Raw genomic sequence first — 141,359 nt, 5'->3', positions numbered from 1 at the left:
GACGTCTGCTTAGCAATCTAAGGATGGCGAATCCACCACCCCACCGCCTCCATCCAAGACTGCTCCCCATTTCAGGAAGGCCCCCTCATCATCAAGCCACCTTCTTCTTCTTCTTCCTCCTCCTCCTCGTCATTCGCAGCTCCTCTCCACAGCAGCGGATCCATTTCCTTCATCCATCATCTGGAAGGTGGCTTTTCAGAATAACAGGGAGCATGTCCACCACGTATGGTAATAAGAACCAGGTATCTGATGATGACATTTCCAACATTTTTCTGATTTATTCTTGAACATTCTGGCTATTCTTGTCGGGGGTAGGTGCCGCCTGTAAAACATCTTACACAAATTCTCTTTATACGCAGTAGATATTGTCATCTTGTAATTTTGCGTCCACAATTTTTGCCCTGCCTCTAAATCAATCCCATGCCCAAAGTTTCCCCCCCAAGCAATCATTGTCTCCTTAACTTGTTCTTCTTCTAGTTTAACCTCTAATAAGTATCCATATAATTTTCTAATTAGATTATCATCCATACCTGTTAAGATTTTATCTAGATTGGTCAAGTTATTGTAAAAACCTTCTGTTTTGGAGTCTTTATCATATCTGGAGTGTATTTGCAGATATGAAAACCAATTCATAGTTCTTTCTTGCCCCTGTCCTTATCCTCCCATTGATTTCAACAAAACGATTTGCATCCTGGAGCGGAGCTCTTGCTCAGACCTGTCTTGTTATTCTTGGTCCTCCCCGTAAGGCTCAATCTCGCAGCAGGTTTCAGGTTGGGTCGCTTTGGGTTTCAAGGTCCAGGCCAGGTGCGCGACAGCTACCTCCCTGACTCACCCCGCCTACTCAAACTGCCAAAACCGGTGAAGATCAACCTTTGGGAGAACTGAGTCATCTCCGCCATCCCTGACGCTGCGACCTTCCTTTGGCCTTGGGTTTTGCCAAGGGTTTGTGCAACCACACTCAACGCCGGGGGGGACGGGGACGTACGGAAGGTGTCCGCGGTATCTGATTTTGCCTCGCTCTCATCAACCGAGGTTGGATCCCGTACGAGGAACGAATCCGACTAGGCTTGAAGGCCACAGTCGATGGTTTCAGTGGCACCTTGCAAGGAGCACGGGATTTTTTCCCTGTTTAAAAAAGGAAATACTGCAGGTCATCCTTGACTTACCACAGTTCGTTTAGTGGCCGTTCGAAGTAACAAGGCCACGGAAAAAGTGGCCTATGACCCCTTTTCACACTTACGACCGTTGCAGCGTGCACAGTATTCAAAATTCAGACTCTGGGCAACTGACTCGTATTTATGACGGTTACAGTCTCCCAGGATCACGTGATCCCCTTTTGTAACCTTCTGACAAACAAAGTCTACGGGAAAGCCGGATTCACTTAACAGCTGGGTTACTAACATAACCATACTAATCTTAAATTTTAAAATAAAATAAAAAATAACAACCGCAATGATTCGCTTAACAACGGTGGCAAGAAAAGTCGTCAAAAATGGGATAAAACTCACTTAGCAACTCTCTTGCTTAGTAGCAGAATTTTTTTTTGGCTCACTTGTGGCCATAAGTCGAGGGCCACATATATATATATTAGCAGCCCTGTTGTACATTAACAGTCTTAATCCTTCCATTTAGACTGTTAGACTAAAACATCAACCTAAATTTTTGGTTAGTGCCTGGTTAGCAAAGACGCGTGCTTGTTGCCCTTGGCCGCCTTCAAGTGAGTGGACTTCAACTTCCAGAATTCCCCAGCCAGCAACGCTGAAAGTAGCCAAGTTTGACACACACTGGTACAAATAACACTCAACTATGGTGATCCGTGATTGTATCCCGGTGGTGGAAATATTCCAGGTAACCTTTTCTCTCGTTTATTAGTCAGCAAATACAATTTATTTTTATTTGCATATTCCCTCCGATTGAACATCTGGCAGGAATCCTGACATCGCTGACACTTAAGAGTTGGGCCCTCAAGAGCCACGTTGCGCTGGGTTCCAAACAGATCATGCTGGAAAGTTGCAGCATATTTTCTTACACACACACACACACACTGAGGTACCCCTGAGATCAAAAGGCAAGTTTCTACTAACTGCAGCCAGGGGAGTTTTCAAATTGCTCCCGTTGCTTTGAAACAGCGACTAGAAGGAGATCACCAGAAAACGCACAAAAACACAGCTTCATTTCCAACCACTGCCTGAAACTCTGTTGGAAGAAACATCCAACTGGGTTCAATTCCAAGTGGGAAGAAAGACACTGGAAACATGGAGGCTGCTTGGAAAGATGATTTAATGATGGGCAGCAGGACCACATGGGGTTTTTTTTTGGACCCTGGGCAAAATGAGCACATGGAGTGGAGAGAGGGATATATTTATACACTGTCTTGGGCCTTGCCTTAAAGTTTCCTGTTCCTGTACAAAAAAATGTACCCCCTTGGCTGTTAGACTCCCAGGGGGCAGGGCTTTTAGCTAACTTTTTAGGCTGTAGGGTAACTTGAGTCCCAGGCCTGGTTGAATCTTGCTGGGTGATGATGTAATGAAGAGGTTTTGGGCAATTCCTATTATGGATTATTGGCTTTGTCTCGGTTTGGATCTTGAATGAGGGCTAATCCTATCATGTCCCAAGGGCCATGTCTTTTGTGTTGTAGATAAGCTGGCCCAACCTTTTGTCTTGTAAAACAACCAAAGTATCTGCTGGGGGCAGGGAGCTGGGGCTGAGTTTCCGCCTGTCTTACGATTTCTATTTCTCTTCTAGGGAAAATATTCTGCCTTTTCAATATTTCCTAGAATATTTCATTTTTCTAAGAGAGGAGTGGGTGCTAACTTCCTATAACTCGAATTTGCTTCCCTGGGCCCGAGCTGATTTGATTTCCAAATGAATCCAGTTTGCTGCTGCCCCGATTTGCATAACGCATGCAAAACAAATCGCTATTTCTTTTTTGTTTTCCCATCCTGCAGAAAGTCAACTTGTTTGTACTTTAGCGGGAATCCACACAGACTTTTTCTTCTCTTCCTTCTCTCTCCGGTCTCGGTATTTGCAAAATTAGAAACAACCTCTCCCTCTCCCTCCCTCCCTCCCTCCCTCCCTCCCTCTCTCTCTTTCTCTTTCTCTCTCTCTCTCTCTCCCTCCCTCGCTCTCTCTCTCTCTCTCATGCTTTTTTTGCCTGCTTCCAAATGCTGCCTTCAAACAGGGCGGGGCAGTTAAGGGTCAAAAGCCGGTTTAAAAGTTTGTGAAAAATCAACACAGGAATGCAGATTTTTATAAGGTTAGGGCTTTGCACGAAAAGGCGCTCAAAATATGCATTTTAAATGCCTTCGGATTTTCACCTGGGGTGTTTTTAATGCCTTCCTAAAATTTATCCCACCACAAGCGGCTCACTCTTGTGACTCTGGTGGCGCCCACCGTTAAAGTCACCCCCAAATCAAATCAAACCATTTAAAAGAGCAACCATTAAATATGATTAAACAGATAAACCGCTCATAAAACTATAAACAATAAAACAAGAGGAAACCGACATGGATTTGGGAATTAATCCATCATTTTGAGCCCTAGGACAGAGTCTTTCCAGGATCCCTGATCCACAAACTGGGAGTGTGAAAAGAAAAGGAAACAAGAAACAAAAAAACCCCAAAGCATTTCTTTGAAAAAAAAGTATCGACTTATAAAACATGCCACAAATGTAACCGGTTTCGAATCCCTTGAGATTAAAGTCATGATTTAGAGTGGGAAAGGACACAGTTTTGGTCTGATAGAGTTACAAGTTGACCAGGTGAGGAGTGGTCTCTTGCCTTTTGAACATTTGTGACCCTCTAAAAAGCATCTCTCCCCAATTAGCCACATTTTTAAAAGAGGAATTTTAATAAGGCTGGGTCTCCTGCAGGCCACGTTAAAACCCCAGGGGGTCATTTTTCCACTGGTTAATGGATTATTAAAAAGCATTTTTTCCCCCTCTGCAAGAGCAAACAAGACACCACGTGGAAACTGCGCTCCCTGCACTTTCCTTGTTGGGAGGATTAGCCCTGAGAGGGAGGCTGGACTAGATGACCTCAACAACCCCACACCCCCATTCTCCAGCCTGTGGTTGATTCTATGCTGGGCTAGGAACTGCATTTTCCAGGCAGCTTCTTTTGACTGCCAGTTCCTGCAGCTTGATCCCTTAGCTACAGATAGTCCTGTACATACGACCAGAATTGAGCCCAAAATCTCTGTTGCTATGCGAGACAGTTGTTAAGTGAACTTTGCCCCATTTTACGACCTCTTGTCGCTGCAGTTTGACAACAGTCGTAAGCGTGAAAAACTCTCCTAGGTCATTTGTGCCGCTGTAACTTTGAATGGTCACTAAATGAACTATTGTAAATCAAGGACTACCTGTAATATACCTGATCTAGGAAGAATTGAACAGTCTGTCAGCCGCAATTCTTTTAATCGGGCAGCATCTCTGAGCCTCAAGTCTCCCTGTTCTGGCTGTTGTTTTTGAGGTTGATCAAAATGAAAGGGGGGGGGCAAAGCATTATATAGATAGTTCTCGACTTACAACAGTTCCTTTAATGACCATTTAGAGTTACAACAGCACTGAAAAAAGTGATTAACGACCATTTTTCATACAGCCATTGCAGCAACACCCCCCCCCATGGTCACGTGATCAGAATCCGCACTCCTGGCAACCGATTCACCTTTATGACCGGTCGCAGTATCCCTGGGTCACGCGATCCCCTCTTGCGACCTTCTGACAAGCAAAGTCAACGGGGAAGCCAGATTCACTTCAGAAACCAGGTCACTAACTGAAACCACGGCACTGATTCACTTAACAATTGTAGCAGGAAAAGTCATAAAATGGGGCAAAACAACTGTCTCGCTTAGCGACAGAAATTTTGGGCTGAATTGTGGTCCTAAATCAAGGACTTAGCTGTAAGCGTCCTGAGGCATTTTATTCTGCTCTGTTAATTTTTTTTTTAATTTTTGCTTTTTTGTTTTTTTTAAAGTATTATTTCTTTTCTTTCCCTCCTGCCCTCCCCTGTTTCTTTCCCCCTTAAATTTGCAAAGGGAATCCATCCACGGGCGAAAATCCATGAAGTCTCAGCTTGCAAATTCTCTCTTGTTTGCTGCCTAAGAAGCAGGTGTAGCGCTCTGCCTTTTGAAAATAGCCCTGCCAATTTTATTTTATTTTTATTTTTTTGGGGGGTGGGAGGCAGTATATTTTAAGAAACAGCTTTGCTTTGTTCTCCTTCCCTTTTATTTATTTATTTATTTTTTTAAAAAAAGCTCTCTTTTCTAAAAGAGTTCATTTAGGGAAAGAAACATATTTGTGGCGTAAATGCAGTCTGGCTGAATTTAGTCAAACAAGCCGCTCGGGTTGCATTGTTCTAGGTACACCTGCGCCAGGCAGTTGGAGCTGTTTGCCATCCTGTCCAGCCCTCTTTTCTTTGCCATTTGAGCCCCATAATCTCTCTCTCTCTCTCTCTCTCCACACACACACACACACACACACACACACCGCCCCAGTCCTGGCTGAGATCCTGTCTCAGGTGTCCCCACGGGTGAGATGATGACGCCCCATTTAAAGGCTTGGACATTTGTCTCTTCTCTTGATAAACTTCAGGGTGTTTATCGTGAGGTCTTTCGTCATCCACTTCTTCCAGATATTCATATATATATTTCCTATAGTTCAGGCTAGGTGTGTAGTTTGCAGCTAATTTTGTGGTCCCTGAGCAGGCCGGTGAGACAGAACATTTGTAAATCTGAGAACTTAATCCTTTGGTTACTCCCTGTCTTAACGATGGCTTCAAGCCCGCTTCTTTCACTTCTTCCTTTTTCACTTTGGTTGTTAGGTCACAATTTTCAGGCGGTCCGCTTCCAAAACGAAACACTGCTCTGATTCCAAACCGGTTTTATCCGCCACGATTCCCAGCTCCATTATTTTTGATTTCTGGTTCTATTTTTTTTGGCACTACTTTTAGATTTTGGCAGGGGTTTGCTCTCCACACTCGTTTCAATTTACTTTCTGAACGTTTCGTGACCGGACTAGGTAACGTCATCAGCAGTTGATGTCTTGTCCTGTCCCTCTTTAGCTTATATCTGTCTTGCGTGGTCAGTTGGTCATGCGATTGGTTGTTCGTTTGGAGCTGTATTTAAATTCTGAGCAGCTGATTGGTTCTTTTTAGAGGTGGTGCTCAGCTGGTTCGGTCCAAACTGGTAGTGGAGACTGCACCTGCCTGGACATAATGCTGTTCTATTTAGCCACATTTTCGAGGCCGGGCGCATGTGCCTAAGGCACAAACATGAGCAAAGAGCATGCACAGAAGGCTGGGCACATGCGCAGAAGGCACATGCAAGTGGCGTGTGCGCGTAAGCGAACCGGTGGTAAGAATATGTGAAACTCACCCTGGTTCTCTTGTGGATTGATCGTTCAAATGGTCTCATTTTTTATATATTTCCTATAGTTCAGGCTAGGTGTGTAGTTTGCAGCTAATTTTGTGGTCCCTGAGCAGGCCGGTGAGACAGAACATTTGTAAATCTGAGAACTTAATCCTTTGGTTACTCCCTGTCTTAACGATGGCTTCAAGCCCGCTTCTTTCACTTCTTCCTTTTTCACTTTGGTTGTTAGGTCACAATTTTCAGGCGGTCCGCCTCCAAAACGAAACACTGCTCTGATTCCAAACCGGTTTTATCCGCCACGATTCCCAGCTCCATTATTTTTGACTTCTGGTTCTATTTTTTTTTGGCACTACTTTTAGATTTTGGCAGGGGTTTGCTCTCCACGTTCGTTTCAATTTACTTTCTGAACGTTTCGTGACCGGACTAGGTAACGTCATCAGCAGTTGATGTCTTGTCCTGTCCCTCTTTGGCTTATATCTGTCTTGCGTGGTCAGTTGGTCATGCGATTGGTTGTTCGTTTGGAGCTGTATTTAAATTCTGAGCAGCTGATTGGTTCTTTTCAGAGGTGGTGTTCAGCTGGTTCGGTCCGAACTGGTAGTGGAGACTGCACCTGCCTGGACATAATGCCGTTCTATTTAACCACATTTTCGAGGCCGGGCGCATGTGCCTAAGGCACAAAGGTGAGCAAAGACCATGCACAGAAGGCTGGGCACATGCGCAGAAGGCACATGCACGAAGTGAGCGTGTGCGCATGGGGCGAACCGGTGGTAAGAATATGTGAAACTCACCCCTGGTTCTCTTGTGGATTGATCGTTCAAATGGTCTCGTTTTTTATATATTCCTACGCCGGCTCTAGAATCAATATGCTTTTTAATTGCTCCTTGGGCAGAATACCAAACTTCTATAACTTCACGTGGGTGGCAGGTGTTGGCATGGCCAATGATTTTTCGTTCCTTCCCAATCGAACTGGTGTCGCAGAGAACCAATCAGCTGCTCGGAATTTAAACATAACTCCAAACGAACAACCAATCGCACGACCAATTGACCACGCAAGACATATTCATACAAGAAAACCTTGTTGATGACGTTACCTAATCCGGTCATGAAACGTTTAGGAACTGAGCTTGGAGAGGAAACCTCCTGACAAAATCTGAAACCCGAGCTACAAGTATTTTCTATTACTTTCAGTTTCTGGTTCCCCCGAAGCCTCTTTCTAAAGAGTTCATTTAGGGAAAGAAACATATTTGTGGCGTAAATGCAGTCTGGCTGAATTTAGTCAAACAAGCCGCTCGGGTTGCATTGTTCTGGGTACACCTGCGCCAGGCAGTTGGAGCTGTTTGCCATCCTGTCCAGCCCTCTTTTCTTTGCCATTTGAGCCCCATAATCTCTCTCTCTCTCTCTCTCTCTCCACACACACACACACACACACACACACCACACCCCGCCCCAGTCCTGGCTGAGATCCTGTCTCAGGTGTCCCCACAGGTGAGATGATGATGCCCCATTTAAAGGCTTGGACATTTGTCCCTTCTCTTGATAAACTTCAGGGTGTTTATCGTGAGGTCTTTCGTCATCCACTTCTTCCAGATATTCATATATATATTTCCTATAGTTCAGGCTAGGTGTGTAGTTTGCAGCTAATTTTGTGGTCCCTGAGCAGGCCGGTGAGACAGAACATTTGTAAATCTGAGAACTTAATCCTTTGGTTACTCCCTGTCTTAACGATGGCTTCAAGCCCGCTTCTTTCACTTCTGCCTGGGCTATTTCGGAGATACTTAAGCCTCCGTGCATCAGCCCGCTCAAATAAAACTTTCCCTAAATAAACTTTGCCGTTAAAACTTCTTCCTTTTTCACTTTGGTTGTTAGGTCACAATTTTCAGGCGGTCCGCTTCCAAAACGAAACACTGCTCTGATTCCAAACCGGTTTTATCCGCCACGATTCCCAGCTCCATTATTTTTGATTTCTGGTTCTATTTTTTTTGGCACTACTTTTAGATTTTGGCAGGGGTTTGCTCTCCACACTCGTTTCAATTTACTTTCTGAACGTTTCGTGACCGGACTAGGTAACGTCATCAGCAGTTGATGTCTTGTCCTGTCCCTCTTTAGCTTATATCTGTCTTGCGTGGTCAGTTGGTCATGCGATTGGTTGTTCGTTTGGAGCTGTATTTAAATTCTGAGCAGCTGATTGGTTCTTTTTAGAGGTGGTGCTCAGCTGGTTCGGTCCAAACTGGTAGTGGAGACTGCACCTGCCTGGACATAATGCTGTTCTATTTAGCCACATTTTCGAGGCCGGGCGCATGTGCCTAAGGCACAAACATGAGCAAAGAGCATGCACAGAAGGCTGGGCACATGCGCAGAAGGCACATGCACGAAGTGAGCGTGTGCGCGTGGGGCGAACCGGTGGTAAGAATATGTGAAACTCACCCCTGGTTCTCTTGTGGATTGATCGTTCAAATGGTCTCATTTTTTATATATTCCTATGCCGGCTCTAGAATCAATATGCTTTTTAATTGCTCCTTGGGTAGAATACCAAACTTCTATAACTTCACGTGGGTGGCAGGTGTTGGCATGGCCAATGATTTTTTTGTTCCTTCCCAATCGAACTGGTGTCGCAGAGAACCAATCAGCTGCTCGGAATTTAAACATAACTCCAAACGAACAACCAATCGCACGACCAATTGACCACACAAGACATATTCAAACAAGAAAACCTTGTTGATGACGTTACCTAATCCGGTCATGAAACGTTTAGGAACTGAGCTTGGAGAGGAAACCTCCTGACAAAATCTGAAACCCGAGCTACAAGTATTTTCTATTACTTTCAGTTTCTGGTTCCCCCGAAGCCTCTTTCGGACTGTTGATCTCTGATGCAGGAAAAAGTTGGATTTTAGCTTATTTCCCCAGGGGGGCTAAACAAGGGAAATTACAACCAGCGACAGGAGCATTAGCTGGGCCTTTCACTTCTGCCTGGGCTATTTCGGAGATACTTAAGCCTCCGTGCATCAGCCCGCTCAAATAAAACTTTCTCCTAAATAAACTTTGCCGTTAAAACTTCTTCCTTTTGTAGACACAATGGGCTGTTGAATGGGAAATCAGCTCTCCCTTAAAATTTTTTTTTTTTGTGTGCAAATCTTCAGGAAGTATGATCCTTGAATAAAGGGCGTGGATCAAAAAAAAACATTTCTTTTATTTGTTTTCTGGGGTAAGGAGCGAAATGTCGCAAGTCCAAAGGGCTGCGTTTCTCAGGGACGAGCCGAAGGACTGAAAGCCGTGCGGGTTTCAACTTCAAATTAGGGAAGTCAGTTAGGATCGATGGCCACTTGCCTAAAGTTCATCTCAATTCCCACTTTGGAAGGGGGGTGGGAAACGGAATATTGTAAATGCTGCCGAAAGGTTTGGCTTTAGGAAAGCACTTCCTCTTAAGAGTTCCGAAAAAATGGGACTATTGTGGAAGAACTGGATGACAAAGACCTCGCAAACACCCTGAAGCTTATCAAGAGAAGAGAAAGAGCCAAAGCCTTTTAATCAAGCTTGATTGTACCCCATTCCAGGTTTTTAGCTTTCCACCCTAGCCTACACTAGAGGTGGTATTCAGCCGGTTCGCACCGGTTCGTGCGAACCGTTGGTGGAAATTTGGCCAAGGTTGCCAAACCGGTAGCGATGACTGGCTGGCCATGCTCTCAAACCGGTCCCCTGGTTGCCGCTCGCTCGCCCCACCCGCCATGTTTGTCGCCACCGTGTTCTTCGTGCATGCGCATCCCATTGCCTTGCTAGTCCAATGGGATGCGCATGCATGAAGAACATGAGGGTGACAGCAGCGACTTTTTCCGCAACCTCAAGTAGTTTTTGGTGGCCTGTAGCCAGCCGCTTGCCAGCAGCTGCGGCTGGCTGGGGGCCACCAAAAACTCCGGTCAGGTTGCCTTCCAGACTCTGGACCATCCGCCGTGGAAGGTAAGCAGCTGGAACAAAGAGGCAGTGGCGGGGGAGGAAGCGAGGCTAGGGCTGGGGCCGCTAAAGGAGGGAAAATGAAGGCGAATGGCAAAGGGAGGGCAAGGGTAGATAGGTGGCAATTCCCAAAATGTTCCTATCTTTTCCTGTGGACGTGGCTAGGTGGGGAGGGTCATGTGACTGAGTGTGCATGGGCGTGAGCGACACCAAGTTGGCCATGCCCACTCAGTTACATGCCCTCCCAACTAGCCACACCCACCGAACCGGTAGCAAGAAAATTTGAAACCCACCGCTGGGCCTATGCCTCTGACATTTCCTAGTGGTCTCTTTTCCAACTCCAACGTGTACCTCCAAACCTCCATATCTTTTTCTTAGCGCAGCCAAAAGCATCCAGATGGCTACCACTGGCCTCTCAGGAACATTGTACCACGTTCTCCTCTGAAAGAGACGTCAAGAAATAATCGATTCCCTTTGGCAAAAATCTCGCGGAGCTTCTTTGCGTGACCAAAGGGTAAAAGAATCCTCTGAATTCATCCGGGCCTCAATATTTGCCTCCTCCCATTTCGGGACTCCGCATTCAAGTCTTGTGGCGGGGAGTTCCGAAGATTTCCTTTACCAACCCATGTCTTTCCCCTGCCCTGAATTGCTCAGCCCGTCTCTTTCGTTGGACAAACAGCCTCCTCTACACAAAGTCCTTAACTTAATGAGCGCAGTTGAGCCCGAAATTTCTGTTGCTAAGCGAGACAGTTGTTAAGGCGAGTTTCCTGCCCCATTTTACGACTTTTCTTGCCGCGCGAAGTGAATCACTGCAGTTGTTAAATGCTTAACACCGTTGTGAAAGGAACCTGGCTTCCCCATTGACTTTGCTTGTCTGATGGTCGCAAAAGGGGATCGGGTGACCCCGGGACACTGCGACCGTCATAAATACGGGTCAATTGCCAAGGGTCTGAATCTTATTCACCAGACCATGGAAACCCTGCAACGATCCTAATCAGTGGTGGTATTCACTTCCTTTCACTACCAGTTCGCAAATGCGAGCGCTCGCTTGGCTCGCAGACGCCACCTCCGCGCATGCGCAAGACCTTCTGCGCACGCGCAGAGCGTCAAAAACGGGACGTGATGACATCCGCCGCTACCGGTTCGGGCGAACCAGTAAGAACCGCCAGAATACCACCACTGGTCCTAACTGGCCCTAAGTCCCTTTTTCCAGTGCTGTTCTAACTTCGAACGGTCACTAAACGAACTGTTGTAAACCAAGGACAGTCCATATTGGGGGGAAAAGCCCTGCTTGTGGCTTCTCGGAGCTTTTCCAGATTCCCTTTGTCGAGAAAGGGTACGTCGCTCTCCAGGACAAGCTGCTCCGGAAAGTCAAACGAGGGGCAGACGGGCTCCGCCGCGCAAGGCCTGAAGAAGGCCTCCCTTCTTAAGTCATTTTCCTCCCTTCCAGCATACCGAGCAAGCCTGGAGCTGGGACCTTGGAAGGCTTCCCGGGCAGCCGAACCGGTGGGACGACTCTCGGCTTCCTCCTTCCTCCCTGCTCAGCCGGCGTTGAAGATAACAGGAAAGGGATTTTTTTGCAGAGTCACGGTACCGCAACGGTACTCACTCCCCGTCCTTTTTCCTCCAAAACGTGCAACCGGCAGCCAAAGATGCCGATGGCGACTTTTGGAGACGTTTTTGAGGCTCTCCTTGCCCAACCAGTTCTTCAAAGATCCTGCAGACCAGCTGCTCCCAACTTGGGGTGGGGGGTCCCATCGAGGCTGCTAAAGTGCTTTTTTTGGGATGTTCAGAAGCTCTAGATCCCCAGAAGGTATTCAGCCCTCCCCTCTCCCATCCCGAGATCCAGGCCTGCTTTTTATATTTTGTAATTTTTATTTACTGATTCAATTTCTAATTCGATTGTCTCTGGTCTCGTTCGCTCTTCGATTCATCTCGGTTGGTGGCCACCTTCATATCCGATCGGCGGCGAAGCCCCTCGCTGGGCTATCCGCTGACATCAGCCTGGCCCAGGGCAATGAGCTCTGTAGTCCGACTGCCATTTCCCCACGTATGCGGAAGAGAGCAGGGCAAAGAAGCCGGGCGTTTTCTTTTTGTGGCTTCTTTTTTTGGGGAAAACGGCCTTTTGGACCCCGAAATCCCAACTTGATTCTTTGATAGAGCCAGCAAGGGTTGGACTTGATGGCCTCAAGGGGCCCTTCCACCTTCACCCCTTAATAATGTCAGTTAAAAAGTCAGTTGAGGCCTTTGTTGAAAAGATTTGAATTTCGGTTAGTTTTAGCAGGCTGTGCTGATTGGGCGGTGCCATCTCCACATGGGCAGGGACTCTTTTGTTGACACAGATTAGGGAGCGGGTTCGAAATAGGTGTCTGGCCAGGACTAAACTTCAGTGAACTTTCTCTCTCTCTCTCTCTTTCTCCCTCCCTCCATCTCTCCCTCTCTTTCCCTCTCTCTTTCTCTTTCTCTCTTTCTCTCTCTCTCTCCGGTCCCTCTCCCCTTCCCTCTCCCTCCCTCTCCCTCTCTCCTTCTCTATCCCTCTCTCTTTCTCCCTCTCCCTTTCTCTCTCTCCCTGTCTCTTTCTCTCTCTTCCTTTCCCCTTCTCTCTCTCTCTCCCTCCCTCTGCCTTTCTCTCTCCCTCTCTCTCTCCTTCCATGCCTCTGCCTTCCTTTGCTGCTAATCTCTCTCCATCTTTTGTGGGCCGGAAGCGGAGCTGAGCTGGCGAGAAGGAAGAGGGTGAAATAAAGAGGAGGAGGTGGGATGTTCTAAGCCAGGCAACACCTGCTCTGCAGGTACAGCCTCTGGGGGAGGAACAAAGGCCACTGGGCCTCCAGGAGCGAGTCTGCTCTTGGCACCGCCGCCTTGCAGGTTTTGGCGGGGCTGGGGGGGGCATGGAGGGCAGTAGGTGCCAAGGAGCTGAGTCAAAGCAGAAGCTACCGCAGCTTGTTCACCTTGACTGGGGGAAAGGGCAGCCAGACAGGAGTGGCCCAGGGAATAGGTGTGGAGAGGCTTGGATGGAGCCCAGGGAATTGATGGAGCACCTTCTAGAAAACACCTTCTCTTCCCTCCTTCTCTTTCCTTTCCTTTCCTTCCCTCTTTCTCTTTTCCTTTCCTTCCCTCTTCCTCCTTTCCTTCTCTTCCCTCTTCCTCCTTTCCTTCCCTTCCCTTCCCTTCCCTTTCTTCCCTTCCCTTCCCTCTTCCTCCTTTCTTTTCTTTTCTTTCCTTGCCTTCCCTTCCCTCTTCCTCCTTCCCTTCCCTTCTCTTGCCTCCCTTCCCCTCCCCTCCCCACTCCCTTCCATCCAACAGTGTGTGTGTTGATTTTTTCTCTCTGTTTGTACGTATGCATTTTTATTGTTGTTGCATGCCATTGGTTGCCCAGAAACCAGGCCTGAGAGAACTGGACAAATCAATTTCTTTCCCTTTCGGCAGAGCTGTCTCTTCCAGCCACGATGAGGACTAGCGTCCCTCATCGCTCAAAAGGAAAACAAAAAAATGGGGGAAGCAATCGAACAATTTAATTGCTCAGTTCTTGGGCAGTGTGAAATCTCAGGTGTTGAGATATATATATCTTTGGTCTTTGGTTATTCGGGTTTTCTCCCGCGTAAAATTGGAAGTGTCTTGGCGACGTTTCGACGAAGTCTCATTCGTCATCTTCAGGCTTCAACTTCGTGCTTCTAGGAGCAATGCAGATTTTGGTATGTTCAGGTCTTTTCCCGTGTAAGATTGAAAGTCAATCCAATGTGTCCAATCACACTTGGCCAATAAAAATTCTATTCTATTCTAAAAGACCCGAACATACCAAAACCTGCACATAAATATACCCGTGAAAACCTATATATTCCTTCAACATTTTTCAAATCTTGTCTCTTTCTCTCCTGCTCTCTCCTTCCACCCAAGTTGTTTAACGCGCTAAGACACGGGATAAACGTCGACAGCGGGTCTGAGTTCTTACCCGCCAAGGGCAGGTGCGGCTTCGAGCCGAACTTTGCCCCTATAAAAACACCACTAAAGCTTTACTGTATCTTAACCTCCCAGTGACACAAGCAATAATTCCTAGAAATCTAGAGTAATTCATTTTTGCCCTTTTAGAAAAAGGTGAGCCAGGAGTTCTGGCCCAATGCGCTGTGCCTCAGTGGCTCCTTGCAATGTGCAAACTTTCCCAAATCCTCCGCTAGTTTTTGTCTCTTATCCCATGCTAGCTCATGCCTGCCTCTCTCCACGCCTGATCCACCATTGATCCCAGTGATGAAATCCATTTTTTTTTTACTACCGGTTCTGTGGGTGTGGCTTGGTTTTTGGGGTTTTTTTTTTGCATTTATATCCCGCCCTTCTCCGAAGACTCAGGGCGGCTTACATTGTGTAATAGTCTTCATCCATTTGTATATTATATACAAAGTCAACTTATTGCCCCCCAACAATCTGGGTCCTCATTTTACCTACCTTATAAAGGATGGAAGGCTGAGTCAACCTTGGGCCTGATGGGACTTGAACCTGCAGTAATTGCAAGCAGTTGCTGTTAATAACAGACTGTCTTAGCATGGCTCACATCAGAGGCCCAGGTGGCTGTGGTGTGGCGTGGTGGGCGTGGCAGGGGAAGGGTACTGCAAAATCCTCATTCCCTCCCCACTCTGGGGCCAGCCAGAGGTGGTATTTGCCGGTTCTCCAAACTACTCAAAATTTCCACTGCCGGTTCTCCACAACCTGTCAGAACCTGCTGGATTTCGCCCCTGATTGATCCCCTCCAGAATCAGTTCCTGGATCTGTGGATGCCAACTCCTCCACGTAAATCAACCAGTTCTTCCCCATGGCGAGAGAGAGAGAGAGAGAGAGAGAGAGAGAGAGAGAGAGAGAGAGAGAGAGAGAGAGAGAGAGAGAGAGAGAGAGGTTTTTTGGTCGTGAGTCACAAAGCCCTGTCATCTCTTCCGGAGGTCAGCGTGACCCGACGTCATTTTTCCACCAACAAAGCCAGGCGTTTGCTGCCCTAGGCATCACAAGAGGCCCGAAGGAGAGCGCTCGGTTCAAAGCATTTCGGTGCCAAAAAAGAAACAGGCCAAAGCAGAAAGACCAACCTGGAGAAGCAGAGATGGTCGAGATAAAACCTTGGCATCTCTCTGCTGTGGGCGCTGAAAATACTCCTCGAATTCCTTTCGGATGGACTTGGGGTGTGTTCGTTCACAACATCACATGATGGGATACAGAATAACAGAGTAGGAAGGGACCTCGGAGGTCTTGTAGTCTAACACACACACACACACACACACACACACACACCCCTCTCAAGCAGGAGATCCTACATGAGGGTTGGGCGACTATGCAGCTCCAATTCCATCCCGAGTATGGATTTTATACACAAGACATGTTGATGCCAGTAACTGTGAGAGGGGATCTTGGAGTCCGAATGGACAGTCACTTAAATACGAGTCAACAGCATGTAGCAGCCGCCAAAAAAACAATGCAATCCTAGGCTGTATTATCAGAGGGGTAGAATCAAGATCATGTGAAGTTCTACTACCCCTTTTACAAAGCCTTAGTAAGACCACACTTGGAATACTGCATTCAGTTCTGTTCACCGTAATATATATATATATATAAAAAAGATGTTGAGATTCTGGAAAGAGCACAGAGAAGAGCAACGAAGATGATTAAGGGGCTGGAGGCTAAAATATAGATGAAGAACGGTTGCAGGAATTAGGTATGTCTAGCCCAGGGGTCAGCAACCTGTGGCTCTGGAGCCGCATGTGGCTCTTTCATCCCTCTGCTGCAGCTCCCTGTCGCCGGTCAGCTCCACAATTGATAGGGCTTTCAGTTAGGACAGGTAGAGGAAAAAGGATACCGTGCTAGGAAGAGACTCTATGGTGGGGGGAACCGGACTTCTAGTCGGCTCCAGAATTGAACGGGGACTTTCGGTTAGGACCTTTGTAGCTCTTTGACTGTTTAAGGTTGCCAACCCCTGGTCTAGTCTAATGAAAAGAAGGACTAGGGGAGTCATGATAGCAGCGTTCCAATATCTCAGGGGCTGCCCCAAAAAAGAGGGAATCAAGCTATTCTCCAAAGCACCTGAAGACAGGACAAGAAGCAATGGGTGGAAACTAACCAAGGAGAGAAGCAACTTAGAACTAAGGAGGAACTTCCTAGCGGTGAGGGCAATTAACCAGTGGAACAGCTTGCCACCAGAAGTTGTGGGTGCTCAAACACTGGAGGTTTTTAAGAAGAGGCTGGATAACCATTTGTCTGAAGTGGTGTAGAGTTTCCTGCCTAAGCAGGGGGTTGGACTAGAAGACCTCCAAGGCCCCTTCCAACGCCTATTATCCTATGTCCTGTGTGATGGGCTGCTTAATATCCCACTCACCTGTTGTTGAAAACCCCCATGGGCCTATATCTTCATGCCATCATAAGCAGATTGACAGTGAGTTTATATGACGATGCACAAAACGTCGTGGGCCGTCCCCTGATACCACTAGACGAGATCGCTAGGGCTCGCTGCCTTAGAAGAGTGAGGAGAATCCTCAGGGACGACTCACACCCTGGTCAGCACTTCTTTACCCTCCTACCGTCCGGAAGGAATAGAATAGAATAGAATAGAATAGAATAGAATAGAATAGAATAGAATAGAAAAGGATTTTATTGGCCAAGTGTGATTGGACACACAAGGAATTTGTCTTGGTGCATATGCTCTCAGTGTACATAAAAGAAAAGATACCTTCATCAAGGTACGTTCATCAACATATAGAAGCATAGCCAGCCACACAAACAGGCTGAAGAACCGTTTTTATCCGTGGGCTGTCAGACTCCTGAAGGAGAAAAAACATCACGACTATGTAGTATGATGGACTGCAGGGCTGGCGCAACGTGTCACATGTTCACACTGGTGCAATAGGACTGGGTGTTTTGTTAATAAAAACATGTTTATTGGGTTAGGGATTTTCTGTCTTCACTGTGAGTTGTATTGTGTTGGGGGGGGGGATGCACTGAGGGAGCTCAACCGATCTCATTGTACATATGTTGTGCACTGACAATGAAGGTTTGAATTGGAATTTGAAGGCCAGACTGACGCCCAGTGCAGCATCCGAGGACCATAGGATAGTAAGCAGCTGTAGTGAATTCTTGTGCTATAAGAGCTGAGGGATGGAGAATGGATTGATTTGCACACTAGGATCACATAGGAAAATTATCCAAATGAGTAGGGCCAGTGGTGAAATTCAATTTTTTTTTAAACTACCGGTTCTGTGGGCGTGGCTTGGTGGCCATGATGTGGCTTGGTGGCCATGGCAGGGGAAGGATACTGCAAAATCTCCATTCCCACCCCACTCTGGGGCCAGCCAGAGGTGCTATTTGCCGGTTCTCCAAACTACTCAAAATTTTTGCTACCGGTTCTCCAGAATCTGTCAGAACCTGCTGGATTTCACCTCTGGGTAGGGCCATATTACACAACAAGGCTAATATCCCCAGATCTGAATTTTCTGGCAATTTTTAATTTTATTTCACCAGCCACGACTCAGAGCTGTGAGGTCCAGCAAACTTGACTTTCTAACTTGCTCTCGACATTTCTGTCCCTCCCCTCTTCTGCAGGAGAGAAAACTAGCAAGGAAAGGGTTGTGGGTGGCGGTGGCAGCAACTGGGGTTTACCTCTTCCTGGGTTACATCCTTTGGGAATTTTTTTTTCCAGGTGCCTGGATCTAATTACTGTGATAATTGGTCATTTCATTAGGCGAAACCTTGCGCGCAAAGCTGGGGACCCTGTTTTTTTGGAAAAACAAGTCTTAAAAAACAACGGCTGTTGCACGGAAGCTGTAGTTCCATAGTGGGGTTGGATTTATTGAAAATATAATAAGTCCATTTTGCATCGCTGAATCTGCATTGTAGGCCTGCATTTGTATAGGAGTAAAAATAAAATATTTTGGTCCTCACCATCACTCTCCGTCTCTCTCTCATACATCTCTGTCTCTCTCTCTCTCTCTCTCTCTCTCTCTGTGTCTCTCCATCTCTCTCTTACATCTTTTATTTATTTTATTTATTTTATTTTGTCACAACAATATATGTAGGTATCATACAAAAGATTATATAGTATATAAACACATATATGAGTAAATATAAGGAGGTATAAGCATATATATAGGAAGAAGAAAAGAAAAAAAACAATAGGACAGGAACGGTAGGCACATTTGTGCACTTATGGTCCTCTTAGGAATGGGGTGAGGTCATCTCTGTCTCTGTCTCTGTCTCTCTGTCTCTATCTCTGTCTCTCTCTACTTCTCTCTCTTTCTCTCTCTCCATCTCTGTCTCTCTCTTTGTCTCTCTCTCTCTGTCTCTTTGTGTCTTTTTGTCTCTCTCTCTCTCCGTCCCTCTCTCCCCCTCCCTCCCTCTCCCTCACTCTGCCTTTACTAAAAAGACTATTGTAATTTAAAGGAATCCTTCTGTGATTTATTTTCACAATAACCTATCATTCGTTAGGGTGGGGGGACAGGCTTGAGGCTTCAGTCCTTCTTGCCCAATTTGTAGGCGTCTCATGAAAAACCCAAGGGAATTCTGGGAAAAGAGGGTGGCAATAGAGGGGGTCCTACAGCCACGTCGGTTTGCAACGTGCGGAGAATTGGTGAGCCCGTCGAAAAGGACCGCCAAAGCTTGACATTTGCTCCAGGGTTTGCTCCTGGGGACGCTACCAGCGCAGTCTCGGGCTCACGGTTTCTAATGGCTGGAGATGTTTTGTAGCCTCTTAAGTTGCCATCTTCCTTCTTTGCTCTGGGACTTTAATGTCTCTTCGCAGAGAGACGAATCCCAGTCGATCCCGAATCCTAATTTCTACAAATTAGGCCAGGCTCCGGAATGCGACCCACTGCAGATCCAACTACAACCCTTTTCTTCATCAGCACATTGCCTGCCTGTTCTGACGCCAAAAAAAAAACTTTCTTGCCCGTTTTTAAGTGAATCACTGCAGTTAGTAACATGGTTGTTAAGTGAATCCGGCTTTCCCATTGACTTGGCTTGTCAGAGGGTCTCCAAAGGGGATCACATGACCCTGGGACATTGCAACCGTCATAAATGCGAGTCAGTTGCCAAGCCTCTGAATTTTGACCACGTGACCACGCAAGGGTCGTGAGTGTGAAAAACGGCCGTAAGTCATTTACAGTATGCGGTTGTAACTTGGAACGGTCACTAAACAAACTCTCGTAAGTCGAGGACTTAGCTGTTAATATTGGAGGGGATAATGCAGAGATGTGACTGAATGACAGGCTCTCGTCGAAGGCGGCAAACGGGAGGCAAATCCAAGAACAGAAACTCGCGCGGAGAAGAACAGGTTGCCTCTCCAATCTCAGCTCAGCCTACACTCAACTCCAATTATTTTTGTTGTTTATCGTAAATGTGGTTCTTTTTTCTGAGTTGGGTTTGGGCAGCCCAAACGGATCTCCGGAAGCATCCGTTCCGCCATCTGCCTCCTGTGTTCGAAATACCGACATCCACAGTGCCTGGGTGTGTGTTATTAAAACAAAACCAAAACCCACACAAATGGCAGGATTTGGCAGCGCAGCTGAGACCCCAGCCCTTCGGTCTACCATCACCCTTTCGATGGTTGAGCTCCAGCAGCCATCTTAACCTTTTTTGTCCTCTTTTTTCCCCAGAAACCCCCCCACTGTTTACATTCTGGCCCTGCCCAGGACCCCCAAAATTATTTATTGGGCTCTGCCCAGGGTTGTCCCTCGAACATTGCAGCATTCTGGGCTGCATAAACAGAGGGATAGTAATCAAGATTAAAAAAAAAACAAAAAAAACAAAACAAAACCCGTTTAACCTACTTTAAAAAAAAAAAAGCGAATAAGAGGGAATTGCGCTTGTGACTCACATGGGATTTGTGGGCACAAAAGTCACTCATTTCGACCCAGGATAAATTTCTTTTTTTTTTTTTCCTCCCAAGGTTGGAACAGAGCCCCCTTTGTGGTGGGCAGGTTTCAAAGCCACCATAGGGTCCGCCGTTAGATCATATCAGACCCTTCCCCCATCCCAATCCTATCCCAAGATGGCAGGACACACCTGTTTATGGCTAGAGGCAAAGAGATTGGTCGGGCGCAGAAAATCCACCTGCCCAGGGAGGGGTCGAGGAGCTACATGTAAGTGGAGCTGTTAGACTTTCTCCGTCTTTCTTCTACTCCAGCTTAAACAAGCCAGACACGCCAGGCTCCGACAAGCACTCCACGATGCCGTGCCTCTCTTCGCTTATTTTTTTTTTTTAATTTTTTAATTTATTTATTTTTAAGGATTCGATTTTTCTCTCCCGGTCTGTCGTTTCAAGTCCACTGAGCTCCTTCCACCATCTTACGGGCTTGGCGAAGGCCCAGCTGTCCTGCCACGCCGCCGCCGCATCCTTTCCACGCTTTCGCCCACGAAAATCCTGCATCGGCAGTGTCGCGGAGTGGAAAGCTTCAAAGCCGAAGTCGTTCACCAGAGGCCTGCCTCGACTCGCTTGGCTCATGTATTTATTGGTTTCCCATGCTTGGGTGGGAAAAAAAAGTTTCCTGTTGCCTGACACCCAAATCATTTCAGTGGCGATGCTGCCTTTGTTAGCGTCTTTCCTGCAAGAAGTCTGCCGTCGTATGTCGGATCAGCGTAAAATGGGAGCTTAAGTGGTGTTGCGGTTGGCTGGTACATACGTGTCTCATCTAGGTGTGTTTACTTCTCCTTCTCCTTCTCCTTCTCCTTCTTCTCCTCCTTCTTCTCCTCCTTCTCCTTCTCCTTCTCCTCCTTCTTCTCCTCCTTCTTCTCCTCCTCCTCCTCCTCCCTCTTTTCTCCTCTCTTCTCTCTTCTTTCTTCTTCCTTCCTTCTTTTTTTGGTTCTTTTCTTTCCCCAGGTTAAACTGGAGGAAGTTCTGTAGAAGCGGGATCAGGTTTTTGTCTACTTAGAGATGGGAGGCAGGGTGGGTGAGGGGGTGGGCTGAAATTTCATGAATTCAAACATTCACCTTACAACTAGCCAAACCAGTCGGGGCAGGTAGAGGCATAGAAACAGGTAATCCAATCTGAGGCAGCCAATGGGAGAAAAGGTAAGCCTCTCTGATCTTGACAAAGAAGGCAGGTTTGCGGGGATCCGCGGGCGAGAGTGGGGGGCAAACAAGTGGACGGAAAAACCATCCATGGGGGACCAGGAGTTGACAAGGAAGCAAGAGGCCCGGGTTTGTAACGGTTGTTGGGTTCGAAATGCCTTTTCTTTTTCTCGGCTTGCAGCTTTTCCATTCTTGGCTGTTTTTTTGGTTCGGACTTTTCCATAGAAACTCTGTTGGCCTGATCCCCGATTATTGGGGGCGGGGGGAAAGGAGTAATTAATCAGGACAACCCTTCTTCCCATCGATACTGGGGTGATCTTCTCGGGGAACTCCCCGAGCTGTCAATCGGAATCTGTAGATGATGTGGAGAAAGTAGAGATTTTGGGTGGAACCGAAGCCAGGAGCCTGGAAGGGGCCATTTTGAGCTGATATTCTTCTCCTTTCCCCCCCCCCTTGAACTTTTTGCAACTCCTGCATGGAGGGAACGTAATGGAGGCTCTTCCTTCCTGTTCTCGCTTGGCCGAGAGCTCTTTCTCTGCCAGACTCAACCTGCCTCTGCTTGCGGGATCTGGTTGGCCTCTGAGAAGGAGACCTCGAAAGGAGCAGGGAACGGAGAGTGTCGGTTTTGAAGCCTTTCTCCCCCCCCCCACCCTTCCCTGACCTTCATCCCATCATCAGGTGGGATTTTGAGGTCTTCCCGCTCATCCGCTCGTCGGGAGGAACGTGGCCAACCAACATGGCCGTTTCCTGGCGACACCTGAATTTTGGTCTTGGGTCAAGGACTGTTGGGTTGGGCGAGGGAACTAAGCAGGAAGCGGTGGGTTGACTTTAGGAGAAGTTGTCCTTTGCTTAGCCTCCACCTGGCCGTAACGTTCCTCGCTGGCCCTTCCTTTTGGGAAAGAAAAAAAAAAGAGCCATTTTTGTTTGCTCGTTCTGCCGCGTGGGTGGGAGGCTGTGCTCTGCTTCTTTACAAATTGTTATTTTTTTTTATTATTTTTGAATGGAAAGATGCTGTTTTGCAACCCTGACGTCGGCCGACAAATAATTCGAAGAAAAAGGTGCTTTCCAAATCATTGGAAACCCTTGAATAAGGTTATCTGTCCCTCTTCTTGGCCCTGACTCCACCAACAGAAGCTGCAATTGCCGACAAAAGTTTTGAGTTAGTAAAATTTGGGGTGAAGAAAGGTGGACTTGCATTGTGCAGCTGTTCACAAATCCAGATGTGCCCTCAGCTGGAGAATTGCAGAGGCCAGTATGAGTGGCCTCAAATCACATTGAGAGCCAAATTTCTCCTAGTTTTTTTTTTTTTTTAAAGTTAATTTTACTGGCCCTCTTGAGCTTCAGACGTGTCCAACAGCAACCTGGAAAACGAATCTGCCTTTCAGATTCTTTTTTAAAAGAATAACCTGTCTTAAAATAAACAAAAAACAAGTAAATTCATAAAGAAACAGATCTTTCAGACTTCCCCAGTTTACTTAACAAACAGAAAGGCAACTCAGACACAGGCTGCCAAAGAATTTTTAGAATAGTGGCTGTTAAAAAGAGAAATTAAACAGCAAAATAAAAGTTAGCGATTAAGAGAGGAGGATTTAGGGGCAAAATAAGATTTACAAGATTTACTCTTGAAGTTGAATGCTCCTTAGCCAGTCATTTCAGCCAGGCCTCCAAAGTGAACAGTGTTTGATCGAAACGAGAGAGAGAACTATCTTATGTACCTCCTTACGGGTTTTATGTGCCCTTATGCGCCTTATTTCTCATTTTACTGGGTGATCCAGGCTTTGTGCAACTTACTCAATGGTGGATTGTAACATTTGTGAACCAGTAAAAATTCGAATGTGTGCCGGGCACGTTTCCATCTTTGATGTCTTTCCTTAATAATTTTTATCTAGTGGTTTGGATGGTGTCTGCACTATTAATTCTCCCTTCCAGATATTCTTGGCATTTGGAATAATATTAATATTGAACTTCTTGGCTTCTTCCGGTTCTTCGGGACCGTTGAGCGCAGCCTCTCCCCCGCCCCCAAGCCACCAAAAAGGAGGAAAATCTTCCATATATTCATTGGATTATAAGTATCCTTGGGTTTTTTTTTCTGTCCTGCCTCTGCTCATTTCCTGGTCTTTATTGTTGAAAAAGTTTGAGCAATCTACCCTGAAAATAAGAAGTAAAATTAAGCGTGTAAACCAATCCCTGCAGGATCGGTTGCTGGATGGATTTTGCCCCGTATTTTCTGCATTTAACGGGGAAAATCTGTTTTCACGCAGGTTAGGTTTGCCCTCTCGGTTCACTTCTCCCAACCAAACAGACAACCTGTAAAAAAGCAGCAACTTTCGGCAGGCTGATCCCCCGTCTTGTTTATGAAGTTTATGTTTAGGTCCTCTGGCACGAAACCCGGGTTTCGTGCCAAGCAGGTGCAGAGGAAAATGGCACGTTTTTTAAGACTCCATAGCCGAGACTTGCTCTGTTGTTGTTGTTTTTTAAAAAAATCCACCTTGAAAGGAAAACTTAATTCGCCAACAAGTAAGTCAACTGAGCGGTCACCATTCGAAGAAACTTTGAAATGGAATCATAATTTTAAAAACAGAGCGAGAGAGCGAAGCGATGACAAAAATCGTCCGTTTGGTCTCCCTGCTGACAAATTGCTTTGAGGGGCCGAATTAAGTCTGCGAAAGGCCTCTAGACGGGCTCTGTCGGTTGGTTTCAGGACTTTTTCCTCCTCAAAGTCCTCAATCTGTTTTGCGGAAGGGCCTTGTTCCATGAGTTTGAAAGAAAAGGAGGTGGGGGGGAATTCAACAAACAAAAATGGCAACCGCCAAGCCGAATTGGTAGGGTTCAATGTGGAGCCGCCTGCTAGACATGGCAGCAAAAAGCGGTTAATAAGAAGTTTGGGGAAAATATAGGAAAGCTGCAGGATTTTCATGATTTTTTTTAGTTGGGGGGGGGGATCATCTGTATTTTGTTGATACAAAATACACAAAAGAAGAGTTTTGAACCTCTTCGATGCTCAAGGAGAGTCTCCCAGAAAGGCTTCAAGGGGTCATTGAAATTTCCGCCCTTTCCCTTTCTCAATAAAGCCGATTTTTTTTTTTTTGGTAAATCTAAACGGGCAAAGATGCTATCACTGAAGCATGCATGAGCAAAGTGTGGGGGGGGGAGAGCTTTTATCTCCCCCCTCAAAACCCCGAGCAAACAAGGCCAACCTGTCCCTTTCTACTCCAGGAGCTATTTATTTGATGACGCTTCCAGATAAGAGGTTTATTTTCTCATTCTTTGTTCTTCTTGGCCTCTTTGGCTATTGATTAAGACTTAACCGGGCAGGTTAACTAACAAGTTAGAAGTGAGTGGTGTTTTTTGTTTTTTTTAATGTTTGTTTCCCTTTTCCTAGCCTCTTGGCTCACATTCCTTTTGAGGCCTGGAGCAACCTGGATCAGAAACCAGTAGCACAGCATTCCCAGTTGGGGAGATTGTGGATACACATCTTTGCAAAAGCCACTGGGGACGCGGTGTCTCTGCTACTCCAGAAAAGGGGGCTCGAAACAAGAGGGAGGGAGGAAGATAGAGAAGGAGGGAGGGCGGGAGGAAAATAGAGAAGGAAGAAGGGGAGAGAGGGAGGAAGGAAGGAGAAAAAGGGAGGAAAGAAAGAAGGAAGGAAGGGAGGGGAGGGAGGGAGGGAGGGAGGAAGGAAGGGGAGGGAGGAAAGAAGGAAGGAAGAAAGGCAGGAAAGAAAGAAAGGAAAGGAAGGAAGAAAAAAGAAAGAAAGGGAAGGAAGGAAGAAAGGAAGATAGAGAAGGAGGGAGGGAGGAAAATAGAGGAGGGAGGGGGGAGAGGGAGGAAGGAAGGAAGGAGGGAAGAAGGAAGGAAAGAAAAAAGAAAGAAAGGAAAGGAAGGAAGGAAGATAGAGAAGGAGGGAGGGAGGAAAATAGAGGAGGGAGGAGAGAGAGGGAGGAAGGAAGGAGAAAAAGGGAAGGAAGGAAGGAAAGAAAGAAAATAGAGACGGAGGAAGGGGAGGGAGTAAGGAGAAGAAGGGAGGGAGGGAAGAAGGAAGGAAGAAAGGCAGGAAAGAAAGGGAAGGAAGGAAGGAAAGAAAGAAAGAAAGAAAGAAAGAAAGAAAGAAAGAGAAGTCACCACCTCTTCTCAATCTTTTCATTGTCTGCTCCCACTTCCCTTTTGCCTCTTTGCCTCCGGCTCAAGCATTGGCCCAAAGGGGTGATGATTAACCAAACAAAGACTCGTCACCTGGACAACAGTGCAGGTAGATTTGCATTTTGCGGGTAACCTAACGTCTGGAAATTATGTGCTTCCAGAACGCTGGCAAAAAGGGGGGTTCTTTGTTTGCTTTAAAAAAAAAAAAAGCAAACGAAGACCCCCCTCCCCTTCATTTATTTACTTATTTAATTTTTGGTCAGCGTTTGTTACCTGCAACAAAGGCAGGGTGCTGTTTCCTTGCCTTGCCGTGGGGGGTGGGCGTGATTCCAACTCTTTCTTTCATGTTCTCTTTCTTTCTTTCTTTTCCTCTTTTTTTTTTCCTTCCCCTTTGCAGAAGGGCCAACGTTAAGAAAGTGGCCCCCTGTTTGTACTTTAGGAGAAAACTGAGGCCGGGGCATTTCTTAAAGGGGTTCCAGGGTTGCCACTTTGCTTTAAAAAGGTGTTGTAACCCCCGCCCCCCCGCCTTCCCACCGGCAGAACCCTTTGAGCAGTAACTATGTGGGTGTTGCTTTTTTTTAATGGCTCATGAACCTGTTGGCGGTTCAGGAAACGGCCTCCAGAGTACACGCTTTGGGACGTGGCGTTCCTCCGGCGGATAATCTCGGCACAGAGAGTTGTAACATGGGAAAGGCCGGTTTAATGTTCCCTTTGCCCTTGGGGTGAGAGACTCGGTGGGTCCTGTGGGCAGAAGTAAGAGAAACAGCAACGGTGGAGCTGAATTACGCGCGGTTTAATAGAAGAACAGAATTGGGAGCCACCTTGCAGGTCTTCTAGCCCAACCCTCTGTTCACGCAAGGAGACCTGATACCCTTCCAGACATGTGACAATCTCTTCTTATAAAAGCCTCCAGCGATGGAGCGTTCACAACTTCCGGAGGCAAGTTGCTCCACTTAGCGACGGAAATTCTGGTGCCCGTTATAGTCGTAAGGCGAGGACTATCTGTGAATGTAGAAGTTGCAGGTCGTTAACTTTTAAAGGCAAGTCCTTCCCCTGGTTAATAGTTCTCACTGGCAGGAACTTTCTTCTCATTTCTAGCTTGCTTCTCTCCTTGATTAGTCTCCATCCATGTCTTCTTGTCCTGCCTTCAGGTGCTTTGGAGAATAGCTCGACGCCCCTCTTATTTGTGGCAGCCCCTAAAATATTGGAAACGCTGCTATCTTGTTTTAACTCAGGCTTATGGGTCTGAATGTGTTGGTGAAGAGGAGGACCCATGTGGGAAGATGGTTGTGGGGTGCTGAAGCGGGATCCAAATAAGCCAATCAAAATATAGAATGACACCCATCCCCCCCCACCCCCCCCTGGAAAAAAAAAAAGATCGTTGAGAAAAGTGATAGAAGTGGTGGTGTCATCTGGGAGAAGCTGGATGATTTCTTGTCAAATTGTGCTTTTTGCCACCTACGGAATGATAAATAGCAGAGGCGTGTTTACTTTTGTGCACCCAAATGCTACCTTTTGTGAAATTCCTAATGGTGTTGGCATGTGGCAGAAGGGAGGGAGGGAGGGAGGGAGGGAGGAGGGAGGAAGGAAAAAGGGAGAGAGAGAGAGAGAGAGGGAAGAGAAAAGAAACAAAGGGAAGAAGTTATAGGGAAGAAGGAAGGAAGGAAGGAATGAAAAAGGGAGAGAGAGGAAGAGAAAGAAACAAAGGAAGAAGTTATAGGAAGAAGGAAGGAAGGAAGGAAAGGAGAGAGAGAGAAAAGAAACAAAGGGAAGAAGTTATAGGGAAGAAGGAAAGAGAAAAGGATGGAAGGAAAAAGGGAGAGAGAGAGGGAAGAGAAAAGAAACAAAGGGAAGAAGTTATAGGGAAGAAGGAAGGAAGGAAGGAAGGAAGGAAGGAAGGAAGATCACAGTGTACATGGAAATTATTCAAAACCTTTAATATTAATCTCGGCAAATAGAAGTTGGGAGAACTATTCCCCAATCATATTGGCATAGATTATTTAAAGCCAAACATTATGAAAATTAGTCATCATTCTGTGATCAAAATGGGTGGGAAGTTGCCATCCTAAGCTTTGGATAACCAACAAAGGCCTTCTCAAGAGCGAGCGATCTTATAAAACCTCCCATCGACCTTGGATTGAACGGCAAAAAAACCACCTTCCAGCTATCCAAATCTGAGATTTTGATTCTTGGAGAATTGTCCCCCCCCACCATAAAATTGCAAACATGCCCATCTGCCCAGAAAAGCAACATCTGGGGGTAGAGTCGGTGTCCAGAAACAGATTTTTTCCCCTTCCTTAATGGTATCCCAAATCATTTCTGATCTGCTTACTTTAGAAAGGTAGGGGTGTGGCTTAGGGAGAAGGGGTGGAGCTTCCAGGTAACCTTGTCCTCCAGACTCCGCCCCTTGGAAAGGCAAATCTAGTCCATTCTGCTTAATAGCCTGGAAACAAAGGCACCAATTTAACATTTGAGATTTAGTCTCTGGCAATGCAATTATTTGCCACCGTCTTCTGGGCTTTGTCTAAATCGTTTGTTTGTTTGTTTGCTGCTTTCCAGCTTCCTTCAGAAGAAACACTGGAAACAAAAACAAAACAAGCTGTTTATATATATATATATATATGTATATGTATGTATGTATGTGTATATGTATATGTGTGTGTGTGTGTGTGTGTGTGTATATATATCTCCAGAAAACAGCCATTGGTTTAAACCCCTCATTATTTCTGTTTTTCTTTCTTTTGCAATCCACAAATGCTGGTTTGGCGGGGAGCAGTTCAGGCATGGGAGATAAAAAGGCAGCAGTTTATTTTGTATGGATTAAATAAAAGCTTCCCGGTTTGTCAACCGGATTCAATTTCTTCTCTTTCTTTCTTTCTTTCTTTTTTTCTTTCTTTCTTTCTTTTTTTTGACAGCTACCTAATAATCAGGGGGAAAAGAAGTAGAGATGGCCCCAATTAGATGTCAGCAAAGAAACTATCCTTGTAGCCAAATAAATGCACAAAGAGAGGAGAATTCCCTTCTTCCTTCTGTATCTTAATGCAGGCATTATCTAGATCACTTTTCAGGATTTGGGAAATGTTTTCTGGATCCCTGCAAATCAAAGGGATGGAGAGGCAAAACGAGAAGTCACAAAGACTGCAAAGATAGCTTTTGCACCTGTCCAAATTTTGCAAAGCCAGGTTTGGGCTCCTTATAAAAAAACAAAACAAAACACTGCCCACCTTGCCAATTTTGAAATTAGCTTCCGAATGCTTGCTGAGAGAGAGAGAGAGAGAGAGAGCATTTTAAACCCGCTGCTTGGAAAGGAAAGGCATTCAAAATAGAAAAATTTACTTGGGTATTTTCATGCAAACGAAGCATTGTTATCATCGTAGGCTCCGGTTTGCCAGAATTGGCCTGCGATCTGAGTTTTGATCTGACATTTATTGAAGCGCGCACGCAAAAGGGAGTGAATGGGTCCCTTTGTAAGAAGGTGGGCTGAGAAGAAGAAATGGAACAATCGTGGTTTAGCAAGAATAAAAGGAAAATATCGCTCGGCCCCGCTGACATAGAAGGGCTGTTGAGCCAATCGCAAAGGAGGCAGTTTAGTTTCTTTTGTCCTTTTTTTCCAGGAAGTAATCTCTATTACTCAGTAGGATTTACACCTTGAAGGGCTCGACTGGTCAACCCATCAGAGACTTCTGAATAATAGCCACTGCCTAATAATAATTCTTCCCCTAGCAGTAAAAGTTCCCATGCCTGAAAGCAACAGATTTGGAAGAATGCTACTTACCCTGTTTACCCAAAAATAGAACCCGATGGGAAAATAAGTCCTAGCATGATTTTTTCAGGATGTTTATAGTATAAGCCCTATCCCCAGTGGTGGGATTCAAGTAATTTAACAACCGGTTCTTTGCCCTAATGATTACTTCCAACAACCAGTTTGCCAGACTGTTCAGAAAGCTAACAAAGTGGTGCGAACTGGTTGAATCCCACCACTGCCTACCCCCCAAAATAAGCCCCAGTTAAGATTGTCAACCAGATGGATGCATTTAGTACCGTATTTCTCCCAAAATAAGACCTAACCAGAAAATAAGCCCTAGAGCAAAAATTAATATAAGACCCTGTCTTATTTCTGGGGACACACGGTTTGAAATTGGCCCATTTCTCAGGGGGGTTTTGGTGGGTTTTTTTGGCCAAAGTGGTCAGTGAGCACACTAGTTGCCGACCAAGGATTTTTAGATACGTTCCAATTGGAGATCCTGCTCACTTTAATGCTAGCAAATGGGGCATCTTTCTTCTTTGGAGGAACAATATACAAAGAATAATGATGATAATAATAATTATTATTTATGACGATTGCGGCATCTCAGGGGGTCGCATATAATAAGAACAATAGCAGTAATGATAGTATAAGGAGCGGATCCTTGATGGGCAGCCCAGAGCCAATTCTCAAATGCAAAATTTTCAGAATTTAGATGCCCCTAGGAAGCATGCGTCCAAATTACTAACGTTTTCCATGTTCAGAGGCAGAGATTGATTGTTAAGCATCAACCTTGCTAAGTCTTGTAGTTGGAGAGAGAGAGAGAGAAAAAAAATCTGGTGGATTTTTGTGTCTTTTGAGTTTTGGTTTGTATTTTGGGGTTTCCTGCCCTCTGTCAGGATAAGTCCACGAACTTACAGCAGTTCATCTTTGTGACTGTTGGAAGTTAGAACGGCACTGGGAAAAAAATGACCCATTTGTCACACTTAACGACCGTTGCAGCATCCCCGTGGTCGCGTGGCTTACATTTGGATGCTTGACCACCGGCTCACATGTACGACGGTCGCAGCCTCCCTGAATGACATGATCCCCTCTGATCAGCAAAATCAATGGGGAAGCCAGATTCATTCAACAACCGTGTTACTAATTGAAGAACCGCAGTGAAAATGTGGAGAGAAAAGTCGTGAAACGGGGCAAAACTCACTGGCCTTAACCAATTTCTCACTTGGCAAACATAAATGGGGGGTGGGGGCCTCGATTGTGGTCATAAGCTGAGGACTGCCTGTCATTTGTCAAACCATTTTCCCTCGGCTGCAGACTTGTCTCTTTAATTCCTTTTAAGACAACGCGGGGATTTTTCTCTTGCGTTGCACCGGTGATCCGGGTTTCTTGAAAGCAAATAGACACTCCTTCAGGCAAACTTTGAAAAAAGTGGAATTTAATCGCTTAAAAAGAGAGACAGAGAGAGAGGGGGGGAAAAAAACTCCTTTATTCCTTCCAGTGACTAATCTAGCAGAAGTATTTGTGACCTTAATTAATGTAAAATACACACACACACACACACACACACACACCCCTGCAAAGGCAGAGAAAAAGGGAGAGAAATATTGGAACCAGACTTCAAAACCTTGCCTGCGTAATTTGTCCATCCGACACAGCAATTTGTTTTCCAAAATCTTGCCAAGGGGAGAGAAGAAACTTCGTAATGGCTTTGGTCTCTGCTCCTTTTTTTTTTTTTTTTAAAGATGGCATTTATTTGGACCTTTAGGCCAATTGCTCTGTTTGGTTTTTGGGTGTCCCCACCCCCACCCCCTATTTTTCCTTCTATTGGAAGCGAAGACCAGCGCTGGCTCCATTTGGTGAGGGATAGAGCCAGGAAGGAGAAAGGGGAGGGTGGGAGAGAAAGAAAGAAAAATTAAAAACGGAGAACTTTTTCATAAGTTAGCAGCGTAAATTCCTATTATTGCAAAGCGCCATTTTTACGGGATGAATCTCTTGCGTGGGTTTTCCCTGGATTTGAAAACAATGCCAGGTGTGTGGTGTGTGTGTGTGCTTGTAGGTTTTTTTCCTCCTCAAAAGTTATAGGTTTTGCATTATGAAGAGCGAGCTTCCGCTGTGCCAACTCCGGCTGAAGGAGCCCTCTCTTGTCTTGGCGTTTTTCCCTGGCCTCCAATGCATGGTAGCTAGCGATGGAAATAAAAACCAATAGACTCCCCCACCCCCCCAAAAAAAGAGAAAAGCTGGCAGTGCTTCATTTGAGCAGAATTGGGTTTATCAGTCCAGTTTCAAGCTTTTGGCGTAATCAACCTTTCGTTCAGATATCACAATAAACCAGAACAGTGTTTGTTTTTTTTATTTATTTTCTCAAAGGCCTGGCTTAGCTCTGGAGCCACTGTAGCTTGTAAATCCTGGCTTAGCAGTTTTAACATCTTGGGCTAGCTATCCTTTTGGATTTTAAACTAGGATCACGCAAACTCCCGTCTGGAAAAGCGCAGAAACCAGGTGTAGTTTAAAAAACCCTTTTAAAAACTCGGGCTCCGAGTACCCAATGAAACTTGCATGGATTGTGATTGAAAAGTAGGAATCCACCCCAAATACTTTCAGGTTTTCTGCCGTTTCTTTCTACTTCCCTACGGCTTTGCTTGTATCGAACCAGAGGGGGAAATTCCCACTCTCTGGCAAGGGCTGATATTTGGGAAATATTTCCTTCTTGCCTGCCTGCCTTCCTGCCAGTCAGAATATCCATTTTGAGAAGCCATCGGCATCTTACTGGGCAGCGTTGGATGTTTTATCTGTTTCTAATACTGCCTGGTAAAGATGTTGATGGCTTCTCGCCTTCAACGTGGACCCCACTTTGGGAGAGAGAGAGAGAGGGGAAAAAAGGATCAGTTGGTGGCCAAAACTGGAGAAGGAGGAGAGGGAACAGTCAAGGAAATGGTGCGGATTCAGGAAGAAGAAGAAGAAAAAATATTCTTTTCCTTTTCTTTCTAAAGACTTGGTGATAGGATCGGGAACGTAAGCTCTTTAGGATGTAGTCCCTCTGAAGAATCCCCTTGGTGGGGTTTACTTCTGTGCAAAGCTGCCCCACATAATTGGCTTTCCTTTCTCAACCAACTGATGCTCTGCGCTAGCATGTTAGCAAGCAGAGCAACCCCAAATTTTGGGAACGTATCTGCATCAGCTGCATAATAACCACGTTCCCTGTCCGTATCTTTGCAGCTATTTCAATATTATAGGAGTCCTTGCACACACCTGGTAGATGCTAAAGCAAGAAGGGCTCTTGCTGAATATTGGCCCGTCTTTTTTTATACATATTTGCGCACACAGAACGCACACTCACACAGATGCAACACCCCTCGCTTAAGCTGCTTACTGTTCACACACTTAGTTTGGCCAAAAATGTCTCCTGAAATTTCCTCCCGAAACCAGCCCGCCTCCCGAACAATCTTGATGGGGAAGATTCGTTTCATGTTGAAACCCCCCACCCCCGAATCTGCATTGCCGATTTCGTCTGAATTTTGTTTTATTTGAAATCCTTCCCCTTTGTTCCTCGAACCCCGCCTCTCTTGGATGTTCCACCTGTTCTTTCTTTACTGTCTCGGACGGGTAAATATGAATTTTTACAGCCCTAAAGGAAGGCGTCATTTGAACGCTGGCGTTTTACGAGCGACGGACTTTTTTTCCTCTCCGACTCGGGCCGACAACTACCGGATCGTGGTCCTCTGTGGACATCTTACTAGACAGTGCTGGATTTTGTCAGTCTACTCTAACACTGTCTGGTAACGATGTTTAAAGAGCGAACCAAACTACTTCGTTCCCCGGAAGTCTTCAAAAGGGCCAGAATCCGCATCGAGGCTAGCGAAAAAAGGAAGAGGTGTGTAAATGGGTACAGAGGCTGGCGAGAGGCGCGGAGCCTAATTTCTCTGAGGTCGAACGGTCGCTCTAGGCCAGTGACGGCGAACCTTTTCGGCACCGAGTGCCCAAACTGGAACGTGTGTGCATGTGCGCGTGCCAGAAACTCGAAGACCAACTGTCCGGCGTGCACGTGTCTGCTTTTGGGGCCTTTTCCAGGCCGTTTTTCGGCACTCCCCGACGCCAGAAATGTTGTGTTTGCCCACAAAGAGGGTTCTGCGTGCTACTTCTGGCACGCATGCCATAGGTTCCGCATCACGGCTCTAGGCAGTGCTTTTCAACCTCGGCAGCTTTAAGATGTGTGGACTTCAACTCCCAGAATTCCCCAGCCAGCCGGGGAATTCTGGGAGTTGAAGTCCAGACATCTTTCAGTTGCTGATGTTGATTCTGGGGTTGTTCTGGGGTAAATAAATGACATCGCCCATCGGGAGGAGCTGCAGGATAGGAATGGAAAAGGGGCTCAGGGTTTCGTGTTTTTTTCTTTCTGGTTTGATACGCAGCTTGGCTCGCTTACGTGAGACGCCTGGCCGGGGGAGTCTTGATGCTCTTCCCACTTGCATGCTTGGCCCATCTTTGACTCACTAAGATCGAGGGGAGGGAATCCGATGCACGGATTCTCCTTCTGGCCCCTCAGAATAGTGGGGTGGTGGTGGAAGAGATAAAGAAGACGGAATAAAAGACTACGAATGAAAAAACAACAACCATATAAAGATCAAAAGTAAAAGAAAGGCCCTTGCGAAGAACTCGGCAAAAGGAACGGCAAGTTTTCGGCAGCAAAAACACCAGCAGGGTCTTCAACTGTGGATGATGGGGGAGAGAATCAGAATTGATGGTTGGAAGCCACATAGATCGCTGAATTTATATCGAGCATACAACTATATTGATTACCGGGGGAATCTGGTGTCATTCTTGGCTCAGGCAACCTCGCAAGGGATTATTTTGAAGATTTAAAACGAAAGGAGACTTTCTCTATAGGCCCTTGGGTGGTGGTGGCTGTTGTTGTTTTGTTGTTTTCCGAGGAACGGAGTAACTACAATCGCACACTTCTCATAACAGTCCTTGGCGTTCACCCGGCTTGCCCTGCTGCTGTTCCTCCCACCCACCCACCCATCAAAGGGAGGGGAGGTTTTTGCCCTACCCTTGTTTAACTTTTGAGGCGAAGGGGTGACTTGCACGCAGGCAGCCAGCGCACAGCTTGAGCTCAGTGGCCCAGTGAGTCATCTCAGGTCACACCCCAGTCGATTTCTCCAGAACTTGGCTCTTTTTCAACCTTTCCACCCTGGGGTTTTGAGAAAGGCACCCTCCCTGGGTTTAGCCCGAATCCGGCATGGTGTTTCTGGAACAGAAGCAGCCCTTTGGCATGAGGCACATGGACTACGTGCTTCCCGTCCCTGCCCTCAGAGCAACATGGCCCATCTCTCTCTCTCTCTCTTCCTCTCTCTCTCCCTCTCTCTCTCATTCTTCCTCTCCCTTCCTTCCTCTCTCTCATCCTTCCTCTCTCTCTCTTCCTCTCTCTGTCCCTCTCTCTCATTCTTCCTCTCCCTTCCTTCCTCTCTCTCATTCTTCCTCTCTCTCTTCTTCTTCTCTCTCCCCCCGTCCCTCTCTCTATCCTTCTTCCTCTCCCTCCCTTTCTCTCTCTCTCATTCTTCCTCTTTCTCTCCCTCTCTCTCTCTCTCATTCTTCCTCCCTCCCTTTCTCTCTCTCTCATTCTTCCTCTCTCTCTCTCTCTCTCTCTCTCTCTCTCATTCTTCCTCTCCCTCTCTCTCCTTCCCTCCCTCTCTCTGTCCCCCGCATCAAAATACAGGATAGGTGGGTAGTTTTCCACCCTGTCAGATTCAAGCTAAGCCTGGGAGGGTCTCAACCAAGCTTGTTCTGGCCAGACCTAGCAAAGGGGGTCCCTCTCTCAACCTAGAATGCAGAACCTAGAACCTCTTCCATGGTGGGTCTTCTTCTCCCACTTTGGTTTTTCCCCAAACCGTGGCGGTTTCATAGAGCCCTCCAACCTTGTGAAGGGAATCTGAATTTCTCATACATCATCGGGGTGATGATGCCTCTCATCCCACCAGAAGCCCATCCAGATTGGCTTCACTTAGCCTGGCTAGGTGGCTCAGTGGCTAAGACGCCGAGCTTGTCGATCAGAAAGGCCGGCAATTCGGCAGTTCGAATCCCTAGTACAGGTCTCCTACATGAACAGGGGGTTGGACTAGATGACCGCCAAGGTCCAACTCTGTTACTGTTGTTATTATTATTATTATTACTTTTCATGCCACAGCCAACTCGGTGGCCCGGTCCAAGAACCAGAGAATGGGGTAAGCCAGGCCAAGCCATCCATCCTCCACGTGGACCTTCCCAACTGAACCAGAGTTGCAAAGAGCAAGCGGAGAAGATCTAGAACCTCCCCACCTCCTCCAGCGTTCCGTCCTCTAGATTTACAATCTGGATCCCGGTCAATACGACTCGCGTGGCCCCAATCGCTGGTGCGCATCGCCCTTTGGGGAAACCGCAATGTTGATACGCTGTTAATTATCAGCGAGGATGGTGTTCACGATGACGGCTTTTTCTTCAGAATTATTCATTGATTGCTTTTACGCTCTTCCTCCCATTCAGGGGGAACGGCATCGAAAAACGACAATCATAATCTATCTCTTTGCTTACGAAGAGTTTGAGGAACTCTTCCCGTTATTGGGGGAGAGGGGAATTCTTCAATTCCCCCCCACCCTTGATGTCCTCCCACCAGGCTTTCTAAGCCAGTGGTTCTCAACCTGTGGGCACGACCCTGTTGGGGGTCGAATGACGATTTGCCAGGGGTCGCCTAAGACCATCGGAAATATGGGAAGTATACTTGTGAGTTGAAGAATCGTGAATTTGGCTTCAGGCACGATAAATTAAAAAAAACAGTTTGCCACTTTTTTCCCCCTTCTGCGGCTGCTGAGGCGTGCTGAGATCGCTGCCTAAAAAAAAATAATTTTACAGTTCAGGTCGCCACATTATGGGGAATTGTATTAAAGAGGTCGCAGCACTATAAAGGTTGAGAACCACTGTTCTAAGCGGACGTGAGTCAGAATATTGAAGCAAACGCATGAATGCTCCATGGTTTTGCCGGCCGACCAAAACTGGCTTCCCTCTTCCTCCTTCCTTAGATTTATTATCTCGAGCAGCATCATTCCAAGGAGTGGGAGACGGGGGGGGGGGGATGTGGGGTTACTGATTAACCAGGCAGAAACCCAGTTGAGGAAATGCGGAATAACTCTCCCTGCCAAAAATGACTTTTGGCGTGGGGGGCTGCAAGGGGAAGCTCCTCAGGCAGAGCATGTTTGCTTTGGAAAATGGGTGGGAATTAAATTCAAACCCACCCACCCCCGACATTGCTGTCTTGTACATGTTCGACAAACTAATAAATAAATAAATGTAGATTTTGGAGGGGGAGATCTTCTCTTGACAAGCTCTCCTTTTCTGGTCCCCCTGTTACAAGTTCTCCTGCACTTGGCGTTCCTTACTCCATCACTGGGAATTTGGACGTTCCCGAGCCCAAGACCCCAGTTCCAATTTTCCCCCTGGAAAAGTTCATCATCTTAAGGGTTTCCCGACGTTGAGAGTGTTTTGTATTCCCCAGAGAGTTTGAACCGTGGCGGCGCGGTGGTTAGAATGAGGTATTGCAGGCTGATTCTGCTGACTGCTGGCAGTTCGATCCTTGACCCCGGTTGGTAAAATGAGGACCCAGATTGTTGGGGGCAATAGGGCTGACTCTGTAAACCGCTTAGAGAGGGCTGTAAAAGCACTGTGAAGCGGTATATAAGTGCTATTGCTATCTTCCTTCCTTCCTTCCTTCATCCCTCCCTCCCTCCCTGTGGTTAGAATGTGGTATTGCAGGCTAACTCTGCCCACTGTCAGCAGTTCGATCCTGACCCGACTGGCTCAAGGTGGACTCAGCCTTCCATCCTTCCGAGGTGGGAAAACAAGGACCCAGATTGTTGGGGGCAGGAAGCTGACTCGGTAAAACTGCTTAGAGAGGGCTGTAAAAGTACCGCAAAGTGGTATATATGTCTGAGCGCCATGGCTATTGTCTTCCATGCTGGTGACCAGGCTAGGTGGAAGGTGTATGAATTGAGTGGGGTGGGTGCAGAAGGAGACGGGGAGGAGGAGAAAGGGACTTTCCGTTTAAGATTGGCCTTGGAGCTTCAAAGAGCAGAAGAACCTTCAAGATTTCCAGTCAGTTGACAGCCCTATAAAAAGCAACTTAGAACTAAGGAGAAATTTCCTGAGAGTTAGAACAATTAATCGGTGGAACAACTTGCCTGCAGAAGTTGTGAATGCTCCCAACACTGGAAGTTTTTAAGAAGAGGTTGGATAACCATTTTGTCTGAAGTGGTGTAGAGTTTCCTGCTTGAGCAGGGGGCTGGACTAGAAGACCTCCAAGGTCCCTTCCAACTCTGTTATTCTATTCTATTCTATTCTATTCTATTCTATTCTATTCTATTCTATTCTATTCTATTCTATTCTATTCTATTCTCGCTCCCTCTCTCCCTCTCTCTCTCTCTCTCTCTCAAGGATTCTCTTGCAGTTGCTGCTAAAACTCACAACCTGCTGAACATTCTGTGTGTGTGTGTGTGTGTGTGTGTGTGTGTGTGTGTATTGTGCTTCGTTAATCAACCATGTTGCCGTAGGAATGAACATTTTCATAAAGTTGAGCAAAGTTTTGGCCAGGGAAAGGTTTTGGTTTTTTTTAATGCAGGTTCCAAACACATCCTTCCTGCAAATGCTGGGAATTGAATTTGGGGAGAGGGGGTGTCCTTCTAAATTTTCTGCCATAAAATGATGGCCTCTTTTAACCAGATCCTTCTCACTAAGCCAGATAAAGTGAGATGAAACTCAAAAGACTCAGCCAGGGATACAGCAGGCAGCCTTCTATCCATCCATCCATCCCCAAAGCAAATTATTTCAACCCCACTCAAAGCCCTCGGATTCGAGCACCTGCTGTTTTTTCTATTTTCTAAGAAGGGGCATTTCGCTAAAATAAAATATTTTCCTTTTTCTAACTCGTTTTTTTTTTTTAATGAAAATGAAATCTAAATTGCGTTTAGAGCAAACGAGACCCGTTGAGCACCGAAAACCCCTGAACTGAAGTTTGGAGGGGCTCAGAAATGAGAGGAAGAAGAGAGAAAGGGAATGACCGGGACTTAAGCCGCTAGTCCTTTCCATCTTTCCCCCCCACCCCTCCTGCCGACGGTTGAGCCAGATGGTGATCCTGCGGGGCCCAGCGCCTGCCTGCCTGCCTGCCTACCTGCCTACCTGCCGGCCGATCGCTGTCTTACCAGACAAATTTAGATCTTAATCTATCGCTGTCTAATACTGTCTGGTAATGCCGTCGATTTGCATTGGCATTGTCTTCGCCCCCACGGAGGGGGGAAAAAAAACCCAAAATGGCCTCTTTGCGTAGAAGCCTTAAGGTTCACTGACGAGGCGGTTTCGCAGGCTGCCTCGGGTGTGGTCCCTAGCGCCTGTTTGGCTCCGTCCGGGTTCAAAGTCTTGCTTTTATCACCGTGACTTTGGCCTTAATATAGAGAAGGAATCAACCTGGATAAGCCGCACGGTTTTAACCACCTGTCCAGGTTGCTGCTGCTGCGACCACGTAGCCCTGCCAAATTTAGCTGTGTCAACAACAGCCACGCTGACTTTAGTTCCCGATTTCCTCCTTAGGGACATTTAAGAGGGTTGGCCAGGGGTGAAATCCAGCAGGTTCTGACAGGTTCTGGAGAACCGGTAGCGGACATTTTGAGTAGTTTGGAAAACCGGCGAATACCACCTCTGGCTGGCCCCAGGAGTGGGGTAGGGAATGGAGGTTTTGCAATATCTTTCCCCTGGAGTGGAGAGGGAATGGGGATTTTGCAGTATCCTTCCCCCAGGAGTGGGGTAGGGAATGGGGATTTTGTAATATCCTTCCCCTGCCACTGTTTTGTGATCTTTGCATACGGGTTTTACCCCCACATCCCACCCGTACGCACGGCACATCAGACAAAAGAGTCTTCTGCCATTATCCTGGGAACAAAGGCAGCTTGTGGGCCATTTCCCGGCATTTCTCCCTGGGGTGGGGTTGCTTTGGCCCGAGAGAAATGCATGATTCAAACTTGTCCTTCTTTCTTCCCCCACGGAGGAAAAAAACCAAAATGGCCTCTTTGCGTAGAAGCCTTAAGGTTCACTGACGAGGCGGTTTCGCAGGCTGCCTCGGGTGTGGTCCCTAGCGCCTGTTTGGCTCCGTCCGGGTTCAAAGTCTTGCTTTTATCACCGTGACTTTGGCCTTAATATAGAGAAGGAATCAACCTGGATAAGCCGCACGGTTTTAACCACCTGTCCAGGTTGCTGCTGCTGCGACCACGTAGCCCTGCCAAATTTAGCTGTGTCAACAACAGCCACGCTGACTTTAGTTCCCGATTTCCTCCTTAGGGACATTTAAGAGGGTTGGCCAGGGGTGAAATCCAGCAGGTTCTGACAGGTTCTGGAGAACCGGTAGCGGACATTTTGAGTAGTTTGGAAAACCGGCGAATACCACCTCTGGCTGGCCCCAGGAGTGGGGTAGGGAATGGAGGTTTTGCAATATCTTTCCCCTGGAGTGGGGAGGGAATGGGGATTTTGCAGTATCCTTCCCCCAGGAGTGGGGTAGGGAATGGGGATTTTGTAATATCCTTCCCCTGCCACTGTTTTGTGATCTTTGCATATGGGTTTTACCCCCCACATCCCACCCGTACGCACGGCACATCAGACAAAAGAGTCTTCTGCCATTATCCTGGGAACAAAGGCAGCTTGTGGGCCATTTCCCGGCATTTCTCCCTGGGGTGGGGTTGCTTTGGCCCGAGAGAAATGCATGATTCAAACTTGTCCTTCTTTCTTCCCCCCACCCACCCCCTTCCACACGCACACTCCCCACTCCCAGGCTAAAACATTTTTGAGCATGTATGGGCACCCCAGACAGCTGAACAAAAGCATGCCATCCCCTGAATGGGTGAGCCAAAAAAGGGTTATTGAAGATCTTTGAAATTAATTCAGGATCGTGTACTTAATCAGGAGGAAGAGGAGGAGGGGGAGGAAGAGGAGGGATGAAGAAAGACAAGAAAGAGAAGGAAGAAGAGGAAGAGAAGGAGCAGGTGGAGACGAGGAGTGATGGTGGTGGAGGTGGTGGAGGAGGAGACGAGGAGGAGTGACGGAGGGCAGGAAAGAAGAGGGAAAAAGAGAAGGAAGAGGAGAAGGAGGTATGAAGAAAGAGAAGGAAGGGAAGGGAAAGAAGGAAGAGGAGGAGCAGGAAGAGACAAGAGGAATGATAGTGGTGGTGGAGGAGGAGAAGACAAGGAGGAGTGACAGAGGACAGGAAAGAAGAAGGAAAAAAGAGAAGGAAGAGGAGAAGGAGGTATGAAGAAAGAGAAGGAAGGGAAGGGAAAGAAGGAAGAGGAGGAGCAGGAAGAGACAAGAGGAGTGATGGTGGAGGAGGAGAAGACAAGGAGGAGTTAACGGAGGGCAGGAAAAAAGAAGGAAAAAGAGGAGAAAGAGGAGAAGGAGGGATGAAGAAAGAGAAGGAAAAGGAGGAAGTCCGTTGCAGGTTGCAAGATAGCTCCGCTACGCAAATCAGACAGGTGGGCAACAGGGACACTCAGGTGACCCTATCACCTATGTCCAGGATGGCAAACCTGTGATACGCGTGCCCAAAGTGGCATACAGAGCCACGTTGCCTGGCACACACAGCGTTGCCCGGTCCTCTTCCTGGTTTCCGGCGGTCATGTGCGCGTGACGATCAGCTGGCCTTTTTGCGTGCAGCAGTGCCGGAAACTGGAAGAGCTGATCTTCCATTTTCCTGCATGAGCGCCAGCCAGCTGATCGTTGCACTCATATGCACACCAAAAACCTGGAAGAGTAGCTGGCTGTCGCGCATGCTCGCACCGGAAACTGGAAGTTCATTTTTTGGGTGTGCGCATGCGCCCTGGGCAGCTCCTCTTCCGGGTTATGGTCCAGACGAGCGCGCACACGCTCCCTTTTCGGCACCCGGTGTCGAAAAGGTTCGCCATCCCTGACCTATGTCTTTTGCAGAGGTGGGTTTCAGCAGGTTCTGACCAGTTCTGGAGAACCGGTAACGGAGATTTTGAGTAGTTTGGAGAACCGGTGGTAAAAATTCTGACTGGCTCCGCCCCCATCTATTCTCTCCTTCCTAAGTCCCAGCTGATTGGGAGGAAAAGGGGATTTTGCAGTATCCTTCCCCTGCCACGCCTACCAAACCACACCCACAGAACCGGTAGTAAAAAATGTTGAAACCCACTACTGGTCCTTTGTCACTCACACCACTTTGGAAAAGGTCCACATCATTCATTCTCTCCCTCTCTCTCTCCCTCTCTTTCTCTCTCTCTTTCTCTCTCTCTCATCCTTCCTCTCTCACTCCCTGTCTCTCATTCTTCTTCTCTCCCTCTCTCTCTCCCTCTCTTTCTCTCTCTCTTTCTCTCTCTCTCTCTCTCATTCTTCCTCTCTCTCTCTGTCTCTGTCTCTCTCTCTCTCTCACACACACACACACCTATTTAATCCCTTTGAACCTCTGAGAAGAAGATGCGCTGTGGATCCAGGCAAATAGGATTTCCTGCCTAAGCAGGGGGTTGGACTAGAAGACCTCCAAGGTCCCTTCCAACTCTTGTTATTCTATTCTATTCTAAATCTGCTGCCTATCCTAACCTTATTTCTTCTCCTCGTGTTACCTTAAAGAACCTTCACCGTCCCGGATCATACGACGATGTTCTCCTGGCAGGTGACTCATGAAAACCTCTCTCTGGCCCAACCAGTTTGGGAAAGTGGGCGGTCAGGTTGAGGAAGCGTTTTTTTGGGATCATTAAAAAACAAACAAAAACGCCTGTTTCCTTTTTGTGTCTTCGCTCGCAATTAATTGCCACCCTTCCTATGGATGGCTGCAACGTGGTGCCACCCAGAGATCCCCAAACAATATTTTATCATCCCTGCTCTGCCAGACTGAGCAAATCAAACATGTCAGCCTCGACTTACATTCCTGGCAGAAACATGATAAAAATTCTCCCTCAATCCCCCTCCTCCTCCTCCTTCTTTCTTTATTTAGATCGGTCGGGGAAAATGCTCCCCTTTCTTGTGTATACGATGCTAATAAAAAAGACGTGGATTTCTAATTTGGTTCTGAATTATTTATTTGTACACACACAGACAAACAGAAAAAAATAATAATAATCCTCCACCTAAAAGGCTGTTTTTCCTCTTGTTAGGAGCCAAGAGATGATGATTGGCAGAAGAAGTACCGTAATACAATGCAGTCTGGCGTTTCCATCCCCATAATTTTTCATTTGTACTTCAGTTCACACATGTTAATGCTGTTTTTTTTTTTAAAGCATTAATGTTCTACCTTTTCTCTCAGAGCTCCAGATATCCCACTCTTTTCCCCTTCAAAATAACAACCCTGCGGAGTAGGTCAGCCCAATGGCCGGAGTTGACCACTGAGGATCCTGCTCAAATGGCAATTTGAACCTGGGACTTACTGATCTTCTTCTAACTACTGCATCACTGGCCCTATTTTTATTTGTAGTCCTCAACAGTTTGTTTAGTGACCGCTCAAAGTTACAACAGCACTGAAAAAAAGTGCCATATGACCATTTTTCCCACTTTAGGACCATTACAGCACCCTCCCCCCACCCCCCCAGTCATGTGAATCAAAATTCAGATGCTTGGCAACTGACTCATGTTTATGACGGTCGCCATGTCCCGGGGTCACGCGATCTCCTTTTGTGACCTTCAGACCAGCAAAGTCAATGGGAAAGCCAGATTCACATAACAACCTTGTTACTTACTGAACTGCAGTTGTTCACTTAGCAACCGTGGCAAGGAAGCTCATAAAATGGGGCAAAATTCACTTAACAACTGTCTCACTTAGTGACAGAAATGTTGGGCTCAGTTGTGATCATTTTTTTTTTAAATTTACATTTATATTCTGCCCTTCTCCAAAGACTCAGGGCGGCTTACAATGTATAAGGCAATAGTCTCATTCTATTTGTATATTTACAAAGTCAACTTATTGCCCCCCCCAACAATCTGGGTCCTCATTTTACCTACCTTATAAAGGATGGAAGGCTGAGTCAACCTCGGGCCGGGCTTGAACCTGCAGTAATTGCAGGCTGCTGTGTTCTAATAACAGGCTTCTAACAGCCTGAGCTATTACGGCCCTTTAAGTCATAAGTCAAGGACTCCCGGCGTGTAGTTTCCGTGGGAGAAAGCTGAGGTGGTGGCGGGGAGTATATTCACGGTTACATAAGGGCTGGATATGAATGCTGTTGGGGGTTAGAAAAACCACACCTGCCATTTTTTAATCACTGCTAAAATTACAGCCACCTCACATTCACAACTAGGAGTACAAATGCAGAAGGATACAACTCAATCAGGAGACCGTTTGGCTCAGAATATCCCAAAATTATTCTTATGTTGGTGGAAATGCGGTGGCTCAGCGGCTAAGACGCTGAGCTTCTCGATCGAAAAGTCGGCAGTTCAGCGGTTCGAATCCCGAGTGCTGCGAAATGGGCTGAGCTCCCGTGACTTGTCCCAGCTTCTGCCAACCTAGCAGTTCGAAAGCAGGTAAATTATGCAAGTAGAAAAAATAGGGACCACCTTTGGTGGGAAGGGAACAGCTGTTCCGTGCACCTTTGGCGTTGAGTCATGCCGGCCACATGACCACGGAGACGTCTTTGGACAGCGCTGGCTCTTCGGCTTTGAAACCGAGATGAGCACCGCCCCCTAGAGTCGAGAACGACTAGCACACATGTGCAAGGGGAACCTTTGCCTTTACACGTCAGAAACTTCCTTCTCATTGAACACGCTTTCTATTCTTGTGTACATGGCCACAAACAAAACCCCAAATGTTTACCGCCCAACTGGCCGACACACCTGAAATATCTAGTTTTGCTCACGTCTCATTAAAAAAAGATGTTGTGACTTTGGAAAGAGCACCACAAAGTTGACTAGGAGCCTGGAGGCTAAAGCATACAGGAATTGGGTATGTCTAGTTTAATGAAGAGAAGGATTAGGGGTGACATGATTGCATGTTCCAATATTTGAGGGGCTGCCACAAAGAAGAGGGAGTCAAGCTATTCTCCAAAGCATCTGAGGGTAGAACAAGACGCAACAGATGGAAACTAACCAAGGAGAGAAGTAAGTCCTGGAAGTAAGGAGAAATTTCCTGAGGATGGGAAAGATTAATCCATGGAACGACTTGCCTTTAGAAGATGTGGGTGCTCCCATTACTGGAGGCTTTTAAGAGGAGACTGGACATCCACTTATCTGAAAAGATATAGGGTTTCTTGCTTGAACAAGGGGTTGGACTAGAAGACCTCCAAGGCCCCTCCCAACTCTGTTCTTCTGTTATTTGTGGCCCATCCCATTTTTGCACTGCTGATGTTCCCCCTCCCTTTTTCCGTTCTTCTAAACCTGTCCTTTTTGGCAAGTCTTTTCCACCAGCAAACTACGATTGAGACACCCTTGGATTCAAAACCAAGGAAACCAAAGGAATTTGCAACCCCTCAAATGGACCGGCCTTCCTGGATCATCCGTGGGCCCCAAAAAAGTTGGATTGCAACCCCAGCACCTCCCTTGAACTCATCACCATTGTGGCTTCATCCCATGGCCCTTTTTGTTGCTGTTGTTCTTAGTTGTGAAGTCCGACCCATCGCGACCCCATGGACCACATTCCTCCAGACCTTCCTGTCCTCTATCATCCTCCGGAGTCCATTTAAGCTCACACCAACTGCTTCGATGACTCCATCCAACCACCTCCTTCTCTGCTGTCCCCTCCTTCTTCTTTTGCCCTCCATCTTTCCCAGCATTGGGCTCTTCCTCAGGGAGTCCTTCCTTTTCATCAGGTGGCCAAAGGATTTGAGTTTCCTCTTCAGGATCTGGCCTTCTAAAGAGCAGTCAGGGTTGATCTCCTCTAGAACTGACTTGTTTGTTTGCCTTGCAGTCCAAGGGACTCGCAGGAGTCTTCTCCAGCACCAGAGTTCAAAGGCCTCCATTCTTTGGCGCTCAGCCTTCCTTATGGTCCAACTTTCACAGCCAGACATTGCAACTGGGAAAATCATAGCCTTGACTATACGCACTTTTGTTGGCAAGGTGATGTCTCTGCTTTTTAGTACGCTGTCTAGATTTGCTATGGCCCTTGTTTCGTGCTTTGTCACACTCCGTTCTCCAGGTGCCTTGCCTTGACCTCTGGCGCCCTGTTTGCAAACGGTGGAACCTCTTTGTGTGGGAACCTGACCCCTTGGGGCTTCTGCAAACAAAAAATGTGATAATAGGTGGCGATGATGATGCCAGCAAATAATTCAAAACCAGGTGTTTCCCACTCCAGGCTGAGATCGAATGCGGGGGTTTGCTTGCCCAGAAAAGCGCCTCTCATCCATTCCAGCCCGAAATCAAAAACTGAGTTATTTCTCAAACAGCAGGTAACCCTCCCTCCCTCCTTCCTTGGGGAACCCTGTAGGGTGGCTGTTTTTTGTAAACCGAGATGGGAAGAAAAGTTAAGGGACTTCCCCCTAAAGGCTCGGGCTCCGCCCCTCGGTGGGAAGAAGGAGAACCAGCCTGGGAAACCGAGATCTGAGGGGGTGGGGGGAGAAACATTAAACCACTGTTACATGAGAGGTCAGGGAAAGAGGTCTTCGCCAATGCTCCAAGAGCTGTTAATTTCATTTACAAGCCAGCCGTCTGCTTTAAGTCAACACCGGCTGGCAATTAGTTATTAACCACTGAAGACTGTGGGAAACCGCCCGTCAATAACTCTGCCTGCTTCAGGATCCAGCCCCAAGGAAGCCCAGAGCTTCAAAGCCCAGCATCCCATCGTCCCCGATCAACAGCGGGCAAGGTGTTTGTTTGTTTTTTTGTCCCTGCCGGGCAGTGGGGAAAACCAATTTTTAAAAGCCTCTCTCTGCCGCAAGGCCCTTGTCCACGCAGATGGCTCCAGATGGCTGGGCTTGCTTTCCTCCCAAAAAGGAGCCCGAGATAAGTTGTGTGAAGTTCGCAACCGGCGGTCTTTGGCTGTGGGCTTTTCATCAAGAGATTAATAAACCCGGGAGGGGGAGAAAAAAGAAAAACTGGACCATCTCTACCTTTCATTCTTTTCCAACGTATCAGTGATGGCCTGCTGGTAATCCGAACTCAGCCGTGCCAATACTTTACTTTAAGGAATGCCAGCCGGGCCTTTTTTGGAGGGTGGGGGGCGGAGAATGACGCCATTCTTCATCTGCCTTCCTGTTTTAACCTTTGCTATTTAATTCGGCTTTCCCGGCCGACGACATCTGTGCTAGTTGCATGGTGCAGATCCATCTCTCCTTGCTTCCACTCGTATTGTTTTTTCTCCTTCCCCCTGTAAATATTTATTTTCTGCTGTTTGCCAACTTCAGAGTTAACGTTGTCAAGATTGCCCCGCTGTTGGCAGATAAGAAGTAACCGCTCACAAAATTATCTTGGCTGTTTTAAACTGAGAGCTACCAGAGCCAGGCAAGGCTCTAGATCTCATGATTTGGAACGAAGAAATGGCTAGGATAAGCTGCTGCTTTACATTAGCCTTGTCTACACCAACTGCTTCCTTCCTTCCTTCCTTCCTTCCTTCCTTCCTTCCTTCCTTCCTTCCTTCCTTCCTTCCTTCCTATGGACCATTTCCTTCTCTCTTTCTCCTTCCCACCCTCTTTTCACTTCTGGTTTGTTAACCCCCAAATCTGTTTCACCTCCAGCAAGTTAAAAATCATGGCATGTGAAAGGGAGGCGTTTCCACTCCCCCACCCCTGCTACCTTCCGGGCCCATCCATCTTCTCTTTCGGTGCTGTGTCTTTTCGAGACTGATTGCTGATCTGGGGCAATTGTTTTGGAAAACCACTTTTCAAGCAACAGCCCCCTTCCCCTTAAACCTTTCATCCCACACCTCTTTGACTTAACTGAGAAACATGTGGTACCTTGCTCAATAGTAGCAACTGCGAGAGGGATCTAGGAGTCCTACTGGACAATCACTTAAATAGGAGCCAAAATAGGAGCAGCTGCCAAAAAAGCCAACACAGTTCTAGGCTGCATAAACAGAATCAAGATCACATGAAGTGTTAATACCACTTTATAATGCCTTGGTAAGGCCACACTTGGAATATTGCATCCAGTTTTGGTCACCATGATGTAAAAAAGATGTGGAGACTCTAGAAAGAGTGCAGAGAAGAGCAGCAAAGAGGATTAGGGGACTGGAGGCTAAAACATATGAAGAACGGTTGCAGGAACTCGGTATGCCTAGTTTAATGAAAAGAAGGACTAGGGGAGACATGATAGCAGTCTTCCAATATCTCAGGGGCTGCCACAAAGAAGAGGGAGTCGGGCTGTTCTCCAAAGCACCTGAGGGTAGAACAAGAAGCAATGGGTGGAAACTAATCAAGGAGAGAAGCAACTTAGAACTAAGGAGAAATTTCCTGGCAGTCAGAACAATTAACCGGTGGAACAGCTTGCCTCCAGAAGTTGTGAATGCTCTGACACTGGAAGTTTTTAAGAAGATGTTGGATAACCATTTGTCTGAAGTGGGTGTAGGATTTCCCTGCCTAAGCAGGAAGTTGGACTAGAAGACCTCCAAGGTCCCATTCCAACTCTGTTATTCTATTCTATATCCTTCAGAAGGGCCAATCCATATTTCCAATGACGTCTCCTGAGAGACGAACACACCCACCCCAGCCCTACTGTAAAGTCAATCAACGACCCACCACTCTATAAACCGCTCTACCCGTTTCTCCCAAAAAAAAACAAAAAAACTCCAGTTTCCGCCTTTTGCAAGCAGCTTGGCTCTGGGCAGGAACGGTGGCAAGCTCGTGCCCGTTTCCTGGGCTTCTTGAGGGCATCTGGGATGAGGTCAGGCAGGGGAAGGTGTGCCCCACCCCAAGATTGTGGCTGGCTAGAAAGAGAGAGCAGCAGCAGCAGCAACAACGGGAATTCTTTTCCTCATTCTTCTGGCTGTTGATAATCGCAGAGCCACATTTTTGTGTTTGTTCTAAAGTCCCGCTGAAAAATGCCAGGCACCAGACACAGATCATTAATTCCTGCCTGGAAACTCAGTCCTCAATAAGACTTTGTTCAGATTTCTCACTTCTAAACTCTTCGCAATCAATACTTAATCCATAAAGACTAAGTTAAGGGTAGATCCTCAGGGAGAAAATCCATCTTATCTGGCTGCTAAGAGTCAACCGACCTGTAAGGTAAAGGTAAAGGTTCCCCTCGCATATACGTGCTAGTCGTTCCCGACTCTAGGGGGCAGTGCTCATCTCTGTTTCAAAGCCGAAGAGCCAGCGCTGTCTGAAGGCGTCTCCGTGGTCATGTGGCCGGCATGACTCAACACCAAAGGCGCACGGAACGCTGTTACCTTCCTACCAAAGGTGGTCCCTATTTTTTCTACTTGCATTTTTTACGGGCTTTTGGACTGCTAGGTTGGCAGAAGCTGGGACAAGTGACTGGAGCTCACCCCGTTATGCAGCGCTAGAGATTTGAACCGCTGAACTGCTGACCTTTCGATCGATAAGCTCAGCGTCTTAGCCACCGCATCCCAACTAACATTGTCCTGATGGGCACCCAATTATCTATCCAAAATGTCTAACAGATTTATATGGGACATTTTTCCTCTTCCCTCCTCATCCTCCTTCCTTTGCTGTTACGACAAGACGCCGCTGGCAAGGCTGGCATAGATGTTCAAAAACATGTCCACCAAAAGTTGAAAATGCAATCAGATACTGGGCTCATACTATCATATGTGGTGGACATGCCCAAAGGCAAAAAAAAAAAAAAAAATATTGGACGAAAATACATACATGGTTAGAGAAAATGATACAGATCTTAAAGCCAGAGATACTTCTATTAGGTAAATGACCAGAAAAATATGACAAAGTGGTTGTATATTTAATATTACATTTCTTGACAGCAGCAAGAATTGTGTTTGCAGAATATTGGGAAAAGGAGGGAATTCCTACAGATGAAAACATAATTAAAAAACTATTAGACTCTGCGGAAGTGGATAGGTTAACATTAAAGATAAAGGATAAAGAAGATACAGAATATTTTTTAACATGGGACTTGTTTTACAAATGGTTAGACAATAAAGGTAGAAACCACTATATATAAGTAAATAGTGTTACTATTATTGATATTATGCAGGGATGGGCTTCAAAAATTTTAGCAAGGGGTTCTCTGCCTGGTTGCTGGGTGGGCGTGGCCATGGTGGGTGTGGCCTAGTTGGCCTCCTGCACCATGGCGAGCCTCCCCGGGCTCTGGAGACTTTCCTCGAGCCTCCGGGAGGGCAAAAACAGCCTCCCCAGGCTCTGGAGGCCCGTTTCTGGCCTTCCTGAACTTCTGGTAGGCCTTCACCCTCCCTGAGCCTCTGCGCGTGGCTTGCACTTACCTGCATCCAAAACGGGCCACATGGGGACTCCTGGGAGGAGAGGAGTGGGCGGGGCCAGCCAGGAGTGGGATTTGGGGGTTCTCCGAACTGCACAGAATCTTAGCTAGAGGTTCTCCCGAACCCCTGCGAACCTCCAGCAGCCCTCCCTTGATATTATGTATAAGTAAATCGACCCAGACAACACACTGTTTATTAAGCAGTCATTTATCTTAAAAGAAAAACGTACAAATAAAAGTTATATATTTTTTAAAAAATAAGCAAGTTTCTTTTTTCCATTTGCCCCTTTGGCTGTAGGAGGAATTCAGGCGACGGGCCAAGAGGAAAGAGGCGCTGGCTCAAAGGCTGCAGCAACCCAATGATAGGTGGCAACTTCGCATGAAGTTCCTCCAGCAGGCACTGAGCTACATCGGCACGCCGTACGCCAAGAAATACCATCAGCCTGGAAGTAAGAACCATATTCCAGAGTCGACAGGCCAAAGATGATGCCCGTAGCGTGGGCCCAGTTGGGTGGGCATCTCGATCTCCACCGTTGGAGAAGCGACCATCTTCATTGCCAAGAATACAGGTAGCCCCGGATTTAACAGCCGTTCATTTAGTGAGCATTCAGTTAACAACAGCGCCGGAAAAAAGGAACTTACGACCATTTTTCGTACCTACGGCCATTGCGGCGTCCCCACGGCCGGGGGATCAAAATTCAGGCGCTTGGCAAGCGGTTCCTATTCAAGGATCAAGTCATCCGCTTTTGCAACCTTCTGACGGCCCATGGGAAAACCCAAATTTGCTCAACAGCCGGGTTACCAACTTAATAAATGCGACTCGCTTAACCGCCGTGGCGAGAAAAGTCATAAAACGGGGCAAAACTTGCTTAACCAATGTTTCATTTAGCAACATAAATTTCAGGCTCTATTGTGGTCGTCAGTATATTTGGCTCTTTTTCTCCATAGCCAAAGGATGAATAGAAGCAATTCCTCCTTTGATTTTTGTTTTTCTTTAATCAGTCACCCCAAAACCAAGGGCTGGGCTGCTGGGGGTTCGCAGGGGTTCGGGAGAACCTCTAGCTAAGATTCTGTGTAGTTCGGAGAACCCCCAAATCCCACTCCTGGCTGGCCCCGCCCACCTGCCCTGTCCCTCCCAGGAGCCCCCACGCGGCCCGTTTTGAATGCAAGTAAGTGCAAGGCGTGCACGGAGGCTCGGGGCCAGTGAAAAACGGGCCTACCGGAAGTTTGGGAAGGGCCTCCAGAGCCTGGGGAGACCATTTTCGCCCTCTCAGAGGCTCAAGAAAAGCCTCCGGAGCCCAGGGAGGGCAAAAACATCCCTCCACCCGCTGTGATGCAGGAGGCTGACTAGGCCACACCCACCATGGCCACGCCCACCCAGCAACCGGGCAGAGAACCCCTTGCTAAAAATTTTGAAGTCCACTCCTGCCCAAAGCTGGTGCCCTCCAAATGAGTGGGACTGCCATTGCCAAACCTTCTAAGACACGAGCTTCGGGACAGTTGGTTGAAAAACCTAGCCAAATTTCTCATCTTCCCCATCTAGCTAAGGAGAGGAACCTCCGTGAACAACCGAGACAGGTAATCCCCGACTTCAGGCCACAGTGCAACCCACATTTTCCATTTCCTAAGCAAGGCAGTTTCAAAGTGAATCGATTTTACGACCATTTATTTTTTCCGGGGTTTGTTAAACGAATCGCCATCTTTTCCCACGACTGACTTTGTCCATCAGAAGCCAGCTAGGGAGTTTGCAAAGGACGGCCGCGTTGGATGCTGCGTCCATCCATACAGGTGGGTTGCCAAGCGCCCGCATTTTGGTCACGTGACCTGAGGATGCTCCCAAAGCGCGCGAAACGTCGGATCAGTGCCATTTTAACTTCAAACGGTCGTTAAACGAATTTTTGGAAGCCGAGGACTAGCTGTGTTTTTAATCCTCATCCTTGCAGCCACCCAAACCTGAGGATATTCTGACCTTTGGGATGGTACCGATACCCACATTTCTGACGACCTCCCTCCCCCTTTTAATTTTCGCATGTTCCAGGTCCTGAATATGAATCTCCCCTTTTCCTGGATTGTTGTGGGTTTATCCGGAGAGCAGTGCGAGACTTGGCGGACGATTTTGGCTTCTACATGGGCTCCGGCAACCAAGCCTATCAGTATGACACCCTTCCTCTGACGCTACCCAGCGAGGACCATTTGAAACCCGGCGATCTCATCTTCATCTCGGGAGTTTATTTTGATCCACAACGTAAGTGTCTTCCGTGGGACCAGGGGTGAAATCCAGCAGGTGCTCACAGGTTCTGGAGAAATTCTGAGTAGTTCGGAGAACCGGCAAATACCACCTCTGGCTAATCCCAGAGTGAGGTGGGAATGGAGATTTTGCAATATCCTTCCCCCAGGAGTGGGGAGGAAATGGGGATTTTGAAGTATCCTTACCCTGGAATGGGGAGGGAATGGAGATTTTGCAGTATCCTTCCCCTGCCATGCCCACCAAGCCACACCACGCCCACCAAGCCACGCCCACAGAACCGGTAGTAAAAAAATTAGAATTTCACCATTGCATGGGACCTACTTCCTTCCCTGCCCTCCCATTCTCCCACCTGCCTCTCCTTTACGGAAAACAGAGCACAAATTCTGCCTCGGTCTCCTGGTTTGATTGGAGACAAGGTTATGTATTTAAAGAAAACCAAGGCTTCGTTGGAGTATCCAATGACGTAGCTGGATCTGCGATCCAGTTGGGCAAGATCCGGTGCTAAAAAGATCTTGGAGACACTTCCAGATTACCAAACTAGGGAACGTCATCATCGCTGCTTGCCCAAGTTTTACTTTGCCCCCTTTTTTTTCCGCAGTTAAGAGGCAACCCCACGACATCGTCCATGTGGAAATCTGGCTGGGGGAAGGAGAACGCAGTCTGGGGGCCAGGAGGAAGCACGGCCGAGCCCAGGTCTTTGATTCCTACAGGTTCGTCTCCAGCTCCTATGGAGACATGAAATACCACTTCAAGTCCATTGAGACGTGGCTGCAGGGCGTCTGTGTCAGGTAACCATCTCTCCGGGAGGCGTCTTGCCATCTGATCTCTCTGTAACATTGTTTTTTTTTAATGGTGAGGCTCCACATACAGCCAGGTGGCCCCCACCTGAGGATTATTGAGCGCCGATTTCCAGATTTGATTTATTTATTATTTAAATTTATATGCTGCCTGTCTCGCCTAGAGATATCTGTCAACAGGGAGGATGGAGAACAGCTTACCCTCCATCCTTTAAAAAGGAGCCAGCTGTGTGCAGCAGCTGCCAAAAAAGCCAACACAGTTCCAGGCTGCCTAAACAGAGGGATAGAATCAAGATCACATGAAGTGTTAATACCGCTTTATAAGGTCTTGGTAAAGGCACACATGGAATACTGCATCCAGTTTTGGTCGCCATGATGTAAAAAAAGATGCTGAGACTCTAGAAAGTGTGCAGAGAAGAGCAACAAAGATGATTAGGGTCCTGGAGGCTAAAACATATGAAGAACGGTTGCAGTAACTGGGTATGTCTAGTTTCATGAAAAGAAGGACTAGGGGAGACATGATAGCAGCGTTCCAATATCTCAGGGGCTGCCCCAAAGAAGAAGGAGTCAAGCTATTCTCCAAAGCACCTGAGGGCAGGACAAGAAGCAACAGGTGGAAACTAATCAAGGAGAGAAGAAACTTAGAACTAAGGAGAAATTTCCTGACAGTGAGAACAATGAATCAGTGGAACAACTTGCCTCCAGAAGTTGTGAAGGCTCCAACACTGGAAGTTTTTAAGAAGATGTTGGATAACCATTTGTCTGAAGTGGTGTAGGGTTTCTTACCTAAGCAGGGGGTTGGACTAGAAGACCTCCAAGGTCCCTTCCAACTCTGTTATTCTATTCTATTCTATTCTATTCTATTCTATTCTATTCTATTCTATTCTATTCTATTCTATGGCCTAATCCAGTTTTTTTCATCCCGGAGGTTCTCAAAACAGGTGGCTTACCAAGCCCAGAATTTCCAGCAAAGATCAGGCTGCCTGGGTAATTCTGGGAATGGACACCCATGAATCTGAACTTTTGTGACCAAGTAGGAAAGTCTTACAGCAACGAGTAGATGGATGAAGCAATGAAAAACTGGCTTTACATATAATTATTTTTTAAAGGCAGGGTCTTTTTAAAAATCTTTCATCCTTGGCCAAACCGATCCTTAACTCATTTCAGACCGTTATGCTAAAAATTCATGGAATTCACATACCTGTGAATAGAATTGAAAGAGTGTGCTTTTGTATGTGTGTCTCTGTAGTATGTGTGTACAGATGCATCCCTTTGAAAGTCACCATTGTCATTCTTTTGGCATCCCCGCGCCATGTAATTCTCCTCTGCTGGCGCCTCTGGGAATGTTTGACGCCCACCATTGTTCCTGGTAATTTGAGATGTGCCAGTCCTCGCCCTGCCTCCCTTCTCCTCCGCTAGGCCTTCATCTGCAGCTTCAAATCCAAAGGTGTCATTACAATTTCAAAGGCCTCGTCTGAACAGCCGTTTAGCACTTGCCACTCAAAGGCAGCAGTGAATAATGATCGGTTGGTCGGAGGCAGGCGGGTGAGATTCAGGCACGGAACACCTTACAAACAGTTTATCTGCAAGCCAGATTATCTATCTATCTATCTATCTATCTATCTATCTATCTATCTATCTATCTATCTATCTATCTATCTATCTATCTACCTACCTACCTACCTACCTACCTACCTATCTATCTATCTATCTCTATCATCTCTCTCTGTCATTAACATCACTTCTATCATCTATTTAATCTACTTCTCTGTATCATCTGTCTTGTCTTTCTGTCTATCTATCTACCTATCTATCTATCTATCTATCTATCTCTATCATCTATCTATCATCTATCTGTCTGTCTAGCCACTTGAACAACAGTCCTGCGAGAACAACCTATCCAATCCCCATTTCTTTTTCCAAAAGATTTGATCTGCAATTCACTTCCCTGGAATTCTGGGTTAAGTGGACACCTGTCAGCTCAATCCCGCCCCAAGTCGCTAGAAATCAGATAGCACATAAATCGAGTTCTGTAAATAAAAATAAAGCAAAATAACCAGATGGAAAAGTTGCATATGATGCCAGGGTACAAAAGGAGTTGTTTTACATACCCTACTTCCTTAGATTGTGTAGTCAAGGCTCTGGTTTTCCCAGTTGCAATGTCTGGCTGTGAAAGTTGGACCATAAGGAAGGCTGAGCACCAAAGAATGGAGGCCTTTGAACTCTGGTGCTGGAGGAGACTCCTGCGAGTCCCTTGGACCGCAAGGCCATCCAACCGGTCAGTCCTAGAGGAGATCAACCCTGACTGCTCTTTAGAAAGTCAGATCCTGAAGAGGAAACTCAAATCCTTTGGCCACCTAATGAGAAGGAAGGACTCCCTGGAGAAGAGGCGAATGCTGGGAACGATGGAGGGCAAAAGAAGAAGGGGACGGCAGAGAATGAAGTGGCTGGATGGAGTCACTGAAGCAGTCGGCCTGAGCTTAAATGGACTCCAGAGGATGGTAGACAGGAAGGCCTGGAGGAACATTGTCCATGGGGTCGCGATGGGTCGGACACGACTTTGCAACTAACAACAACAACCTCCTTAGAGATAGATACCTCCCACTACAAGAATTTATGGCTCATTCAGAAGCTGAGCATCACAAGAGCCCTGCTCTGCTTTTGATTTCCCACAATGCCCCTGATAGCCACAGAGCGGGGCATTGTGGGAAAGCCCAACCGACAGGCAGAGACACACCCCACACAGGATCAGGACTTTGCTCTCTCTCTCTCTCTCTCTCTCTCTCTCCCTCCCCCGCTGCTTCAAGGGGAAGGTTGACACACCTCCACCTGGCCAGGCTCTGACTTCCCTGGCGGGAATTTCTCCCGGCAACAGCAACGGTTCCTAAGCAGCTGTTGCTAGGAAACGGGCTCTTGTTGACAGCACCCAAGGCTGCCTGCACCCTCACCGGAGCGGGGTGATGGGGGTGGAAACACAGCTGTCTGAATTTGGATGCTTGGAGACCCGGCCCGGGAGACGAGAGAGAGCGTTGCTTTGGAAGCCCTGTCGAGTTTCATCATGGCTGATCTGGAAAACAGGCTCTCTAGAGCAGCCTCCGAGCATGTAGGGCAAGCCAAACCAAGGTTAGACTTCAGTTATTTCTCTTTTTCTCCTTGCTTAGGGGGTCAGAACAACCTCCCCAAAGAGCATCTGGTGGCGGGTGGTGCTTTCAAGAAATCCAAAGGGCTTTTAACGGAATAACAGAGTAGGAAGGGACCTTAGAGGTCTTCTAGTCCAAGCCCGAGGACGCGATGGCTCAGTGGCTAAAACACTGAGCTTGTCGATCAAAAGGTTGGCAGTTCAGCGATTCGAACCCCTAGTGCTGCCGTGTAACGGGGTGAGCTCCCGTGACTTGTCTCAGCTTCTGCCAACCTAGCAGTTCAAAAGCACTTTAAAAAAATGCAAGTAGAAAAATAGGGACCATCTTTGGTGGGAAGGTTAACAGTATTCTGTGCATCTTTGGCGTTGAGTCATGCCGGCCACATGACCACGGAGACGTCTTCAGACAGTGCTGGCTCTTCGGCTTTGAAACGGAGACGAGAACCGCCCCCTAGAGTCAGCAACGACTAGCACGTATGTGCGAGGGGAACCTTTATCTTTACTTCTAGTCCAACCCCCAGCTCAAGCAGGAGACCCAAAGAAAAAATGCTTTTAAAAGTAAAAAAAAAAGCCTCTGATAATCACGTGGCTCAGTTGGGCATGGGGGGTGGGGGCAGGGATTTTTGCTACCGGCTCTCCGAACCACCCACCGCCATTGCTACTGGATCTGGCGATCCGGTCTGAACCGGGAGCATTTCACCCCTGGTTTTAATCTTAGTTAGAAGCCTCCTTGAAACCAACTTCATTCCTAATGGGCTAAATCTCTTGCAAGTCTGGCGATGGCCCCAACGCAGACACTCCAATCCCGAAAGGCCGGGTTTCCCATGAAGAACTCACAAAGTTGGCTAGAGAAATTGGGAGAAATCTTGAATTAAATAAATCCCAGTTCCTGTTGCTTTTCTTCCCCCCCCCCCCCGCCCCGGCAGCCATTGTCCAGAACACAAATGGGCTTCAGCAAGAGATGATGTGGAGAAAAAATCTATCTTCTACCCGCTGAGCGAGCAAGATGAAGCGTCTACAGAAGGCGACACCAGCCCTTCCCAAAGCCGGCCTCCCTCACAACCCACCAATGAAGGATCGCTGGTCAGGATGGCATCTGTCCCCGGATCTCTCAGTACCTGTGGACCAAGCGGGAGCGAGCAGGTGGGAGCCCTGGATCTTCAAGTGCGCTCCAAGTTGGGCTCGGAGCTCCCTAAGATAACCTTGGAGAAAACAGATGAAGGTCGAGGTCGGGAGGAAGCCCCAAGCTCCAACGAAGCAGGCGGCGAGGCTGCAGCAGGAGGAGAACAAGCCCAGCAAGAAGGGGGCGAGGCAGATCCTGCGAAGACCCTCCCAGAAGGTCAAAGCCAGGTTGCTCCTGACTCAGACAGCGACTTGGCCCAGACTTCCAGTTGCAAGGTAAAGTCCGGCGGGCTCTTAACGGGCCACGTCGGAAAATGGAAAAAGGACCCGAAGTCCAGAACTCGAGACATTCTGTGCCCCGATGGACCTCCACCACTAGCCTCAGGTGAATCAGAGAAGCCTTCCTGCCAGCTAGGAGAAGGCTTGGCTTGACTTGTGGGCCTGCTGCCCACCAAATCCCAGCTCCTCTCCATATCTGAGAAATAAACACCGCTTTCCCTTCCCTCCAAGCTGTTGCCTTCCTATTTCCCGCAATGCCCTAGAGCAGGGGTTTCAAGCCACAAGGCCCATGGGCCGGATCTGGCCCGCAATATGGTTGGATCTGGCCCGCGGGGGACACCCTGGAAAATGTAAGGGGCTGGCCTGCGTTGCTTTGGCCCGGTCTACTCCAATGTGAAGAGGAAACATGTCAGCGGTTTGGAGAGTCGTGTCAAGCTGGTCACACCCACCCAGTTGGCCACACCCACCCAGCCCCCCTCAAGGTCAATCACAGCCCTGATACGAATGAAATTGAGTTTGACACTCCTGCCCTAGAATAACGCAATGTGGCATTCTGGGAAAATTAAGAGGGGCAGTTTCTAGGAAGGAAGCCTCGACAAGGGCAGGATCCTCTGAGAACGGTTGACAACTGTGGACAACTAAGGTGGACCTATCTGAAGCCTCCAGAAGTTGCCAAACTACAGCTCCCAGCATCCCTAACTACTGTACGCTCCATTTTTGTGGGGCTGCTGGGAGCTGTAGTTCACCTCTTGCTCACCTCAATACTGTATGGGATCTAACATTCAATGAATTCTTCTCTTGCTCTCACGTCCAACCGCAGAAAATCCCACCTGATAGGAAAGTCGATGGAGATTCTCGGTCATCCCAGGTCGTGGTTGCCTCGAAGGTGCTTTTTCCCAAGAGGCAACTGGACTTCCTTGTTTGTTCTTTTGAAGACGTTTTCTTCCAAGAGCTGAAAAAGCTTCTTGGATGAGAAGCGAAATGTCTTCAAAGAAAACAAAAAAACAAAAAGTCCAGTTGCCTCTAGGAAAAAGCACCTTTGGGATGACCTCATGGAAAAATTAACCAAGTCTGGTTTCTTCCTTGGCTACTACGTTTTAGCCTGATGACCAGAGGTGGTATTCAGCTGGTTTGCGCCGGTTCGCACTGGTTCAGGTGAACCGGTAGCAGCAATCGCAGGTGGGCCTGCCCACCTGCCCCGGCTCCAAGTCGTGGCTATTTAGGCATATTTTCGAGGCCGGGCGCATGCGCGGACGGTGCACGAGTGAGCAAAGCACTTGTGCGGAAGGCTGGGTGCATGCGTGTACATCGCGCATGTGTGTAGCAAACCAGTGGTATAAAGGTAAGTGAATCCCACCCTTGCTGATGGCACCTGCCTTTTTCCCCTTCCTGCACACCTGGTGGACAGATTGTCTCCTGACTCTCCCCATGCCTTTGCAATCTGGTTGTGCCAGCCACTCAATAATCCTGCCGGGTGCTTAGTCCCTTTTGAAAAGAGTCTGAGGTAAAGAAAAAAACCCTTCCCTTCCAACTTCATACAAAACTCATAGTTTTCTCCCTGCCATTCTTAGTTTGGCTGCCTCTGCACCGTAGCGGCCAAAATTGTGGAAACTTTTTGGGAAAAGTGTATTTTCTAAAACTAGCGAATAGCACCACTTCTTTTTTTTTTGAGTAGTACCGAAAAATGATATATCCATGGAAAGATAATTTAATCAAGAATGTAATGCAATCACTTTAATGAAGGATTTGCTATTAGAATAGCGGTTACAGTATAAAGAAGAAAAGTGAAACACGTAGAAAAAACGAGATATACAAAAATGATCCCCACGTCAGTTAATACTTAGTTGGGTAACCTTTAGCATGAATTACAGCCTTACAACCTTACAACGTCTTCCCATGGAGTGAACCAAGTTTTTGAAACCAAGATTGCTTCTATTAACTGGGTTTTATTGCTGGATTAACAAGTTTCTTTAGTCGGCTCCATAGATTTTCAACTGGGTTAAGATCTGGGCTATTCCCAGGTCATTCCAGCAGTGGAATAGGATTATCTTGAAACTTAAAAAAATAAAAAATAAAAGTGGTATCATAAGCCATCAAACTTCCAAAATACACTTTTCCCAAAAGGTTTCCACAATTTTGGCCACCACTGTGAATCCACGTGGTACTTTGTCCCGCTGGGGAATTTTGAGAAAAAATAAACATGGCAGCTGAAAGCAATATGGAAAGTACAAGGCAAAAATCTGTTTATTTCTATCAACTCTTCTTAGGTGCCCCGGATTTTTAGAATTAGCTCGTCCACTGGATCATTTCTTTAAAAGAAAAAAATTAAATTTAAGATCAGCCCCAATCGTTTCACCTGAAGAGGGTCTACGGGTAAGTCTGCGACTTACAGCAGTTCGCTTAGCGAACGCTCCAAGTTACAACGTCTCTTGACAAAAGCGACTTCACGATTGTTTTTCACGCTTTCGACCGCTGCAGCATCCCCATGGTCGTACGTATGATCAAAATTCAGAGGCTTGGCAACCGGTTCCTATTTACGACCGTGGCCATGTCCCGGGGTCACGGGATTGCCCTTTTGCGACCTTTCAACAAGCAAAGTCAATGGGGAAGCCGGGTTCCCTTAACAGCCTTGCTATTAACTTAACCACTTGCCCCGACTGTGGCAAGAAAGGTCATAAAATGGGGCGAAACTCACTGAACCAATGCCTCCCCTTAACAACAGAAACGTTGGATTCCTTTGTCGTCATAAGGCAAGGACTGCCTGTATTTCAAAGGTATTCGATTCGGCAGCACAGCCAAACAAGAGGGTGCCCCCCCGCCCCTCTATCTTGCAAGCATGTGATTAAAAGGGAAATCGTCCTGGAAATCTCATAAAAAGAAGAAATTAGGGAAAGGAAAGACCTATAAAACCTTGGCTCCCCTTAGCAGACAATTTGCCTGGAGGCAAAACTCAGTTGCATAAATAAGAGCAATTTAAGTGGAAGGTTAAAAACACACACACACAGCCACACAAATATTTGCATGCTATAAAAAAACATGAGCTAGAGGTAGGGGAATAAATATCCTGTAATTTTTGTTTGGCTGGCATGGCCAATGGTTAATTGTCCCACTGCGGCTCTAAACAATCAATTTGAGATGGCAAAAACAGGCGTAGATATGGAGCGGAGCTGACTGTTTGAATAAAAGGATGGGATTTCAAAATATCTGGCAACTAATGGATATCTGGAGTAGCATTACATCAACCCCCAATTTTCTCCTTAATTTCTGATCAGGTCCGACTTCATGCTCCAACACTGGCAGTTTTTAAGATGTTGGATAACCATTTGTCTGAAGTGGTGTAAGGTTTCCTGCCTAAGCAGGGGGTTGGACTAGAAGACCTCCAAGGTCCCTTCCAACTGTATTGTTCTGTTCTATTCCTATTCTATTCTAATCTATTCTGTTCTTTCTGGATTCTATTCTCTCCTGTCCTACTCTACTCTACTCTACTCTAGTCTATTCATGGGATTGAGGGGATACTCTATCCCATCAAAAGATTCAATACTCATCTTTACGTCTTGCAACAGTTCGGTTTCTGTTTCAGCAGGGGGTTGGACTAGATGACCTACAAGGTCCCTTCCAACTCTGTTAATCTGTATCTTCCATCATAAAGTCCACTTTTCCACCAGCCTCACACAAACTTCATTTCTCTCATTTTTTTCCTGGAAGTTGGAGATTTCTTCGATTTAGCAGGGCAGTATTAGCAAGCATTTTTTTAGCCTTCTCAAACGGTGTCTATGTGTGTGTGTAAAAATCCAGCTTTCCCAAATCTCAAAACGATCTAAAAACACACACTGAAATAGCCAAAGAAGCAATATTAAATTAAATAAGATTAAGGTGCATGTTTATCCATTTAAATACCCAACAGAGCTGGTAGCCGATTCCTTAAAATCTCTTTGGGGATGCTTGGCTGCAAACGGACTTCATCAGTTCCACAACAATCTCTTCCTGGTATTTTATCCTTCTTGACATTCAAGTCCGTGGAACTCCAGAAAATTATAATTTTTATTCATTCCACAAAAACACCCTGGAAAAGGGCCTCGACGCTTCTGCTCCGCTGTCAGAATTCGATCTCGAAACTGCAGCTATTTTTTTAAAAAAAAAAACCAAAAAATTCAATCTCTTTCCAAGCACGCTGGCCAGGCTGGTTTTTTGAAAAGCCTCTCTCGGTCAAAGCAACTTTTCGGTCGAAGCCCCAGCCGAGCCGTGTGCGAGTCACGACTTCGAATCCGAACGCCGACTCTATTCCATTTGAAGAGAGAGCGAGAGAGAGAGAGAAAGTTCTTAGAAAGTGAGCCAAACTCGCATCGAAAGTGGCTGTTTCTTTTGACACCTGGGGTCACATTTCCAGCTTAAAGGAAAAAAAAAAAAGTCAAATCTTAGAGTTTGGCAGAATTGAAAGAAACGGTCGGGAGATTACATCGATAGACAACGCGTAAAATTCAGCTCTTCTGCTTTACAAATTCAGGATCCGTAGAGCTTTTTTTTCCTGGTGCCATCCAAACGTATTGGATCTTTCGCTATTGAATCTGAAGGCCTCTGCTTCACCTGTTGAGCTACATAATAAGCCCCCGCTCTGTAGCTGTTGGCCAACTGACCTGGAGTGTCGAAACGTGACATCACAGCCTCTCCATTGTGACCCGGGCGTAAGTCAGCTTCCAGCAGTATGGCTTCAGAGCAGGAAGTAGTTTCTCCACCGACTCGCTGGGAACCAAGGATCTGCAAGAAGAAACTCCTTAGCTTCCCGCCCCGTTTGACTCTCCGAAGACCTCTGTGCTTCTCAGGTGCCCCTCTCTTAACTTATGCGGGAAAGAGGTTGCGGGCAAGCGGGGCTAGCGTGCAAAAATCGGACGAGGGAGTTAGGAGAAAACCTAGAGACGGAGGATTTGCGGGGAACTTAGGAGGAACTGTTAACGCTTGGAGGGATGCCAATCCCAAGATCGCCTGGGGAACAGGGGTGAAATCCAGCAGGTTCTGACGGGTTCTGGAGAACCGGTAGAGGAATTTTTGGGTAGTTCGGAGAAATACCGCCTCTGGCTGGTCCCAGAGTGGGGTGGGAATGGAGATTTTGCAGTATCCTTCCCCTGGAGTCGGGTGGGAATGGAGATTTTGCAGTGTCGTTCCCCTGCCACGCCCACCAAGCCACACCACACCCACCAAGCCACGCCCACAGAACCGGTAGTAAAAAAAATTGGATTTCACCACCGCTGGGTCATGGACAGTCAACAGGTGCCCTGTGCCAGGGAACAACCGGGGTAGGGATTGTGGGGGGCTAAAGAGCCCCTATCTCAGGACGGTTGTAAAGCCCTTCGGGAGGGCAGACTGGGAGATACCGAACCCCACTTCCCAAAGACTACTTAAAGTTGGCATGACGAATTCCGAAGGGGCCTTAACGTTTTCACTAATTTGGCTCCGACTGATGGAAGTTGCTTAGACGAGCAACACAACGTCTCCGATTCACCAAGTTTGGGCCCAGTTTTGCCAGGATCCAACCTTTAGACACCTTTGGTCTTCATTGACATCTTGCATTTTCTCATTTGGGGCTGCCAGTCACCCCGCCAGCATACCTGAGATCTAACTGTCCCCCCGACACCCGCCACCCCTTGTTTCAGTGCCTGTCCTTCGTGCCTTTTCCAAAGGACCACTCCTCCATACGGAGAAGACAGACCACGCGCGGTTGATTATAGAATCCAGTTCCAGATTCCCTCCGTTGTAGGTGCTGCTCTCAAGCGGGTTCCTCTCGGCTGCAACTGGGAGGGAAAACCCAGGTTAAAATCTGGTCCCTCGTTAACTGATCGAGGCTGGTCTGGCTTTTAGGATGGATGAGCGAAAGACCGCTGGATGGCAATGAAAGAGCAGCTGCCCTACGCTTAGGCTTCCATTGGTTCCCATACTACAACAAAGCAGAGGAGGCCCACCGGGTGACGAAGCTGCCCAAAAGACGCCCGGGACAGATTCATCCAAAGGTTCAAAGCAGCACAACCCATCAACAAGGAGGTGAGACTGATTATTATTATTAGTATTATTTTTCAGCAAAGCAGACGAAGGCATGGAGCCTAAAAGAGTGGCATTGATTGTAAACTAACCTAGTTAATGTGAGCTGATAACACGAGCGTGTTTTTGGGGTAGATTCAGAAAAGGGAACCGGGTAAACTGAAGTGAAATCCACGGATCGAAAGAGAGGACAAATAGTCACACACTGAGCTTGTTGATCAGAAAGGTCGGCGGTTCGAATCCCTAGTACGGGTCTCCTGCCTGAGCGGGGGGTTGGACTAGATGACCTCCAAGGTCCCTTCCAACTCTGTTTCTATTACTGTTAAACCAGGGGTCCCCAATACCGGGCCGTGGCCCATTCGGATTGTAGAAAGTTAGCACCCGCCCCTCTCCTAGAAGAATGAAATGTTTTGAGAAAGATTTTTTTTTAAAAAAAGCAGAATATTATATTTCCCCGGATGATAAAAGAAGAAACAAGTTTTAAAGATAGAGAGCAACTTCTTGCCCCCAGCAGGCATTTGGTGCCCGTTGAGAAAGACTTGGGCCAGTCTATCCATGGGACAAAAAGACCTCCAGCTCCAGGGTGATGGGATTAAGACATGACCCTCCAGGACCTAATAGGATTAACCCATCTAGCAGCAGAGCTCACCATGCGGCACAATCAGCCGGGGACATTGCATCACCCAGCAAACTTCAACCAAAGCTGGGACTCAGACAACCTACAGAGTTAGCTATGTTCCCTATAACAGCCAATAGAATACATGTTCATGCACAGGAAACAGGAAGCTCAAGTGCAAAGCCCAAGAGAAGGTGTAAATAGCTTCCACTCTCAACTCCACGTGATCAGCTGCCCAGAGCCAACTATGTGCTTCTGCTTCACCATTAAACCATCTTTCCAATCAAACCTCCATGTTTCCAGTGTCTTTCTCCCTGGCTTGGAACTGAACCCTGATGGATATTATTCCCAACAGGACCCAGGCTGCAGAAGTGGTAGGCAAGCAGGCATGCAGCTCCATTTACACAAGCAGCTGGCACACCTTCAGTTTTTCAGGGGCCCCTGCTCCTTGCAAAGGGTTGGACTCTGGGCTGCTGGGGGTTCGCAAGGGGTTCGGGAGAACCTTTAGCTAAGATTCTGTGCAGTTTGGAGAACCCCCAAATCCCACGCCTGGCTGGCCCCACCCACCCATCCCCTCCCATCCCAGGAGTCCCCACGCAGCCCCGTTTTGGATGCAGGTAAGTGCAGGGCGCACGGGGAAGTTTGGGGAGACTGAAAAATGGGCCTACCAGGAGTTCGGGAAGGATAGAAACAGGCCTCCAGAGGGCCTCCGGAGCCTGGGGAGGCCATTTTTGCCTTTCCGGAGGCTCAAGGAAAGCCTCCAGAGCCTGGGGAGGACAAAAACATCCCCCCGTGGTGCAGGAGGCTGACTAGGACACTCCCACCATGGCCACGCCCACCCAGCAACCAGGCAGAGAACCCTTTGCTAAAATTTTTCAAGCCCACCCTTGGTTGGACTAAAGGACCTCTCGGTCCCTCCCAGTTCTAGGATTCTCGGATTGGTTTTCTCCTTTCTGACCGACCGCACGAGAAACCAGGGAAGCCCCCTGGCCGGACCCTAATCTTCTTCTCTTTGGCAGACCCCAAGACTGTAGAAAACCCCAGGAAGCAGAAATACAGAAGTCTTTTTCCAAGCCAGGCCCTGAAGCAGTGGAAGACCTACAAGCAAAGCGGTAGGAATTCGGTGCATCCCTCCACCCACCCCTACTCCTTCCACCCACCTACCCTCCTCTGATAGAGAAGGAGACTTCAAAATCTCTCCAGTCTGGCATTAAATGCAGCTTTGGGGAGGAAAAGAGCCCCCCCCCCTGTCGAATTTCAAGGAGGGATGAGCAGTGCTTTAGTGGGCTGCTGGCCCCACTTAATGTTTGGGGAAAGGGTGGGCTGCATTGATGTAAGGGTATGTGAAAATCAGAGGTGGGTTTCAGCAAGTTCTGACCAGTTCTGGAGAGCCGGTAGCGGAAATTTTGAGTAGTTCGGAGAATCGGTTGTAAAAATTCTGACTGGCCCTGCCTCCATCTATTCTCTGCCTCCTGAATCCCAGCTGATCGGGTGGAAATGGAGATTTTGCAGTAACCTTCCCCTGGAGTAGGGTGGGAATGGAGATTTTATGGTCTCCTTCCCCTGCCACACCCACCAAGCCACACCCGCAGAACCGGTAGTAAAAAAAATTGAAACCCACCACTGGTGAGAATTGGGAAGCTGGGGGAAGAGATGCTACCTAGGGAATTGGTCAGATAAGAGAGAGCGTAGCCCTCAGCTGCATGGTGGGTGGAGCAAAAGCAGTTGTGTCCTCCATTGTATACCTGTCGGCTGTACCTCACCCCCAATTACATCTTTGATCCCTTATGGATCCATAATCCCTTGCGTCTCCCACACTTGCAATATCACATCTAGTTTTGGTCACCACTATATTAAAAAGAGAGGGAGGGAGGGAAGGAAGGAAGGAAGGAAAAAAGGGAGAGAGAGAGGGAAGAGAAAAGAAACAAAGGTAAGTAGTTATAGGGAATAAGGAAAGAGAGAGGGAAGAAGGAACAAAGGAAGAAAGATTACACTGTACATGGAAATTATTCAAAACGTTTAATATTAATCTCTGCAAATAGAAGTTGGGAGAACTATTCCCCAATCATTGCAATATCACATTTAGTTTTGGTCACCACTATATTAAGAGAGAGGGAGGGAAGGAAGTAAAAGGAAGGAAGCCGAAAGGAAGGAAGAGAGATAGAAAAGAAAGAAAGAAAGTGAAAGGAAAGGAAAGAAAGAAAGATGAATTGGGGACTGGAGACTAGAACATAGGAAGGACAGTTGCAGGAACTGGGCCTGGCTAGTCTAGTGAAGAGAAGGACCAGGGGAGACATGATAGCATCTTCCAATATTTGAAGGGCTTCCCCAGAGAGGAGGGGGGTCAACCTGTTTTCCAAAGCAGGCCAGATAAGGAATAATGGATGGAAACTGACCAAGGAGAGATTCAACCTGGAAATAAGGAGGAATTTTCTGACAGGGAGAACAATCAACTGATGGAACAGCTTGCCTTCAGAAGTTGTGGGAGCTTCATCATTTGAGACTTTCAAGAAAAGATTGGACTACCATTTGCCAGGAATGGTGTAGGGTCTCCCGCTTGAGCGGAGCGGGGGGAGGGTTTGGACTAGATGACCTATAAGGTCCCTTCCAACTCTGTTAATCTGTCATCTGTCTCCTCTTGAACCTGCCTCCCCTTCCTGTGGCCTAGCTGGACCCAAGAGCGTTTACGCCTCTTCCTCCTCCTCATTCCAGGGGTTCCCAGAGTCGCCAGAGGGAAGTTCACATATGAATTCAGATCAAAGAAGCCCAGAACCATCCTGAATGCGGCGCTCCGAATGAGTCACCTGGCAGAGAGAAGAAATGAAGAAGGCCCAGGATCGGGGCCGTTCTTTTACATCGGCGGAGCAAATGGGGTTGATATGTAAGGAGAAAGCCCTGCGTACCCCCCACCCCCAACCCTTGAGGGAGGAATGCTGTATCAGGGAGAGGGGATGCACTAAATCAGTGGTCACCAATGGGTGGTCAGTGGACCACTGGTGGTCCACGAGAAAATGTTGGTGATCCGCAGAAAAATTATTTTCATTTTTTATATTGGACTAAATCAGGGGTCCTTGTGTAATGAACGTTTGTGTTGCTGCAGAGAGTCTCCTCCTTCGGGGTCTTTTTGTGTGGGGAGGGGGACAGAAATTCCAACTTGGGGTCTGCTTCAGCCTCCTGGTGTGGGGCTTTGGGCGAAGACTGGAGGGAAGTGTCGCTGATGGCGAAGAGCTGGAGTGCCTCGTTCCAGTGGGATTGCATCATGGCCTGGAACTGGCTGACCATCTCAGCCCGCTGAGCCTCCAGGCGCTGGTACCTGGCCTTGCACTCCCGCAAGGTCTTCCCTCTGCTTGGAAAGCCTATGCTCCTAGTCCTCAGTGAGGTGCTCCTGCTGAGCCTCCTTTTCAGATCCAATTTGAACTGAGCTGTTTTGCCAACTCTTTCTCCTGGTGGCTGCTTAGCTCCAACCACTGCTTCCTGTTGGGGCCCTAAGGCGGGCAGGCGAGGAGTGGCTGGCAGGGGAGGGGCGAGTAGAGGCTGGTGAGGCTTCCCTCGACAGGAGTGACATTGAGTTGGCCACACCCACCCAGTCACATGACCACCGAGCTACGCCCACCGAGCCAGTCATTCAGCAGATCATATTAGTGGTCCGCGGGATTTAAAATTATGAATGTAGTGGTCCCTGAAGTCTGAAAGGTTGATGACCCCTGCAGTAGATGGCCTTTGCAGAGCCCTCTCAGCTCTAGGACTCTAGGAAGCGAAAGAGTTTTGGAGTGACTGGCTATTACAGGTAGTCCTTGACTTACAGCTGATTTGTTTAGTGACGGAAATTGCAACGGCACTGAAAAAAGTGACCAGTCACCTGTTTTCACACTTATTATCGTTGCAGCGACATCCTCCTGTGCTGCAGCGCAATCTGTTTTTTTTTATTATTATTATAAATTTTTATTGATTTTTTTTTAGTTCCCCCTCCTACACACGTACATAATTTACGAACAGAGTATTGACCATATCGTATCTTATACAATTCAGTATATTCAAATATATTTTACTTCGTTACAGATTTTGCCAAAATATTCTTTTTTCATAGTTTTTATTCATTTCCTAATATTTCCTTGCTCATTTTAATAAGCCGCATCTTCTTTCGCCCTGCTGCAGCGCAATCTGAATTTTAGATCACGGGATCTAAATTTGGGGGCGCTTGGCAGCTGGCGATGTATTTATGACGGCTGCAGCGTCCTGGGGTTATGTGATTTTCCCCCTTTTGTCACCTTCCCAACCGGCTTAGGACAAGCAAAGGTGATGGGAGAAGCCAGATTAGTTTAAGGACCGCAGGTTCCACTTAACAACCACAGCGATTCGCTTAACGATGGTGGCAAAAAAAAAAAAAAAAGGTTGCGAAATGGGAATTAATAACTGCCTTGCTTAGCTGTGGAAATTTGGGGGGGGGGTTTGTTCCGTTGTGGTTGTAAGTCTGAGGACTGCCTGTATTTCTAGAGGGTTATCTTTTCGCCTTGCCTCCTGGTTTCTCTCACACAGCTTGACTAATTACTGCAAAAGTAAAGGGTGGCAACGGATTTATGACAACCGGAGGGAAGACTACGTCTTGAAATGGTGCGAGACCAAGTTTCGGGACACCTATTGCAACTTCCGAGAAGGTATGGGCCAGGTTTCCGGTCAAGAGAAGCTGGAAGAAACAATGGCAGATTCAGGAATTTTTGGAGGTCCAGGAGCAGAGTACGGATAGAAAGAAAAAATAATAATATTTGTAGCTTAGAGTTGAACTTTGTGGTCCTTGGTGATCTCTGACCTTGGTTGTTTTGTTGAAGACATTTCATTACCAAACTAGGTAACATCATCAGGGCTAGAAGGGGGTGGTGGGGGGAGGAGGAGGATGTTGTGCCTCGTCCTCCCTCCTCTCCTCAGCTGGGCCCCTCCCTCCTCCTCCCGGGCCTGCTATCAGATTCAGAGTCTGATTATGAAGAGGAACAGCCTGGCATGCCTCCAGCCCCCAGCCCTGGCACCATGCCCAGACAGAATGTCAGGAATGAATAAACAAACCTCACTCTTACAGTGTGTGAGCAGGGAGCCAGCCACGTGCTAGAATTGCCGGCAGCAGATCCAGAGGAAGAGAATTCACAGTGGACGGATCCCCGCTTCCGGAGATCTGAGAGGCGACGTCAGCAGAAGGAAGGGAGGGGCAGGCCTGGATAAGTGCTGAGTCATGGAGCCACACCCCACAGCCTATATAAAGGATCAGCTTGAGTCAAGCAACTTTGAGTCAAGCAAAGTCTCCTTTAGTTTGCTGAAGTCACAACTTGGATTCCTGCCTGCCCTGAGAAATCTGAAAGGAATTTGGCAAAGCTGCAGAGGCTTCGTGGCCACGCTTGATACGGACTTCCTAGACCCGGTCGTCAGAAGGGGAGTGGGGCACGACAGAGGAGGAGGAGGATTGTGTGGTCCTTGATGATCTCTGAACTAGCTTGTTTTGTTGCAGACATTTAATTACCCAACTAGGTAACATCATCAGGGCTAGAAGGGAGTGGGATTTGTGGAGAGGAGGAGGAGGAGGAGGACTGTGAGATCCTTGGTGCTCTCTGAGTTTGGTTGCTTTCTTGCAGATGTTTCATGACCCAACTACTGTAACTAGCTTGTTTCCTTGTGTGTCCAATCACACTTGGCCAATAAAATTCTATTCTATTCTATTCTATTCTAACACCATCAGTATTAGAAGGGAGTGGGATTTTCAGGGAGGAGGATTGTGGGGTCCTTGATTATTTTCTTGCAGATATTTCCTCACCAAACTAGATAACGTCATCCCCTCCTAGAAGGGAGTGGGGTTTGAGAAGTGGAGGAAGAGGTGGAGGAGGCCTGTGCAGTCCTCTGAGCTCAGTGGTTGTCTCGCAGGTGTTTTATTACCCAACTAGGTAACCTCTTCAGTTCAGAATACATCAGTCCGTCGTAACTTGGAATGGTCATTAAGCAACTGATTGTTAAGCCAGGGCTATAATGTCTTCTTCATCTCCTCTGCTGCCTGAGCTCTTCTTTTTTTTTTTTTTCTTCCCCTGGCCATTCAGGAGAGCAGCTTCTCTACCAGATCCCAAACAACAAGATCCTGACGACAAAGATCGGCCTGTTGATGAACCTCCGGGAATATGACCGGGTGATGAAGAAGATCGGCCAGGCAGCCAAGTAAGCCCTTCACTCTCTTAACCTTTTGGGTATCGCTCTCTTGAAAAGTTTCACAGCTGATTTTGTCCTGGGAAGCCCACTGACCGCCATATCATTCATCCCAGAGTTCGTGGAGGTCAAGGGGGGGGGTTAGGTTTTCCAAAATGGACATTAAAAATCACCAAGGACCTCAGGTGCTGACAATGGAGGAGATGGCATCGTGTTCGGCTGGAAAAAAAAAAACTTTAGTATCAGACGCGAACAACCAGATCCACATGGGTGGAGTTCAAACTCTACGCTTTATTGTTCTGTGTCCATATTACAGGAATCTTCCCAGACTGGCAGATTCGCCTGCGAAAGATTAGATAAGGCTCAAAGGCCTAGAGGCAGTGATGGGATTCAGCCAGTTCGCACCACTTCGGGAGAACCGGTTGTTAACTTTCTGAGCAGTTTGGCAAACTGGTTGTTGGAAGAAATCATTAGGACAGAGAACCGGTTGTTAAATCATTTGAATCCCACCACCGCCTAGAGGGGATGGCGAAGGAGTCCAGGCTAATTCCCTATTTGATCCCTCCACCCAACAGGGACATTTGCTCACCAAAATTGAAAACCCTCCTGGTTGAAAAAGCAATTTTGCATTCTTTTGGAGCCACCAAGAACACCGCCATCCGTGAAGCCAAACAGAAAAGTTGGAAAAACTTTTTAAAGTTCTGTGCATGTCTCTCTAACGTCTGGTAGCTGGTGATGTATTGGCGTGGCTGTTATTGACAGTGACATAAAATAACGTAAACGATTTCAACTCAATAATCCACACGACGAGAATAAACAAGATTCCTAACGAAGGGTGAAACGTATTGAAATTATGTCCAATTATGTCCCAAACATTATATTGAAATTATGTCCGCCGGCAACGGATGGGAAATAATCAAGGAGAGAAACAACCTAGAATTAAGGAGAAATTTCCTGACAGTGAGAACAATGAACAACTTGCCTTCAAGAAGTTGTAGGTGCTTCGTCACTGGAGGCTTTTAAAAAGAGATTGGACAGCCATTTGTCTGGAATGCTATAGAGTCTGCTGCTTGAGCAGGGGGTGGACTAGAGGACCTCCAAGATCCCCGCCAACTCTGCTATTCTGTTTTTATATATATATAGATATATATCAACAGTGTTGTTCAAAAGGCAAACAACGGCCTCCTTCCCTTTCTAAACTGTGAATCAGCCATTTTTGGGCTACCTGAGCTGAGATTATATGCAGCTCTCAGCAGAAAACACAAAGCTGTCTCTCGCAAGCCGAAATTCGATTGAGAAAGAATGCTAGTCCATATGAAGGACATGATAGCAGTCTTCCAATATCTCAAGGGCTGCCCCAAAGAAGAGGGAGTCAAGCTATTCTCCAAAGCCCATGAGAGCAGGACAAGAAGCAGCGGGTGGAAACTCATCAAGGAGAGAAGCAACCTAGACCTAAGGAGAAATTTCCTGACACTTGGAACAATTAATCAGTGGAATAGCTTTACCTCCAGAAGTTGTAGGTTCTCCCTCACTAGAGGTTTTTAAGAAGAGATTGGATAACCATTTGTCTGAAAAGGTATAGGGTTTCCTGGCTAAGCAGGGGATTGGACTAGAAGACCTCCAAGGTCCCTTCCAACTGTTTATTCTATTCTATTCTATTCTATTCTATTCCAATCCATTCCATTCCATTCCTGTATTCTATTCTATTCTATTCTATTCTATTCTATTCTATTCTATTCTATTCTATTCTATTCTATTCCAATCCATTTCACTCTTCTCTTCTCTTCTCTTCTCTTCTCTTCTCTTCTCTTCTCTTCTCTTCTCTTCTCTTCTCTTCTCTTTTCTCTCCTCTCCTCTCCTCTCCTCTCCTCTCCTCTCCTCTCCTCTCCTCTTTCCTTCCCTTCCCTTCCCTTCCCTTCCCTTCCCTTTCCTTCCATTCTATTTCTATTTCTATTTCTATAAATTCTTTAAAACACATCTGTGTGTGAGCTTATTATTATTCAAAATTTTCCCCCCGCTCTCCCTTTTCTCGCAGATTGTTAAAAATGGAAGATTTTTTCCCGGAGACTTTTCGTCTGGACACCAAAGACGAGAGAGAAATCTTCTTTGAAATATATAAAGGTGAACACCAAAGCAATGATTCTGTCTCCCTTTTCAAGATCATTAATATATTTCAAACGGCGGGTTCTAACAAGAAAAGACAGGAGCAGATTGGGATTATTGGGATTCGAATGTGGCCCAGAGGGAGGGGCCAAGTCAAGCAAGTGACATCATCCACCTTGTGATGTCATTTGCTTGATGACGTCATGATTCCTGCGGTGTCGCAGGCGTTCGTCACGGGTGGAAAGGTACAGCTGGCCCTGCTTTGCTCCCCATTTACAAGAAGGTGAACTAACAGGCGGAAAGAATATACAGGTAGTCTTCGACTTACAACGGTTCGCTTAGTGACCGTCCAAAGTTACAACTGCATTGAAAAAAAGAGCCTTTTCTCACTTAACGACCGTTGCAGCATCCCCACGGTCACGTGATCAAAATTCGGATGCTTGGCCGCTGGTTTGCATTTAGGACGGTTTCGCATCCCAGAGTCGCGTGGTCCACTTTGGCGTGACTCTCTCACAAATAAAATTGACGGGGAAAGGCAGATGCACTTAACAAACATGTTGTCATTAACTTAAGAAGTGCGGCGAGTTGCTTAAACAACCGTGGCCAGAAAGGTCGTAAAATGGGGCAAACCTCACTGAACCACTTTCCTAGCTTAGCGACAGAAATTTGGGGCTCTATTAGTGGTCGTAAGCTGAGGATCACCTGTCTTTTGGATCGGTTTCTGCTGCAGAATGTGAAACATTGAGCCGGTCATTAGATCTTTTGGGGTTGTAAGTGGCACGAAAAACAACGTCGTGCTTTGAAGTCATCAACATCGGAAAAATCAAGACCCTGGCCTCCTTTGATCCACGCCAGCACTTCAGTGGTGTGGTTGCATCTGCCATCTTGACTTTTTTGACCATCCCTGGAAGGCCTCTATACAAAGCTGGGTCTTCCCCTGTCGAATTTAATGTCCGAAGAGCAACCTCGTTGCTCTCCGTCTAGGCTGGGCGGCTGCCCCTTTCCCCAGGGGGAATCCTGCAAGGTTCGTGGTGCTCTATAAACCAGGGACTAGCAACTCAAGCAGCTTTCTCCTTTTCTCCCCAGAGCCTCACATTTGGATCTGCAAACCCACCAGCTCCAACCAAGGCCGAGGCATCTTCCTCCTGAAAAGCCAAGCCGAGGTCCGAAGCTTGCAAGCCAAATTCCAAAGCATGGAGGACGAGTCGACGTATAAGAAGGTCCCTTACAAACTGCCCCAGGCACGAATCGTCCAAAGGTAGAGAATTCGCCACGCAGCCGCCCAGCTATCTAGCTCCCGGCTGGTGAGCGATATCGGAGCGCTTCTCGGACTTGAGCTTAAGCCCAGAGTCGGGGGGGGTGGTTCAGGCAGAGACACGACAGGGCACTCTCCCTGGGCATCCTCGCCCATCGGTGAGGAAAGATGTCACCGAATGGAGCCTGTGGGATGACCCTATGTTTAGTTCACTTTATTGTCATTGCACCCCGTACAATGAAATTAAATGCCATCTTCAGTGTACATCATACACAAGAAAACTATAAAAACAGAACAAAAACACACATCCTTCACATTCTATATACAACTGAATTGAAAACCTCTGATATTGCATTAATATTGCATTAAGTTACTGCTCTGGGATAGAAGCTGTTTTTCAGCCTCTTTGTCCTTGTCTTTATTGTCCTGTACCGGCTGCCGGATGGTAATAGTTAAAAAAAAAAAGAGGTGTGTGTGTGTCAAGGATGAGATGGATCTTTAAGAATGTTTTGAACTTTCTTAAGACAGCAGAAGCTACAAAGCTCTTCCAAAGAGGGGAGAGGGCAACCAATGATCCTCCGGGCAATGTCGTTGACCCTCTGGAGCGCCGTCCCATCTGCCAATGTGCAATCAGCACACCGTACACAGGTGCAGCAAGTTAAAATACTCTCTGTGGTGCAGGGATAGAAGGCCACCAGCGGTTTTACATTCAGTTGTTGTTTCCAGAGAAGTCACAGGTAGTATAATCTCTGCTGGGCCCTTTTTGACCAGTGCTGCAATGTGAGCGCCCCAGGTCAGGTCTTCTTTTATGCCCGAAACTTAAAACTGGCCACTTGCTCCACTCGGACTCCATTGATAAGCAAGGGCTGGATGTCTGATCTATTCCTTCTATAGTCCACTATAAGCTCCATGGTCTTATTGGTGTTAAGGACCAAGTTACTGTCGGACCAAGTTACTGTCTCCACACCACGAAAGGAACCGATCCACCTCATCATCAATTCAAGGTGTTGGTTACCACCTTTAAAGCGCTCCATGGCATAGGACCGGGCTACTTATGGGACCGCCTGCTGCCACCGATAGCCTCCCATCGACCTGTGCGCTCCCACAGAGAGGGTCTCCTCAGGGTGCCATCAGCCAAACAATGTCGGCTGGCGACCCCCAGGGGGAGAGCCTTCTCTGTGGCAGCGCACCTGCCCTCTGGAATGAGCTACCTCTAGGGTTATGCTTACTCCCCGACCTCTGGACCTTCCGACGCGAGCTCAAGACCTTTTTGTTTTACCTTGCAGGTCTGGCCTAATGTAATATGATTTTTAATTGGGGTTTTATTATTGTTTTATTACTAATTTTAATGGGGTTAGCCAAATTGAATCAGATTTTTAAAATTGTTTTTAATTTTATTGATAAAATTGTTTTTATGTTGGCTGTAAACCGCCCTGAGTCCTTCGGGAGAAGGGCGGTATAGAAATCAAATAAATCTAATCTAATCTAATCTAATCACAATCGGCAGGTTCGGGCCGGGTTGCACAAACTGGTAGTTAAATTACTGGGTGGCCCCTCCCCTCCCCACCCCTTCTAGGAGTCCCCACTGGCCCCATTTTGACTCCCAGGTAAGTGCAGGGAGGCCTCCCAGGCCCAAAGGGGGAGACGTGCCCCCCGCAACCCGTTTTCATTCCCAGGAGGCTTCAGGGAGGCCGCCTAGGCCCAAAACGGGGCACAAGGGGAGACGTCCCCCCCACGGCCTGTTTTTGCTCCCGGAGTGGTGGGTGGTGCAGGAGTTCAAGTACTGTCTGTCACATCCTCTGGCCACGCCCACCATGGCCACGCCCACCCAGCTGGTCATTAAGGTAGAAAACTGATCGTTAATTATTTGAATCCCACCACTGTTGTATCATCTGCAAATTTAAGAATAGCATTACTGGCACGAGTGGGAAAGGCGGGGAGAGAAAAACGGGAGATTATGAAAGATAAATTTCCATCTGGGAAGTTGAAGGAGGGTTTCAAAGAGACCGACGGGCCGCATTGTGCGAATTGAATGCGGCCGGAACAGCTGCCTCGAACCCTTTTGGATTCAGGAGCTATTTTGGATTCCAGAGAAAGCCTTTTTTTTCTTATGGTTATTTATAGCCTTCGGAAAGGATATTCAGGGTTGTGTTGGAGAGAGGGATGACAAAAAAAAAAAAAAAGACCACAAATCCTTTGGCGTCGCTGGTGTGGAAAAATACAAATTACAACCTGTGGAGAAGCCGCACAGAGACCCTGAACCCAACCGTTGGGGCATCCGGCACCAAGAACAGTCCCATGGGGGTTGTAGTCCTGCACGATCCAGAGAGTTAAGTGCCCAGGTGACTTAGAAGCACCTGTTTTGTTTTCGGCCAGCTCACCTGCCTCTCCTTCGCCTCAGGTACATCGACCGTCCGCTGCTGCTGGAGGGGAAAAAATTTGACGTCCGCTCTTACCTGCTGATCGCCTGCACGGTGCCGTACATGGTCTTTTTCGGCCATGGTTACGTCCGCCTCACCTGCCTCAACTACGACCCCAAATCCAATGATCTCACTTCTCATCTGACCAACCAGGTAGGAATTGCCTTGGACCCAACTAGAGAATCTCACCACTTTAGAACAGAACAGAACAGAACGTACAATACAGCGGAACAGAATGGAACAGAATAGAATAGAATAGAAAATGGGATAGACAGAATAGAATAAGAATAAGATTTCCAGCTCTGTTATTGTTGTTGTTATTATTATTATTATTAGAATAAGAATAGAATAGGACAGGACAGGACAGGACAGGACAACAGAATGCAAGACAGGACAGGATAGGTTTGGGGGGGAAATCAAAGGTTGTAAAATCGAGTGTGACTCCCTTAAAAACCTCCTTGCAATGGAAATTTGTTTGCAGTCGTAAGACGAGGACCATCTATGCTGACATTCCCCCCTCTCCCCATTATTCATGATTATTCTTCTTGAATAAAAAAAAAGTGCCGAAAAAAGAGACATTGCTGGCAAACGGAGCCATCTGGAGCAGGCCTGGTTTCCTTTGGCTCTGCCCACTAGGCATTGTCTATGGGCACCTGATGCAGTGGGCAAGCTCTTCCCTTTGTGTTGCCCGATTCAGACAGCTTGTTTGGCTTTGCGTTAAAGACAGCCATTGGCATCAGATGCTCTGCAGAGACTCCTGGCCAAAAAAAGATATCAACATTATCCGGGGGTTTATTTTGTCCTTTTTTTGATTTCCAAGAGACCAAGTTATCTCCTGGAATCCAGCAGGGTTTGAAATCTTGCCGAAGCAGGCTGGCAAACTCCGTATTCCCCTCCTTCCCCCCTCCGCCCCCATCCCTTTTCTCATCCCTGCAGTTGGATCCTGCTTCTCTTTTCTTAGGCCAATGCTTTGCCCAGGGAAGTGGAAATGGATTTGGAAAGCAAAATGCTGGGTGGTGGTTGTTTTTTTTAGCTTCCGGTTTTTGTCCTCTGCAGAATTTAGCAAAGCCGTCTAAGCAAGAGTGGGGAAAAAAAATAAATTTTGCCTTATTTAACTCAAATAGTTAATAAGATTTAATGCAGCTAGTTGAAGAACTTTCTCTCCCTCCCTCTATCTATCTATCTATCTATCTATCTATCTATCTATCTATCTATCTATCTATCTATCTATCTATCAATCAATCATCTATCTCTTCACCTCTTCCCCGTCTCTCAATCTCTCTCTCTCTCTTTTGTAAAAGCTGAGATTTTAAATCATCTTCATTTAACTCAAATTAAATAGTTAATAAGTTTAAATTCAGCTAGTTGAAGAACTCTCTCCCCCTCTCTCTTTCTATCTATCGTCTATCTAATTCTAATCAATAATGTATCAGTCTTCTATCTTCTATCTACTTATCTATATCTGTCTGTCTGTCTGTTTATCTATCTATCTATCATCTATCTATCTCTCTTCTCCCCTCTCCCTTTACCCACCCATCCATCCATCCATCCATCCATCCATCCATCCATCCATCCATCCATCCATCCATCCATCTATCTATCTATCTATCTATCTATCTATCTATCTGTTTGTTTTCCCCTCTCTCATCTCTCTCTTTTTTGCAAGAGCAGAGATTTTAAATCATTTTCATTTAACTCAAGTTAAATAGTTAATAAGATTAAATGCAGCTACTTGAAGAACTCTCTCTCCATCTCTCTCTCTCTCTCTCTCCTTCTCTCTCTCTCTCTCTCTCTCTTCCTCCCTCTCTCAATCGCTCTCTCTTTTTTGCAAGAACTGACATTTTAAATCACCTTTCCCCAGCTTATCATTCCTTGGTTTCTAGCCTGACTGTTAGCCAAACTCTCCCCAGGAAGTCTGAAAAAAACAACAACACCCCACAGCATTTGAAATTCATGTCATTTTTATCAGATGTCCAGGCAGAGACCCAAAGTCAATACAACCCGGTTTCTTGCTGTGTTGTGGCTCCTCCGCCTGGAATCAAGGAACGGAAGCAAAATAAAGAGAAAGGGAAAATAATGTTCTTTAAGCCAGCAAGTGAAGCGATGCTCAGGCCATATGTATGAATGGATAGCAGAAAATGGGGAAAACACGGAATCTATTTAGGCCTGAGTCTTGATCTCAGCAGCCCACCTAAGGTCACCTATCCAAGCCACGTTTTCATACTGCCCATGTCTTGAGAATGCTTTTTTTTTTTAATTTTTTCCCTCGCTCAACTCTCAGTACGTGCAAAAGAAGAGTCCTATTTACACCCACGTCAAGGAGGAGACTGTATGGCTGATGGAGCGCTTCAACAACTACGTCAACGAAAAGTTCAGACAAGCCAAAGGACTCCCTAGAGACTGGGTCTTCAACGGCTTTACCGTAAGTTTTTCGTTCATTAAATCCATCCTTACTTTTTTCCCCCCTGGGCTGCTTGCTAAGAAGGTCAGTAGCGAGAGAGGCCATGTCCTTTGGCTAAAAGACAAGGCACACAAGGAAAGGTGGCTGGGGAGGGAAGAGGAAAAAGGCAGGTGCATCAATTTTTCCCTAGAATGCCTAATGGGATGAGATTAGCTTAATTTAGGTAGGTAGAATTAGGAGGGAAATCAGACTAAATAGAAGATCTAGAAATGATTATTTTCTGAGCGTGTCAACAGAGGATTGCCGCAGGCAGAACTTGTCTGGCCTAAGAATCCGAGAATCTCATACTTGAAAAGTAGACCACCAGAAAAGGCCAGATCTGTAAACTAGAGTGGGGAGGGCATGGAGATTTTACAGTATCCTTCCCCTGGAGTAGGGAGGGAATGGAGATTTTACAGTATCCTTCCCCTGCCACGCCCACAAAACCAAGCCACGCCCACAAAGCCAGACCCACAGAACCGGTAGTAAAAAAATTTGAAACCCACCCACTGTCTTGGATATTATATTTTCTTCAAAAAGGCGGGGAGGGGCCCCTCTATTTTTTGGGAGAACCGACCACCCTTTCTAATATTTGTCTCCTGTGCTTTGCAGAAAAGAATGAAAGAAATCATGCTACAGTGTTTTCTCTCTGTCAAATCCAAGCTGGAATGCAAACTGGGCTTCTTTGATCTCATCGGCTGCGACTTCCTGATTGATGAAGATTTTAAGGTACCCATCTGCGACCTGGGGAAGGGAAGAGCCCCCCTCTCTTCTCTCTCCCCCCCCCCTGCCCGCCATCCCTGACAATTTCTCTACACCTTCAAATATATAAAACTGAATTGTATTAGCTAGATTTTATCTCCCTTGTGGTTAATTAATCGCTTTGCAAGCTCTCGGGAGAGTCAGTCTATCTCTTTTACAGTCCTTCTTTTTTTTTCTCCCTCTATTAGCAATCATAGATCTCCTTGTTATTCTGGATTAATTGCCACCGATGATAAAGCGCCGTTTAATTTTAGCCGAGTTGCAAACTCATTACGCTTCGTGGGTAAGGGTGCCCGCTTGCATTGCATCCACCCACCCACCCCTGGCTGTGGCTTTTGTGTGTGGTGCAAATCCAGGAAAATATGTCTATCCTGTGACCAGCTTAAGTTAGTCCTTATGTGGACATTTGGGGGGGACGATGGATGGGGTTTCCCAAAGACGCCACCTGTTTCCCATCATCTCACTCTTTTTTTTTTCCTCCCACTTACCTCTTGCTAGTCAAAGGAACAAACTTTGCAGAAACCGGAGTGGAATTCCAGCGTCACCCAGTGGCAAAAACACAAAATATCTTCAGGGGAGATTTAAAGCTGGGAAGATTCAAACCGGGCTGTCAAAATAAAAATTGCTTTATTTTTAAGAAACCGGGGGGAAAAATTGAATTTGATAGAAATGGAGAGGATTTAGTAGTCTCTGAGATTCAGCATAGCTCCAGTACAGCTTTGTTATTTGATGCTGGAATCAAACATGAATTTGTGGCTCAGGGTGTCTTGCGAAGCCAGCCAGAATATATGGCTCAGCAATAGGGGTTTTGCAAATGTAGATTGACAATTGTGAAACAGTCCCCATGTTGGAGGCTGTAGGGAGGTAAAGGCAGGGGTGAAATCCAGCAGGTTCTGACAGGTTCTAGAGAACCGGCAGTGGAAATTTTGAGTAGTTTGGCAAACCGGCAAATACCACCTCTGGCTGGCTCCAGGGTTTTTTTTGTTTTTTTTTTTGTTTGTTTACATTTATACCCCGCCCTTCTCCGAAGACTCAGGGCGGCTTACAGTGTATAAGGCAATAGTCTCATTCTATTTGTATATTTTTACAAAGTCAACTTATTGCCCCCCCAACAATCTGGGTCCTCATTTTACCTACCTTATAAAGGATGGAAGGCTGAGTCAACCTTGGGCCGGGCTTGAACCTGCAGTAATTGCAGGCTTTGTGTTCTTAATAACAGGCCTTACCAGCCTGAGCTATCCGGCCCCTAGATAGTGCTATCCGGCACTCCAGGGTGGAGTGGGAATGGACATTTTGCAGTATCCTTCCCCCAGGAGTGGGGAGGGAATGGGGATTTTGCAGTATCCTTCCCCTGCCACGCCCACCAAGCCACACCCACAGAACCGGTAGTAAAAAAAATTTGAATTTCCAAAAGTAGAGACTCCCCCTCTCCCCCAAATGGAAACAAATTGGACAAGGAAAAGAAAAAGTATATAATCATGACTCTGGTTCAAAAATACGTTGGTGATGGTGGTGGTGTTTTTTTAACTCAGCCTGGTTTTTTATTTTATTTTTCCTTTTAGAATTATTTCTCTGAGTATGTGCGATATTTAACCTGGACTTGAGAAATAATTTTGGGGGACCCAAAAGGACAAAACCAAAGAAAACACTTTAATTTTAGGCTTCAGAAGGTTTTAGGAGGGGTGTTTGGGAAGTTTCAATATAACCGGTGTTACCCAAAGGTGCTTTTTTTCAAGAGGCAATTGGACATTTTTGGTATTTTCTACGAAGACGTTTCGCTTCTCATCCGAGAAGCTTCCTCAGCTCTGTCCGGATGGTCAGAGTTTCCCCACCATCCGGTCAGAGCTGAAGAAGCTTCTCGGAAGAGAAGCGAATCGTCTTCATAGAAAATACCAGAAAGTCCAGTTGACCTGGAGGACTGAGACTCTCCATAGACATAACCAGTTGTTTCGTTCACAGGTGTGGCTCTTGGAAATGAACGCCAACCCTGCATTGCACACCAACTGCACGGCATTGAGGACCGTGATTCCCGCGGTGGTGAATGAGACGCTGGGTAAGTTGTGAGAGTCCGGGGGGGGGGGGGGGTGGTGAGAAAGGGCTCTTGGGACACCTTTGCATTTGGCAAGCAAAATGGTTTTTTTGTCTCCGTTCGGAAGAAATGTGTACGCGTGAAAAACCCTAAATGCAGGTAGTCTTTGACTTACCATCACAACTGAACCCAAAATTTCCTTTGTGAAGCGGGACAGCCGTCAACTGAGTTTTGCCCCATTTTACGACCTCTTCCTGCCACCGTTGTTAAGTGAATCACTGCGGTTCTTAAGCCCGTAACCTGGTTGTTTAAGGGAATCCGGCTTCCCCGTCGATTTTGCCCTTCAGAAGGTCGCAAAAGGAGGATCACGTGATACCCCCCCCCTTGCAACCCAGTTGCCAAGCGCCCACATTCGGATCACGTGACCCTGAGGATGCTGCAACGGTCGTAAGTGTGAGAAAGGTCCCAGGTCCTGTCTTTCATTGCCGTTGTAACTTCAAACGGTCCCTAAATGAATTGTTGTAAGTCGAGGACTATCTGCAGCTGGTCTCTCTATCTTGACGTTACGCAGACACATTTAAGCATATCTTTCAGCAAATAAGTTAAGTCTCAATGTGGGGAGGGAATTCTGGGAGTTGAAGTCCCCATATCTTAAAAGTTGCCAAACATTAGATTAGAGTCTTTGCAAGCAACTTTAGACCATTGCCGACTCTCTTTGCTCCAGTCTTCTGGCCTCTAGGCCACCTCCGTTGAGTTTTCTACAGAAAACTCAGCGCACTCCCTCCCTAGAGATTTCCCACCCACCCCCCATCCCTGGCAAGACTGAGCCCCATGTCAACTGTCCAGTTAGCGAACCCCAAACAAGGAAACGCTCTCAAGAGAATTGAATCCCCAAAAGTAAAACTTTTATTGGATACACCATGTTGGTACTGAAGAATTGAAACCACCTCTGGTTTCCCGCACAAATGCTTGCCCTCTTAAACAATCCTTTCTCCTTCTCCCCACCAGTGGTCGATCAAATCTGCATCCAGTTTTGGTCACCACGATGTAAAAAAGTTGTTGAGACTCTAGAAAGAGTGCAGAGAAGAGCAACCAAGAGGATTAGGGGACTAGAGGCTAAAACATATGAAGAACGGTTGCAGGAACTGGGTATGTCTAGTTTAATGAAAAGAAGGCCTAGGGGAGACATGATAGCAGTGTTCCAATATCTCAGGGGCTGCCCCAAAGAAGAGGGAGTCAAGCTATTCTCCAAAGCCCCTGAAGGCAGGACAAGAAGCAACGGATGGAAACTAATCAAGGAGAGAAGCAACTTAGAACTAAGGAGAAATTTCCTGACAGTGAGAACAATTAACCAGTGGAACAACTTGCCTCCAGAAGTTGTGAATGCTCCAACACTGGAAGTTTTTAAGAAGAGATTAGACAACCATTTGTCTGAAGTGGTGTTGGGTTTCCTGCCTAAGCAGGGGGTTGGACTAGAACACCTCCAAGGTCCCTTCCAACTCTGTTATTCTATTCTAAATTGGCCAATTATGAGAGGGTCTTTTGTTATGAGAACGGTCCATCTCTTTCCCCAAGCAGGATCTCGGCATACCTTTTCCCTCCCCCCCCCCAAAGTGAAAGAAGCAAAGCAAAGGTCACACAATCATGACAGACACCGCTCTTGATTTCCTTCCTTGCCGCTTTCAGATCTGACCGTCGAGATCTTCACCAAGGCCCAGAAGACTCAGAGCATCCTCCCTCTGGAGTCCCTCTGCCATTTCACCCTCCTCTACAACGGGACGGCATCCAACAACGGGCTCCCACAGGCAGCCAAGAGCAAAACATCTCTCTGTTCCTTAAAGATCCCCCGGATAAGTCTGGAGAAGGCCACCAGCAGCAGCAACCCCGGGCTGCCCAACCTTCCACCGGACAAACAGCCGCCTCCCAAAATCCCTGAGAAGATGCCAAAGGCGGACAGCAGAGGAGACAGCAGGGGAGAGTCCTCTGGCGCTCTTGAAGGTCTGGCGGCGGCCCCCAACAAAGGAGTCCGGCGAAACCCACTCCCCATGCCTCAGATCCAGATCTCCATCGTCCCCAGCCTGACCTGCTGTCCTTCCGTCAAAGCCATCCTTCGGGGACATCAAGTCTGCACCAGCGGCAACCAGTACATCATCAAACCTGTTCCGGCCACCCAAGACAAGGCCGAGGGCCCCGAGGATCAAGCCAAGGTCCTGAACCTGCCCCGTGGGAACTCCAAAGATAAGTCCTACACAACATGGTTCCAGCAAACCTTTGGGACCAAGGTGCCACTGGCCAGCGAACACGGTGGCGCAGAGAATGCCTTGACCAGCTCGCAGATGCTCTCCCTCCATCTTCAATCCAACTTGCCACCCAACGGCCTGCTTCTTCCGGAATTCCCCAAGTCCTTCTCCTCATTTGTGGTCAAGAGGCCGCCGGCGGCCGAGAGCAAGCCCAGGGCCGTAGCCGTCAGCCACAGTTGCCGGGAATCGCTCCCAGAGGAGAAAAAGATCTCCCACCGGGGCTCTTAAAATGCTGGACACTGGTGTATTTCCAAAGTCCTCGTTCTCTTTTTCTTATAAAGAACAAAACCAGGGAAGAAAAAGAAGACCAGAGAAACACCCTCCTTTCTGATGTGTTCCAGCATCTTTCTTGGCACGGGGGTGGGTGGGCACGGCGTCTGTGTTTTATCTCTCTGGGTCTCTTAAATATTTCTCAGAAAAACCACAGGGCGAAATACTGTATTTGCTAAAAAGCCAATAGCTATTTTTTTTAAAATCTTTTGAGCCTCAGAGAGCTTTCTGGGTTCTGCATTTCCCCCCCCCCCTTTAGCATTATTTCCTCCCCCCCCCCCCCCCGCGCAAAAGACTTATGACCACACAAATGGGCTGGACTACAATTTCCATCCTCGCAAGGGTAGTGCAAAATAATGGGTGGTGTAAGGCCCTGCCTCTTCTCTTTTCCCAGGAAAGTAAAGACACTTGAAATGTAGCAGTTCAAAAGGAACCTTTTATTGAGAAGAAGTGATAGCAGGACAAAGGCAAAGCAGACTCTAAATTCCCTCCCAAACTATACAGTTAGAAATAGGACTTTAGAACTCCTCCCTCCAGTCCGATGCGGATTCAGCCATTCTACAGGTGTGATGATGTTATTGTAATGGCCGTCCTGAGAAGGAGATAAGGAGCCCTTCCCAGGGTCTTCCAGCAAACTGAAACAATCCACATGCCCCTCCCTCCTTATTACATTCCAAAAAAAGTGAGAATACGCCAGGGGGCTTAGGTGCCAGGATAAAGGTTATAAAATACAACTTGTCCTCATGCTCGCCCCTCCCTCCATTTGAATGACAATATCACATTAGGGATCTGACAGATGGTTTCAAAGATTTGATTGGACTAGATGATCTCTCTGGAGCCCCTTCCAACTCTCCAGTTCTGGATTTGAGACGTTCCAAAGGTACCAGATTGAGGTCTTTGGGTAAATGATGATGATGCGTTACGAGGAAATCATGTCACACACTGAGACCATTATGGATGAATAATATACAGCCCATAATAATAATAATAATAATAATAATAATATATTACATCCTAAACTGGGGTCAAAATGCCCAAAATCCAGTTTTTTTCAGTAGGCCTTTTGCCTACCTATGGGAGCATATTGATTTAAAGCATTGGGAAGGGTGGATGGAGGAACCCAACCTATGTCCAACTCTGCAGGGCGGGCTGTAGCCTTTTGAAAGCTGGCCTGGAGACCTTTTTGGTGGCGGTGGAGCTGAGAATGAGGCAGAAAAACGGAAGCCACCTTGTCAGTGGCACAGAAAGAAAACAGCCAAGAATTAGAAGATGACGTTTGTCCTGTTGATGGGTCATCCCACATGCCGGTCTTCATTAAATGGGTCGAAAGACCAGCTTGTGGGATGACCCATCAACAAATTTGGAAACGGAATAATTTGCCTCTACAAATCACCCTGTTTCTATCTTCACCACTCCAAAGGAGAGCAGAACAAGACTTTACGAATCAAGGTCTGTCTGGTTTTGTAAATGAGGCACACACACACATACACACACACATCAAACCTCTGCATTCTTTTTTTAATCTTATGGTTTATTTGAGAAGTCGGGTTTTCGGTGCTGGTATTCAGCCAGTTCGGATCCATTCGGGCGAACTAGTAGCGGCGACCTGCAGGTGGTCACAGGTCACCACTACCCACCAGCCATGCAGGTCACTGTTGTGACCCAGGCCCAAGTAGGTAGTAGGAAACTCAGTCAGTGTAAAAACAAACAAACTTTTGTTTGTAACTCATTCTCAGCGTAGTTCAACTCAAGTAAATCCCAACACAAATTCCTCAGTCCTATCACCAACCTTGGTCCAATTAGGCAAACTGCCAAAGGCCTTTTTTAGCAAAAGTTCAGAAGTCACCGATACAAAACAAATGCAACAAGACAAAGCTATCAACATTGTTTTCCGGCAAAGAGCCCAAATGCCGTTGCCGGTCTTTTAAGCCTTATGGGAGGGGCCAATCATCTCTTGGCCTTACTCCTGAGTTGTCCTCTCTGCTTGAGCTGCTCTTGCCTTCTGGCAGCTCTTCTCATGCATGCACTAGGAACAGGCTCCTGTTCCTCTGCCTCACTACTGTCAACCTCTGGAGGCTCTGGAGTCCGCACATCCCTCCCCGATGGCCCTGGCCCCACCTCTGCCTCTGACGCAGAGCCCTCATCTGGGCCTTCCCCAGCCTCCAGGATTGGCCCATGCTCTTCCTCAGCCTCATCGCTTTCTGACTCCATTGCCAACTCCACAGGTTGCTGGTGGACCACAACAGTCACCCACCTGCCCGGTGCTATGCCGTCCTATTTAGCCACATTTTCTAAGCTGCGTGCAAGCCACGCGTGCGAGCAAAGCACATTCACAGAAGGCTCACATTTTTGGTGCGCGGCGAACCGGTGGCAAAATTATATTAAACCCATTCTCTGGCGGTCTTGCTTTGTATCGGGGTGGCTGTGCAAAGCTTTGGAAGCTTAGATTTCCTTTGGTGCAGGGTGACCACATTTTTGGAGGGAGGGAAATTGGAAGGGGTGTTTGTATGTGTGTGAAAATGCAACTCATTTCAAGAAATGTGTTGGAGAAAGAAAAAAAAAAGTGTTCAGGAAAGCTGATTGATTCACCTTTCTGGGATTTCTGACCTGACTTGTTTAACTTTCTTAGAAAGAAAACTGGGAGGTGAAATATCGGTCCTATCGAAAAGTTTTTGTGGGAATATATTATCTGGTAAAACGATGATAATCCAGCTGGGGGGGAAAAAACAAGAATAAAATCCAGACACCCTTTTAATTTAGCCTTCAACTCATCAGATTCTTCCAAGATCTCCCCTATTCCACGACTCCAACTCTTGCCTGAAGTCAGGGGATGGATATTTTGTATAGGTTTTTGTTTTGTTTTTCAAATTCTAAATCATCAGATCTACTCTGAAACAGGAACAAAAAACATTGTTCTCATCTCTGAAAACAAGGACAGGTTTAGGGCTCATTTGTGACTCAGGTGTATAATTTTCTCTATTTGAATTTATATCCTGCCCTTCTCCGAAGACTCAGGGTGGCTTACATTGTGTAAGGCAATAGTCTCATCCTATTTGTATATTTATATACAAAGTCAACTTATTCCCCCCCAACAATCTGGGTCCTCATTTTACCTACCTTATAAAGGATGGAAGGCTGAGTCAACCTTGGGCCTGGTGGGACTCGAGCCTGCAGTAATTGTAACTGCAGGCAGCTGTGTGTTAATAACAGGCTGCATTAGCCTGGTGAGCCACTTCTCAGCCCAAATGTCCATGGAGACCTTCTCCACCTTCACAACTGATATGGAGTCAACCTGGATCAAAGCCAACCATTTCATTTTCATCCATGACCTGGATCTGGAGATGAGATTTATGTCTCTGAGGGGTAAGCTATGATACTGGGCACGCACGCTCATGTGCCAACTACCCTGGGCTTTCAGTGGACCAGTGATGCCAATGAGAAGTTCTCTCCTTATACCTCCCCCCCACATTCTTCCTCTGGGAACTGGCAGCTGAAGGTATCTTCTTGGTCCGGTTGAGTTCCTGGCAGGTCTAGAGGAGGAACGGATTTGGGTTCTGTAAGAGAGAAGACACATCAAAAATATGTAGAATGAGATCGCTGGTGGGATCTACCAATCATGAAAATGCAAGGAGCCACTGGAACCCTCAGATTCAACCTCAAGGACTCCATAGCTAACCAAGGATCCATTTTCTTTCTTCTGGATTGGGACACATCTTCAACTGTAGCATTTCCAGATATAGCAAGCAGTCACCTGTCAGGGTTCCGATGGATGCCCTAATTAAATCATGAGCCTCAAGCCAAGCTTCAAAAGAAATCCAGTTATTTATCAGGAGCTTCATATCGGCAGATTCCAAGTGAGGCTGTAATTTACGGCTGAGACTTGATCCTGTTTCCCCCCTCCCCCCAGGGTGTGTCATCAGTCACATTCGCCAACCGAGCAATTTTGCAGGTTGTAGAGATCACGCCCCTCAGGCTGCTGCGGGTAACCCTGGGAGACAGCCTTGAAAGAGAGATGCTTGGAATGTGCTTTTGTTTTTGGCTGCCGTGCTGCTTTGCTGTTTTCCCATCCCCCTTGGCTACGGCAACTCAAGAGCAAGTTGCTTTGCAAGCTGACATCACCATTATAACCTTCTCAACCTTAATGTCCTCCAAACTTCCTGGACTGCGATTCCCACCAACATCTGGAATGAGTGACATTCAGGTGTGGACAAACCAAAGCCCTTCAGACGTGGCAGAATTAATTCACAGAAGGGTCCAGCCACCATGTCTGAGGCTAGAAGTTCAGTTCTGGAACGTCTACAGAAGGGAGGTCCTGTCTGCAACCCAGTTGAGGGAAGAAATGATTCAAAATCATTTATGGAAGCTCACAACCGAGAAATTAATATTTGTTGTGACCCAGGCCCAAGTAAGTAAACTTAGTCTGTGGAAAAACAAACCTTATTCGAACAGCTGGGAATTACTTCATTCCCAGCGTCGTTCAACTCAAAGTAAAACAAATGCCTCCCAACACAAATTCCTCAGTTATCTCACAAACCTTAGTCCAATTAGGCAAATTGCCAAAGGCCCTTCCTGGCAAAAACAAAGACGTATATGAAGCAGAAGATGAAGCAGAAGACGCAGCTACATCATTGTTTTCCGGCAAAGCTGAAACACCGGTGCTGGTCTGTTTTAAGCCTTATGGGAAGGGCCAATCATCTCTTGGCCCTACTCCCAAGTTGTCCTCTCTGCTTGAGCTGCTCTTGCCTTCTGGCAGCTCTTCTCATGCGCGCATTAGGAACAGGCTCCTCCTGTTCCTCTGCCTCACTACTGTCAGTCTCTGGAGGCTCTGGAGTCCGCCCCTCACTTCCTGATGGCCTTGGCCCCACCTCAGCCTCATCGCTGTCCGACTCCGTTGCCAGCTCCGTAGGCTGCTGACGGACCACAACAATATTCTCCTGAATCTTACTGGCTTCCAGAATCTTGGAAATTGGATCTAGCCTCACAGATCAACGTTCCCTGATGTTCTAAACTCCCTTCTTGGGGAAGATGGCGATCCCTGGTGTGATGCCACCAGAAGGTCCATGTCTTCTTCTACAAAGTTTTGGAAAGTTCCATTCTTCTTCCCAACCCAGGCAAATCCCATATCACAAAAAATTGGATGTTGGCAGGAATCAGGGAGTTTAGATTTTTCTTTCAGGAACAGCATAATATTCCTTGGATTAACCCCACTGAGGCAGGAAGCCAAGAGCGGGTGGAACTCAAGGTAGGAAGTGGGAGGGGCCAGGCTTGGGAAGTGGGTGGGACCGAAGGCAAATAACGGGAAGACAGGTGAAATTACGGGTGTCCCGAAGAACGGGGAGGACAGGAGAACTCTTCCAGAAGATGCTGAGATCTTACCTTCCACCGCGCAGAGTTTTGTCCTGTGATTGATTAGGAAGATGATCAGGCAAAAGGCCATCGTGGTGAGCATCAGAATGCTGGCTGCTGTCAAGGCGATCACAAAGGTTAGGAATCCACTTGCTGGGATCCAGTGGCTCGGGTTCTCTGTGGAAGATGTATGGAAGAAGGAAGACAACCGGGTTTTCTCAAGGCTCCTCCCGTGGCCCGCACAGCTGATGGCAAGATGTTGGCTTCTCCAAGGAGGTAGGGACCCGTCGTGGCTTGTTAACAAGATCCCTTCCAAAGGGCGCGTGTCAAGAGAATCATGATGGGTGGCTTAATAGGAAAAGTTGGGCCTCGAATCCTGGAGTTGACAGCTCGCGAGAACGTGTGTGTGTTTGTGTCTGTGAACAGACACAAACGCGCACACCTGCACAGTTGTCCTCAGCAGAGCCAGCATTCAACGCTAACCCTAGCAGAGCTTCATCTAACCGATTAGGGCTGTTCTCAAAGAGCGAAGGAAAGTTATACCGGGTTAGTTGTTGAATGGGAGACCACTAAGAGATCCCATGTACTTGTGGGCTAAACTGGGAGATCAGCAAGGCATCCCGCAAACTATTTTAGGGCAGCAAATCATACAGCTGAAGTCCCGGGGGTGTTGAACGGGGTCTCCAACCTCGGCAACTTTAAGCCTGGCGGACTTCAACTCCCAGAATTCCCCAGCTTTGCTTGTTTTGAAAGATGAAATGGCCCTGTTCCCGGCAAGATGGGGGTTGGACTAGAGGACCTCTAAGGTCCCATTTCCCCTACGATTCCATAGTGGGGATTCTGCCTTGAGGGCTCGGCGTTTTGAGTCACAAACAGCCCAGTCTCTGCCCTGCTTCACTGCTGCTAAACCTGTGTGGTCCATGAACACAGCTGCCGCAGCCGATAAACCACAATTGTTAGCTTGTGGTGAAGCATCCCAAATCTGAGTGCCACGTCGAAATTTGGTTTGTGCAAAGGACACGGCATCAATTTTCAGACATAAAGGCTGGCAAATATTTCCTGGCCCTGATCCTCTTCACCCAAATACTTTCAATAAATCCCCCTCCGCTGATGATATTTCTATAAAGGCAGAGAAACTCTGCTGAAAAACAGACCAGGTTTCCCGTGGACGGCGGTCGATTTTAGCCCACACACAACATTGTGAGTCTTATTTCCCGGCTCGACAATCCACAGGCCGATTTTCCGGCAGCTAGGAAGAAAAGAAAGCAAGAATTACGACGGCGACCTATCCAGCATTACTAGGAATGCAGGAGCCAAATTAAAACTCTTCATGCATTTTTAAAAAATAAAAATGAAAACATTAAAATTCACCCTAAGGTTCAGCTAACCAGACCCAGCATGCCAATGCCTCTCCTTAAAAATCGCTCCTTAATAATTATCAATCCTCTCAGCAGTACTGCTCCTGAACATGGAGGTTCCACTACTGAATAGAATAGAATAGAATTTTTATTGGCCAAGTGTGATGGGACACACGAGGAATTTGTCTCTGGTGCATAAGCTCTCAAGTGTACATAAAAGAAAAGATACGTTCGTCAAGAATCATAAGGTACAACACTCAATGAAAGTCTTAGGGTACAAACAAAATTTAAAAATTAAAATTAAAAAAAAATTAAAGTAGAAAAATTGCTTTTGCATTTGGCTGCAGGCTGAAAGAAAGTCTGCAAAGCAGGAAGGAGGATCAAAGCAAAAAAAAAAAGAATGCCAGTTCAGCGCCAGGTGTGGGTGGGGCTTCTCTAAGCCCCATCCCCTACCTTGCCATTTATTTATCAAATTTATATGCACACACATCCCCAATCTCCCACCGATTGGCTCTGGCTGGCATACTCCAATCTAATATCATATCATATCGCAAGATCTCAAATGGACAGCTAACATCAAAAACATCATTAAAAAAGGACAACAAAGAATGTTCTTTCTGCGCCAACTCAGTAAGCTCAAACTGCCCAAGGAGCTGCTGATCCAATTCTACAGAGGAATTATTGAGTCTGTCATTTGCACCTCTATAACTGTCTGGTTCGGTTCTGCAACCCAACAAGAAAAACACAGACTTCAGAGGATAATTAGAACTGCAGAAAAAATAATTGCTACCAACTTGCCTTCCATTGAGGACCTGTATACTGCACGAATCAAGAAGAGGGCCGTGAAAATATTTGCAGATCCCTCGCATCCTGGACATAAACTGTTTCAACTCCTACCCTCAAAATGATGCTATAGAGCACTGCACACCAGAACAACTAGACACAAGAACAGTTTTTCCCGAAGGCCATCACTCTGCTAAACAAATAATTCCCTCAACACTGTCAGACTATTTACTGAATCTGCACTACTATTAATCGTTTCATAGTTCCCATCACCAATCTCTTTCCACTTATGACTGTATGACTATAACTTGTTGCTGGCAATCCTTATGATTTATATTGATATATTGATCATCAATTGTGTTGTAAATGTTGTACCTTGGTGAAGGTATCTTTTCTTTTATGTACACTGAGAGCATATGCACCAAGACAAATTCCTTGTGTGTCCAATCACACTTGGCCAATAAAATTCTATTCTATTCTATTCTAAACTGCATCGGCTTTGCTGAAAAAACCCAACAAAAGGCATCAGGAATTTAATGTGGCATTACCTGCTCTGAGCGATGGTTCAGTGGCTAAGATGCTGAGCTTGTCGATCGGAAGATCGGCAGTTCGGCGGTTCGAATCCCTAGCGCCGCGTAACGGGGTGAGCTCCCGTGACTTGTCTCAGCTTCTGTCAACCTAGCAGTTCGAAAGCAGGTTTAAAAAATGCAAGTAGAAAAATAGGGACCACCTTTGGTGGGAAGGGAACAGCATTCCATGCGCCTTTGGCGTTGAATCATGCCGGCCACATGACCACGGAGACGTCTTCGGACAGCGCTGGCTCTTCGGCTTTAAAATGGAGATGAGCACCACCCCCTAGAGTCAGGAACAGCTAGCACATATGTGTTAGGGGAAACTTTACCTGCTCTCAGGCCATCTGTCCTTTCCAGGGTGGGTCAAATCCCAAAAGGAGATACCCAAAGTTTTTCAAACTTTCCAAGAAAGCAACAAAGTTGGTCAAACTTTGGACCGTGCAGAAAGCTACAGAGGGAATCCTTCGCCTGCAAAACAAACCAGGTTAAATCGTGTCTGAACGGAGCTTTGTCGGGACACGCAGCCAGGTGGCTCTCTCTCGTCTAGCCAGTAATGGCAGCCATTTGCCATTCAAGGTAGCCCCTGATGATCTCCTTGTGGGCCCCCCCATGAACTCGCCACTTAAGAGCAGTTGGAGATCCAAAGCACCCTGGGGAGCCCGAGAAAGTTGAATCTCAAACATTAAAAGACACATGATTGAGATGTTTTGAGCATCCTGTCATCTTGAACCATGAGATGGGCAGGATATAAATTTAATAGGAGGGGGTCCTTGGTGCTCTCTGTGTTGGGCTGTTTTCTTGCAGAGGTTTCGTTACCCAGCCAGGTAACATCATCAATGCTAGAAGGGAGTGGGGTTTGCAGAGAGGAGGAGGAGAAGGAGGAGGAGGACTGTGGGGTCCTTGATGCTAGTCAGATTTAACAGTTTAACAGAGTTGGAAGGGACCTTGGAGGTCCTCTAGTCCAACCCCCTGCTCAGACCTTTACTAGGGATTCAAACCACCGAACCGCTGTCCTTTCTGATCGGCAAGCTCAGCGTCTTAGCCCCTTGAGCCCCCCCTAGTCAGATAGCTGAGCTTGGCTCTTTTCTTGCGGACGTTTCGTTACCCAACCAGGTAACATCATCAGGGCTAGAAGGGAGCGGACTTTGGCAGATCCACCCCCCCCCGCAAAGTCCCTTTGAGCACCGATGACGTTACCTAGTTAGATCACGAAACCTCTGCAAGAAAAACAACTAAGCTCGGAGACCCTCCTTCCAACCCTCGATGGCACCACCTTCTCCTTTTATCGAGAAATTCGACCGACAAACTAAAAAATAAAAAGATGGAAAGATGGAAAGGAGCCCCCCCCCCACGCATCTTCCCAATTCGGCCTTGGGGCTGGGGGGGCTGGGGTTGTCCCTCCCCATTCAAGCCTTCCTGATCAGTTTAATAATATAATAATAATAACAACAGAGTTGGAAGGGACCTTGGAGGCCTTCTAGTCCAACCCCCTGCCCAGGCAGGAAAACTCTACACCATCTCAGACAGATGGTGATCCAACATTTTCTTAACAGTTTGTTAAGTTTGTGAGAGGTTTGCAAAAGCCTGTGGATTTGCGCTAGGCTCTTTTTTTTTGTTTCTTGGCTGCCGAGGTTTCCTCTCAAAAACCTCAGCAGCAAAAGGCGGAGCAAGCGATCCAGCTCCATTTCCGTCATCGGTTCAAACCCAACCGAGCGAGCAAGCGAGTCGCCCTTGTGAGGTTTGATCGGGGTGTGTGTGTGTGGTAAGAAATGTTTCTCCTCCTGCTTGACGTCAAAACGAACCGCTGTCCTTTCCAGAGGTGGAGCAAGGGGGCGACCGTCGTCCGGCGTCAGGAAAGGCCAAGCAAGTCTAGAGCCAAAGACGAGATTTTGGGGACCATAGGGGTCCCCCCGTCCAGTTGTGCCAAGCGTGGAAGGCCAAGGACATAACAAGGGGGATTCCACAGTTGTGCACTCGCGGAGGGTTTTACACACACACACATACACACACGTTTCTCCCGCAGCCTCCAGAAACCAGGCCTCTTTAACCACTCACCCCCGCTGCCACGAAGGCGAAGGAGAGGCGACGTCTTTAAACTGGAAAATAAAATGCCAGCTGTGGGAGGGAGACTAGAAGGGTTTTTCTCTCTCTCTCTGCCAGGTGTGGGTGTGGGTGTGTGGGAGGGTCATCTTGCCCCCAGACCGACTTCTCAGACCAACCACCTATCTGAAGTGGTCTAGGGTTTCCTGCTTGAGCAGGGGGTTGGACTAGAAGACCTCCAAGGTCCCTTCCAGCTCTATTCTGATTCTTTCTCTCTTTTCATCATAGATTCCTTCCTTCCTTCCTTCCTTTCCTCCCTCCCTCCCTCTTTCCAGCCTTCCCTCCCTTCTTTCTTCCTTCCTTCATTCCCTCTCTCCCTCCCTCCCTCCCGCCTTCCTTCCTTCCTTCCTTCTTCCTTCCTTCTATCCTTCCCTCCATCCAGTGGTGGGTTTCAAAATGTTTTACTACCAGTTCTGTGGGTGTGGCTTGGTGGGCATGGCAGGGGAAGGATACTATAAAATCTCCATCCCCCCCGCCCCCCGCAATCCAGGGGAAAATTACTGCAAAATCCCCATTTCCTCCCAATCAGCTGGGACTCGGGAGGCAGAGAATAGATGGGGGAGGGGCCAGTCAGAATTTTTACTACCGGTCCTCCGAACTACTCAAAATTTCTGCTACGGGTTCTCCAGAACTGGTCAGAACCTGCTGAAACCCACTTCTGCCTCCCTCTCTCCCTCCCTCCTTCCTTCCTTCCATCCTTCCATCCATCCCTCCTCTCCTTCCTTCCTTCCATCCTTCCCTCCCTCCAGTGGTGGGTTTCAAAATTACAGGTAGTCCTTGACTTAACGAAAGTTCATTTAGTGACCGACGTTTCAACGGCACAGGAAAAAAATGTGACTCATGACCGTTTTTCCACACTTAACGACCGTTGCCGCATCCCCATGTTCACCTGACAACTGGCTTGTATTTATGACGGTCGCAGCGGCCCCCGGGGAGGGGGGGGTCACGCGATCCCCTTTTGTGACCTCCTGACCAGCAAAGTCAAATGGGGGAAGCCAGATTTGCTTAACGACCGTATCGCTAACCTTTGACAACTAACTGTGGCCCGAAAGGTCGTAACGTGGGGCAGAACTCCCTTCAACCACTGTCTCGCTTAGCCACAGAAATGTGGGGCTCAACTTTGGTCACAAGCTGAGGACTGATTGGCAAAACAAAAGCCGGCATCGCAAGGCAGACTCTTCCCTTGTTTAGGGAACCTCTTACATTTTAACAGCCCTCCTCCCCACCCGGCAGATTTCCGAGACAGTTTTGAAGACAAACATTGTTGTAAGTCGAGGAATTACCTATTCTTTCTAACCCCTAGGATTTCCTCAGTCTTATCCTAAGCAGAACCTGGATTCAGACGTGAAGAGCCGAGCTAGGATAAACTTGGAAGTAAAGTTCCCTGGATTATCTGGATTAGCACAGCATAATTGAGTTTACAAACATCAGCAGCTTTGAATGGGGAAGTCCCTCTACCACCAGCCCCCTCTCCTCCCAAGGTATGGTATGAAGCTGCAGCTATTTCCGACTCTGCAAAGGTTCTTTCGTACGCAGATTTTATGCAGATTTTTCTAAGGTTATTTTTGTTTGGTCTCTGAAAAGGAGTCAGGCGGTACCCTCCGAAGATTGTCTGTTTACGCCATGACTTTGTGCGGGTGGTTCATCATCGGAGGAGTGAAAGGGGCTGTGAAAATTGTTGGAAAGAGAGAGGGAGAGAGTAAGTGGGAGGGAGGGAAAGAGAGAAAGAGAGATGACGGAGGTGACTGGAGAGAAAGAGAGCGAGAAAGAGAGGTGGAGAGAATAAGGGAGAGGGACAGAAAGAGGGAGGGAGAGAAAGGAAGAAAAAGGGGGAGGGAGAGAGAAAGAGATGAGGGAGATGAGAGGGAGGGAAAGAGAGAAAGGGAGAGGGAGAGATGAGAGAGAGAGAAAGGGAGAGAAAGAGAGAGGGAGAGAAAGAGTAAATGAGAGGGACGGAGAGAAAGGGAGAGGGAGAGAGGGAGAGAGAGAGAGAAAGAGGGGGAGAGAGAGAGAGAGAGAGAGATCTTTTTAAATATATATTCCACTTTTGATTGTTTTGACATTTCAAAATATTCTTTTCCGATTTGTACAGAATAGCATGCTCGAAGGGAGCATTGCATTTCTTTAAAAAAAAAGAAAGAAAAAAGAGGAGGAAGCAGGGAAAATTGTTATAAAATAGGAAAATGGCCCATCAGATTTCAGGGCAGCTTTGTGGCAGTTGTCAGAAATGAAAGGATTGGATTCTTACCTTCTTTTAAAAGGAGAAATGGCCTTTTGAAATTTAGGCTGAAGAAGTCAGAACTTCAAGAACTGGGAAAGGAAACGAGCATCTTTTTCATCTCTGTACCTTCCTCCTTCCTTCCTTCCTTCCTTCCTTCCTTCTTTCCTTCCTTCTCTTTTGTTTTTGTTTTCTTTCTTCTTTCCCTTTCTCTTTTTCTCTCTCTACTCCCTCCCTCCCTCCCCCCTCTCTTTCTTTCTTTCTTTCTGAATCTTGGTAGAAGAAAACAGATTGGCAGGGAGAATGTGGAGGCATTTTCCCCTCTGGCTTATCTTTGGATCCTACTCCGCTCATCCTCTGAAGTTAGATTTAGACCACAATTTCATGTCTTTCTTTACCCAAATTACCTTATGGAACTCCCAGCCACCAGATGGGTTTCACAAACGGCTAAATTACCATCTTGGGCATCTTGGACATGAAGACTCTCTATCTAGTAACGTTTCTCAACCTTGGCAACTTTAAGATGTGTGGATTTCAACTCCCAGAATCCCCCAGCCAGCGGGGGCTGTAAGAGCTAAAGCTAAACAAACCGGAGGCTTTATAGATTCTGGTTTGCTAAAGGCAGGGATGGGATTTCAGAAGTTTGAAACCCATGGGCGGGGCCCTTATCTGCCCGAAGAATTTGTGGAAGCCGATCTCTTGAATCACAGGGGTTGGGCTAGATGACCTCTGGGGTCGTTTCCCAACGCTAGGATTGCTTGGAGGGTTTCTAGAAGCAAACGGTAATCAGTTGATCCATGAAAAAGAAGATTCGCCCGACAATCGGCTTGCCAGTTCGCATGCTCGCGTAGGAAAACGGAAGACCAACTCTACCAGTTTTCGGCACTGCCGTACGCAAAAAGGCCAGCTGATTGTCCCATGCGCATTCACGCCAGAAGAGGAATGGGCAATGCCGTGCGTGCCAGGCGACATGGCTCCGCATGCTGCTTCGGGCACGCGTGCCATAGGTTGGCCATCGCAGATCTATCATCTCTATCTAGCTATCACAAAAAGTTACAATGATTTAAGAAGAGACCGGGCAGACACTTGTCTGGAATAGAATAGAATTATTTATTGGCCAAGTGTGATGGGACACACAAGGAATTTGTCTTTGGCGCATACACTCTCGGTGTACATAAAAGAAAAGATACGTTTGTCAAGAATCATAAGGTACAACACTTAATGATAGTCATAGGGTACAAATAAGCAATCAATATCAATATAAATCGCTAAGGATACAAGCAACAAAGTTAGTCATACAGTCATAAGTGGAAGGAGATGGGTGATGGGAATGATGAGAAGATTAATAGTAGTGCAGATTTAATAAATAGTTTGACAGTTGAGGGAATTAATTGTTTAGCAGAGTGATGGCCTTCGGGGAAAAAAACTTGTCCTTGTGTCTAGTTGTTCTGGTGTGCAGTGCTCTATAGCGTCGTTTTGAGGGTAGGAGTTGAAACAGTTTATGTCCAGGATGTGAGGGGTCTGTAGATATTTTCCCAGCCCTCTTTTTGACTCGTACAGTATACAGGTCCTCAGTGGAAGGCAGGTTGGTAGCCATTGTTTTTTCTGCAGTTCTAAATATCTATAAGATGCACCCAGATTTTCACCCTCTTTTTTTGGGGGGAGGAAAAGGTGCGTCTTATACTCCAAAAAATACGATAATTTTAATCCCATTTTAATTTAGATTTTTTTTTAAAAAACAAACCTCTCTTTTACCATTTCACCCACAGGTAAAAATGGTCTTTTGCAAGATCAAACCCCCCCAATCTTTTGTGTTACAACCCCTGGCATTTTATGCGCCAATAAAAAAAATATCCGCTGAATAGCCATGGGAATCCAGTGGATCGAATTGACAATGTACATCAGGGGTCTCCAACCTTGGTCCCTTTAAGACTTGTAGACTTCAGCTCCCAGAGTTCCTCAGTCAGCTTTGCTGGCTGTGGGACTCTGGGAGTTGAAGTCCACAAGTCTTAAAGGGACCAAGGTTAGAGACCCCTGATTTACATCAATATATTTATGCTTATCAGGCTTCCTCTCTTTGGGACTAAAGTTAATGTTTCTTCAAGAAACAGAGTCTTCAACTTAAAATAAAATAATACAGCACGGCATCTATTGCTTTTACAAAAGCAGATATCTGTTGCCAGCTTCTCCTTTTAAAGCATTTTATCTTCCAAGCTTGTTTGGCTTTAACTTTAATTCTGTTCCATTCCACAATGTGCCCATAAATTGAAAAATAACTGTTGCTTGCTCTTATTTTACAGCCCGAATGATCAGAAGCTGAACAACAAATATTAATAATTGTTATGACATTTGTGTAATAATTATAACAATTATACCAATTATATTAATATCAACTGGGCCCATCTTCCTTCCTTGTTATAATTCTTAGGTATCTGGTTATAATACCTCAGGTTTCCTAAGAAATCAAGGACAAACACGGGGTTACTGCAGTTCTTCCCGTTATCGTTGGATGAATAAAAACAAGAAGAATAAAATGATGCGCAAGCACCTTTTCACATTCTTTTTTTAAAACAAAGAAGGCTGTGAAAAATAATATATGCAAAATCGGGCAGGTTTGTCTTCAAAAGAAACCACAAAGAACAAGAAGAAAAAATAAAAACCCCTGAGACAATTATCAGGGAGGAGAAACTGGCGGGGGGGCAGAGAGATGGAAAAAAGATACGAAAAAGATACGCTGATTCATTCACAATAAAAAGGAAACTGGTTGAAAAATAAACTCAGATAAACTCTGAGCTATTTTTGATTCAGAAGTCAAAATTCGGGGTTTTTTTTTAATGTTGTTTTTGTTTCTTTTTGTAGGTCAGCCCTGTACAAAATCGGATTTAACGCTGACTTCTTGTTCTTGGATTGGCATTCGATAATCGTTCTCTTTGTCTAAAAGAAGAGGAGGAAAAAAATTACATTTCAAAGAAGGCAACGCAAAAGGTGGTATGCAAATTGCAATCAAAGCATCATCTTTAACGACGCATTTCTTAGCTTGCAGCGAAGCTACAGGTAGTTCTTGACTTACAATCATTTGTTTAGCAACCACCAGAATATACAACAGGACTGAAAAGAGTAACTTACAAACAGTCCTCACAAGAGTAACTTTCAAACAGTCTTTTGTTGATTAGTTTATAAGAGGGGTAAAATGCTACCGGTTTGCACCAATTGAAACGAACTGGTAGCGGTTCGGAGAACTGGTAGCGGCAACAGTGCAAGGCTCCGCCCACCCGCACATCATTACTTCCTGGTTTTAACCAGGAAGTAACCTGTTTTTTACCCTCTGCGTATGTGCAGAGGGTCTAAAATCGCACGTGATGCGTGCACGAACTTCCAAACCGGTAAGGAAGGTAAATAGATTTCATCCCTGGTTTATAATATAAAATACAAAAAAGAAAAGAGTAGGAAAAACTGGGGAAGGAGAAGGAAAGGGGAAAGTGTAGGAAAAAGGGGAAGGAAAAAAGAGAAGGTGTTGACTTCCAACTCCTTCGGGGTCAGCAGAATAAGATAATAACATCAAACCTCAACTTTTCCACTTTTACATAATAGTATAAACCAGCCATTTCTATAACAACAAATCTATCTAATAGGTAAAGGCCAAAATCAAAAGTTTTCATTTTTTTCCCCCACCCCAAGCACAAAGTCCAGAAATGGTTTCCAAGCAGAAGCAAAAGTAAATTGTATTTTTTTTTCCCCCTTTAACCAAAGAGGCCCGTTTAGCCATTTTCTGCTAACTCCATCAACTTTTGCAGCCAACACTAGTTGGAAATGCAAATGAAAAGAAGGGACTTTTTTTTAATCGTCTGACAAAGCAAAGAAATAGCAGAGTAGGAGTCGCATCCTGATACAGAAGGTTCTCAAAGTGAATATAAAAATAAAACCAGAAAATTTTCGTTTGGGTTTCACGGAAAAAGACTTGGGGGGAAAAAAATTGGAGTTTTGATGTTTATTATGTACGTTGCTGAAGTAAGACTATGCACAAAAATGGAAAGACACTTTGATTCCCAGAATGGACGAATGACTGGGGCAGCCCTCGCACTTACGTCGATCGCAGTGATAAAAATTTGGGCATTTAGTAACCGGCAGGGGTTTACAATGGTTACAGCATCTCTGGGTCACGTGATCTCCATTGGTGACTTTCCTAGCTAATCCTGACAACCAAAGTCAAACGAAGGAGCTGGATTTGCTTAATGATGGATTTTAAGCGTGGTTCACTCTGATTTGCCTAACAACCATGGCAAGAAAGCATCTTAGAGTTGGGTGTGACTCACTCAACAACTGCCAGGTCCCAATTGGGAGTCGTACATCGAGGACTTCTCGTCATTTGGCAGGAATTGCAACGAATTTTCACTTGAAAACAATTAGCCAACTGCACAGTGGCGGGATGCAACCGGTTTAATGCGCTTGCGCCCAGCGTTCAAAAGACAGCAATTTGAAGCCTAGCTGCTTACCTTCTAAGGCAGCCCCAGTAAGTAGAACAGCGGAGTAGATCAGCTGTACTGTGCAATTCAACTGAGCCAGAAAGAAGGAAATATAAGGATAGGGCGGGGCCGGGTGGGCAGGGCCAGCTGAACTACCAGTTTGCCCGAACCGCTTGGTTCGGACCTCTGCAACTGCAGTAAAACATTCCCCTCCTCCTCCTCATATTAATAATACAAAAAGGGGAAATCCCTTTTTAAATCAGAAAGGATGTAATTCATCGGCCAACAAAATCACATTTTAAAACCGGTCTTTCGGCGGCAGCCCCAAACTCACCCTTGCAGGGGACATTATAAATTTCAGTGCACAAAATGTCCAGTTTCTTTTTCTTTGTCCTGCAATAAAAGAACAGGAATACCAAGATTCCAGCTACGGTCAGCAGGGGAACAACGGTGATCAAGATCCAAACAAATCCTGAAAAAAAAAAAAAGGAAGAAAAACAGAAGAGGAAAGTCCAAGGATATTTTCATTCCCGTTGCTTTTCCCAATTTCTTGGCAAGCTAGAAAGTAATAACGGATGGAAACTAATCAAGCGGAAAAATTGCCTGCCAGGAAGAAAAATTAACCAGTGGAACGGCTTGCCACCAGAAGTTGTGGATGCTCCAACACAGGAAGTTTTTAAGAAGAGACTGGACAACCATTTGTCTGGAATGGTATAGGGTCTCCTGCTTGAGCAAGGGGTTGGACTAGATGACCCCTCAAGGTCCCTTCCAACTCCGTTATTCCATCTTCTAGAAAGCACCCACTTCAGCTGTTTTCTCCCTGCAGACTTTCTAGATTTTAAGGATGAAACTTCCTTGCCCCTTCACACGTGTCTGGTAAGTTACCTGTTTTTGGCACAACAATTGGAGGTGGATCCAGCTTCCTGGTGATGGCGGCAGTCTCCTTGGGAAAGGGAGTGGGTCGCGTGACGGTGCGGCGGGTGGGAATCTTGCTGGATGGTTTGTCACAAATCGTATCGGCGTCCTGCTTCCCGGATTGTAGGATTTTCCTGCCGCTGGCTGTGCAACTACAAAATAGAAACATAACAATAATTTGCAGCCAGGTTTCAAGACAAATGGATGGGACGCCATTATTGAACAAAAATAAATAAATAAATAAAATGACACTTCGCAGAAATTGCTCCTGAAGGTAAGTAGATTTCACCCCTGCTCTGGACTTCAACTCCCAGAATTCCCAAGCCAGCATAGGTATTCCGGGAGCTGAAGTCCACAGTCACAGTCGCTGAGGTTTAAAAAAATCACCGGTTGAAATCTCTTCCTTTACACTTCTCACTTTCCTAGGGCTGAGGTTTCGTTCACGCTCTCATTTCAAATGTCAGCTGTCCAGTTGGTGAAATCCAGAAAAAGAAACTCCCCGGGGACATTATTTTTTCCGAGAGTATAAAACTTTACTGAATAAATAAATCCACTTTGGCACAGAAGCAGCAAAACCAGCTCTGAGCGTCTCGTGCAAAAGCACGCATCGTTCATTTCCCCTTTTCCCACGAGCCACCCACAGTCCATTACGTCCACCAATCACTTCCGTTCGTTTTGTTTTGGGAACCAGCTGGCCATGCTGTGGCACCCGCTGAGGGTGTCCTTGAAGAGGGAGCAACATCTCCCGGGAACTGATGATGCTTGGATGCCATTCTCCCCATCCTCTTGCATTCCAACCCACCCCTCTCCTCCCTATTTGTTTGTCAAGCATAGGAGAAAGTTTGAATCCATATTGTGTCCACCTTATCTCAGCCTCTCTTTGCAATCGGGCAACAAGCGAAATACCTCTAAAACCCATAAGGAGCAACGGCACCCAACGGCATTTCCTCCGCAGCATTCAAGCTTCCATTTGAACCGAGCCAAGATGCCTTTCTGAACAAGTCTCACCAAGGAGGCATCAAAACAACCAACTCCAATTGGGGTGATTTTTTTGAAGCTGTGGCTTATTTAGCCCTGGGGATTTTTTGAAGTCCCCGCAGGGATGGTTTCTCAGCCTGGCCTACCTGGAAGGGCCGACCCCCAAACCTTTTCCATTCAATTCCCCGTTTCATGCAAGGTTCACTTAAGGAAATACATACTTGGTCCAAGGACGACATTTCTCGTTCCCTCCGAGGGAAAAATACCCGCTGGGACAGGGTTTGCATCCTGCAAAAACGATACAAACTAGTGAAGCTTTGAACAAAATGTGACTATTTTGTTGGTGTGTGTGTGTGTGTGTGTTTGATTTATATCCCAGCCTTCCTACACACCACCAAGAATCCCTTCTAATTGGGCCAGGATATCCATCTAATTGAACAGAGACTCCCGAGGGATGGAAGGGACCTCGGAGGTCTTCTAGTCCAACCCAGGGGCCGGCTTCAAAAATTTTAGCAAAGGATTCTCTGCCTGGTTGATGGGTGGGCATGGTCATAGTGGGCATGGCCTAGTCAGCTTCCTGCACCATGGGAGGGGGCAACCTCCCCAGGCTCTGGAGGCCCTCTGCAGGCCAGAAACAGGCCCGTTTCTGGCCTTCCCAAACTTCCGGTAGGCCCATTTTTTGCCCACCCTGTGTGCCCTGCACTTACCTGCATCCAAAATGCGCTGCGTGGGGACTTCTGGGCGGGGCAGGGTGGGCAGGGCCAGCCGGGAGTGGGATTTGGGGGTTTTCTGAACTACACAGAATCTTAGTTAGAGGTTCTCCCGAACCCCTGCGAACCCCTAGCAGCCCACCCCTGGCCCAACCCCCTGTTCCCAGGCCTTACTCCCAAGTCGACCCTTGTTTTTTTGTTTTTTTTTACATTTATATCCCGCCCTTCTCCGAAGACTCAGGGCGGCTTACATTGTGTAAGGCAATAGTCTCATTCTATTTGTATATTTATATACAAAGTCAACCTATTGCCCCCCCAACAATCTGGGCCCTCATTTTACCTACCTTATAAAGGATGGAAGGCTGAGTCGACCTTGGACCTGGTGGGACTAGAACCTGCAGTAATTGCAGGCAGCTGTGTTTAATAACAGGCTTCTTACAGCCTGAGCCACACCGCGGCTCAGCTGTTCTTTAGCTGTTCCCTTTGTCTGGCAACTCTGCGCATGCGCACGCTGGGAACAGGCTCCAGCTGTTTGTCTGCCTCGCTGATGTCTGACTCCGAAGGCAGCTGATAATTGGCATACGGCCCTGGGTCCTTCTCTGCCTCGGACGCAGAGCCCTCATCAGAGCCTTCCCCAGACTCCAGGACTGGCCCATGTTCCTCCCCAACCTCCTCACTCTCCCAATCTGCTGTCAGAACTGCTGGCCACTGGCGGGCTGCAACACTGCTCTCTGGTGCTTTGGAGAATAAGTCGGCCCCTTCTTCCCTGCGACAGCCCGCTCAAGCACTGGAAGACCTTCTCATGTCCCCACCTAACCCTTCTCTTCTTTAGGCCAGACCTACCCAGGTCCCTCAACGATTCGTACAATTTAGCCTCCAATCACCTCTGTTGCTCCCCTCTGCACACTTTCTAGGGTAAATAAACATTCCCCGTACCAAGGGAAGAAAATAACCAATCAATAAACTAGTCTACCGTATTTCCCCAAAAATAAGACCTTGTCTTATTTTTATTTTTTGCCACCAAAAAAGGCACCAGGTCTTATTTTCGGGGGATGTCATCCACTGACTAACCTCACGCGCGTATCATCCATGGCCTCCCACTGTCAGAGGCCTTCACGAACTTCTGCGGCCAGCAAGACTTTCCTGAAGGCCTCTGCAGCCGATAACAGAGCTCTGGAACGATCCAGGGTGTTGTTATCAGCTACAGAGGCCTTCAGGAAAGCCCTTGCCAGCCTTGTCAGTTGCAGAAGAAATAGACCAGTGAGGCAGGTGTCGGGGGTACGCGAGGCCTGGCTACAACTGTCCGAAGGTAAGTAGTAGGGCAGCTCCACCCTCCCCTACCAAAGCTTAATTTTTATCCGTGCACTATGGAATGGGTGGGATCTTAATTAGGGCTTATTTTGTGGGTAGGGCTTATATTAGGCGCACATGTAAAAATCATGCTAGGACTGACTTACAGGGTAGGTCGTATTTTTGGAGAAACGGGATGTATTTGGGATGAATATGAGAAAAAAAAAATCTCTTTTTCCAAAAAAGAGCACCCCCGCAGAACGGTCGATGTATCCCACTAGGTTCGATTTTGGATCATGGGCCCATCTCTCAATTCCCTGAAATCCAATTCTTGGTCCTTACTTTTCTCCTCCTGGCTCTCTTCGGGAGCGTGGCCCGGAAGGCAGGCGCAGACGGTATTTGAAGTTGCCTGGCACGGTCTTATCTCCCGAAGGCCTCGGTCTACGAGAAATAAAACATCGATTCCGGGCTGCAGAAAGTGAAAGTTTGGACGATTTGTGGCATGTGCCATTTCTAGCACGGCTTCGTGGAAACCGACCCGGGGAGGGGGGGAAAATTGAGCATGGTTTGATACCTTCAGCAACCAACATTTCACAACCGATCTCTGGATATATATCTATTTATAATTTTAGATTTATAACACCGGAAAAAGCCATGCAAAACCTAACCAGACATAAGCCGCCGTTGAGAAACCACAGAACAACACTTTTTCCTGCGAAGGAAGCCAGGAAAGGAGGCTGCAGTGATCTTGTTTCGCCCACTAGGCCTTACCGGCGTGACAGTCTGTGCACGGTTTACACTGCGAGTAGGTATAGGCGTCGTTGTAGTAATTCTCATCGCACGGTTCGCACTCGGTTGGGGATGTCTCCGTGCAACGTTTCGCTAGCTGTTCTCCTAAAGAAGGCAAGAAGATGCCCGCGGATGGAATCGGAGCCTCGTTTCTGCGATACCTCCCCACCCCCACAAATGACAGGCCAACCATCCTCCAGGAAGCCCAGTTTCCTTCTCCGTGTCATCCTCCAAACAACCCTGTGAGGTAGGTTGAGGAGTGGTCAATCAACCTTCCTTTGAGGAGAGATTAGAACTCGGGGCTCTCTTCAGCCCGCTGGACATTTCGGCTAACAGGGAAAGTATTTGGGCACGCCACCTGCCTGAAGACCTGTCCACAATCATGGTCAAGGAGGATGGGAATTGTAATCCACAGCCCAACAGTGTCTCTCTCTCTCTCTCTCTCTCTCTCTCACACACACACACACACAAAATGCCAAACTCAAAATGAGAGCATATTCATGAGGACGGAACAATGAAGGTTCGCTGGGATAAAAAAAAAAATGGAGAAATTTAGCCTCTTCCTGATTTTATGGAGTTTCACAAGAGGGCATTGACCTGCCTGGGACCATTCATCACACTGCGAGCAGAGTCTTCAGATGGGAGACCACCAGGAGTTTCTAACACAGTCAAGGTAAACTGGGAGGGTTGAGAAACATCCAGGAGAGGGTCAGGGGGCAAAACCAAAATAACGACAGAGACCGCACTGGACGTCAATTTTAAAATTATATTTTTTTTTTTTAAAAAAAGCGATAGGGAATCAAGGACACCTCCAGAAAAACAGAGAACCCTAAAGAGGTTCATGGAGTCACTTCCCAGCCAGATAAGACAAGGTCCCCCACTTCCATCCCAGCTAGAAAAATCTGATTTTTGCCCCCAAGAAAAATCTGAATTTTTCTTCCCTTTGCAAACAATCGAAAACGATTTTGGATGGAGCAGCCCCAGAATGCAAAGGATGGGGGGGGAAAAACAACAACCCACCCAGGTATCTCCATAAATGTAGAAACAGAGGATTAAAACAAGATCTGCGTTCAAATACCCCCCACATTTTCAGTGTCACTAACCTGCAGGACAATATTTGCAGCATTTCCTTTTGGAGAGGGGATATTCGTTGTCCGAACACGTCAGCCCCCAACCCAGCGAGGACCAGAGAGACGCAGCCAGTGAAATCCACCCCAAACTCCGCTTCATGTCACCTTGTGCCACGGACTCACAAACGCCGCTCCGCTCAAAGAGAGGAGAAAAAAACCCACAACCCTGCGTGAGGCTCCACAAGGCAGGATCTACTCTTGACTTTCGTGAACCTCTGAGAAATTTCAGAGATCTGAGATCTCTTTGAATATCTGGCGTCAATTCAGCACCTCCCCTAATGTGGAGCTTGCTAACACTAATGGAGAGCTACAATAGTGCAGGCTCCGTCTGCTGACTGCCAGCTGCCGGCAGTTCGATTCTCACCAGCTCAAGGTGGACTCAGCCTTCCATCCTTCCGAGGTCAGTAAAACGAGAACCTAGATTGTTGGGAGGCAATAGGGCTAACTCTGTAAACCGCTTAGCGAGGGCTGTAAAAACCCTGTGGAAGCGGTATATAAGTCTTAAATGCTACGGCTTATTGCTAAACAGGCAATGCTTGGCAATTGAGCCCAGGATCTTTTCTGAACTCAACATTCTCTCGACAAGCATGGTAATCTTTGCAAACAGAAAAAAAACCCAAGAGGAAAACAGGAGAGAGGCAGGGACACAACAGCAACAAAATAGGTTTTTGGGCAGCAGCCAAAATAAAAAAAATAAAAAAGCCCATGCAATCCCAGGTTGCATTAACAGAGGGACAGAATCGAGATCCCGTGAAGTTCTAGCAGCGCTTTACAAAGCCTTAGTAAGATCACACCTGGAATACTACATCCAGTTCTGGTCGCCACAATATCAAAAAAAAAGATGTTGAGATTCTGGAAAGATCGCAGAGAAAAGCAAGGAAGAGGATTAGGGGACTGGAATTGGGTGTGTCTAGTTTAATGAAACGAAGGACACGACAGCAGTCGTCCCAATATTTGAGGGGCTGCCACAAAGTGTCTTTGTAGTCCCTGCTAGGCTGGAATATCCCAAATGGCCACTGGAGGGGACTTTTTCCATGCCCCGTGCTACAGATGGTCTTTGTAGTCCCTGCCTGGATGAAATATCCCGAATGGCCATTGGAGGGCACCGTTTTCGTTCCCTGTGTTATATATAGATGGTCTTTTTAGCCGCTGCCACGCTGTCATATCCCAAATGACCACTGGAGGGCACTCCTTTCGTACCCTATGAATATATGCTATATAGATCACGGGTGTCAAACTCGATCGTGTCACATGACGTATCGCAAAGTATTGCGACCCTTTTTCTGCATTTGCAGAGCCGGGGTGGGCCTGCCCTGCCCGATCCTGCCAGTTTGATATCCCTGCGTATAGATGGCCTTATTATCCCTTGGAGGCTGCAGTCCCCAAGATCGGCAGGAGATGGCAGGTTTTGCCCGAGATTTGCTCTTGATTGTTCTACGGGCCCCCCCTCAATTATGAATTATTTAACTATGGCTCTAACTTACCCCCACCCCCTCCGAGTTACGCCCATCCTACTTTTCCCACCGTCACGTTTTGGGTACTTGGCAACTGGCTTGCAATTACGAATCCCAGACTCCTTCTGTCATGTGATCACCATCGGCATCCTTTTCCAGGAATTCGAACTGCATTCGTTTAATGCCCGTTTGACTCACTTAACAACCATGCCCCCCCCCAAGGGTCATAAAATACCTCCCCTTTATGACCCTGGCTGCCTAACAACAAATTTTCCGGTTCCAATTGCAGACTACCGGTAACCGTCCGAGGCCGCACCCTCTAAAATAGCCACCACAGTTGGAGCAGTTTCCAGTGAATCGATGTTTTCCGAAACATTCTTTTTCAAGCAATCACAAGAGCTACACAACCGCACCATGATTTAACTTGATGTAAAATTAAACACGTCCCCTTTTCTCTCTCCCTCCCTCCCCGGTGATCAAGGATCAGGGTTTTGCCGGCTTCCCCTGCAGTGTTTTTTCCCGATATTAAAAAAAAAAAGAAAAAAAGAATCAGATCGTGAGATCTTCAACGCTGTTCAGCCGGCACCGCAAATCAAGAAACGTGTCCAGATTTTCATCCTGGTGAGTTCAGGAAAAAAAAAAAAACATTTGGCTTTTAATGTACGCAGACGGGCTTTTGAAAGCGAAAAAGTCCAGAAAAACCACCACAACTGTATATGCACAGAACACAGACCCAGCGGCAAAAAGGAAACGCGTGTCGTGTTTGGGGAAACGAGGCGGCGCGACAGTGCGCCCAAAAGGGCTCCAGCGCGCCTTCAGAATTCCTCATGGACGTTCCGCGCATAATCCATCAGCTTGCTGCCGGTGAAATACTCGCTGTATTTTAAGATCTCCTCCAGTTCCAGGTGGTGGTTTTGGTTCTCATCCGCTACGGCGATCATCTGCTTGGCTTCGTTCAAGGCGTTGTACTCATTCATGGGGTCCATGTACTCCTAGGAGGAAAGCAAAGTGAAGGAATAAAGAAACTCCCACAATCAGCAATTCAAGCCAAAGTATTTTACAGGGGGGGAAGAGTCTCAGCCTTTGTCCGCCCCCGCCATCCTCAAAAACGCGCTAATAACCCTCCAGGGAATGGCTTCCGATGTCAAGCGGCACTTATTTATTTAGTTTATTATTAGACAGAATCACAAGTGAAATCCTCTGAAATCTGCTACTGATTCTGTGAGTTCGCTACCGAGCGCGCGCTTCACACGCATGCACGCCTGAGGTACGCCCGCGCAGCGCTAAAAAAGGAACATTTTGAAGCCTTCTGAGTCTGCAAAGGTAAGTAGAACAGCGAGGGGGGGGGGGAATCCGCTGTGCCACGCAATTTAGATTAGCTAGAAAGGAGGAAATCCGATGATTCTAGCTAATATAAATCGCGCGTCACAGCTGATCGTCGCCTAGCTGATCGTCGGAAATACCGGTTTGCCCGAATCGGTAGCATTTTTTACTACCGAACCGGTCTGAACCAGTAGCATTCACCCCTGCGTAGAATAGAAGATAGAATAACAGAGTTGGAAGGGACCCTGAAGGTCACATGCATGGATGGCGCATGTGCAAAGTGGAAGGCCAGGCGCATGTGCAGAACACCAGGTATGGAAAGCAGGCGCGTGCGCGAACCGGGCTTTTTACGCGCCCATGGCAAACCGGTAGTCCCGTAATGTGCAACCCTACGCTGGAATAGGTGCAATTAACTTCAAGAAAAGGAAAAAAGCTGCCCATTCGGTGGCTTCTCTGACAGGAAGGCACGCGAAAACATTAGCACCCTAATTCCTCAGTGAAGGATGAGAGAGGGATTAACCTTGGGATAGAATGGTGCCAACGAGATTAATCGGTAATCCTTGTTACATAATCTGCCTCTCGAACAGATCCAGATACAGAACAAAAAGCATCTGCTCACACATTTTCTCCATGAAGGCAAAAGTACAGGGCATGTTTTAATCCAGTGTTTTTCACCCTTACAGATGTGTGGACTTCAACTCCCAGAATTCTGGGAGTCGAAGTCCACACAATCTTAAAGAGTTGCCAACCTCAAAATTACTTGTTTTAATCCGTGTTTCAGCCAATTCCCAGAATTCCCCAGCAGACAGAGAATCCTGGGAAATAACTCTCCTACAACTTAAAGGCCCCTGGTTTGCAGAAAGCTGAGGATAGATAGATGGATGGATGGATGGATGGATGGATGGGTGGGTGGATGGATGGATGGGTGGGTGGGGAGGTAGAGGGGTAGATAGATAGGTAGATAGATAGATAGAAATAGAAATAGATGGATGGATAGGTAGGTAGGTAGATAGATGAGATGGATGGATGGATGGATGGATGGATGGATGGATGGATGGATGGATGGATGGATGGATGGATAGGGATAGAAATAGAAATAGATAGATGGTAGATAGGTAGGTGGATGGATGGATGGGTGGGGAGGTAGAGGGGTAGATAGATAGGTAGATAGATAGATAGAAATAGAAATAGATGGATGGATAGGTAGGTAGGTAGATGAGATGGATGGATGCATGGATGGATGGATGGATAGAAATAGATAGGTGGATGGATGGATAGGTAGGTAGATAGATAGACAAACAGATAGATAGATGATAGGCAGGCAGGCAGACAGACAGACTCCATGAGAAAGTGCAAGGCTGTCTCGCCCGCTCTTCCTTTTGGTAACTTGGAAGTCAGAAAAAGCTGAAACTGCAAACCGACTTCGCAGAAGAATGCTGTGCCCACACATCCGTTTGGCTCACCTGCCATGAGAAAGCGGAACGCGGGGGGGAGGGGGGAATTTAAACAGTAATGCAGTCTGGGGTTTGGGGTTTCCCCCCCACTTCTTCCTTCAAATTTTGGACCGTTTCCAGTGAGTTGCCAGGCATCAGCTTCGATCTAGCAGGCATCAGCTTGTTTCAAGAACTGCTGGCCTGGCACTCACGCCATTAAAGCCCAGCGGAAGGATGGGGGAGTGGGGTGGGGTTGGGGGTGGGAAATACATGTAATTTTGGGGGAGGGAGAATTAAGAAATTAAGCCACGATTTGGTTACCTCCAGCTCTTCCATGGTAACGATACCGTCATGGTTGGCGTCGATGACTTCTTCGAATTCTTTCTTTCGGTCTTTCACCCAGTCGTCGTCCACATCCTGGGCTTGTTGATTTTCAACGGTGCCAACCGGCAAGGAAATGAACTCCGAAAGGGTCAGCTTCTTATCGCCGTTCTGATCTGGGTGGGTGGGTGGGTGGGTGGGGAGACAGGACGGGACGATTGAGAGAGAGAGAGAGAGAAATCGAATCAAACAAGCTGCCTGTGCAAAAGATTGAAATCTACTCGATTCTACTTTTGTCTCCGCTGGGCACGTCTTCCAGCCCAGCTGCATCGGCTCGGCGTTACAAGCACAGGTCGCCCTCGACTTGCGATGGTTCGTTTAGCGGCCGTTCAAAGTTACAACCGATACAGCATCCCCCTCCCCAGGGTCACTTGTCATTTGGATGCTTTGACAACTGGTTCGTACTTATGACGGTTGCATTGTCCCTGGGGTCATGTGACTCCTTTTTTTTGCAACCTCCCGGCATGCAGAGTCAAGGGGGAAGCCAGATTGACTGTTAGCAACCACCATGTTGCTAACTGAACAACCGCAGTGATTCGCTGAACAGGTGTGGTGAGAATAGTCGTAAAACGGGGCAAAATTCACTTAGCAGCACAAATGTCGGGGGTCAATTGTGATCATAAGTCGAGGCGCATCTTCATTTATTTAGCTCTCATCAGCTAGCCATAACCTTTCTGGGATTCGAACCTGGGCCGGCTTGCATATTAGGCAGATATATGAATCGCAGAAAGGGTATGCCTAGCTGATGAGAGCTAAATAGCTCGAAATAGATCTACACTAGTCTCCGTTTATTTATCTATCAGCAAATATACATTTGGGGTGTGGGTGTGTGTATTATGTGTATATATATAAAATATATTTTAAAGGGGTAATTCCAATAAAATATAACAGGAATCAATATTAAGGTTTCACAGCTGAAGTGAAACAAGCTAGTCTCCCCTTTCAACTGGATAAAAGTCTAATTTTTTTTTTACTCCCGGCACGAATCTCAGGTTTTAGACTGCAAGTCTTCACAATCAAATGTTGAGTTCAGAGCACCCTGGCCTGGGCACCAAAATCCCAGCCATTCGGAGTTGGGTTGAGAAGCACCAGGCCAGCTCAGTCACACGGCCCCTGGTGGGAACATCTGAGCTCAAAAGTCTTTCTCAAGCCAGAAGTTGGATTTCAACTCCCAGAATTCCCCAGCTGGCATTCATTCACCCCCTCACAACTCCGGCCTGGGTGGCATCCAAGGATACCCAGCCGCCGTGCCATCATATCCGCTGGGGCGATCAGAGTTGGAAGAACGGTTCGGAAGAAACGTACCCAAATCCCGGATGATTTCCTTGATCATAAATTCCAGCATTCCCTTGCTGTGCTCCGGATGAAGGAAAGACAAAAATTCTTCCTCATTCAGCAACAGATCGGCTGGAGGGTTGTCGGCTTGATACCAGCGGTCTTTCAAATTATCGAGGACTTCCTGGGCTGTGGAGGTAGAGAAGATTTTTTTTAAAAAAAATTCTGAAGTCCAGGTTTTACTGTTCTGGTTAAAACTGACAAAGAGAGAACTTAGTTGGAGATTTTGGCCACTTAAGACATGGCTTGGTTTGCCGTGGTGGCGCAGTGGTCAGAGTGCAGTACTGCAGGCTCCTGCTGCTGCCTGCCGGCTGCCTGCAATTTAGCAGTTCGAATCTCACCAGGCTCAAGGTTGATTCAGCCTTCCATCCTTCCGAGGTGGGTAAAATGAGGACCCAGATTGTTGGGGGCAAATAGGCTGACTCTATAAACTGCTTAAAGAGGGCTGTAAAAGCACTGTAAAGCGGTATATAAGTCTAAGTGCTATTGCTATTTTTACTGGATGGGAGAAAAGGGATTTTACAGAGAGTCCAGAAGGCTAGGGAAGAGGATCTCATCTTATTATGTTAGCGGCCACCACTGACGTGCGCAACTCGGTACATTGCGCCAAGCGAGAATTAGGAAACCTTCCTTTGAAAACCAGGAGAAAATTGTGATTTTATTCTTTTTTAAAAAAAATTTCCACAGGGAAGAACCCCAGGTCTGGGCTTGGAACCCTCTTTTAGGAAACAAAGTCAACTCACTCTCTTCGTCGATCTTCAGCTCTTCGTTGTTCTTAATCTTTTCCGCCACCTCTTTCTCGTTCATGCCTTTGCTCGCCAGGAACTTGATTTTATATTCATCCCAGGACACGTGGCCTGAAAAGAGAGAGGGGGACGCCTCAGCAACCTTCCCGCAGTCGATCATAAAGGCAGATTCTTCTCCCCCATCTAACTTGGCCAAGGTTGCCCCCCTTTCGCTTACCATCGCCATCAGGGTCCACGGCCCGGAAATGCATCTTGTTTTCTTCCACGGCCTCTTGGAAGTGCTCTTCCGTCTTCTCCATGATCCAGCGCTGCATTTCCTTGGCGCTGATTTTCTTGTCGCGGTTGATGTCGACCCTGCCGAGTTGGGCGGAAAAGAAAGGAGCCGCATTAAGAGGATTCCCAATCCCCAGTGTCCCAACAAAAGGGGGAAAAAAATCTTCTCTCTTGGTTCAGCCAACAACCAAACCACCTACAAGTTCAGCTGATCCAAGGATGGAGAGCAACGAAGGAAGGGCCACCGTAGAGTCTCAACCAGGGATTGGGCTGCTGGGGGTTCGGGAGAACCTCTAGCTAAGGTTCTGTGCGGTTCAGATAACCCCCAAATCCCACTCCTGGCTGGCCCTGCCTACCCTGCCCCGCCCCTCCCAGGAGTCCCCATGTGGCCCATTTTGGATGCAGGTAAGTGCAGGGCCCACACGGAGGCTCGGGGAGGGCAAAAAATGGGCCTATCAGAAGTTTGAGAAGGCTGGAAACAAGCCTTTTTTCGGCCTCCAGAGGCTGGGGAGACAGTTTTCGCCCTCCCAGAGGCTCAAGGAAAGTCTCCAGAGCCCAGGGAGGGTAACCCCTCCCCCTGCCATGGTGCAGGAGGCTGACTAGGCCACGCCCACCATGGCCACACCCACCCAGCAACCTGGCAGAGAACCCTTGCTAAAAATTTTGAAGCCCACCCCTGGTCGAGACCCAGCAATTGGTTTTTTTTTCATTTTATTACCGCCGCTTGCTTCCCTGCTATGCCCTTAACAAATAATATTTTTTACTTTGCGGGCAAGATATCCGCATGGCCATTACCAATCCCACATTACAAAAAGAATTGCTGAGATTCTGGAAAGAGTGCAGAGAAAAACAAAGATGATTAGGGGCCTGGAGACAAAAACATATGGAGAACGTTTGCAGGATTTGGGTAGGGCTAGTCTAGAAAAAAGGAGGACTGGGTGGGGGGGGGGGAGGCATGATAGCAGTATTCCAGTATTTGAGGGGCTGCCACTAAGAAGAAAAGGTCAACTTATATTCCAAAGCACCAGAAGGCAGGTCAAAAAACATCGGATGGAAACTAATGAAGGAGAGAAGCAACCTGGAATTAAGGAGAAACTTCCTAACAGTGAGGACAATTAACCAGTGGAACAGCTTATTTATTTATTTATTTATTTTATTAGATTTTTATACCACCCTTCTCCCGAAGGACTCAGGGCGGTGTACAGCCGAAATAAAATACAGAGTATATACAATTAAAAGAAATTAAAAAACTATTAATAAATGGCCGATAATTTAAAAAATTTACAAATGTTTAAAATCTCTAAAACCCCAATTTAAAATCAACTATTTATGCCAGTCCTGCTTGAGTAAATAAGTATGTTTTTAGCTCACGACGGAAGGTCCGAAGATCAGGAACTTGACGTAAGCCAGGGGGGAGTTCGTTCCAGAGCGTCGGTGCTCCCACAGAGAAGGCCCTACCCCTGGGAGCCGCCAGCCGACATTGTTTGGCGGACGGCACCCTGAGAAGGCCCTCTCTGTGAGAGCGTACGGGTCGATGGGAGGCATACGGTAACAGCAGGCGGTCTCGTAAGTACCCGGGTCCTAAGCCATGGAGCGCTTTAAAGGTGGTAACCAGGATCTTGAAGCGCACCCGAAAGACCACAGGAAGCCAGTGCAAACTATGGAGCAGTGTGTTACGTGGGAGCCTCGAGCGGCTCCCATTACCACTCGCGCAGCTGCATTCTGGACTAACTGCAGCCTCCGGGTGCACCTCAAGGGCAGCCCCATGTAGAGAGCATTGCAATAATCCAGCCGAGACGTAACCAGAGCGTGAGTGACCGTGCATAAGGCATAAGCTTGCCACCAGAAATTGTGGGTGCTTCATCATTGGAGGCTTTTAAGAAGAGACTGGACAGCCACCTGTCTGAAATGGTATAGGGTCTCCTGTTTGAGCAAAGGGTTGGACTAGAAGACCTCCAAGGTCCCTTCCAACTCTATTCTGACTTAAGCTTTGTAATAATTTAATGTCAAGCCCAGTGGCAGTGGAAGGAATAAATAAGAGCTTAAGCAATGAGAATCCAAGGCAGATTTCCTTCCGTTAATTTCCTTTAAAGAATAACTTGGAGAACTGGCTAAGATCCTTAGAACAATCATGGCTCCAAATGACGGAGGGAAGCCCTAATCAAGATTTCTCCCGCACATACCAATGCTGGCCTTCGGATAGTCCCTCCTCGCGTCTATTTTAGGAGAACAGCAGCAATTTTCAAGTTAAGACATGCTCACTTTGAGAAGATCACCACCAGTTTCTTCCGGTTTCTCCGCGGTTCCGAATCTTCGTCAAACTCCTCCATCTCTTTGCCCAGGAAAACCTCCTGGTGAAATTCTTTGTTGAGATGTCCGTCCAGTTCCATCTTGACCCCGTTCAGGTGGTCCGGAGGGAGGATCTCGTTTTCGTCTTTGTCGGCGGCCGCTTTCTCTTTGAGGACGGAGCTGTTGGCGGGCCGGGCGTAGACGTCCATGAGCAAAAAGACGAAGAGGAGGGATAAATAGATGGAGCCCAGGCTGCAGATGAAGACGCGTTTGGAAACCATGGCTTCCTGTCCTTCAGGAGGTCAAGCAGGGCGAAGGGCCGGTATGGTGCCTGGATAACCTGGAGGGGGCAACGGGTCAAACCATTAGCATTATTCCTGTGGTGAAAAATCGATAACTCTGTAACTAGTTAACCGAGGTCACGCCTCGCACCATCTTTTCTAAAGCCGTTCACTTGGGGAGGGTTCGCATCACACGCTGGATCGGTGCAAGCAGGTTTTTAGATCATTACAGAAGGCCAGGAGATTTGGTATCACTTGCAAGCTTTTCAACTCTTCCATTCCAACTTGAAATGCTTTCCCGCAAAGCTGACGCACCCACAGCACACCTGAGCCTCCCCCCAAAAATATGCGTTGTGTTAGAAACGGAGCATTCACGTCTAGGTGGCTAAGACACTGAGCTTGTGGATCAGAAAGCAGTTTCGAATCCCTAGTAGAGGTCTCCTGCGTGAGCAGGGGGTTGGGCTAGATGACCTCCAAGGTCCCTTCCAATGCTGTTACTGTTTTACCTGTTGCATCATGCTGCTGGTTGTTTTTTTTTTAACCAAGTTAGGTGACTTGATTTACTTTGCAGTTTTTCCCTTCTCTAGGGAAGCAAACACCTACATTTACGTTTTCCTCTTTTAAGAAATCTTTTTACTAAAATCTCATTTTTAAATTAAATCTTGCAGGGCTCCCCTCCCCCACCTCTCCGTCAGTCACTAACTTTCCCAGCATCAAAGCCACTCAAATCTTGACCAGTTTCCTCCCCCCCACCCCCCGCCAGTTGGCTAAAAAAAGGGCTTCAGGTTCCCCTTAATGTTTTTCGGCATAAAAACCCCTCTATATTCCGATAGCTTTTAGGAAGAAAGATCATTCCTCTTTTTTTAAAAAAACAAAAAACAGAGTAGCAGCTGCTCCTCCGTTCTGCCGAAGCGAAAATCGGTCTGCACGTTCTCAGAGGAACTCTTTGTCAAGAGTTTATTCCACAGAGTTTATTCCCCAGAAATAAAACGAAGCCTCCAGGCAGACAACACAATACAGGTAGTCCTCGACTTACGACGGTTTCAATCGAGTGACCCAAGTTACAACGGCACTGAAAAAAGTGACTTAGGGCCGTTTTTTTCACACTTTTCACACCATTGCACCATGGTGTGGTCCTGTGCTCCACATTCAGATGCTTGGCCACCGATTCCTATTTATGACGGTCGCAGCGTCCGCCGGGGTCACGCGATCCCCTTTTGCAACCTTCTGACAAGCAATGTCAATGGGGGGGGGGAGGAGCCGGATTCACTTAACGACCTCGTTACTAACTGAGCTAACTGCGGCGGTTCACTTGGCGACGGTGGCAAGAAAAGGTCGTTAAACGGGGCAAAAACCGCCCCAAGGGCTGTGGTGGTCGTAAGTCGAGGACTTCCCGTACTGCCCAAGGGATCCGACCTGGCTCCCCAGATACGATCCAACACCCTCGGACGGATCCGGATTGCTCGATCGCCCGGCAGAAAAGCCCCCAGGGATCCCCTCCGGGAACGCCCCGAGGTGAAAAGGGATATATTAAAAAGGGCGGCACTCCGCACATGCCCAGAGGAACCGTCGCCCGAAACACCAAGGAAAGCGCTCTCTTCGGGGGCACTAGACTAGACCCTCTGCACGTGCTCAGAGGTGGCCTTTCCTCCCCCTTTTCCCGTCCGAGGGTCTGACCTTCCCGGTCGGCCTCCCAGCTTCCTCATGCCCGACCCAGCGCCGGGGCAACGGCGGCCTTTCTTAGCCCTGCAGACCGGAAGCCGGAAACTTCACTCCGCGCTGGGAGGACCGGCGGAGCCCCGCCTCTTCCGGCCCCCTCGCGGGAGCCTGTAAACCGCCCGCCCGCCCATCCCGAGGAACCGACTCCCAGCAGGATTCGGTTTTATTTTTTCTCCCCCCACACCCGCTAAATAAAATATGAAATACAGATAAAATAAATAAAAATGTGAAACGTTTTACGTTTTATCTTTACGATATTTATGAAATTAGCAGGCGCTCAGTTAGACACCTCAATGCTTGAAGGCGAACGGGGGGGCGGAGCTTCGCCGTTGGAAGGAGGCCTTTGCGGCAAGCGAAGCCGAGACAGCCATCTTTGCTTTGGGCATAGCCTTTTTTACCACCACCACCACCCCCACCCCCAGTCTTTGAGGAACCACATTCGGGTGTAAAAGGGGCCTTTTTGTTCCAGCACCGTTCCACTATCCTACTGGCTGGCGTTAACTGCGTCTCAGAAGAAATCCCCGCCTGCCAAGACCCTTCGTTGCCCTAATTCATCATGGCGGCGCGGCCTGCCCTCAAAGATGGCGCCGGACGTCAGCCTCACTTTGCCCTGAGACGTGAGGAACGAGAAGAAATGAGAAGCGGTCACGTGGCTGCTAGCGTGCTCGGCCCCCACCTCCGCGACGGGACCCCGCTCTTTCGCGTTTTCTCTCCGCCTCAAGAAGCGGCGAGGCCTTTCTAAGAACGGCCTCGCGTCAGGAACCCCGAGCGCGCATGCGCCGCGGGCGACAACACCGCTTCGCCGGGGCTGAATCCGAAGCAGGAGGAGACAATGAACCTTCCGCTGGAGGCGACCCAGCAGGCACCCGGCGGCATCTTCGAACGCAGCCCGAGGAGGTGTGTCCCAACCCGCAGCCCGTAGCCGTGGTGGGGGGAAATCTTCCCGCCAAAACCTGAGGCAAAACTGCCGTTGGAAGGAAGGGGGGAGGGAAGGAGGGAACTATAGGCAGCGCTAAAAAAGAAGACTTGGGCCCGGCCGAGAGGGGGAGTGGCCAAGCCTGCGGCCCGCCCCGCAGCAGCGGTGGGCGGGGACTAACTTTGCCGCCTAACCAATCGGCACACAGCTTGTCGATTGCCGGTCGCCGAGGGATTGGACCGTTCCCCGCGGAGAGGCGGGGCTGAGCCTTGTGAAGAGTTGCACCGCCTTCTGGGGGAGGGGCCAGTTTCAAGCAACTCCCCGAGGGGGGTTCGCCCCGCCCACTAGAGGGCGCTGAGAGGGGGGGGACCATGAAGCTGGTGCGCCTGCTCTGTCGCCACAAGACCCTGCTGGGGGGGCTGTCCCTCTTTGGGATGGTGCTGCTCTACCTGGCTAAGTGCACCTCGGAGGGCCTCAAGTCCTCCCCGGGGTGGGGGCTGCCCCACCAGCAGCAGCCCCCCGCCCGGGGAGGGGCCCTGGGTGGCCCTCACCCCCCTGCGGCGGCCCCTCCGCCCCCTCCGGAGGAGGCCACCTTCCTGGCCGTGCTGGTGGTCAGCGGCCCCAAGTACACCGAGCGGCGGAGCATCATCCGAAGCACCTGGCTCTCGGTGGCCGGACGCGTGCCCCGCAGCGACCTGTGGTGCCGCTTCGTGGTGGGCACCGGCGGGCTGACCGGAGAGGAGCTGCACAGCCTGGAGTTGGAGCAGAGCCGCCACCACGACCTCCTCCTCCTTCCCGACCTGCGGGATTCCTACGAGAACCTGACGGCCAAAATCTTGGCTATGTACGTCTGGCTGGACCAGCACCTGGACTTCCGCTTCGTCCTGAAGGCCGACGACGACACCTTCGTCCGCCTGGACGTCCTGGCGGAAGAGCTGCGGTCCAAGGAGCCGCGTCGCCTCTACTGGGGCTTCTTTTCGGGCCGCGGGCGCGTGAAGTCAGGCGGCAAGTGGAAAGAAAACGCCTGGCTCCTGTGCGACTACTACCTGCCTTACGCCCTGGGCGGTGGCTACGTCATCTCGTCCGACCTGGTGCGTTACCTGCGCCTGAGCCAAGACTATCTCAACCTCTGGCAGAGCGAGGACGTCTCCTTGGGGGCCTGGCTGGCTCCCGTGGATGTCAAGAGGATTCACGACCCTCGCTTTGACACCGAGTACAAATCACGCGGTTGCAACAATAAGTACGTGGTGACGCATAAGCAGAGTCTGGAGGACATGCTGGAGAAGCATCAGACTCTGGCCAAAGAAGGGAAGCTTTGCAAGGAGGAGGTGAAACTCCGACTCTCGTACGTGTACGACTGGAACGTGCCTCCTTCCCAATGCTGCCAGAGGAAAGATGGCATACCCTGAAATCCTTGGCCTGGAAGGGAGGAAGGGAAGCCGAACTAGGAGGGCGGGCTTCAAGGGACGGACAGGTGTCATGTTCAAATTTCTTCCCTGTGCAGAACTTTCACCCAGTATGCCTAATTGTACTTCATCGGTTTTAAACTTTCAGAGTCATCCTATTTTCATTTGACTTAACAAAAAGTTACAGAAGAACACAGAGCCTTCTGCGTTTCCCCAAAACTTAGGACCATAAATTATACATTCATAAAGGGGACAGCGCTCTGTGAAATGTTTAAAAAAACAGTGTTCCAAAACAACTGTGTTAAGTGACACAGCCATTCTCCATGACAATACATTTTGGGCAAATGCCAGTACTGGCGACCGTTTCTTCCCTATCCCTGACTTCAAAAGGATGTAGATTCTCCACCCCCAGCCCCCAAGGCTGTTGATGCGTTAAAAGTGTCCCGTATCAGGATTCAGACAAGAACCCCAGTGGAATTATATATTCAGGTACTGCCAATCATTGTCGTTTCTGAACTGAAATTGCGACTTCCGTCGGAGATTCACACACTAACATTTTTTTAAAAAAATGGAACATCCTGGGCTTGATGCTTCTGTTTCACTTGGGATAATTTCTCGAATGTCCGTTATTACAACATCTTCCACTTCCTGATTGCTGTCGTCTGCTCTTTGAATCATCTTTTTCCCTTTACTCAAAATGGGGATGTTTTAATCTAAGAACAACATTTCAGGGTGATCCACGTGATCGGATGCTGGAACTATCATTATGACCTATTGGATGGCTGGGGAAGATCAGCTGTTTTTAAGAGGTTGCTTAATTGTTGAAGAAGACAGCTTCATTTTGACTGAAAAAGCCACACTGCTTCGTCCCTGAGGGAATTGGATGTTTTTTTTTAAATTGTGGCAGTTGCTTTTTTTCAAATATACTGTTGATGATTAAAACAGGATCATGTCCTTTTCTTAGGGACCAGTATCAGAGCTATAACTCTAGATTATGATGAGCCGAAACGGGAGATGGCTAAATTGGATGCCTTCCTTGATCAATTTCTTTATTTGAAGAGAACTATTTGAGAGCAAATAGGTTGCAAATAACAATCTCATTTGCACGCCCTGGTTCTTTGCAGCAGGCCTAGTTTTGACAAGTAGGGCTTAATTTACCCAGAGTTTATGTGTTGTCGCTGCCTTTCTGGTGATGATAGTGCATAGCCTTCAGTCAAAATCACCTCGAAAACCTTTATTGTGGCCATAGATGCCCACAGTGTTAAAGAATTCTGGACCAAAGGATTTTTGGAAAGATCTTATTATAGATGGATGGAATTGTTTCTTTTTAGGGATGAATTGTGCCCAATTGGATGGAGGGACTCATAATTTTTATATTGTTGGGGGGGGGGGATCCGTTAACCATGTTTGTTTTTCCTGGCTCTAAATATTTACATTTTTCCATAGATATTTGAACTGTTTCCCCCATGCCCCCCACCCCGGAAAGCTTAAAGGAACCTTAGGGCTTAATCTGCTTTTCATTCAGAAAGAATTCATGGCAGAGAATCTGTGATACATATCTATTTAATGTTAGAGAAAATTATGATCCAATCATGCTTTAAGGAAAGAGTTGCTGAATTACATTTTTATTTATTTTTTCCATGCCGGTTCTATTGAGACTGACTGTAATTTGCTTTGTCTGAGATTACTTTAGGCCCAACAGTAGCTGATACTTTGCTACGGGAGCAAAATTAGTTTGTTTTAACGATGGACTTTTGGCCATGTTCGGCAGCTCATCAGTTGTCCAAGCTTCCTTCCTTTGAGAAATTAGTTACCATAAACAACTGAAAATATTTGCTCCTTCCAAGGGGAGTTAGTATTGTATGTAAAATTATGTGCTTATAATTATAGTGATAATTTATTTATAAATACTGTAAATGTCCTGTGTATAGTTTCAGGCTTGAGGAAAATGGTTGAATGTCATAGTATAATTTTAATTTATTAAAGGAATGTGTTGGAAGCTCAGAACGGCCCTTTATCAAATGCCATTGTTTTCTGCTGCACGTTTTTTAATTTAAAATTCTCCGGTACTGCCTTTTAATTCAGAATCCGCCGTGTTTTTAATCTCTGGAGCTTGCATGAAAGACTATATAGATTGATCCTTCCGGTTGAAAACGTTACTGCTTCTGAAAGCTGTTTAAATATTTTGCTTATTCTGATTTATATAAAGGGCCCTTGTTCTCCATATATCTGCACACAATGGCCTGCGTACCACTCTCCTAATTCTTCTATGGCGATTGGATTTTTTTTAAGCATCAGGGGGAGAAAAAAATATGAAAAGATACCAAATGAAATACGATGGTGGGATTATAGGGCTTTTTATTAACTACTTCACAGCGGGAAAGCAGACCTCTCATTCTGCGCAATAAGCGCTTATGAAATTTTACGATTTTTTTTTTAAGCAAAGGGAGCAGATTTAACACACACACACACACACACACACACACACACACACACACACACACACCAAAAAAGAAAGCTATACACAAACTGGCATTATTTCACTACGTTGAAAGGAGGCCCCGTGTAATATATTACATTCTGCAATGCTAAAATTCCTGTTTTTTTTGTTTTCAAATGTGAAACTGTGTTTGATTTCTGCTGAGCGGATTGACGGTAAAACCCCCAGATCTCATCCTTCCGTTTTAACCAAATCATGCCTCTTTCTGCATTTTTCTATTACCTAGCTGCCTTATACCTCAAGTCCTATTAGCCATGTATTAACCTTAGTCCTAAGAGGCTTGTCCTGTGTACAGGGAGTCCTTGATTTATTTATTATTTTATTTATTTTATTTTTCAAATTTATATACCGCCCTATCTCCCTAAGGACTCAGGGTGGTTCACAGGCAGTTAAAATACATATAAATACAGATTAAAAAACAATTAAAAAACTTATTCTATTGCCCCAAATTTAAAATAGTATAAATAATAAAAACCCCTTAAAACCCATAACTTTAAAATCTAATCCAGTCCCGCGCAGATAAATAAGTGTGTTTTAAGCTCGCGACGAAAGGTTAATTTACAGCAATTCGCTTAGTGATCGTTTGAAATTACAACAATCACGTGATCCAAATTCAGATGCTTGGCAACAGGCTCAGATTTAGGAGGGCTGTAGTCTCCCAGGTTGTCATGTGTGATCCATTTGTGTGACCTTCTGACAAGTCGACAGGGTTAGGGCAGATTCACTTCACCGTGTGAGTAACTTCACAAACTGCAGTGATTCGCTTAATAACTCCGGCAAGGAAGGTCGTAAAATGGGGCAAAATTAACTTCACTGCTTAGCAATGGAAATTTTGGGGTCAGTTGTGGTCATACCTGGAGGGCTACCTGTGCTGAAAATGACTATAGAGTGCCCTACTTGCATGATTTAATTAAGATCCAAGGAATACAAAAAGCTTCAACATCAAGCTATAGCTATTTTCCATCGGCTTTAGCAGGATGGAACAAAAGCTTTCCCCCATACCTCCAGCTAGGATCTGGAGTAAGGGGTATGTTGCATGGCTAAATTGCCCTGAGTTAAATTGCTTTTGGGAGCATGGCTGTCTTTACTAGTGCTGGCTATGTATATAATATTGGATTCCATTGTGATTTCCGTCAGCTCACCTCCACGAGTTAAATAGCAACAATCATCACCACCTTTTAACGGCCCCATAATCCCTTGCTGGGGAACTGAAGTCTGGGGAACTGAATGGAGCTAGCAGAGTGTTTTAATGGCCAGATGCCCTTCCTGTCGCCAGTGCGGAGTTTCGTTCACGCAGATACATTCTCAGTGTGCCCAGAGAGTGTCCACCTCTGCCTACAATCGAACACCCAGCCTCCTGATTGTAAGGGCGAGAGCTCCACCTCCAGGCCACCGCAGCACTCCTGTTAAATAGCAACAATATTCTACAATTATGGAATAATTAAATAGCAACAATACTGGCAAATATTCCATAATTGTAGGATTAGCAAGATGTGTGAGGTATTTCATCATTCACAGTTAAAACAATAAAGGTTTAAATATCATTACTAAATGATCCTGCCGTGAATTCAGCCGGCAAGCTCATGATGCTAAGGGCTTTCAAGCAAAGCATAAAACCATAAGCTTTGTTTAAAAAATGCACCTTGCCGACTTCCCTAGCAGGTAGGAAGTTCTCTCAAACCGCTTGTGTCCATGGGCCGGATTCCTATGTAGCATTAACAGAGAGAGCAATGCAAACATGAATAGCCCTGACCTAATTAGATCAGCCATTCAGATACTCAGGGGAGTTTAGAAAAATTTGCTGAAGTACAATGGTGTCAGTGAAGAGTAGTTTAATAAATAAAAGGCCAATCCTATCACTTTAAACAAAATTAATTAATAATTCAGCAGCGCTTTGCCTGGAGACCCTGTGCCATTTGCCACCTGTCTAATCAAGGAGATGGCAACACTTTTGGCATGATTTGCTACCCACTTTGAGCCTCAGCAGAATGAGAAAAAGAGTTAGGAAATGCCATCGGTTTTCTCCTTACTCACAGCAAAAATTTAAATTTCTCCTCCCCTTCCCCGCCCTGAAATGCACCTAGTTCGGGAACATCTGCACCCAAATTAATTAATGTATTAGTGTGGCATGCGGCTGGCTTGGTTAGTATATTGATTTCACAAGTCTTCCCGTTTGCCATGCAGAAGCTGCGAATTTTAGTGTGAGTGGAGATTTGCCGTTGACTTCATACCTCAAAGGTGCTTTTTTCAAAAGGCAACTGGACCGGTAGTGAAATCTGAACCAGTTTGCTACCGGTTTGCTGGCTGCACATGCGTGCTGCATGCCAAGCATGCGCTGCATGTGCATGCGCAGGGCGCACCAAAAGGAGGCTTGGGAAAGTAAGTAGAACAGCGGGGGGGTGGGGTGGGGATCAGGCGTGCCGCGTGATGTAGCTTCGCTAGAAAGCAAGATTTCCTACTTTCTAGCAAAGCTAAACAGCGCGGCACAGCTGATCGTTGGAAATACTAGTTCGGAGGAACCGATAGCTTTTTTAAACTACCAGTTCGTCCGAACTGGTAGCTAACTACCAGTTCAACCAAACCAGTAGCTTTTTTTTACTACCGGTTCAACTGAACTAGTAGCTTTTTTTAAACTACCGGTTCGATAGAACCGATAGTTTTTATCACTACCGGTTCGCCCGAACTGGAACGAACCAGTTGCATTTCACCCCTGAACTGGACTTTTTTTTTCCTGGAGGAAGAAAAAGACGTTTCGCTTCTTGTCCGAGAAGCTTCATTGGTTCTGAACTGATGAACCTCCTTGGACGAGAAGTGAAACTTCTCCATCTTCCTCAAGGGGGAAAAAAAACCAGCCCAGTTTTTTTCCTTGAAGAAGTTTTGAAAAAGCACCTTTGAGACAACGAAGACCTGCATGACTGAGAATCTCCACAGACGTTGACTCGATACTGAATCCACTGAGATGCCTGGAATGTTCAAACATCTTTTTCAATCTTATTGTACTTTAAAGGTTGTTTTTTGTTTTGTTTTTTTGGGAGAACTTTTCTTCGGAATTGCAAATGTGTAACGTACACCCGAACTTGAAGGAGTCTTAAGTCCCAGCCAAGCGCATCCTTGCAAGCCATCGATACCCTGAGGCTGGGAAGAGCAGGGTGGGAAACCAATAGCTTCGATTTCCTCTCGACGTTTGGCTGCAGATGAAAGCCTGGTCCCTTCCCCGAATCCCTTTTTTTCTCAACCTCTTTTCAGGAAACCAAGGTTAGAGGAAGGAGAGAGGAGTCGGGTTTTCCAAATCTGCTCACCGCATCTCCTTCCTGGGCGAGGCGTGTCCATTTCAATTTGTATTTTTAAAAGAGAGGCTTTGCTAGAAGGCAGAATGAATAATGCATGGGGGACCTTGCTTTCCCGCTTCCCATTACCACTGGGGAGCCTGGCTGGTCGTAGTTCTTTCTCTTATTAGGCTGTAGGAATACAGGGACAGTTAGGAAGGGTCTGGGTGCTTCCTCCTCTGAGCCCCTCAGTAATGAGAGGATGAGGTGGAAAATATCTCCAGTTTCTCCCAATCATTATGGACAACACACTGCACAAGGCCAAGCCTTAGAAGCCTTCTAACTCTCATCATAACCTGCTCTGATATTCCTCTGTTCAAGCCCATCCTTCAAACGGATGGGCTCTCCAGCATAACTCTGGTTTGCAGAAAACTTTTTAAGAAGAGACAACAGAGGGCTTAAAAATGTCCACATATATTTATTATACACATAGTGTTGTGGCCCGCCAGTGGTCCGTCCTGGAGTCTGGGGAAGGCTCTGATGAGTGCTCTGCGTCAGAGGCAGAGATAGGGCCAGGGCCGTCTGACAGTTGTCAGCTGCCTTCAGAGTTGGAGATCGGTGGGGCAGAAGAATTGGAGCCCGTTCCCAGTATGCGTATGCACAGAGCTGCCAGGAGAAGGGAACAGCTGAGGAACAAGGGTCGACTCAGGAATAAAGCCACAGGTGGACGGTGAATGGCCCCTCCTATAGGGAATAAAGAGGAGCGAAAGGGGAGGGGAGTTTGCAGGAGACAATTAGTTCAATTAATTTTTTCCTGGCTCTAGGAGTCTTGCCAAGTTTTGAAGATACCGGCCTGGCAGCTCTCCAAGCCAGATAAAGTCTGTGACTGCAAATTCTCCCTTGAAAGACTTTACTGGATGTGAATGAGAGGAATTCACAGTAACTTAATAAAAAGGGCTTTTTGGCGGGATAAGGAGTCCGCTTCATGCTCTTGAGAAGCCTAGGTCAGAACATGCAGAAATGAGGTGGTAAGCTGCCTGGGAAAGCCAAGGGAAATCATCAAAACCATAAAAAAATGAAAGTTAGAATATTTTGGATGTGACACCTGGAAAAATACAGCATGCTTCACTTAATCCTCCAAGGAAAGATTGAAGGCAAACGAGGTCCAGGCAGAAGAAGAACATCATGGCTTCAAAATCTATGGGACCGGTTTGGAGAAAATTCAACAGCACTTTTTTGTGAGGCTGTTGATAAAAATAGGATCGCCAACATCCGATGACGGATATGGAACAAGAAGGAGGAGATTATATCAGTTACACTTCTATATCATTCCTCCTTTATCTGAAATCACATAATTACAATATGAATCACAGGACAAACCATCATAGCGTATTTGAGTTCAGACATAACTGAGCCCAAATTACACAACGGTGTCTTGGTGTACAAACAAATACGATTGTTTCAGAATCTGGGACATATGTATTTATGACAGACTGCCAAGGCCTTAGTATGCAGAACTTTGAATGTTGTGTGTACGCCGTCTTATACAGGTTTGATCAGACCAATATTTTCCAGACAGTAAATATTGTAAATCAAGGTAAGTCCTTGAAAGGTTAAATGTTTTGAGCCATTTGCTCTCCCCACTTGATTTTAAAACACAATCTTTACCCTTTATTCGTTTTACAGCCTCTGATATGCAAAATGAAGTTTTCTTTGAATTAAGGTCAAATTTGGCTTTCTAGAGGAGCAACGGCCATAACTTTTTCTTGCATTCTGGCCTACCGTCGTGAGCTTCCCCATCGAGAACTGACCCTGTGATCATTCTGGCAACCACCAAGTTTAACAGAATAACAGAGCTGGAAGGGACCTTGGAGGTCGTCTAGTCCAACCCCCCTGCTCAAACAGGAAACCCCATTTCAGTTGCCCAATCTCTTTAAAACCTCTAGTGTTGGAGTACCCAAAACTTCTGGAGGGAAGTCATTTGATCGTTACTTTTTTAAACAAAAAAAAAAGTTTAGAATAGTTTTTAAATTCTGTAATTCAGCTTGTGAATTCTCTCCGCTTCTCCAAGGCCCTTGAGGCTAGATAGATGTAAAAACCTTGGGAGTCTGAAGCGTTGGTTAAATAAGTTGTCCGTATGTTGTCTTCCTTCTCTTGCCTCATTGAACGGCGCTCGCCTCGAGGATTTTAGCATAAGCAAACTAATCTGCATTAAGCAGTGGTGGCGGCAGCAGCGCTCCTGGGATACCCAAATTCAAAATCTCTCCAAATACGCGAAGAGCAAAACCCCCAGAATGGAGGAATAAGGAACGGTGCCTTGGGACTTTACAAGAATGCAGCGTTGTCCTGTCGTCTGCAGGCCGTTGCCTGCTGAGCTTCGCAATTGTACCAGTTACGAGATCAGCATTCCATTCGCGTCAATAATTCAGAGGGGAGATTAAATTTTAATTCCATACTCTGCGGCAGCTGGCAGAGCTGGGCTTCCCATATATTCATTAATCTGATAATTACGATTGGTTTTTTTTAATTAAACACGCCTCCCATCCCATTTTTGCAGAGAGTGGGAAAGGCCGTTTCTCTGTGCCACTGCCTTTTCCCGAATTAAGCGATTCTGAGTGGCAGGGTTGGGCCGCTGGGGGTTCGCAGGGGTTCGGGAGAACCTCTAGCCAAGATTCTGTGCTGGTCAGAAAACCCCCAAATCCCACACTCCTCCTCTCCCTACCCTACCCTCCTCCCCCCCGGAGTCCCCCACGCGGCCCATTTTGGATGCAGGTAAGTGCAGGGTGCGCACGGAGGCTTGGGGAGGGTGAAAAACAGGCCTACCAGAAGTTCTGGAAGTTCGGGCCCATTTCCAGCCTCCAGAGGGCCTCCGGAGCCTCGGGATTCTAGATCCACTCAACTGCAGTGATCCAACTGCAGTGTTACAACTGCAGTGATCCACTCCACCGCTGTGGCAAGAAAGGTCATCAAATGGAGCAAAGCTCACTTAACAACTGTCTCGCCCAGCAAAGGGAAATTTTAGCTTCCGTTGTCGGCATAGATACAGGACTATCTGTAAAAAAGTCAAAGGAAAGATACAGAAAAAGGCTGAAAAACTATAAAGAAACCAACTCCACTCACTCCGTAAGCGACTAATCTAATTTCCCTCTTTGTTAAACATATTAATTCAAACGTTGAGAAACAATTAAAAAAAAATTCCTGACAGAATTAACCAGAGGAACAACTTGCCTCCAGAAGTTGTGATTGGTCCAACACTGGAGGTTTTTAAGAAGATGTTGGATAGCCATTGTCTGAAGTGGGGTAGGGTTTCCTGCCTAAGCAGGGGGTTGGACTAGAAGACCTCCAAGGTCCCTTCCAACTCTGTCATTCTATTCTATTCTATTCTATTCTATTCTATTCTATTCCATTCCTATCTACAGTACATGGCTCAAAACATTAAATCTTTCAAAAACGTACCTTGATTTTGCAGTACATGGCAGTTTGTTAAGAAATTTACCTTTATGCACCAAGACAAATTCCTTGTGTGTCCAATCACACTTGGCCAATAAAAAATTCTATTCTATTCTATTCTATTCTATTCTATTCTATTCTATTCTATTCTATTCTATTCTATTCTATTCTATTCTGGTTCTGGTTCTGATTGGTTGATCTCTAAAATAATCACATAGAAGACTACTTTCATTGGCTGAACTGCTGGGATCCTAAAAAAAAGAAAAGAAAAACAACTCGTTTCACTTCCTCCTTCATTTATTTTAACGTTAAATTTTATTTCACGTAAAATTCTGAGGAGATTTGGACGAGAAAATAATACGTCTGGGCCTGGATTTCATGAGAAACAAAGTATTTTAATGGCAATATCTATTTTTTTTTGGAGGAGAAATATGTTTTGTATAATAATATATTTCTATGGCTAGGAATACATTTGTTTGGAACTCTAATCCATCTTAGCCATGAAATATATATGTGTATATATATGTGTGTGTGTGTGTGTATTTACCATTTTTTTGATACTGATGGATCTGTTTCATTTTAAACAGCAGTCTCCCTCTTGTGGCTATTGTGGCTGTTGTTTCTTTTTGTGCTGACTTTGAGACGGAGTGGTGGTGGAAAAAGCCAATTGAGAACATGAAGGGAGCATTTAAAATAAATTAAAATTGAGTACCCCATAATGAGGGATGTTTCTATATCCAACGATTTGCATCGGATGTGGGCACTGACTTGGAGCACCACAAACTTTTGGCAATAATACATTTGTATTTTTGTGGAAGCTTAATTGCAACCTTAGTAATTATGCCCAGAAATGTGAGGGTTTTATGCAGGGAGCAATCGAAGAGAGATTGTGGTGCTTCGCTACTAACATATTTGGTGGAATTTTATGGCTCAGCATTGTCTAGTGCGGTGTTTTTCAGACGAAGTCAACTTCTAAGATGTGTGGATTTTTTTAACTCTCAGAATTCCCCAGCCAGCATAGGGAATTCTGGGAGTCAAAAGTCCACACATCTTAAGGTTGTTTTGTCTGAAAAACACTACACTGACCCACCCCAGATCCCTCAACCATTCTTCCTGGCACTTGGTTTCGATGGGGTTCCCTTAAATTTGTTCCAGTTTGTCTTTTTTTGTACTAGGGTGCCCAGAACAAGATGTAGGACTCTGAACCAGGGTAGAGAAAATGAGGGCAATCTTGACGGTGTGTGTCTCCTCCACTTCTTAGCTCAGCGCCTACAATTGCAAATAAGACAAACCATCATTCCCTCTTTTGAACTCACGCTATCCCGATCTGCAAAAATCGAAATCACCACTAGATGGCTGCAAAGAGACCCTAGGAGTCCCGTTGCAGCCCTCTAGAGGCCACGCCAGAGTATTGCAACCCACTTTTGGCCCCTGATGATTAGTTTTTGTGAATTGTGCTAATCACTTGATGCAGGACTAGTGTGCATATATCTGCATGCCCGTCCATGACTGTCCATAAAAGCCTGCTTAAAGAGCTGGGGTGGAGCAGTGGTTTGAATGCAGTACTGCAAGCTACTTCTGCTGGCTTGCTGGCTGCCAGAAATTTAGAAGTTCGAATCTCACCGGCTCAAGGTTGACTCAGCCTTCCATTCTTCCGAGGTGGGTAAAATGAAGACTCAAGATTATTGGGGACAAAAGCCTGACTTTGTAAACCGCTTAGAGGGGACTGTGAAGCGGTATATAAGTCTTGAGTACTATTCTTCTTTCCTTCCTTCCTACCTACCTACCTACCTTCCCAGTGGTTAGAATGTAGTATTGCAGGCTAACTCTACCCACTGCCAGCAGTTCAATCCTGACAGACTGGCTCAAGGTGGACTCAGCCTTCCATTCTTCCGAGGTGGGTCAAATGAGGACCTGGATTGTTGGGGACAAAAGGCTGACTTTATAAACTGCTTAGAGGGGACTGTGAAGCGGTATATAAGTCTTGAGTACTATTCTTCCTTCCTACCTACCTACCTACCTTCCCAGTGGTTAGAATGTAGTATTGCAGGCTAATTCTGCCCACTGCCAGCAGTTCAATCCTGACCAACTGGCTCAAGGTGGACTCAGCCTTCCATTCTTCCAAGGTGGGTCAAATGAGGACCTGGATTGTTGGGGGCAAGAGGCCGACTTTGTAAACCGCTTATGTTATGGAACTTGCTTATTTCCATCTTCATGTTATTCCATGTTATTCTATGTTATTCTATGTTACTTAGAGAGGGCTGTAAAGCACTGCGAAGCGCTATATAAAGCCGAAGCGCTACGGCTATTGCTTATCTCCATGCAAAAGGCTTGCAGAAAGAGATTTTTTGGGGGATTTTTTTTTCCAATCTTAGCCGCTGCATCAGATCTCCTCCATCCTTGGCTTTTTAAAAGCTTTTTGCAAAAACTCCCACGGATTCTGGAGGGCGGCCATTTGCAGGGGTAGTAGGGGGGGGGGCAGTGGAAGGCCTGGGATAATTCGCCGCAGTGCAAGCCTCCCCTAAGCCGAAAGTCCACTTATGGTCTTATTTAGAATAAGAATAAGAGTGAGCTCCCGTAAAGCTTCACCAAAGGCCGGTTTCCCAGGCCGACCATGAAGTTTATGAGATGTAAAGAGGAGCCGGGGCGAAGAGAAGCCTTAACAACCTGGATCTGATTTCCGTCTTTGTAATAATGTGTTTTTCCCCCGATAAGATCAACTGAGGGGGGCCCAAGACGCCGAGGCCGATGGCACTGAAAAGAAATTCTTTAGAAGCTGAGACCAATTAAGGGCAGCGGTTGGCAAAAGCGGAGGCGGGGGGGGCTCTGCTGCAATGGGAGGACGCCTTCTTCCATCGATCCATAAATCGTGGGGGGTGCAAGGGCTGGCCGAGTCTCTGAGAGGAGGGGAAATCATCTCTAGGCTCCAGTGGGGCCTTTTAGCCTACAAGGCCTCAGTTGCCGGCGGCCATTTGAAGGCCCCCTCGGACCAAAGTCCTTCAGACAGCCTGGGACTCCGTTGGCTCAAGTAACAGGAGGCGGAGCTGCTTGAAATGGCTTCCTCTTGTTGTTCTCTTCGGTTCTGTTCAACCAGGTATTCCTTTCCCAAGGATGTGTCTCTGCTGGATATCATCGCTCAGTCTCTCGGGTCATGACTAGGCCTCAAACCCTACATGGTTTCAGGATTGAGAACTAGGCCTCAGTTGCTTCCCTCAACCCACCAGGCTTCAGGCCTACTGACTAGGCCTTAGTCATGTCCCTCAAACCCATCAGGCTTCAAGCCTTCTGACTAGGCCTCAGTCATGTTCCCTCAATCCATCAGGCTTCAGGCCTTCTGACTAGGCCTCAGTCACGTTCCCTCAACCCACCAGGCTTCAGGCCTTCTGACTAGGCCTCAGTCATGTTCCCTCAACCCACCAGGCTTCACGCCTTATGACTAGGCCTCAGTCATGTTCCCTCAACCCACCAGGCTTCACGCCTTATGACTAGGCCTCAGTCATGATCTCTCAATCCATCAGGCTTCAGGCCTTATGACTAGGCCTCAGTCATGTTCTCTCAACCCACTAGGCTTCAGGCCTTCTGACTAGGCCTCAGTCATGTTCCTCAGCCCTCCAGGCTTTAAGCCTTCTGACTAGGCCTCAGTTATGTTCCTCAGCCCACCAGGCTTTAAACCTAACTAGGCCTCGGTCGTGTCCCTCAGGATACCAGGCTTCAGGCCTGCCAATTAGGCCTCAGTCATGTCTTCCAACCTGCTTGGCCTTCCATCTACAGCTGCTCTATGTTGCTTAATAATAGGCCATGAAGAATCACAAGGTCTCATTCATCTCTTCCAAGCCTGCCACCTAGAACAGGTCTCAATCAGAGATGAAGAAGCTCAGTTTCCCGCTTGCATCCCAACTCCCAGGCTTGGTTGTTTGTCCACATTCTGTCTACTAGGCCTCACTTGTGAGGGTCAAGTATAATCCATGGAAATTCAGTCAAAAGGGCCCTTCCAAATTTTAAATTGTGTAGAAAGGAAAATTTAGAGATGTCACCATGGGCCTTTCGTCTCTTTCTTGATTTTGAATTTATCCTCCTGGGACAACAGCCAGTGTTTGTCCTAGGTACTCTGTTTCCCCGAAAATAAGACCCAACTGGAAAATAAGGCCTAGCATGATTTTTCAGGATGCTCATAATATAAGCCCTACCCTCAAAATAAGCCCCAGTTAAGATTGTCAGCCCGTATTTGATTGTGAATATTATTACAGCAGCCAGGGTTGTGTTTCCTTAAAAATTGGGAAAATGAGACATTACCTTCGCAAGATGAAATTATTAGAAAGATGATGGAACGTGCAGAGATGAGTAAATTGACATTTGAAATTAGAGAACAAGAAGATAAGCAATATTATAAAATATGGGATCTATTTTACCACTGGTTAGAAGGAAGACATGTTAGAAAAGATTTTTTTTAAAAAAAGAGGTTAAGATTAAGAGAAATAATTTGAATTAAACTAATTTAGGAGAATGGAATGAATAATAATATGAGAAAAAAATACTACTGTTTAATTAAAAATTGATTGAGTAATAGACCTGGACAATGTAAGACAGGTGTATGAAAGAGATGTTTATTCTGAAATTGCACAAGAAGATATGTAAACACCCCACCAACACATTGTAATTGGTTTCACGAGATTTTTATGTTTATGTTTGTTTGTTGTTAAAAAATAAAAAAAATTATTAAAAAAAAAAAGATGGTCAGCCAGATGGATGCATTTAGTTCCTTTATTTCCTCTCAAAATAAGACCTAACCAGAAAATAAGCCCTAATGCGTCTTTTTGAGCCAAAATTAATATAAGACCCGGTCTTATTTTGGAGGAAACACGGTATGACGAAGATGGGCCATCACCCTGTGAGGTACAGTAGAAACCTTAGAAAGACAGCTTAATTCTTGCTTTCCCTCCAGATTGATTTTATTCCTTTATGCCAAAAGACGTCCCACCAAACACACATTTCTACTCTTCTTTCCACAGTTCTCAACATTTGCCATTGCATGAGTTGGGAAAGCGACCGAGATGCCCAGGTAAGCCAGGTGCAATTCCAAGAAAGAAGGAAAGGATATCATTATTTTATATATGTATGTATGTATGTGTGTGTGTGTGTATATATATATATATATATATATAAATTGGAAGTGTCTTGGCGGCGTTTTGACGAAGCCTCATTCGTCATCTTCAGGCTCCAGCTTCGTGCTTCTTCATTGCTCCCAAAAGCACGAAACTGAAGCCTGAAGATGACGAATGAGACTTCGTCGAAACGTCGCCAAGACACTTCCAATTTTACGCGGGAGAAAACCCGAATAACACAAACACCCGCGAAAACCTCAGAAAACATATATATATATATTATATATATATATATATATATATATATATATTCCATTTACTCCCAATGTTTGACTTGCATGGGTTTGTACCAGATGGTTCCACTGTAAACGGATGCTTCGCTCTTGGTGGCTTAGTCTGGTTTGCAAATGCATCTATGATTGGTGAACCATGGTTTGCGGCATTACATGGTGCAAACCCAGCCAAACCCTGGTGTAGTGCAGGGGTCTCCAACCTTGGTCCCTTTAAGACTTGTAGACTTCAAAGCTGGCTGAGGAACTCTGGGAGTTGAAGTCCACAAGTCTTAAAGGGACCAAGGTTGAGACCCCTGGTGTAGTGCAGGGTCTCAACCTTGGTCCCTTTAAGACTTGTAGACTTCAAAGCTGGCTGAGGAACTCTGGGAGTTGAAGTCCACAAGTCTTAAAGGGACCAAGGTTGGAGACCCCTGGTGTAGTGGATACAGATAGTCCTCGACTTACGACCACGGCTGAGCCCAAAATTTATGTTGCTAAGTGAGAAATTTGCAAAATGAGTTCCGTCCCCCGTTTTATGACTTTTCTTGCCACGTTTGTTAAGCGAATCCCTGCGGTTGTTAAATTAGAAACACGGTTTTTAAATGAACCTGGCTTTCCCCATCGATGGTCAGAAGGTCGCAGAAGATGATCGTGTGACCCTGGGACACTGCGACGGTCATAAATATGAAACAGTTGTCAACTGTGACAAATGGTCGTGTCACTTTTTTCGGCGCCACTATGGCTTTGGTCACTAAATGATACAGATACAGATTAGCAGAGTTGGAAGGGACCTTGTAGGTCATCTAGTCCAACCCCCACCCCAAGCAGACCCTATACCAGTGATGGCTAATCTTTTTGCCGTCACGTGCCAAAAGTGGGGGGGGAGTGCGAAGGTTCATGCGCGTGCGTGTCCACACCCATAATTCAATGCGTCCCGCCCCCCATGCATGCTTGCCAACCCCCTGTGCTCCCCCTACTTTTGGCATGCGATGGCATGGTGGGCCCAGTAGGCCTGTTTTTTGCCCTCTCCAGGCTCCAGAGGCTTTCTCGGAGCCTGGGGAGGGCGAAAAGGGCTTCCCCCCCCCCCCCCCGAGTCCATCTGGAGACCAGAAACAGCCCATTTCCTGATTTCCGGTGGGCCCGAAAGACCCCAAAATCAGCTGGCTGGCGCACGCATGCGCACTGGAGCTGACCTAGGGCAACGATTGCGTGCGCACAGATATGGCTCCGCGTGCCACTTGTGGCACGCCTACCATAGGTTCACAATCACGGCCCTATACCATTTCTAAATAGACTGTTCTAAGTCGAGGACTACCTGTATACAATCTGTTTCCAAAAAGCTGGGTCCTTCAAGATTGCTTTTGCAATTCCATGTTTGGCGCATGTCCCACTTTGTGGAAAGCAAGAACGCCCTCAAAGAATATTGAAACCGGGCACGGTCTCTTTAATGGGAAAGGTCTTCATTTATCCCACTCCAAATCTTATATTTAGTCATTCATCCTTGGGCGAACTTTTGAGCAGATCAACTTCGTGGAATTGCTTCTGGACACGCTCATTCCCTGCCGATTGAAGCCAATTTGTGATTCATTGACCTTTCTCTCTTAAGCAAATACATTATCGTCTCCCACTTCCATGTAATCAGAGTTTTGTTTATGCTTCTCTTTCATCTTTGAGCCTCTGGCTTTTTTTTTTTATTTCCTTATAGCCATCACACAGCAATTTTCTTCTTTTTTGTCAGCTAAATGGGCTGTAACAGAGACTTGAAAACAAAGGAAATCAGTGTCATCCAGGTTGTTTTTCCGGGCATCTACGGGATATGCTTCCCCAGGTCACCTCCGACAGCTCTCCACAAAATTTATCAGTGTGGAAATGTGATTTATAGATGGTTGGCTTCTTCTACTCTGCCATTTCACAGGGGAAGTTGCAATCTGCCCCTCTTTGTTTAACCAGACAGTTAACTAACCAAACAGAGCGATCTATGAAAAAAACCTAATTCCATCCAAAATGTTCTGGAAAACCATCACTCGTAAATAGCAAAACCCAATTTTATCGTCGTCTGGCCGTGCAGTTTGCAACTCACTTGGTTGAGCCTTGCTGGGTGATGATGTAATGAAAGGAGCTTTGGGCAATTCCTACTATGGCTCTGCCTGAAGAAGGTAGGTTATGTAGAATACACTGTCCCAGGCCTTAATGGCTCATTGACAAAGGTGTGGGGGCTGAGTTTCTGCCTCCCTTTTCGGGGAAATATTCTGCCCTTTTAATATTTCCTAAAATATCTCATTTTCCTAGGAGAGGAGTGGGTGCTAACTTCCTACCTACGCAAAATACCCGCTTGCAAAACTTTCGGGAATTAGATAGAGAAAAGTGTGCATAAGATATCCAGGAGAAGATGCAACTTAAAAATCCTTGAGCAAACCAAATTTGAAAGATGGCTTCGCCCAAGTAGCTTAATTGTTCCAAAAATACAAACCCTGGGGAGTTCGTAAATAAAACATGAATATTGTCAGTTTGCCCAAGATTAAGTTCCCAGTTGATTTTACGTCTGCCTTTATTTTTGCCTTCTAGTCTACCAAAGAGACATTGTACTAGAGCATCTATGAATCTTTTTTCGATTCATGGCCTTGCATGGTTAGCAACGGAGACTGTAAAACAAAATGTTCCCCAGACCACAAACAGTTTATTATGGAATATTTCCAGCATTTGAGTTGGCTCTGATTTCACCTATGCTGGGATTTTGGGTTACGAATCTATTTACTAGCTCTGAGTACCAGGTAGCTCTAACCTCTCCCCTCTTGTTGATCTATTTCTGGGAAAAGAACAACATGGAAACCTTTTTTTTTTTTTTTAAAGGATGGAAGCAGCAGGCGAGCGAGAACTTTTCCATTTTTAGCAGTTTCCTTGGTGGCAGATAACTTGACGGCTATTTTTACTTTTTTCCTCCCAAATACCTGGATGTTGGGTCATTGGGAGGCTGTGGGACTGGTGATGAGAGTAGAGACTCCCAGTGCTATCTGCTTTTTTAAAAAAAATGGGGAAAAAAGTTTTGAGGGGTAATGATGCGAGGAAGAAAACGGAAAAAAAAATTAGGACAGAGTTTTGTTGTTGTTGTTAGTTGCGAAGTTGTGTCCGACCCATCGCGACCCAATGGACAACGTTCCTCCAGGCCTACCACCCTCTGGAGTCCGTTTAAGCTCATGCCGACTGCTTCAGTGACTCCATCCAGTTCTCCATCCTACTGTGGAGGGCAGCATGCCTAAAGACATTCTGCAGAAAATAGGCATGGCCGAATAATCCCCAGACATAGTTTATTAAATCTCACCTCTTTCCCGTCAAATGGAGCCTGAGCCCCTAATTCAAGCTCCTCATCTACTAAACCGTCAACGGAACATATTGCTTTCCATTTTCAAAACCTCGTAAGATTAAAAACAGGGCTTGTCGCATCAGACTCGCTCTGAACAAGAGAGGGAGCTCGTGGGCTTGAACACGGAATGCTTGGGAGGTGGGAAGGAGCATGGTTAGGACTGTGTCATGCATCTTGGACAATGGGCAAAACTGAGGCCCAGTTGACAAACACACCCACCCACCCACCCACCCACCCACACACACACACCATCAGCAATTAGCAACAAGTGATGGGATACAGAATTCCAGACAACTCCTAGTTCTGCTTGACTGTATCATTACAAGAGGCATTTATGGAAACGGGGAAACACAAATACTGTTGGTCTCAACTTGGGGGCATTTTTAGAGATTTTAGAGATTGGGAATGGAAGGCTAGACAAGAGGAACCTCTCGTTTGACCCCACACAGCAGAGGTGGGGTTTCAGCAGGTTCTGACCAGGTCTGGAGAATCAGTAGCGGAAATTTTGAGTAGTTCAGAGAACCGGTAGTAAATATTCTGACTGGCCCCGCCCCCCATCTATTCTCCCCCTCCCGAGTTCCAGCTGATCGGGAGGAAATGGGGATTTTGCAGTAACCTTCCCTCGGAGTGGGGTAGGAATGGAGATTTTACAGTATCCTTCCCCTGCCACGCCCACCAAGCCATGCCACGCCCACCATGCCACACCCACAGAAGCGGTAGTAAAAAAATTTGAAACCCACCACTGTCACACAGGGTTTGTTTTAGCCGTTGTCACAAAAAGCCACACCTTATGAATGACCTAGCCTGGCCAGATGCTGCTTTTTTGTGAGATGGGAAGCCGTATAAATTTGATAGTAGACCGCAGCCTAACCTTTTAGATAACAAACTCATAATTCTGGATTTCTGTGTAGTTAGTGGGGGGGGGGGAACTAAAGGGTGGCTGGACAATACACCCAAGGGCAGCATGTGGTTCCAAAATAGAATAGAATAGAATAGAACAGAACAAACAGAGTTGGAAGGGACCTTGGAGGTCTAATAGTCTAGTTCTAGTGGCTGACTTCTGTTTGAAGAGGCTGGGAATAATGGGAGAAGGTGTGTTAGGTGTTTTCATAACTGTAAAGCTCCCAGTGTGGGAAACATGTAGACAAGGGTGGACTAAGGGGCTTGGCAGATGGATGGCTCTTAAGGCCACCTGAAGATGTTCCTATTTATCTGGTTCACACACCAAATGGACACCTGGGGATTTTCTTCTTTGCTGGCTGGATAGGACAATGTAGCTCTCCTTGGGCCATTGTTTTCGAGTGGTTCTAAATATTCCGTTCCCCACCCCACCCCGGCTTTAGGCTGCAGACCGCAAGAGCCATGGCAGAAAGTTTGGAGAGAACTCCAGTTAATTCAGAGGCAGGACCTTGTGCTGTGCTATTTTCCCACACTGAATCAGGATTCAGCGAGCAACTGGCTAGTAACCTTTAGCCTGGTCATTGTGGACATGCACCTGTTGCTATATTTGCAGGTAAGTGCCTTTCTTCTTTCATCATAGCTTTATCAGAGAACTAAGCAACTAATTGGGAGCCTTTTTTAAAAAACAACAACGATATCACGTGAAGCACCTTTGCATGCTCTGCAAACAGAATGGAGAGAGGCTAAATGATAAAAACAAGGTGGCAAGGCTAAAGCAGAGTTGACTGGCCACAGGCACGCAAATTCAGAATTTAGGCGGACTCAACCCGCTGCACGCAGCACCCTGCCTTGCACTTTGGTTTCTTTTGTCCAGCCTTACTAAAAAAAGAGAGAGAGAGAGGGTAATGTGTGCAAATCCAGCAGAGAAAGAGATCTGGTAGGATAGATTGCAAAGAGAAAGGCTGAAAAGAGATCCCAAAGCAGGAGTGAAATCCAGCAGGTTCTGACAGATTCTGGAGAACTGTTAGCGGAAATTTTGAGTAGTTCAGAGAACCGGCAAATACCACCACTGGCTGGCCCCAGAGTGGGGTGGGAATGGGGATTTTGCAATATCCTTCCCCTAGGAGTGGGGAGGGAGTGGGGATTTTGCAACATCCTTCCCCCAGGAGTGGGGGGGGGAATGGGGATTTTGCAACATCGTTCCCCTGGAGTGGGTTGGGAATGGAGATTTTGCAGTATCCTTTCCCTGCCATGCCCACCAAGCCACGCCCCAAGCCACAGCACCGGTAGTAAAAACATTTGGATTTCACCACTGTCCCAAAGGTGTTTTTTTCCAAGAGGCAACTGAACTTTTTTTTTTTCCTTGAAGACATTCCGCTTCTTGGACGAGAAAGGGAAACGTCTTCAAGGAAAAACAAAAGAAATCCACTTGCCCCTTGAAAAAGCCCCTTTGGGGCAACCATGACCTGGATGACTGGGAACCTCCACAGACGTCTTGCAAAGAGATCTAGCAACCGAGACCTAGAAATGTTTCAACCAATGGTTCAAAAACAGCCACAATTTCTAACAAAGGTTTAAATGATCTTAAAAATCAGAGCGCACAAACAATTCCATAGCATTCTATCTTAATTCAATTTTAAAAGACTTCCGGAAGGATTTTATTTTCGTTTCCTCTCCACTGTTAAAATGCTCCCTTGTAACTTTTTTTTTTTTTAAAGTCTAGCTTCACTTCTGAAACTGGCCTGTAAGTTTATCCTTGCTCTAATCTGGAGCACTAGAACCTCCTGGGGAATGTTTTGTCAATATATGGGGGGGGGGGAGAAAGAACAGAAACTTTTGAGACTGTTTCATCTATATTTTGTAACGTTTTACACACACACATAGACACACACACAGACAAACGCACATCCATCTACCCTCCCTGTTTATTTTAGAAAAAACAGGACAAGAATTTGGCACTGGGTGACGTTTCTTGGGCCTTTTATTATTATTATTTTAAAGAAGGGGTAATTAGGGCTTCTTCCATGGCTAATTAAGTTATCCGGTGAACAAAAACAAAATTTCCTGGAATGATTGTCGGCTGATTTAGGGTTTGCACAAATGCAAGGGCTCCTTTTGTGCATCTCTCAGTGCTCTTCCCTCGGGGATCTGGCTGCCTTTCACAAGGGTTTTCTTACCCCCGATGCTTCCAGAGGAAAGGAGGCGGTGTGTGTGTGTGTGTGTGTGTGGTGTCAATGACAATACGCCTCTTTAAGTTGCTGCCAAACACATAGGGGCTGAGACATTTCCATAGGGGAAACCCTATAGCATTGGAGAGCAGCAGAGCGGAGCAGAATAGAGAGGAAAATAGGATAGACTGAATAGAATAGAGTAGAGTAGAGTAGAGTAGAATAGAATAGAATAGAATAGAATAGAATAGAATAGAATAGAATAGAATAGAATAGAATAGAATAGAATAGAATTAGAAAAATGGAATGGAATAGAAGAGTAGAGTAGAATAGAATAGAATAGAAAATAGGAATAGAATAGAAAATAGAGTAGAGTAGAATAGAATTGGAATGGAATGGAATAGAATAGAATAGAATAGAATAGAATAGAATAGAATAGAATAGAATAGAATAGAATAGAATAGAAAAATGGAATGGAATAGTAGAATAGAGTAGAATAGAAAATAGGAATAGAATAGAAACTAGATTAGACTAGACTAGACTAGACTAGGAATAGAAAATAGGAATAGAGAATAGA

General features: G+C 46.7%; 5 protein-coding genes across 6 annotated transcripts; 3 read left to right on the top strand and 2 right to left on the bottom strand.

Moving 5' to 3' along the window:
• Window positions 1-54,407: 54,407 nt before the first annotated feature.
• Window positions 54,408-57,994, top strand: LOC131187003 (uncharacterized). Its single transcript, XM_058161064.1, has 2 exons — window positions 54,408-55,736; window positions 56,679-57,994. Exons 1-2 carry the CDS (start codon window positions 55,606-55,608, stop codon window positions 57,304-57,306), a joined length of 759 nt encoding a protein of 252 aa, XP_058017047.1. The 5' UTR covers window positions 54,408-55,605; the 3' UTR covers window positions 57,307-57,994.
• Window positions 57,995-58,717: 723 nt separating this feature from the next.
• Window positions 58,718-83,730, top strand: TTLL10 (tubulin tyrosine ligase like 10). The gene is made up of 13 exons (XM_058161063.1): window positions 58,718-61,973; window positions 63,007-63,186; window positions 64,819-64,911; window positions 66,512-66,680; window positions 68,336-68,454; window positions 69,874-69,988; window positions 72,012-72,097; window positions 73,166-73,337; window positions 75,736-75,907; window positions 78,036-78,176; window positions 78,807-78,923; window positions 80,916-81,009; window positions 82,672-83,730. The coding sequence occupies exons 1-13, from the start codon at window positions 61,856-61,858 to the stop codon at window positions 83,511-83,513; spliced, it is 2,418 nt and encodes an 805-aa protein (XP_058017046.1). The 5' UTR covers window positions 58,718-61,855; the 3' UTR covers window positions 83,514-83,730.
• A 13,345-nt stretch (window positions 83,731-97,075) lies between these two features.
• TNFRSF4 (TNF receptor superfamily member 4) lies at window positions 97,076-107,861 on the bottom strand. The gene is made up of 7 exons (XM_058161266.1): window positions 106,181-107,861; window positions 105,060-105,182; window positions 104,631-104,729; window positions 102,510-102,576; window positions 101,281-101,462; window positions 100,730-100,867; window positions 97,076-98,866 (listed from the first exon to the last, which is right to left on the bottom strand). The coding sequence occupies exons 1-7, from the start codon at window positions 106,305-106,307 to the stop codon at window positions 98,793-98,795; spliced, it is 810 nt and encodes a 269-aa protein (XP_058017249.1). The 5' UTR covers window positions 106,308-107,861; the 3' UTR covers window positions 97,076-98,792.
• A 142-nt stretch (window positions 107,862-108,003) lies between these two features.
• Window positions 108,004-117,524, bottom strand: SDF4 (stromal cell derived factor 4). 2 transcript variants are annotated; one of them, XM_058161265.1, is made up of 7 exons: window positions 117,400-117,524; window positions 115,415-115,781; window positions 113,097-113,233; window positions 112,877-112,990; window positions 112,104-112,262; window positions 110,739-110,914; window positions 108,004-108,653 (listed from the first exon to the last, which is right to left on the bottom strand). In XM_058161265.1, the coding sequence occupies exons 2-7, from the start codon at window positions 115,720-115,722 to the stop codon at window positions 108,477-108,479; spliced, it is 1,071 nt and encodes a 356-aa protein (XP_058017248.1). In that variant the 5' UTR covers window positions 115,723-115,781; window positions 117,400-117,524; the 3' UTR covers window positions 108,004-108,476. The 2 variants fall into 2 exon arrangements, with proteins under 2 accessions (XP_058017248.1, XP_058017247.1); XM_058161264.1 differs by lacking the exon at window positions 117,400-117,524 and adding an exon at window positions 116,762-116,782.
• Window positions 117,525-118,332: 808 nt separating this feature from the next.
• B3GALT6 (beta-1,3-galactosyltransferase 6) lies at window positions 118,333-121,762 on the top strand. Its single transcript, XM_058161347.1, has one exon. The coding sequence runs from the start codon at window positions 118,729-118,731 to the stop codon at window positions 119,764-119,766; it is 1,038 nt and encodes a 345-aa protein (XP_058017330.1). The 5' UTR covers window positions 118,333-118,728; the 3' UTR covers window positions 119,767-121,762.
• The last annotated feature ends 19,597 nt before the right edge of the window (window positions 121,763-141,359 follow it).

This window comes from Ahaetulla prasina, chromosome 18, assembly GCF_028640845.1.
Source record: "Ahaetulla prasina isolate Xishuangbanna chromosome 18, ASM2864084v1, whole genome shotgun sequence".
Lineage (NCBI taxonomy): Eukaryota > Metazoa > Chordata > Lepidosauria > Squamata > Colubridae > Ahaetulla > Ahaetulla prasina.
This window is presented reverse-complemented; position numbering and strand designations above follow the sequence as displayed.

Excerpts from the sequence above, each read along its gene's own strand:
- LOC131187003 (XM_058161064.1), top strand. The coding sequence starts at position 55,606 with ATGCTTGGAGACCCGGCCCGGGAGACGAGAGAGAGCGTTGCTTTGGAA. Across the intron at positions 55,737-56,678 it reads GTAGGGCAAGCCAAACCAAG|CCATTGTCCAGAACACAAAT; the intron begins GTTAGACTTCAG and ends CCGCCCCGGCAG.
- SDF4 (XM_058161265.1), bottom strand. The coding sequence starts at position 115,722 with ATGGTTTCCAAACGCGTCTTCATCTGCAGCCTGGGCTCCATCTATTTA. Across the intron at positions 113,234-115,414 it reads CTGGTGGTGATCTTCTCAAA|GGTCGACATCAACCGCGACA; the intron begins GTGAGCATGTCT and ends CCAACTCGGCAG. Across the intron at positions 112,991-113,096 it reads CGTGGACCCTGATGGCGATG|GCCACGTGTCCTGGGATGAA; the intron begins GTAAGCGAAAGG and ends CTCTCTTTTCAG.
- B3GALT6 (XM_058161347.1), top strand. The coding sequence starts at position 118,729 with ATGAAGCTGGTGCGCCTGCTCTGTCGCCACAAGACCCTGCTGGGGGGG.
- TTLL10 (XM_058161063.1), top strand. The coding sequence starts at position 61,856 with ATGGCTTCAGAGCAGGAAGTAGTTTCTCCACCGACTCGCTGGGAACCA. Across the intron at positions 75,908-78,035 it reads CTTCTCATCTGACCAACCAG|TACGTGCAAAAGAAGAGTCC; the intron begins GTAGGAATTGCC and ends CTCAACTCTCAG. Across the intron at positions 78,177-78,806 it reads GGGTCTTCAACGGCTTTACC|AAAAGAATGAAAGAAATCAT; the intron begins GTAAGTTTTTCG and ends TGTGCTTTGCAG.
- TNFRSF4 (XM_058161266.1), bottom strand. The coding sequence starts at position 106,307 with ATGAAGCGGAGTTTGGGGTGGATTTCACTGGCTGCGTCTCTCTGGTCC. Across the intron at positions 105,183-106,180 it reads CTGCAAATATTGTCCTGCAG|GAGAACAGCTAGCGAAACGT; the intron begins GTTAGTGACACT and ends TGCCTTCTTTAG. Across the intron at positions 101,463-102,509 it reads AAATGTCGTCCTTGGACCAA|TTGCACAGCCAGCGGCAGGA; the intron begins GTATGTATTTCC and ends TCTATTTTGTAG.